The 126,933-nt window shown below is 41.3% G+C and overlaps 3 protein-coding genes across 9 annotated transcripts; 1 reads left to right on the top strand and 2 right to left on the bottom strand.

Annotated features, from left to right (window-relative positions):
- Positions 1-29,457: 29,457 nt before the first annotated feature.
- Positions 29,458-81,495, bottom strand: zbtb33 (zinc finger and BTB domain containing 33). 3 transcript variants are annotated; one of them, XM_048544204.2, is made up of 4 exons: positions 81,403-81,495; positions 77,669-77,912; positions 35,945-35,987; positions 29,458-33,532 (listed from the first exon to the last, which is right to left on the bottom strand). In XM_048544204.2, exon 4 carries the CDS (start codon positions 33,528-33,530, stop codon positions 31,686-31,688), a length of 1,845 nt encoding a protein of 614 aa, XP_048400161.1. In that variant the 5' UTR covers positions 33,531-33,532; positions 35,945-35,987; positions 77,669-77,912; positions 81,403-81,495; the 3' UTR covers positions 29,458-31,685. The 3 variants fall into 3 exon arrangements, with proteins under 3 accessions (XP_048400161.1, XP_048400162.1, XP_048400159.1); XM_048544205.2 differs by lacking the exon at positions 77,669-77,912 and having other exon boundaries at positions 81,403-81,430; XM_048544202.2 differs by lacking the exons at positions 77,669-77,912; positions 81,403-81,495 and adding an exon at positions 68,014-68,086.
- A 36-nt stretch (positions 81,496-81,531) lies between these two features.
- nkap (NFKB activating protein) lies at positions 81,532-109,012 on the top strand. Of its 2 annotated transcripts, none has more exons than XM_048544712.2 (10): positions 81,532-81,933; positions 82,699-83,110; positions 91,123-91,203; positions 91,487-91,554; positions 95,554-95,667; positions 97,861-97,903; positions 102,125-102,234; positions 103,340-103,418; positions 105,192-105,341; positions 107,704-109,012. In XM_048544712.2, exons 2-10 carry the CDS (start codon positions 82,749-82,751, stop codon positions 107,876-107,878), a joined length of 1,182 nt encoding a protein of 393 aa, XP_048400669.1. In that variant the 5' UTR covers positions 81,532-81,933; positions 82,699-82,748; the 3' UTR covers positions 107,879-109,012. The 2 variants fall into 2 exon arrangements, with proteins under 2 accessions (XP_048400669.1, XP_048400668.1); XM_048544711.2 differs by having other exon boundaries at positions 81,532-81,949.
- akap14 (A-kinase anchoring protein 14) lies at positions 108,963-122,002 on the bottom strand. Of its 4 annotated transcripts, none has more exons than XM_048544715.2 (6): positions 121,943-122,002; positions 121,500-121,623; positions 115,858-115,955; positions 114,505-114,684; positions 112,366-112,418; positions 108,963-109,237 (listed from the first exon to the last, which is right to left on the bottom strand). In XM_048544715.2, exons 2-6 carry the CDS (start codon positions 121,615-121,617, stop codon positions 109,045-109,047), a joined length of 642 nt encoding a protein of 213 aa, XP_048400672.1. In that variant the 5' UTR covers positions 121,618-121,623; positions 121,943-122,002; the 3' UTR covers positions 108,963-109,044. The 4 variants fall into 4 exon arrangements, with proteins under 4 accessions (XP_048400672.1, XP_048400670.1, XP_048400671.1 ...); XM_048544714.2 differs by having other exon boundaries at positions 108,966-109,237; positions 121,884-121,999; XM_048544713.2 differs by having other exon boundaries at positions 121,500-121,992.
- Positions 122,003-126,933: the final 4,931 nt, after the last annotated feature.

The following is a 126,933-nucleotide window of genomic DNA, read 5'->3' as shown; positions in this document are numbered from 1 at the left end:
CAGAATAGAATACTTTCACAATTTGGGATATTCTTGCATGTGTGGTTGGAATTTTCACAGGAGTTCTATTTGCATTGAAATTTACCTCTCCAGTAAAAAATGGCTGAAAGGCTCTACAAAAGATGTAACCCAGGCCCTGTACAAAAAGTTTCTAGCCAATTTCTGGTTATTTGGTTATGCATCATAGATGGAGGAGTTTCTTCTCTGAATAGTGAACCTGTGGAATTCTTTACCACAGAGGGCCGTCAAGACTGGGTTATGAAGAATATTCAAGGTTGAGATTGATTTCTTGTCAGTATGGGAATCAAGGTCTTGAAAAAAGACAAAAAACTGCAATTAAGGATTATTAGATTAGCATTGATGCCATTTGAAAGGCAGAGCAGACCAGATATGTTACTGTGCATGGATGTAAATGAATAGAGCATTGCAAATAAGACTGGGGAATTAAAGGCACAGATTGCCACGTGTATAATATAATGATAACAGAGACCTGGTATTCAAAACAAGACAGAAAAGAAAGGAAAGGAGGTGGGATAGCAGTATTATTTCAGGAAAGCATTTTAGTGCTGGAGAAAGATGTCCCAGAGTTTAAGGACAGATCAGTTGGTTAGAACTAAGGAACAAAAAGGGTACAATTACATTGCTAGGTGTATGTATAGACCGCCAGCTAATGGTAAAAATATGGAGGAACAAATCTGCAGGGAAATTACAGGTATCAATGTTATGTAGTAGTAATAACGGGGGACTTCAGTTACCCAAGTATAGACTAGGACAGTGACAGTGCTAGTGTAAGTGTACTAAGGGACAAGTGTTCCTAGATTGCATTTCAGAAGAGTTTCCTACAGTAGTATGTATCCAGTCCACAGAAATATAGTACTGTTGGAGAGAGATAATGGGAACTGCAGATGCTGGAGAATCCGAGATAACAAAGTGTGGAGCTGGATGAACACAGCAGGCCAAACAGCATCTCAGGAGCACAAACGCTGATGTTTCGGGCCTAGACCCTTCATCAGAGAGCTTTTTTTGGTGGGGAGGGAGGGAGGGGATAGGTCAGTCCAGGGAAGACGGACAGGTCAAGGAGGTGGGATGAGATTAGTAGGTAGGAAATGGAGGTGTGGCTTGGTGTGGGAAGAAGGGATGGGTGAGAGGAAGAACAGGTTAGGGAGGCAGAGACAGGCTGGGCTGGTTATGGGATGCAGTGGGGGGAGGGGAAGAGCTGGGCTGGTTGTGTGATGCAGTGGGGGGAGGGGACGAACTGGGCTGGTTTTGGGATGCGGTGGGGGAAGGGGAGATTTTGAAGCTGGTGAAGTCCACATTGATACCATTGGGCTGCAGGGTTCCCAAGCGGAATATGAGTTGCTGTTCCTGCAACCTTCAGGTGGCATCATTGTGGCACTGCAGGAGGCCCATGATGGACATGTCATCTAAAGAATGGGAGGGGGAGTTGAAATGGTTCGTGACTGGGAGGTGCAGTTGTTTATTGCGAACCGAGCGGAGGTGTTCTGCAAAGCAGTCCCCAAGCCTCCGCTTGGTTTCCCCAATGTAGAGGATGCCACACCGGGTACAATGGATACAGTATACCACATTGGCAGATGTGCAGGTGAACCTCTGCTTAATGTGGAAAGTCATCTTGGGGCCTGGGATAGGGGTGAGGGAGGAGGTGTAGGGGCAAGTGTAGCACTTCCTGCGGTTGCAGGGGAAGGTGCCGTGTGTGGTGGGGTTGGAGGGCAGTGTGGAGCAAACAAGGGAGTCACGGAGAGAGTGGTCTCTCCGGAAAGCAGACAAGGGTGGGGATGGAAAAATGTCTTGGGTGGTGGGGTCGGATTGTAGATGGCGGAAGTGTCGGAGGATGATGCGTTGTATCCGGAGGTTGGTTCGGTGGTGTGTGAGAACGAGGGTGATCCTCTTTGGGCGGTTGTGGTGGGGGCGGGGTGTGAGGGATGTGTTGCGGGAAATGCGGGAGACGCGGTCAAGGGCATTCTCGACCACTGTGGGAGGAAAGTTGCAGTCCTTGAAGAACTTGGACATCTGGGATGTGCAGGAGTGGAATGCCTCATCCTGGGAGCAGATGCGGCGGAGGAATTGGGAATAGGGGATGGAATTTTTGCAGGAGGGTGGGTGGGAGGAGGTGTATTCGAGGTAGCTGCGGGAGTTGATGGGTTTGAAATGGACATCAGTTACAAGCTGGTTACCTGAGTTGGAGATTGAGAGGTCCAGGAAGGAGAGGGATATGTTGGAGATGGCCCAGGTGAACTTGAGGTTGGGGTGGAAGGTGTTGGTGAAGTGGATTAACTGTTCGAGCTCCGCTGGGGAGCAAGAGGCGGCGCCGATACAGTCATCAATGTAACGGAGGAAGAGGTGGGGTTTGGGGCCTGTGTAGATGCGGAAGAGGGACTGTTCCACATAACCTACAGAGAGGCAGGCATAGCTGGGGCCCATGTGGGGCCCATGGCCACCCCCTTAATCTGTAGGAAGTGGGAGGAATCGAAAGAATTTTTTTTGGTGTGGAGGTAGGGAGGGGATAGGTCAGTCCAGGGAAGACAGACATTTCTGATGAAGGGTCTAGGCCCGAAACGTCAGCTTTTGTGCTCCTGAGATGCTGTTTGGCCTGCTGTGTTCATCCAGCTCCACACTTTGTTATCTATAGTACTGTTGGACCTGGCTCTTGGAAATGAGATGGGCCATGTATCATGGGAGATTATTTAGGAGACAGTGATCATTGTATTTTGAGGTTCAAGATGATGGTGGAGAATTACATTTGTCAGTCCAGAGTGAGAAAGATCAATTGGTGGAGAGCCAACTTCAGTAGGGCAAGAACAGAGCTGGGGAAGACAGACAGGAACAAGAGTTTGGCAGGAAAACGTGTAACTGAATAACAGGGGTCTGCCTTCAAAGAGGTTGTGGTTGGGTACAGTTTTGATACATTCCCTCAAATGGGAAAGGTAAAAGAGATGTCCAGCATGGAAACAGACCCTTCAGTCCACTTTGTCCATGCTGACCGGATATCCTAAATAAATCCAATCCCATTTGCAAGCATTTGGTCCATATCCCTCTATAGCCTTTCTTTTCATATACTCATCCTGATCCCTTCTAAATATTGTAATTGTACCACTCTCCGCCACTTCTACTGGCAGCTCATTCCATATATTCATCAGGCTCTGTGTGAAAAGGTTGCCCCTTAGTCCCTTTTGAATCTTTCCCCTCTCCCCTTAGAAGACTCTGATGTTCAGAGATACTCGAAATCGAACAGCAGAACAGTCAGCTGTGCAGATTCACTGCTGGATCAGACAGCTGTGCAGGTTTACTTCTCCATTTGATTCACTTCCCATGTGGTCACTGCCTTTGTCTGTCTTACTCCTTTTTAAAGTGTAGTTGTTTTGATCTTTTTATCCCCTCAAAATTCCAAAGCAATGCAACAGCTTATAAAACAGCAATTACTGCTCCTAGAATTCGAAGAAATCAATTCTAATATTGAAAATACCACAAAAAGGAGCAGCTCTTGCAGCCACAAATTTTTCCTGTCTTCCATTTTAAATTACCTAGAATCCTCCTTGTAGAACAAACAAATCCAGAACTCCATGAATGACAAAGGAGATAGAAATAAAGATACAAAAGAAAAATTGTGCTCATGACAGGTGTCAGGTAGATAATGCAGATGATATCAAAGAGGAATACAGAACATTCAGACAGCAGGTAAAAAAGCAAAAAGAGAAGCAAAGAGAAGACGTAAGAAAAGACTGGCAGCCAACATGAAGGAGTGCTCAAAAAACTTCTCTGAGCATTTAAATAAAAAAGAGAGTAAAAAGAGGAATAGAGATGATTAATGACTGAAAAGGAGATTTACATATGGAGGCAGGAATATGAGTCTGGTGTTTAATTAGTACTTTGCATCTTTCTTGGATACTACCCAGACCATGGTGACAAGCGGAAGATTCTGTGACAGAGGAAGAAACTCTGTCACTAGAAAGGTTTAGAATTGTCAGGGAAGAAGTCTTGAATAGACTGTTGATACTTAAGTTGACAAGTCCCCAAGACCAGAGGAGATGCATCCAAGAATACTGCAGGAAGTGTGAATGTTAATTGCAGGGACACTGATCATAATTTTTCAGTCTTCCCGAGACCTCATGGAGGTATCAGAGACTGGAGAATTGCACACACGTGGAATAAGATGGCTTGATTAGAACAAGTCAACATAGATTTCTAAATGGGAAATTTTACTCAACTAACTTGCTGGAGTTTTTTTGGGGACACAATGATGAAAGTAACAATGTTAATGTGGTGTTCATTGACTTCCAAAGGCAATTCTTATAATGCCACAGCCAGACTTATGAGGAAATTATATACCATGGAATAAAAGGTATTTTTGCAACATAGATACAAAATTGAGTAATAGGAAACAGAAATGATCAATGGATATTCTTCGGCTGGAGGAAAGTTGGTAGTGAAGTTTCCCAGTTGTAACTGGGACATGTGCTTTTCCTGATATATATATTAATGATCTAGATCTTGTCATGTGGAGAGAATTTCAAAGTTTTCAGATGACACATCTACAGGGAGAACAATATAAAAAAGGAGTACAATCATTAAAGTGTGCAGAAGCATAGGGACCTGGCTATGTAGGTGCACAGATCATTGAAGCTGGCAGGATAAATGGAGACAGCAGTTAATCCTTAGTTTTATTAATAGGGATATTGAGTATAAGAGCAAGGAGATGTTAAATTTGTATGAGAAACTTATTAAAGCTCAACTGGAGTGTAGTATATAGTTCTGGGGCCACACTACAGAAAGGATGTGAAAGCACTGGGGAGAGTCCAGAAACAATTTTCAAGAATGGTTCCATGGAAGAGGAACTTCATTTATGAGGATGGATTGAAGAGGTTGGGACTGTTCTCTTCAGAGAGAGGAAGACTAAGAGAAGTTTTGGCAAAAGATTTCAAAATCATGAGCAGGCTGGATAGAGAGAAAGTGTTCCTGCTCAGAAAAGGAACAGGAAGGAAAGAATTAGATTTAAAGTAATGTGCAAGAGGAGTAACTGTGTTGTGAGAAAACTCTTTTTTTCCACACAGGGATTAGTTAAAGTATAGAATGGACTGCCTGGAAGGGTGGTGGAGGCAGGTTCAACTGAGATATTCAAGAGGGTATTGGATGATCAATGGCACTAGGTAATGATGCTCATTTGAAGAGTCTGTGTAGACAGAATGCATTGAATGGCCTCATGCACTGTAACACTTCTGTGATTATGAAATATTTTAGCACATATTCTTATTAAACTCAAAAAGCTTTGTTTTAAGATCTGATGGTTATAGCTCATGTAGGCTCAATTTTCTGTTCATCAATGAAAACCTGTTCAAAGTTGCCACCAAAATAGACCTGGAACAGATAGAAATTCCTTTTACTGCACCACTAGGTTTCCTTCAGTGTAGGCTATAATAGAAAAAAAAGATCTTGACATTCTCTTACCCAAAACGTTTGTTTGAAACCCTTCTCTTTGCTTTCGAATACCAAGTGTTTGAAGTGATGCTTTAGTTATACCACTTTTGATGTACCTGGCACAGTTCTGATCACACCTTAGGAAAGAACACAGTGAAGATTTACCAGAATCTTACCTGAGCTCTAAAGGTTGAATTACAGGGAATGATTCTACAAACTAGAACAGGATTCCCTGGAATTTTGTTGCATACTGGGTGATTTTATGGAAGTTTCCAAGATATTAAGGCTAATAGGGTAGCATGCTGGAAACCAGTCTCTGATATTCTGTGGTAAACAAACCACATGCAATACTATCAGAGATAATGGGAACTGCAGATGCTGGAGAATTCCAAGATAATAAAATGTGAGGCTGGATGGACACAGCAGGCCAAGCAGCATCTCAGGAGCACAAAAGCTGACGTTTCGGGCCTAGACCCTTCATCTCTGATGAAGGGTCTAGGCCCGAAACGTCAGCTTTTGTGCTCCTGAGATGCTGCTTGGCCTGCTGTGTTCATCCAGCCTCACATTTTATCACATGCAATACTTCTGTCTTCAAGGTCATGACTGGGTAAGTGACTACACATTTTCGGTCTTAGTTTCTACAGTCTGCAGCATTGGCCATATAATTTGATAAAGATTATCAGGGTAGATAAACTATTTCTGCTGATGAAAACTCTGGATTTACGATGTGCAAATGTAAAAAAAAAAGCCAGGTCTCTCAGGAAGCTCTTCTTCATACAAGAGCTGGTGGAAGTTTTGTACTCTTCTGCAAACAGCAACTGTTGCTGGATTGATTAACTTCAAAACTGAAATTGACATTTTTGTTAATCAAAGGCATTAAAGAATATGGAGTAAAGGTGGGTACTATATATGGTGTTAGGCAGCAGATCAGTCTTGAACTCATCGAATAGTGGAACAGGTTTTGAGGCAACTAAATGGGCTATCCCAATTCTGATGTTCCTTAAACTATTTTAGCTCATTTCCTATTTGTTTGCTCCTGCACAATCTAGGTGGAATGGACACCTCTACTGACCTCTGTACAGTGAAAGCAACATTCTAAATCTAATTTAGGAGGATATTTGTAGAAAAACATTACAATCTCTTGTTTATTTGCAACAGATTCATTTTAGCAAGAAACACAAGTATACTCTTGGAACTCCACTGCCAAAATGAATAAGGTTAATTGATATCTCTAATTTGCTATGCTGATTGGATCCACTCATGTTCAGTCTTGCAGCACAGAAACTTGAGGTGAGCCGGAAAACTATGTTTACTACTTTTGTACAGCTAAATTAGGATCAAAATTTAGATCATGTGATTGCTTCATTTAGTGCTGACTGGGAAAAGAGTCCTCTGTATGATTACCGCAGCAGCTCTCCCAAAGCAAGGATGTCAGTTAAGTTTTGGGTAGCACAAAGTCAGTTCCTAATTCTGTATTTCTAAACCATTATGTCTGTGAAATATTGAGTAAAGACTGTCTTAGCAGTGGAAGAACAGGTCCATTTCCAGGTTAAGCAGAAGAATGTCAATGAGAGTTGCCAATATACCTACTTTGTATTATAATAAAATGTGAGGCTGGATGAACACAGCAGGCCAAGCAGCATCTCAGGAGCACAAAAGCTGACGTTTCGGGCCTAGACCCTTCTTCAGAGAGAAGGGTCTAGGCCCGAAACGTCAGCTTTTGTGCTCCTGAGATGCTGCTTGGCCTGCTGTGTTCATCCAGCCTCACATTTTATTATCTTGGAATCTCCAGCATCTGCAGTTCCCATTATCTCTCTACCTACTTTGTATTGCATGTTTAATGTACTAAAACAATGAAAGACAATTCAGAAGTGCGTTGTTAAAAAAAAATGACATAAGTCACATCAGATAGCCAAAACTCTGGTTAAGGACGTACGTTTGAAGCAGTGCCTTAAAGAAGGGAAGCAGTATAGGCTATAATAGAAAAAAGATCTAGAAAAAAAAGATTGGTGTATGAAAAATATTCCAAAGATTGGAGCCAGTAACTAAAGGTGTGACCACTAACAGTGGAGGTATTAAAACTGGGGCTAGCAAGGGCCAGAATTAGGCAAGCACAGAAATGTTGGAGGATTGTAGGAGATTAGAGATGGGAGGGTCAAGGCCATCAAGGCAAAATGAAATTAAGGATGAGAATTTTAAAAACAAGGTATTGATTGGAGTAAATATAAATCAGCAAGTGCACGAGTGGTGATTAGGAGTTTGTGTATTAACTTGCACCATCATTAGAGTTTCAGATGATCTGTTTTGAGAGGCCAGAATGTGGAAAGCCAACCACTAGTGCAATTAAACAGTGAAAACTGGAACTAATGTAAACATGATTCTTGAGGAATTCAACAGCATATGAACTGAGCTGGGGCAGAGTTGAATGATCATTCAGAAGGGGAAGTAGACATTCTTAATTACGCTACACACTTTTGATCAGAAGCTCAAATTGGGGTTAAATCAAATTATATGGCCAATGATGCAGATTGTAGAGGTTAGGTTTAAAAATGTGCATTCACCAACAATGGCTTTAAAGGCAGAGGCATTGTGAGTGATTCTTTACCATAGAATATGTGGCTGGTTTCCAGCATGTTACCAAAGCAAAAAAACAAAGATGCAGTGGGAAGGAATTTGGCTCAGTTCTGTTGATTTTGAGTTTTCTTGCATAGGGTAAAGGTTGAAGTATAACTAAATAAAAAGAGTTAAGGAGGTCAGAGAAATTCCAGGTATTCAGTGAAATGGTTCAGGAGACCAAAATCGTTTTGAGGTGGATGGAAGTAAGAATACTCCTTATTTCTCCACTCCCACTCACGATTCCATCTGTGGAGCAGTGCACAGTACCAACTGAGACTGATGAGCCAATTGTACCCAAGTGGGACTAGCAGAATTGGTTATTTAATACCGGTGACTTTTTTTTTCTCTCAGGTCCTCTATTCTGACAATAGTATCATATTCAGACAATGGGTGCCATAGCACTTATCATATTGGTTAAGATTAATATTGGCAGAGCAGGCTCGAGCAGCTGAGTTACCTACTCAGACTCCTAGTTCTTATGGTCTTAAAAACTGAGAACCTTGCTGCATTTAGCCATGTTATTAAAACCACAAGACAGGTCTCATCTGTGATCCGTCATCTATTATCAAATAGTTTTTCAGTACAAATTATCAAGGCTTACATAAGGCTAATGATCCCATTGGAAAGATGCCAGAGAATTAGATTTTGATTTTATTGTCACATGTACTCAAGTATAGACGTACATGAGTACAGTGTAAAGTGTACAATGTCACCATTCCCGACACCATCTTAGGTACATAGAAACATAGAAGATAGGAGCAGGAGTCCGCCATTTGGCCCTTCGAGCCTACCCTGCCATTCTTCTTAATCATGGCAGATTGTCCAACTCAATAGCCTAATTCTGCTTTGTCCCAATAACCTTTGACCCCATTTGCTCCAAGTCACATATCTAGTCACCTCTTGAATACATTCACTTTGGCATCAACTACTTACTGTGGTAATGAATTCCACAGGGTCACCACTCTTTGGGTGAAGGAATATCTCATTTCCATCCTAAATGGTTTACCCTGAATCCTCATACTGTGACCCTTGGTTCTGGACACACCCACCATCGGGACCATCCCTCCTGCATTTATCCTTTCCAGTCATGTTAGAATTTTATAAGTCTGTATGAGATACACTATCCACTCCCCACTATCCACTCCCCACCACCCCCCCCCCCCCAACCCCATTAGTCTGAACTCCAGCGAAAACAATCCCAACCTAGTCAATCTCCCCTTATACATCAGACCCACCATCCCCGGAGTCAGCCTGGATAATCTTGGCTGCACTCCTTCAAGAGCAAGAACATCCTCCCTCAGAAAAGGTACCTAGCTATAAAATAGGTATAAAGTAGAAAAATAAAGAAACAAAGTTAAAAGTTAAACATTACAGTATTTCTTAGTATTAAATGGAAAAATAATGATTGAAAGTTCAACAGTCTTTCCTAAGTGTTTAGCCACGCTGGGCTTGGACACCCTGGGATAGAAACCGTAGGAACTGGAAGGATTCTTTTCGGCTGGAAGTTACAATTAACAGATTTTTTTAAAAAAAGGGAAAGTGGTAAGATGATGATTCACTATTAAAATCCATCGTAAACTAGAGCAGAGAACATTAATGAGGTTCACTCCTATAGCAATTGCTACATGCAGAGAAGCATTTCCAAGCATTTTACAGGAGAATAGGTAAGAGCAAGGGAAGGAAAGCATAAATGAAGAGTATTAATGGAGCTTTTCAAAAGCAGAGAGGGAGTTAACAAGTTCCCAATAGTTGAGTGACAGGGATCAGAGCTACAGAGCTGACCTATCTTGGAGGAGTAGATGGACCTTTCAGCAACATATTCCTGAAATTCATGAAAATTTCTTGCCTATGCTGGGGTTTGAAAGCAATGATGAGAGATCTAAAAGCGACTCATTATAGAATGGAGAACAAGAGGAATTGGACAGGGACTGAGCATGAGGCACAGTGGAAACTTCGACAGAGCAGATTGTTGGGAAAGATGTACTTGAAGGAAGCACCAAGCTTTACTGGTATAATGATCTCAATGAGGATTTCAAGGTGTGGGGGCCATGCATAGGACAGAGAGGCGGTGATGTTAAAGGGGCAAAAACATTTGGGGTGTGGCACAACATTTAATCTGACATACCACTGTTTAGAAACATCTTTTTGCCTAACTCCAGACAGGTGACAGGTAATATGCGGGGTTCCTGAAAGAAGAATAAAGTCCTAATTTGAGCTATTTTCAGCTCTTGACAAATTTTTGAATTAATAACAGTGGAACTAAAGTTAAAACTGTTAAAAGGAGTCTCAAAATGGGATGATGAGTATGTATCTTTAAAATTGCATTATTTATTGCAGAATTATCTGAAATAACTAATCACCATTTTGTTGAACAGAGTTTAATTACTGAATTATACTTCTATGTTCTACCTGTGTACAAAACCATATTTCTAGAAAAGTAAAAATTAAATAATAAATAAACAATTTAAAAAGGTATTGTTCTATTTGTCAAGATTCAACTCTCACATTTTGCTGACCAAGATGAAAGATAGTTTTTTTGAGCTATGTGGAGAGGCTAGAGAGACTGGGGCTGTTTTCCCTACTGCACAGATGCTACGGGGTGATCTTAGAGGTTTATAAAATCATGAGGAGCATGGATGGGGTCAATAGATAGGGTCTTTTCCCCGGGGTGGGGGAGTCCAAAACTAGAGGGCGTTGGTTTAAGGTAAGAGGGGAAAGATTTAAAGAGGATCTAAGGGGTAACATTTTCATGCAGAGAGTGTACAGAATGAACTGCCAGAGGAAGTGGTGGAGGCTGGTACAATTACAACATTTAAAAGGCATCTGAATGTGCACATAAACAGGAAGGGTTTACAGGGATAAGGGCCAAATGTTGGCAAATGGGCTTAGATTTATTTAGAATATCTCGTGTCATGGATGGGCTGGAGAAAAAGGGCTGTTTCTGTGCTGTATATGTCAATGATGCTAAACTTTTGAAGTCATGTGCCTTATTATTTTTCAGTGACAATTCAACATGTTTCAACTATAGTATAATTTGAGATGGGCAGGCTTGCCAACCCTCCAAGATCATCTGGAGCCTTCGGGGATTAAAGATGAATCTCTGGATACCACTGCAATCAGTCTAGGAAAGAAATACAAAGTTGTCGTTACTTAACAATGTTGTTACTTAACATCTTCTTTCAGCAAAACCCCTTTCTACTCATAAATCATGGACGTGGGAGGACAGAAACAAAGTGAATACTGAAAACATGAAGTTCGTTTGTTGAATCTGCTGGAACAGTCTTATCAAACTTGCATAGTGAAATTTGTTTTTCTTTCCACAGATGCTGTCAGATTGCTGAAGTTCTCCAGCACTTCCTACTTTTATTTCAGATTAAGTGAGATTACCGTGTGGCTGGAGGCAAGGGGTGTGTGTGTGTTTGTGGGTGAGGCGGTATTCTGATTCAAGGAGCATTGAGACCAGATATGGACAACAATGATCTTTGTTGATGGGACAGTCCACCTCTAAACAGAATGAGGACTAAAATACTTGCAAGTAAGAGTTTAAGCTAATTTAGAAAGGGAAAGCATAAGAGCAGAGAAAAATTCATTTTAAATTAGTCTGGAGAAGATAGTAAAAAGACAGAAGCAAGGAGGTTAACACAAACGGGAACATTGTCCTTTAAGAGCAGGACTATGCTACTTAACTCATTGTGGCTTCAGTTCAATCATGGCTGATCCACCCCTCAATTCCAATTACCCACATTAGCTCTTGATGTTCTTACCCAATAAAAGTCTATTAATCTCAATCTCAAAGTTCTAACTGAATGTCATATTGACTATTACCTATACACCTGCAATAAGCAACATTAAAACAAATGATGTACAATTTGATCTACAAAGAAGTGATTGTAAATGTAAAAAGTTAAAGTACCAAGACAAAAATGTTTTACAAAAAAAAACACAAGATGATACAACACGTATCATGATCACATATAAAGACATATAAATTTTTCTTGATAGGTCGTATAAAGTGTGCAGGTGTTATGAGATAACAATAACAAAGCGGAGCATTAAGATACATTAACAAAGGAACTGACTGTTTGTTGGTGAGACCGCACTTAGAATTTTCTGTCCAATTGTGATGAAGGCACCTTACAATGAACTTTAAAGAGGATAGGAACAAGGATGATAGTTAGGTCTGAAAAAACATTCTCTGAAAACACAGTTGGGAATTTGGATTGAATACATTATAGAAAAAAAAGCTGATGAGGAAAGCAACATGATTCCAGTCTTTAAAAACAATGAACAAATTTCATAAAATGAAAACCTCAAATTACTTGCAGTTAACACAGAAATCCGCATTAGAGGTCACAACAACGTACAAAATAAATTACAATTGCAAAGGAACTTAATTACATACTGCCAGCCAGCACAATTAAATTTTGATCTGCTGCATTCTTCAAGTGCAACACAATAGGATTAAAAGTGACAGAACTTTAAGATATAAAAAATACAGAAATAACTGTTGTGGAAGCAAGGTCATTGGGGTCATTTAAGAGACTGCTGGACATGTATATGGTCACAGAAATTTGAGGGTGCATACATGAGGATCAATGGTCGGCACAACATTGTGGGCTGAAGGGCCTGTTCTGTGCTGTACTGTTCTATGTTCTATGTTCCATGTTAACTAACTTTTGATGAATGAAAGTTAGGATTTTCTGCGATGTAACATGTATAAGCCAAATGATCTTGCTTATTCATAAACAATAGCTAAGGTTCCACCTGCTCTCTGGTCCAGGTATGAGTCATTCAATTTGGAAGCACATAATTTCTTCACATCATCTTTCTTCATATGCCAAATAATTGCTATGTAGTTTTCAAATACTCAATGACCTCAGTTTAGAAAATTTTTTATTATTTCTTGGACTGCATGTTAATTCATTATGTATCACAGTTGGTCATCCAAGATCCCATTTCAAAACATCACATTGTACACTAAAGTTGATTAATAATTCCATTCAGTTCAGATAGTGCCAAATTACATATTTCACACATGATGATATATTAAATATCTGTATTCCTCAATATAGGATCAAAATTTATACACACAATAGTCACTTGGCTCCCTGCACAGTGGGGCAGGGAAGCAGGTAATAAAATTAGCTATTATGGCCAATCATGGTACGTTTGTTCACAATTGGGTTGATTGTCATAACTTGACAAATCTTAAAAGAGTAGCACTGATGATAATCATAACACTTGTCAGACAATACGTTTCAGTGCTTACCTCTATCACAGTAAGCAAGTAGTAAAGTTACAATGATTCATCAATTTATGAGGACCAAATGGTAATGGAAACAGTTTTTAAATACAGCATACTTAGTTATTTTCTCTCCTTAGTTATTTCATCAGTGAGCTTGAGCAGTAAGGGGTGACAGGCAATTTTATTGCAACAGCCATCATATCTAATCTCAGACCTATTCTTGACTGGCATCCATGTCCACATACCGTGTTCCATGAGGTTACTACAGTGTAAATGTGACCTAAAATCAGTACATTGACAGAATAATTTGGGAGAATTGTGAACCCAGTGCCCATTGGCTGGAAATGACAGCTGCATCTTTCCCTCAGCAAAATTGCAATGTAAGTGAGTGAAATGATTGGATTCACAATGCATTGGTTATAGCAAACATCCATGATGTAACAGTGGCTAAATGGCTGAATGACCTTCCTTACTTATTAGGTAAAAATATATGATTATAACATCCATTGCAAGTAAGACTGCTATAATTGCTGCAACATGGCAGTTAATCAATAGGTTTGGTTGATGCATCTTTATAACATGACAGGAACGTTGGTAATTTTATTAATGGCTACCATCAGTGATAGAGATAATGGGAACTGCAGATGCTGGAGAATTCCAAGATAATAAAATGTGAGGCTGGATGAACACAGCAGGCCAAGCAGCATCTCAGGAGCACAAAAGCTGACATTTCGGGCCTAGACCCTTCATCAGAGAGGGGGATGGGGAGAGGGAACTGGAATAAATAGGGAGAGAGGGGGAGGCAGACCAAAAATGGAGAGTAAAGAAGATAGGTGGAGAGAGTATAGGTGGGGAGGTAGGGAGGGGATAGGTCAGTCCAGGGAAGACGGACAGGTCAAGGAGGTGGGATGAGGTTAGTAGGTAGATGGGGGTGCGGCTTGGGGTGGGAGGAAGGGATGGGTGAGAGGAAGAACCGGTTAGGGAGGCAGAGACAGGTTGGACTGGTTTTGGGATGCAGTGGGTGGGGGGCAAGAGCTGGGCTGGTTGTGTGGTGCAGTCGGGGGAGGGGACGAACTAGGCTGGTTTAGGGATGCAGTAGGGGAAGGGGAGATTTTGAAACTGGTGAAGTCCACATTGATACCATATGGCTGCAGGGTTCCCAGGCGGAATATGAGTTGCTGTTCCTGCAACCTTCGGGTGGCATCATTGTGGCAGTGCAGGAGGCCCAAGATGGACATGTCATCTAGAGAATGGGAGGGGGAGTGGAAATGGTTTGCAACTGCACCTCCCAGTCGCAAACCATTTCCACTCCCCCTCCCATTCTCTAGATGACTGGGCCTCCTGCACTGCCACAATGATGCCACCCGAAGGTTGCAGGAACAGCAACTCATATTCCGCCTGGGCACCCTGCAGCCATATGGTATCAATGTGGACTTCACCAGTTTCAAAATCTCCCCTTCCCCTACTGCATCCCTAAACCAGCCTAGTTCGTCCCCTCCCCCGACTGCACCACACAACCAGCCCAGCTCTTCCCCCCCCACCCACTGCATCCCAAAACCAGTCCAACCTGTCTCTGCCTCCCTAACCAGTTCTTCCTCTCACCCATCCCTTCCTCCCACCCCAAGCCGCACCCCCATCTACCTACTAACCTCATCCCACCTCCTTGCCCTGTCCGTCTTCCCTGGACTGACCTATCCCCTCCCTACCTCCCCACCTATACTCTCTCCACCTATCTTCTTTACTCTCCATCTTCGGTCCGCCTCCCCCTCTCTCCCTATTTATTCCAGTTCCCTCTCCCCATCCCCCTCTCTGATGAAGGGTCTAGGCACGAAACGTCAGCTTTTGTGCTCCTGAGATGCTGCTTGGCCTGCTGTGTTCATCCAGCCTCACATTTTACCATCAGTGATAAGCAGGTAGGAGGGCAGTGTAACTGACTTTCATTGATGGCAGTTAAAAAGAAATGACTATGATATTTTGCAACTGACCTGGTAGATGTTTAATAAGAATACTAAAAAGAGAAACTAGGTAGACTGTGACACAGTGTAAAAGTAACTACAGAGAATGCAGAACACAAAACAAGCCATTTGGTCCAAACAGTTCACACTCTTCACAAGCCTTCTCTTCCCCCACTCTTCGTTTAATCTTATCAGTAGTTCTTTTATTCCTTTCTTCCTCAAGTACTTATCTAGCTTCTCCTGAAGTGCATTTATGATATTCATCTCAATTACTTCTGGAGGTAGTGACTTCTGCACTCTAAATGATGTCGCTAGCAAAACCAACATTTATTGCCCATCCCCAGTTGCCCTTGAGAAAGTGGTGGTGAGTCAACTTTGAACTGAAGTCTATTAGGCACTGGTATGTCCATGGTGCTGTCAGGGAAGGAGGCCCAGGTTGTTGACCAAGCAACAGTGAAGGAATTATTTTAAAATGGACCAGAATCAGACCTGCAGATTGTAGCATTCCCATGCTTCTGCTGTTCTGATTTATGGACCAGACCAAACCCCCTCAAAGTACATAAAGGAGATAGCCTAGACCCTAACTGTTTCTGATTTAAAGATAAACACAAGGCATTGCATTCCAGATGCAATTCTATTGGTCAAACTACTGGGTTTTAAGCAAAACACACTTTATTTTTGTGCTACAGTTAAAATACAGACAAAACAAATTTCTGAAAATTGTCTTAACTGCAAATTGATCAAAATACTTAACAAAGTATTAACAATTATTAACTACCACTGACTAGCTGTTCCACTACAGCAGCCTTCCATTTACAAAACAAAAATATAGCAGCCTTCCACAAACACCCTTGGCAAAGGCAAATAGAAAAGAAAATACACAAACACAAACCCAGCAGTAAGGCGAGAGCCCAAGCTTTTGTAGAGATATAGCTGTGACTTCTTCCCAAATTCCAGCCTCACCAACTGAAAGCAAAACCATCAAACCATGGGTCTGTGTAAGCTTGACTTACCCACTTATGCTTCTCTTGACTACTTACAAACAGACCAAAGCTAGCTACACTGCAGTGTGCAGAGCAGACAGCTCAACTCCAAGCTCAGAAGGGGAGAAACAGGATAGAACAAATTCCTCTGAAAGGCGCGTATCAATGGATAGATCTCCAGTACCTGATCAAGTGTGTCCTAGGATGTTGTGGAAAGTTAAGGAAGAATTGCAGGGCCCCCAGCAAAAATATTTGTATCATCTATAACCACAGGTGAGATGCTGGAGGACTGGAGGATTCCCATGTTGTGCCTTTATTTAAGACAGGTTGTATGGAGACACCAGGGAACTATCGACCTAAGAGCCTGACATCGGCGGTGGGTACGTTGTTGGACGTGATTCTGAAAGATAAGATTTTGGAGAGGCAAGGACTGATCAGGGGTAGGCAGCATGGTTTTGTGCGAGGGAAATTGCGGCTCACAAACTTGATTGAGTATTTTGAGGAAGCAACCAAAAAGATTGATGAGGCCAGAGCAGTAGATATTATTTACATGGGCTTTAGTAAAGCTTTTCACAAGGTTCTGCACGGTAGTCTAATTAGTAAAGTTAAATCACATAGAATTCAGGGTGAGCTTGCCAACTGGATACAAAATTGGCTTAACAGTAGAAAGCAGAGGATGGCGGTGGAGGGTTTTTTTTTGGAGTGCAGACCTGTAACCTGTTGTGTGCTAGATGGATCGGTACTGGATCCACTTTTGTCATTGATATAAATGATTTGGATGAGAATAAAAGAGGCATGGTTAGTAAGCTTTCAAAAAACACCAAAATTGGGAGTATCATGTACAATGAAGAAAGTAATCTAAGGTTATAATAAGATCTTCCTCAATTGGGTCAATGGGTCGAGGAGTAGCAGAGGGAGCTTAATTTGAATAAACTAACAAGGGCAGGACTTATACAGTTAACGGCAGGGCCCTAGGTAGTATTGTAGAACAAAGTGACCTAGGGGTTCAGATACATAATTTATTGAAATTTGCATCACAGGTAGATAGGGCGGTTAAGAAGGCTTTTAGTATGCTTGCCTTCATCACTCATATCTTTGAGTATAGGAGTTGGGATATCATGTTGAGGCTGTACAGGACATTGGTGAGGCCTCTTCTGGAGTACTGTGTGCAGTTCTGGTCACCCTGCTATAGGACAAATAGTATTAAATTGAAGAGGGTTCAAGAAAGATTACCAGGATGATGCCTGGAATGAAGGGTTTGAGATATAAAAATAGGCTGGTTAGACTGAGACATTTTCACTAGAGCATAGGAGGTTGAGTAGATAAGGTGAATAGCAACGGTCTTTCCCTAGGGTGGGGGAAGCATATCTTAAAGATAAGAAGACAAAGTTTTAAAAAGGACATGAAAGGCAACTTTTTTTTACACACAGAGTGGTTTGTGTGAGGAACGAACTACCAGAGAAACTGATGGATGCAGGTACAGTTACAACATTCAAAAGATATTTGGATAAGTACATAGAACAGTACAGCACAGTACAGACCCTTCGGCCCACGATGTTGTGCCAAATTTTTACCCTCATCCTAAGGTCTATCTAACCTCCACCCCCACCATATACTATCATTCTTGTGCCTATCTAATAGCTGCTTAAATGCCCCTAACGAGGCCGACTCCACTACCCTCTCCGGCAATGCATTCCACGCCCCTACCACTCTGAGTAAACAACCTATGTCTGACGTCTCCTCTGTATCTACCTCCACTCTCTTTAAAACTATGTCCCCTCGTAATAGCTACCTCCACCCTAGAAAAAAGTCTCTGGCTGTCCACTCTACCTATACCTCTGATCATTTTGTACACCCGTATCAAGTCACCTCTCATCCTTCGCTGTTCTAAAGAGAAAACCCTAGTGCTCTCAACCTTTCCTCATAAGACCTTCCCTCCAGTCCAGGCAACATCCTGGTAAATCTCCTCTGTGCCTTTTCCAATGCTTCCACATCTTTCCTGTAATGAGGCAACCAGAACTGGACACAATACTCCAGATGTGGCCGAATCAGGCTTTTGTATAGCTGGAGCATAACTTCATGGCTCTTGAACTGAGTCCCTCTATTGAAGAAAGTTAACACACCATACACCTTCTTAACAACTCTATTCATCTGGTTGGCAGCTTTCAGGGAACTGTGGACATGAACCCCAAGATCCCTCTGCTTCTCCACACTGCCAAGAATCTTTCCATTAACCCTGTATTCTGCTTTCAAGTTTGTCCTTCCAAAACGAATCATGTCACACTTTTCAGGGTTAAACGCCATCTGCCACTTCTCAGCCCAGCTCTGCATTCTATCAATGTCCCTTTGTAACCTAAAACAGCCCTTCGCACTATCCACAACTCAACTCACCTTCGTACTGTCTGCGAACTTACTAATCCACGCTTCCAATCCTACATCCAAATCATTTACAAACATCACAAATCGAAGAGGACCCAGAACAGATCCTCGTGGTACACCACTCGTAACTGAGCACCATGTTGAATATTTTCCATCCATTACAACCCTTTGGATTCAGAATTGGCTGACCCTGAGAAGACAATCTGCCACATTTCCCCCTATTCCATGCCTCCTACCATGGGGACCTTATCAAATGCCTTACTTAAATTCACATATACCACATCCACTGCTCTACTTTCACTGCTTAAGCTTTCAAGTGAGTACAAAGCAGAAGACACTTGGACATTAATTGCACTCCTAGCTCCCCTGAATAAGCTAAAAGTGAGTTTATTAATAAGAGTGCAATCGAAAAGTTAAACTATCAAAAGGATGTTAAGTGGGAAAGCAAAGTCAAGGACTAATGTATAGCCTCACCAAGAGATAGCAACAAATTAGACAGTGGAACCCAAGCTTGCCAATACTTCTTAAGATGATATGTGGTAGGAGCAGATGTAGGCAATTCAGCCCTTCAAGTCTGCTCTACCATTCAATTCAATCATGGCTGATCTCATCTCGGCCTCAACTCCACTTTCTTACCTGCGCCTAACAACTGTTCAACCCATTATTAATTCAAAATCAGTCCAGCTCTTCGTTAAGTTGACTCAACATCCCAACATCCAATGTAATTTGAGGTTGTGAATTCCACAGATTCACAACCACCCCACAATAAGAAATATAAAAAGAGAATTAGGCCATTCAGCCCTTCAAGCCTGCTTTATCCCAGATCGTGCCAAGCTTCTGAGTGATGTTGGAGCTGCACTAATCCGGGCAAGTGGGGAGTATTCCTTCACACTCTGGACTTGTGCCAAGGATGGTGGACAGAAATGTTCTAGTAGCCACTATATTTATGTGGTGAGTCCAGTTGAGTTTCTGGTCAATGGTAATCCCACAGGATGTTGATAGTGGGGGATTCTGTGATGGTAACACCATTGAATGCCAAGGTGTGGTTGCTAGATTGTCTCTGATTGGTGTGGCACAAATATCACTTGCCACTTGCCACTTGCCAGCCCAAGCTTGGACATTGTCCACATCGTGTTGCATTTGAACGTGGACTGTTTCAGTATCAGAGGAGTTGCAAATGGTGCCAAATATCATGAAATCATCTGCGAACATCTCTACATAAGGTCTGAAGATGAAGAGAAAGCCATTGATGAAGCAGCTGAAGATGAGCCTCTTGCGCTATCTTAAGGAACTCCTGTAGAAATGTCCTGGAGCTAAGACGATTGACCCACCGTAACCATCTTCCTGTGTGTCAAGTACGACCCAATCAGCACAGAGTTTGCCCCCAAAACCCATTGATTCCACTTTTGCTAGGGCTCCTTGATGCCACATTCAAATGCAGCATTGATGTCAAGGGTTGTCACTCTCACCTCAGCTCTTTTGTCCATGTTTGAACCAAGGCTATCATGAGGTAAGGAGCTGAGTGACCCAGGTGGAACCCAAATTGGGCATCACTGAGCAGGTTCCTGCTTGATAGGACTATTGATGACATCTTCCATCACTTTTCTGATAATCAAGAATGGACTGATGGGGTGGTGCTGGCTGGGTTGCATTTGTCCTGCTTTTTACATGCAGGACATACTTGGGAAATTTTCCACATCATTGTAACTGAACTGTACAAACTTGACTAGGGGAGCAGCAAGTTCTGGAACACAAGTCTTCAGTATTGTTGCCAGAATCTTGTCAGTATCCAGTGACTCCAGGCATTTCTTGATATCACAGAGTGAACGGAATTAGCCAAAGACAGTATCTAGGATGCTGGGAACCACGGGAAGAGGCAGAGATGGATTGCTCACTCAGCACCTCTGGCTGAAGATTGTTGCAAATGCTTTTGCCTTATCTTTTGCACTGGTGTGCTGGTCTCTTCTGTCATCAAGAATGGGAATATTTGCGGAGTTTCCTCCTCCGTTGAGTCGTTCAATTGTCCATCATTCATGACCGGATGTGGCAGGACTGCAGAGCTTAGATCTCATCTGTTATTTGTGGCATTGCTTAGCTCTATCATTTTCTGCTTATACTGTTTGGCATACAAGTAGTCCTGTTTGGTGGCTTCACCAGGCTGGCCTCATTTTTAGGTATGCCAAGTGCTGCTCCTGGCATGGCCCTCCTATAACTCTCCATTGAACCAGGGTTGATCCCTTGACTTTGATGGTAATGGTTGAGTGGAGGATATCTGGGCCATGAGTTTACTGATTGTGCTGGAGAACAATTTTGCTGTTAATGGCTCACAGCACTTCGTGGATGCTCAGTCCTGCATTGCTTATCTGTTCGAAGTCTGTCCCATTTAGCACGGCGACAGTACTACAGAACACAAATGGAAGTGTGTGAACATAGTGCTTTCTCTCCACAAGGACTATGTATTGGTCACTCTTACTGACACTCTCTCGGACAGAGACATGTGCATCTCACAGACTAACACGGATGATGCCAAGAATGTTCTTCCCTCATTGGTTCCCTCAGCACCTGCTCCAGATCCAGTCTAGCAGCAATGTCTTTTCAGGCACAAACAGTTTTATCATTAGTGCTACAGCCAAGCCAGTCTTCATGGCAGACACTGAAATCCCCCACCCAGAATATATTTTGTGCTCTTGCCATGTTCAGTACTTCCTCCAAGCTTTGCTCTACACATACGATCAGCCAAGGGAGGCTAGTACATGGTAATTAGCAAGAGGTTTCCTTGCCTATGTTTTAGCCTGAAGCCATGAGATTTCACAGCGTCTGGAGTCAATGTTAAGGCCTCCCACAGCAACTCCCTCTCAACCATATACCAGTGTGCTGCCACCTCTGCTGAGTCTGTCCTGCCAGTGAGACAGGGCATATCTAAGGAAGATGATGGTAGTATCTGGAACATAGTCATACTCACAGTATTATACCTTACTGACAATAGAGATAACAAGGTGTAGAGATGGATGAACACAGCAGGCCAAGCAGCATCCGAGGAGCAGGAAAGCTGATGCTTCGGGGCTAGACCCTTCTTCAGGTCTAGGCCCGAAACGTCAGCCTTCCTGCTCCTCTGATGCTGCTTGGCCTGTTGTGTTCATCCAACTCTACACCTTGTATATCTTAGATTCTCCAGTACCTGCGGTTCCTGCTATATCTATTGGGGGCTTTGTTTCAGTGTTATGCAGATAGAAGATGCTGTTTAATCCTTGGATTCTCTCCTCTGAACAAGAGGAGGATGCACTGAGACCATGTGATGGAAGATAAAGACATGTGAGAGTTGCAGCATTGTGCCAATTAAGAACATGAGGACTTTCCTCTGACAGAACAGCATTCCAAAGGCTAGAAGTATCAGTCAAAGAAACACAGACAAGATTTCTCTGTGAACCTCATCCAATAGAACTGGGTTGTGTGAAGACATCATTCACTGACTTGGAATGTTAGGCTTCTGCAGGACCAGCATCTCCTGTATAATCCAAACTGCAAGTTCAGCTTATTAGTTTGGTCTTTTTGTGAGATTAATATTGTTTAGTAAAAGTTTAGGTTATAAACTGTGGGAAGCCTTCACAACATCCAATGCTTCCCATTCAATCAAAACAAAATTTCATGTTGTGTGAGTAGTATAGAAAGGATACCTTTTCTACAGACAAGGTGGAATATTGTGTGACAATACAGATGGTTAACCTTTTTCTCAGACAAAAGCAGAATATTGAGGATGCTGGAAATGTGATATAAAAATAGAAAGAGCAGGAGAAATTCCACAGGTCAGGCAGCATCTGTGGAGAGAAAACCAGAGTTAATGTACCAAGTATAACATGACACTTCTTCAGAATGGTAATGTCACAAGGATTTTTAATATATAGTTGATAAGGTGTTCACAGGGAGTGGGCTTTATTGAATGGATCATTCAATGGGTTGAATTGCCTCTGCCTCTAGTGTAAGATTCAACGATCCTGTGATTCTAATCATGAAAAGTACAAAATGTGACTGGAAGTCAAAGTACAAACTGAGGATTCAATCCCAGATGCAGCATGACCTGACTTGGAATTTAACTGATATAAAGATACCATTACTGTGATCTGGAATGGAGGGACATCGGATGTATCTTTCTTCAATGGATCAGTAGAAATATGTAAATTCCCTTTTCCTTCTTTTTGATCTCAACATGACCCAATTCATCTACACACCTTTCCCAGACTCATCATCCATCAAGTCCTTCCCTGTGGTGAATACTGATGCAAACTACTAATACCTCACCCATTTCCTCTGGCTCCACACATAAATTCCCTTCCCTGTCCTTGAGAGAGCCAACCCTCTGTATGGCTACCCTCTTTCTCTTTATATGTGTATAAAAAGCCTTGGGATTTTCCTTAATCCTGTTGGCTAATGATTTTTCATTACCTCTTTTAGCTCTCCTGACTCCTTGCTTAAGTTTCTTTTGACTTTCCTTGTATTCCACCCTTGTTTCATGTGCTCTGAGCCTCCTAGCCTTGATAAATGCTTCCTTTTTCTTTTTAATTAGGCTCATAATATCTCTCATTATCCAGGGTTCCCTAAACTTGCCATACTTATCCTTCATCCTTACAGGAACATGAGTTCCCAGCAACTTTTACACTTGAAAGTCTCCCCACATACCATATGTTGATTTGCTCTCCAAATTCTGCCTCCAATCTACATCTCTCTACTATTTTATTCAAATAGTGAGGTGAAATTAGACAAAACTTCTTATTGTACAGCAAGGAATGGATGTGCAGTCTTGCCACGTGATTACAGAAATTTTGTATTAAAATACACAATGTGAAGAAAAGGCAGCAAAACATCCTGCAGCGTGTTCTGACAATAGCAAATAGGGACTAAAACCCTGAATGGCTATGAAAGAAATGAGCTTCAGAGGACAAATTGGACTCAAATTAGGATACAAATGCCTTCTCCAAATCTGTCAATGCTTTGTTTCCTTCAAAAATGATATTGACTAAGCTGTCTCTATTAGCAGCTTATGCTTTCTGAGACACATTCTAACTGGTTTTACATAAATTCCAGCATACACGATTGCTGGGAGATGACAGAGAATAAAATTTCTTCAGCCCTAGAATTATTATCAGACAGCAATGTCAGGTCACATTGTTGATCATGTGTGAGCTGGAGGAAAATCCTGATGAAGAAGCCTCCTTACTTTCTGCATGAGCCAGTCTATTTTTCAGTGTGCCAACTGGAAGATAAATTATTATAATAAACAACTTCAAGTCACAAAAATGTTGTGTTTTTGAGGTTGCCAAAATAATATTTCTCAAAAGAGAAATCGCAGGATTGCTGGAAATGGTAAAATGGTAAACATATGTTCTGCAACACTGATCGGCACTGGGGCAGCTGGCCTGGCGTGTGGGGACTGGCAATATAATTGCCCTCAGTATCTCCAGTCTGTTGTGGGAGTAGGAAAATGATCCAGGATTCCTGTTTCAGTTCATTCCTGCAGAAAGCATGCGCATGTGCATTGGATGAGGGTAGAATGAATCCCCAGTCATGACGTGACCCACAAATGGCATGTTGGCGCTGCCTAGACTCACACAAAGAATGTAGACTTGGCCAGGCTGCTAGTCTGTCATTATCTTCAGAGGAGGAGACAACCAGTGGAGAAATAAAACACAAACTTAATTATTTTCTAATCAATACATCACCATGTTATTAATTGCAATGTATTGCTTATAAAGATCAAAAAAAAATCAAAATTTCACACCAAGGCACATTTTAGAGTCAAGAACAGGCAACTGATCCACAAACAACAGCATTTAGCTTCATTATGTTTAAAATTACTAAACTACAATCTATAGCTACTAAAATAGTTTTCTATTAAAAATAAGAAACAAAGCATATGATGGAAAATCTTTTAGACACCTTCATTCTTGTATTAAATCGGAGGTGGGAGAAGCAAGGGAACAAATGTTTGGCACTCAGCAGGAGCTGTCATACACCCTCCAGCAGCCACAGTGGTATGTCTCTCAATTGCTCGCTTCAGTCATGTAGAAGTGCACTTTACATGAGGACTTCAGAGCAGGATAAAGTCTCGTCAGTTTAAAGGTGAGGCTAAAGAATGAAATACACTCAACTAGGAAATCTTTGGCAGTATGTCTTTCCACAGTACAGGCAAATGTCTATATCTATTTGGAGACCATTAGAAGTGAACTACAATCTTTAAAAAAATGTTCCAGAATGCACAACTGCTGCAGTTAACTTAGTTTTTACCCCTGAGAAAAAAAAATGCTCGCACAGTCTGCACTGCAGAACTGAGTGTTTCTCTCTGCCAAAAATGCAGTGTGGGAAATCAGTTTTCTGCTGTTCTATCCTTCTGGACTATCCATATGCTCTCTTGCCATTCCCAATCACCTCTTCCTGTTCAAAGGCCAATTTTCTTTCCTGCTAGCCATCCTTTTCACACTCTCAACCACATTCTCTCATCTCCCATCTGGGTAATTGCCTACTCCTTTCACAGGCTAGTTGCAAAGAACAAAAAAAAGTCAGAAGTGGCAAGCAAAATGAAATGAAGGGGAACAAGACACTGTAATATTCTATGTTCTATGAAAAATGGTTGTTTTATTTTAAAATGTGAAAGCTAACTAAAATTTAAGTTCTTTCCACCTGGTCCTAACAACCAACTAGAAATCCAAAAAGGCAAGAAGATTTCAGTCCTCATTCTGGAATACATTTACAATGATAATTGGAATTTAACTAATCCCTTCAGAAGAGTGAGAAAAGATTTCAGCAAAATTCATAAAATATATTTTAAAAGTGAATGCAATATCGGATGAGAAATGTCACTTATTTAAAGTCCAGTGAAGCATTCTCTTTGGCACCGTTGCATTAGTTTTTAAATCTTTTGGCATGACTTCAGTTCTTCGTAAGCAATATGTCCTACATCTCCTACACGTTTGGGTGAGGGACATTTCAAAAGAAATAATTTCAAGACAAATAGACTGAACCGAAGAAAGGCCTTTTATGACATTCCAAAGTGCTTCATAACCAACAAAGTATTTTTGAAGTGATGTCATGATGTTGCAAACCAACTTGGCAATCATATGTTCACCTGATTCAAAAAAGGAAGTTATGAGATGTAATTCCACTAGAAAAATGACTCTTCTAACAATGCACTTAGCCCATATAGCACGTTAGCATCAATCTAGATTTTTATGCTCAAAGTCCTTTTTATGCATTGAATAGCATGCTGTCTAAGTATGGTGGAGATAGAATCATTGAGGCTTTTAAAACAGAATGGGATAATTACCTGAAGAGAAAGAATATGCCAGTCTGGAGGGAAAGGCAGTGGAGTAGAACAAGCTGAATTGATCTTGCAGAGAACTGGTATAGATTTGAAGTGCTAAATGGCCTCCTCCTCCACTGTAACCGTTGCTAATAGTTTCTGGAATTGGCTTGGGACTAACCCTCTCAGAGACATGTGTTCTACCATGTTCTACAAATAGCTTCATGAACTTCAAGTAGATGTGAACATCAGTTTAAGAACAGGATTCATGTTTGCACTGAACAGGACTTGCAGTTTTGACTGACATGGTTCAATAATTTACATTTTAATTCCTATGAGTTTTCAGCATGTGAAGAGTGTGTATTAAAAATTAACAAGTTTGTGGCACAAATGCTGCAAATATCTCTTAAGGTTTCAATTGTTTTTAGTAATGTTTATACAGTAGGGCCAACAATGAGGATTAGGTCATGGTAACCAAAGAGGCATATTGGAGATACAGCTCTAGGATAGTGTTCATCAGCCACGCAAGGACTCCCAGATCCCATGTTCAGTGACACAGAATTTGCTAGGTTGACAATCATGCTCGCTATCGAATAATTGACAAAAATGACAACGTCTGATTGGTAGATGGAGTTTGTTTGGAGGAAAGTGTGAAATTTAATCCTTAATTATAAACGAAAGTTAGTAGAGAATTAATTTTTTAAGAAGTTCACTTGCACCTCTCCTAGATCTTTACTGCTTTTGAAATTAACGAAAGCCATGTATCGATCGTCTGACTTCAAGTATTCGGACATTTCTCCCAAATTCCATGTCAGTAAGTTCACATGATTCAGCTCTACACATTATTCAACAGCATAATGGGGAAGAAAACAGAAGAATTACCAAAGTAATGTTTGAAAACTGTCGATGATCATCAATGCAGTGCACTGCAGTGCCACAATGATGCCACCCGAAGGTTGCAGGAACAGCAACTCATATTCCGCCTGGGAACCCTGCAGCCTAATGGTATCAATGTGGACTTCACCAGTTTCAAAATCTCCCCTTCCCCTACTGCATCCCTAAACCAGCCTAGTTCGTCCCCTCCCCCCACAGCACCACACTACCAGCCCAGCTCTTTCCCCCCCAACCACTGCATCCCAAAACCAGTCCAACCTGTCTCTGCCTCCCTAACCGGTTCTTCCTCTCACCCATCCCTTCCTCCCACCCCAAGCCGCACCCCCATCTACCTACTAACCTCATCCCACGTCCTTGACCTGTCCGTCTTCCCCGGACTGACCTATCCCCTCCCTACCTCCCCACCTATACTCTCCTCTCTACCTATCTTCTTTTCTCTCCATCTTCGGTCCGCCTCCCCCCGCTCCCTATTTATTCCAGTTCCCTCTCCCCATCCCCCTCTCTGATGAAGGGTCTAGGCCCGAAACGTCAGCTTTTGTGCTCCTGAGATGCTGCTTGCCTGCTGTGTTCATCCAGCCTCACATTTTATTATCTTGGAATTCTCCAGCATCTGCAGTTCCCATTATCATCGATGATCATCAATGGTCTGCTGCAGTTGTAATGCAAGATCACCAATTATTTTCAACATTTATTTGGAAGCAGTTCTATGCCCTCACCTTGAATGAAATAAATTCACACAAGAATGAAAGGCTGTGAGGATTCGTAATCAAATGAAAATTGCCATTTTTGAAAGGAATACACAACTAATAAAAGTCATTTTACAAATCTCATAAAACCTAATTAAGTATATTCAAAACTGTACACGACAAGCAATCGTACACAGACAGATGAACGAAAAACTATTCGACAAGAAATCCATCTGTACTCTAGTAATACAGTTGTGAGCTCCAGTGCTGAGTCAATGGGTAAATTAGTATGTAGTGCACTAGTGAGCCATGTAGAACAGGAAGGTCTGTTTGTTTGATCTTTGTTCTGTAATCAAGTTGGTCAATTTTATCCAGGGAATTAGGCAATGTGTTCCTTTGGCCGGAGTTAGGGAAGTCCTATTCGTTAGCAGCTTCCAGTGACCTTTGCTGAAACATTCTCTATGATGGTTTATCCATATATGCTATTTGTCTGAACTACACCTTCTGACAGCAAATTCAACATTATAACTATTTTCTGAGTAGAGACATTTTTCTCAAATTTCTTGTTGGAAACATAAATATAAGACAGTCAAATTAATCCCAAGGTTTGCACTCCATGAAGGAGTTAAATATTTTTCAGCATCTACGCATCACTTTACATAGTTCATACAATCCCTACAGTGTGGCAGCAGGCCATTCAGCCCATCAAGTCCACTATGACCTTCCAAAGAATGTCCCACCCAGAGCCATCCCTCCATCCCAGCCCTGTAACTGTGCATTTCCCATGGCTAATCCACCCCTAACCTGTACATCCCTCGATACTCTAGACAATTTAGCACGGTCAATCGACGTAACTTGCAAATCTCTGGAGTGTGGCAGAAAAACAGAGCACCCAGAGGAAACTCAAGCAGACCACAGGGAGAATGTGCAAACTCCACACAGAGAGTTGCCCAAGGTTGGAATCAAACCTGAGTATCTGGCACTGTCAAGCAGCTAATCACTGAGCCGTCGTGCTGCCCCAAATAATAATCTTATAGAACTCAGCTCTTAGTCTCATCTTTTCTCAAATACCCCAAAATGTTCGTCTTTCCTGATAAGTATACTCTTTCTGTTCTGGTTGAGCCGTGTGAATCCCTTTTTGTACTTTCTCCATTTTAAGTATGTAGTTTGGATTGAGTTCAAAATACATGAACATACAGCCTGTTGATATTCATTGGGCCTGCCGAATCTTCTGACTCCCCAATGTCTTTATACTATCTAAAAGGAACAAGTCAAAAGTGACATGGAATATTCTCCACTTTCCTGGCATTCCATTCACCACCTTGAACATTTACCCTTACATCAAAGGGGCAGCATGTTTGAATTGTGTACCATCTACAAGATGCCAAGGGTTCTTCGACAATCTCTTCCAAGTCCTTACTGCTACTGTCTCGAAGAACAAGGACAGTGGCTGCAAAGGAACATCATTACTTGCAAGCTTTCCTCCAATTCGCACAACAACCTGATCTGGAACTACATCTGTACATCACATAGATTACAGGAGATCAAGAAGGGCTCACCATCACCTTCTCAAGAACAATCAAAGTTCAGAAATGAATTTTGACCTGGCCAGCAACTCTCACGATCCATTAATGATTTTTTCTTTAAAAGCCTTCTCAACTCATGGCAAAGCACCACTTAACTAAGAGACAGGGCTTTATTAAAAACATCCTGGAATTTTGCCCCAACACTTGCCTAGCCCTTCAAAAGAGAAGAAATCTTAGACACCAAACTTGTTAATTTACTTTTATACAAAAGATTTTTCTACATTTTGAGGGAAATTTCAATTCCAAAATAAAAGGCAGATTTTTTAGAGAAGGCCAAGAGATTCCACATTTTGTTAGTAATTAGTAAACTGATCAAACAAATCATATACAGTATGGACATGTAAAAGTCAACATTTTCTGAAAGTTTTATTTTTATCATTAAAGAGAGCAAATACAATAAATAAACTTACATTCTAAGGCTCAAAATTAAAGAAACTAGAAAAGTGACAACAATAACCTATACTAAGGAAGAAGCCTTGTTACAACTATATGTACATTTTTAGTAGTTTTATTATTTTCACTGGTACAAAAGCATTAATCTTGCTTGCACAATAGGACGTAACAGTATTAAACAGACCAACATAATTTTTCCAATCTGCAGATAATTAGAAAAAATTACTGTAATGCAAGTGTAAAAAGATTCTCTATTCTGCAGTTTTGTTCTAATCTAAGCATGCAAAACTGTTACAAACAAAATGATAGGCTATTCCTTTTGTAAGTTTTATTACTTTTCTACAATTTTGAAGACTTAATTGAAGGACCAATTTTCTTCCCCAAAGTGAAGCATACTTAAAATGTTGATCCATACAGTGTTGCATTTACAAAAAAACCATTTTGCTATGAGTGTCCACCTGCATAGGGACTAAACAGAAGTTTGCTACAAAACACATTTCCCAATATTGTAAGCGTACCCTACTTAACATGATAGCAAAATCATTTTGCTTTTAACAATGTACACCACGGTAATGATAGACCGGGTTAAGATGTAAACCACAACTGTGGCCCTTAAGCTAACAAAATATCATCAGTTTTTTTCTCAGTTGAGAAGATTTAATTTTAAAATCTTTAAATTGTTTTGGGTGAAAAGGCATATTAAACTGCATCAACCACCTTACTAATAAAGCCTTGCAATCCTCAGCCTTCTGAACAGCTAACCCAAAAATTGCTTTACCAGTACAATCATTGGAGTTATAAAATTATAAATTAAGTCCCTAAGCATTTATTAAAATGACAACTATGAAGCTATTCCACTATGAAGATGGAAAGCTAGATATTGTTTTTTTAAAAATTATACAGACTATTAATTTCACAGTAGAAAAACAAATGAGAAAAATATTTGAGAAATTAAAAGCTGGCAAGAAAATATCCCTTAACATGCATATCTCGGGTAAGCCAGACATTTGTAAATATTGTAAATAACAGTTCATTTTTCAGACTGTTAGATTTAAAAGCTTTCATCCCAAAGTACTGCATTAGCATCTGGCTTAATAGATATAATCAAAACAGCAAATAACAAGACAATGACCAGTAAGGAATCAGCTTGGTATTGGGTCATCCAAAATACTGTAATTTACCTTGCATTGTGGACTAAATAACACGTTCACAGGTTGGATCATTTTTTCCTAACCCAACCCTTCTCATCATTGATTCTATATTTATTAAATCTAGATTAGTTAGGCACATTTTTTAAAAATCAAATGCATACATTATTACTATAAAGCTGCGAAAGAGTGATTAAAACTGCAAGACAAATGATCATGGAATAAAAGGAAGACAGTCTTTCTGGGGTGAGCTATCGTTATTAAATGTGGATGTGAACCCCTTATCATTAACCTTTCCCTTTTGTGGTGTTCGTGCCAGAGCTACTTACATCTGCATTTACACCTGTCCATCACTATTGATGAAGGCTAGAATTAAGCTTTCTCCCATTGTGAAGCTTTGTTTAATGGCACTGCTACCAAAATTAAGCATGACACTCTCTAGTGCTTTTGATTGCTCTCCAATGACCTTCTCGGAATCATGTCTTAAAGACAGTAAGATTTCACTTTAGGAAGAAGGACATGGTGATTACTTAAACAGTGATAAATACTGGAGAGTAAAGTGATTTGCTACTTTAGGAGGATGATTTTTGCAGATTCACCAGAAAAAGAAATCAGCAGACTTTTATTCCAGCCCCATGATGTAAAATGAAAAGTGCTAATTCACAAAATTTCAAATTCAGTTTCTGACCAGAAGTGTGTAAAAAATAAACATCTGGGTAAAGGCTGTTTGATCAGCGAAAGAAATTGAAAACTCTTTTAACGTGAAACATCAGATATAAATGTCCACTAGCTTCTGGCACTTCCAATGAAGCCTCTTTAGAAACTGGATTTTAGTTCAAAACCATGACTTGACTCTGTTTCATAATCATGATGTATACTACACTGACATCATTACATTTAACAGTAAAAAAAGACTGCAAGTTACCTATACAATGGTCCAGCCACTGAATCTTTTGTTTGTCTGAAACACGAACTGGTCTGTTAGTATATTAATATCACCAATGGCTGCGTGTCACAATTTAGCAGGTATCACAATCCACTTTCTAACTATGTTCAGTTCCATCATAGTTTGAATTAGTTTATGCCAGTTCTCTGAAGGACTCTGGTATGACAAACTCTAATTCAGAATTGCCATCTAAGGAATTGTACCTATAAACAGGAGTTCCTTCTTGAGGAAAAATATCATCCCAACTTGTTGACTTGTTGCTTCCTATGGTCTGTGGAGTCTGCTGTGGAGTATCTGTATCATCATCATCTACATGATATACAATTCCATCTTCATTAATTTCACCCATAGGACCTGATCCACTTGCAGTCAAGAATCCATATTGTCTGATTTGCAAGGTTTTGCATGGCAGTAAGCGGTAAAGTTTGGAATCAGAGACAGTCTCATCCTCAGCTGCACTCTTGCCGGTCTTTTTGCTATGGACTGACCTTATGTGTGATGCCATCACTTGGTAGTTGATGAAGGTTTCGCCACAAGTCAAGCACTGGTATCGCCGTTCACCAGTGTGGAGAATTTCATGCTTAGTACGATATTCTGCCAGAGGGAACACTTTCTCACAGTAATGGCAAGGGTATTTCTTCTCCCAGGAATGAACATTGAAGTGCCTTCTCAGGCTAGTCAAGCAGGCATATGATCGTTTACAAACAATACAAACATAAAAGACTCGTCCATCTACAATTAACTCATAATGATCTTGTTCCCTTTTCATTCGTTTTGCATCTGGAAAGTACTGATCATTGACGAATACAGGTCTTGAGTTATTTATATGATCAGCAGATTTTTCAGGCATGATTTGAATACTTGACTGGCCTTCACTACCAGATACCTTGTCTCCAATCAGCAGCAACTTCTTCTCAGGGAATCTAGGCTCCTTGTTTTGTTTGGGTTCACGACTGGTTAAGTCATCTTTGTTTGGTACCACAATGTGATATGTGTTGGGGTTTGTGTCAATATTTGCATAGACTCTGCAACCTTTGGACAAAGTGTCAATGGCAGCTGTTTTAACTATGGTTACAGGCTGTTTACCATCTTGAATACACTTCGCATTTTGAATCTTTGTGCTTTGCTGGCTAATTACAGTGTTCTGCCCGCTCCCTGTGCCAGTATCTGAGCTTTTGACTTTAAAATCTCCAACTTTCAAGGATGCCTCTGGCAACAGAGCATGTTGTTTTGTTTGAACCCCCAAGTCAGAACTCACTGGTATATTGGGAATAATATTTGTTTGCATTAACTTGTTATTAGCTACATTGGAAGATTGCTTAGGTGGTGTAATTTCACTGCAGAAAATGACATCATCATTATCTTCTGAGTCTTCACCACCAGTCAAGTCTTTACAGTTATCTTTAGAATGCCTAAACTCTGCACTAGACAGAGAGAAAGCATCAGTTATTCGTGGTCCCAGACCTCCTTCTTCTACATGCACAATCAAGCATTCAGGTTCTGTTGTTGGATCAGCAGCATCTTTCTGTGAAGTGTCACTCTTGGAATCTGCCACAGAAGCAGCACTGTCTGTAGCAGGTGTTCCTGTTTTTAACTTTGAAAGAGATTCCCCTAAGTCAGCAAGGAACTTTAGCCCGAGTGCCTGCCCGGACTGAATCAACTCACTTACAAGTTCAGCATTTACACGCACCAATTTGGAGCTGTAGATAAAATTCAGGACTTCTGCAAATACCTCTGCTCTGATAAAGTTCAATTCAAGGACTTGTCCATATACGTTGCTAGTGACATCAAGAGTGAAAAGTTGACGGAAGTAGCTACTAGCAGATGACAAGACATTCTTATGTGCTCGAAATTTGCGATCTTCGACAATTATAGTAATATCACAGAATAGTCCTTGGGCACGCTGCTCATTTAGAGACTGCAACAATGTTCCCGAATGATGAATGTCAGTTGCACTAATAAGTTTTTTGCTCTCCATAACTAGATCAAAAATAAAGATAACATTTCCGATCAAGATAGGCCAGCTGGCTAGATAATCAAATCTTGTTAAGTTAAAAAATATTATTCTAAACATCTTACAATGACACCAACTGCAATGGCTTATCAGATTCTCTGAGAACACTGGTTGCTGCTACAAACTTAGATAGAAACAGGCGTATTTATTTTGTTTAATTCTATGCAAATAGTAAAGACTTCATGCACCCGTCTACTATACACAATGTGACTTAATCGAAGTTAAAACACATCACATTTAATTTTGAGTATACAGTATACTCCCACAGAAACACCGCTGAATAAGAATTTACAAGTCTATACTATAACATTTTTCCACAATTGCATCTAAATGTTTTCTTTTAAACAATTTTGAAGTTAGAAAATTAATTCAAAATAATTCACCTGAAGAGAACTCTTACAGCATACATTTTGTTTGATAAAATCATGGGAAATGAAATTTCGCAAGGGGCTCTTTCAATCTCCCAATTTAACTTTAGCTAAAAAAGCTTTTAAGTTGTTTCTCCAATGATATTCTCACATCTTGGTGGCCACCTCAGTATTTGAGTTAATGTTTCGGGTCCAGGGACCCTTCCTCAGTTCTCGTGAAGGGTCACCGGACCCGAAACGTTAACTTTGTTTTCTCCTCCACAGATGCTGCCAGACCTGCTGAGCTTTTCCAGCAACTTTGTTTTTGCTCCTGATTTACAGCATCCACAGTTCTTTTGGTTTTTATCTCAGTATTTGAAATTGGTAAGTAGGCCAAGCAGTTCTTTCAGCAAAGCAACATTAATATGGGGCACAGGAAATTCTTGGGGAGTTATACAGATCATGCCTTAGAGAAGCTAATTAGGAATAGACAATAAATGGTGACCCACCCAGCGACTCCCAGCAGCCAAAATAAAACTCGACCTGGCACGTGCAGTCTACTTATATAGCAGCTAAACCTCTTCTGCTGGCCCCTGTGCTCCATCAAGCGGCCTCTGCCAAACTGCTGTTCATCTTCTATTCAGCATGAATCAGCCACTAAAAGGAAAAGATTGGTTCAAGGGGAAACAGGAATCTACATGAGTAGTGGAGCTGAAATGAAGAGTGGATGGGTCCTGACTGTAGCACATCAACAGAAACAAAACATCAGCCACAGAGCAAAGTGTAATAATTCCAGCTCTGGATAACTACTGCAAGCTCTGAACTGAAGAATAACCTTGTACAGGAAAATATTTTCAAGAGATGTACAAGGAGAACAAGACTTTTTTTCCCTATTTAGTTTAATTATTCATGGATTTCTTGCACTGTATTTATTAAAATATTTCCATTAGCTGAAAAATCAAGAGGACAGCTCTAACTAAGATGATAAGACCATTAAGAAATAGGAGCAGAAAGAATCTGCCCTGCTATTCAATGAGATCACGGCTGATCTGAAAACCCTCAAATCCACTTTCCTGCTTTCTCCCCAGTACACTCAATTATCTTATAGATTAAAACTGTGTCTGCCTCAGCCTTGAATTCACTTAATGATCAAGCCTCAACAGTCCTTGCAGTAAAGAATTCCACAGATTCGCTACCCTCAGAAAGAGGAAATTCCTCCTCATCTCGGTCTTATCTAGGTCATAAATTTATCTGGCTAGATTCTGCCTTTTGGAAGTTTGAGATAGGTGAATTTGGGAAATTACTGAGTATTTGATTGCTCAGTTTTCTGCTGTTTAGACTTAACAATGGAATTTAACTATTTTTAATTCATTCAATTATTTTCATTTTACTAGGTCTTTATTTTAGCCAATCATAAATCAGAAGGGGAGGCAATGGCCTAATGGTATTATCACTAGACTTTTAATCCATAGACCCAGGTAAAGTTCTCAGGCTCCAGGAACACGTAGCTCCAGGCCCACAGCAACATGGTTGACTCGTAACTGCCCTGTGAGTAATTAGAGATGATGGCTTGACCAGTCACGGCCACATCTGATGAATTAATAAGAGAAAATGCAGAAATGCCACTTTTGAGGACTGATTTCACTGATTATTTTAAGACGAGGCACACTGGAAGCAAGGCTTCAAGTCAAACATGGGTGATTTAAACACTAGAGTTCTGAAAAAAAATCAGAAAGTGCTGGAGAAACTCAGCAGGTCTGACAACATCTGTGGTGACAGCAACTGAGTCCAATGAAAAAGTCAAAAGTTTTGATTGAGTCATTGGACTTGAAATATTTCTTTCCTGAAGCTTTTCTCTCTCCACAGATGCTGCCAGGCCTACTGAGTTTTGCCAACACTTTCTGTTTTTGTTACGTAATTAAAAGTATTATCAAGAAAACAAGCTAAAACTTTGTACTTTGCATAATTTCTATTCAGGTAAGTGAATGCTGATTACTACTTAAGTAGGTATTTCTTAAGTTGCACATTTACCTTTGATAATTATTTTCAAATGTCACGATTTCTTTGCAGTGATCTGCAAAAACAAAAACATATAGTTTTAGTTCTAAATGAAAGCTTCCATAAAATAATAAATATTCAGACAGCACTTAAAACAAAAAACATGCTATCATAGACTAGCTGTCTGAAGATCGATGCAGTCAAATTTATTTGCCTTCAACTTATTTTCAATGTGAAACACATTACAAATTCCATGATTTTTATGATGCCAAAACGATTTTCACATTTCAGTTCCAAGTTTTGCAAGCATTTCACATTTTACTAACCATAACCATATTAGGATGGATATCTGCCCTAGGTTTATGTATATGCTTGTACTTCTGTGATATTCATGTTTCCAAGCAATATCTGAACATTCATATATTTATTTCACTGTACCTCTGCTTCAGAACTTCAGTACAAAGGCCAAGAGTACACACAGAGCCCTAAAGAGTAGTAGAAACTGTTTTGAATTTCCTTTCCACTCCTTATGTTTGAAGGGTTCAACTGTTTGCTGAGATATGTTTTCACTGGCAGTAAATGTTCATTATTTACATAAGCATCAGTACAGCAGAACACATATACTGCCACCCTCCAGTAACAAGTGGCCATTTTCTCTGCAAGCCTCAATTGTGAATGCTTACTATAAGACATGAAAAGACAGTATCACAGCCAAACCCAATTACATCCTCATTCAAAATTTACACACATTTTCCAGCTTTCAGTTCTATCAGCGGGAGCACTGCATGAATGAGAATATTTGAAAGAACTTTTCCCCCTCATTGTCAACTACATCATTGTTCTGGTTGAGACCACCTAACCCAGCGGACCAGGATTAAATCCAGCTTTGCTGGCTCCAGACAGCACACCCTGCCATGTGCCAATATATTTCCATATTAAATCATTCTACACATTATACAGCCAGTAAAAGTTGGGATTTTGAAACAAAATTCTCTTTTCAATTTAAGATACAGTGTACCAAATTAAAAATATAAAGCATGTAACTAACTTCACAAAACGACTGCATATGATATAAACAAAAATGCCTGGAACTAGTTAATATCAGTAGTCATTTCAGTATGAATTCAAAATCTTTAAATCACGCAGTTAAGTTTTGAAATGCAAGGCATAGCACTTCAAAACACTGGATTAAAACAAATCTGCTGCACATTGACTTTCATCAACAAAATGGCCAGAAGTTGCTTTTTTTTTTGCTTTTTTAAATTCACTTATGGGACATGGGTATCATTGGCTAAGTCAGCATTCACTGCCCATCTCTTGCTGCCCTTAAGAAGGTAGTGGTGAGCTATAGCCCAGTTACCTAGACAAACAGAATAACTAGCAGTTAAAAGCTTGAAAGAAATAAAATAACAGCTTGAAATTGCTCTACGTGGCATTTTTACTGCAGTGGTACTTTAATTATTTCCAATTCCTGTGTGCACCACTGTACTTAAATCATTCAATACATTTTAAACACTTTCTCTGAACACAGCATAGAAGAATTTGACATGCAAGTGTTTACTACTGCACTAAAAGTAGCCAAAGGAATTTCAACATCCTGTCCTCAAAGTATGCATCAATGAATTTGCGAAAATAATGCATTTGACATAGAAATTTAACCAAAACTAACGAGTGAACAATTTTTAACCTTAGAGAGTTTTAAGCAATTTTCTGCATCCTCCAACAAAACCATTTCCACATGATATCCTCAGAACTTCTGGGATAAACCATCAACTTTAAATCAATTGGTTTAAAAGTCTAGCCTAAGGCAACTAGTTGTACCATTTGTGCCTGTCGGACAGCCTCTATTCTGCCCCTCACTCCTCAGAAATTTCCAGTTTATTTTATATAATTTTTACCTATTAAAACTATGTCCTTTCTGTTAAAGCTGGTGTCAATGCTTTGGACACTTTGACGAGTTTCGATGTAAATTTGTTTTACTCAGGTTGCTCATCTTTCAACATTTCAGCTGATTTATTAAAAACACTTTATCCAAGCACTCTTGGCAGCGAAGTGGATAAAGCGACACAGAATTCCAGACGAGCCCTTACTGGAGTGGCACAGTGGCTCAGTAGTTAGCACTGCTGCCTCACAGCACCAGGGACCCTGTTTCAATTCCACCCTTAGTGACTATCCGTGTGGAGTTTGCGCATTCTCCCCGTGTCTGCATGGGTTTCCTCCGGGTGCTCAGGTTTCCTTCCACAGTCCAAAGGTGCGCAGGCTAGGTGGACTGGCCATGTTAAATTGCACATAGTGTTCAGGGATGTGTAAATTAGATGGGTTATGGGGGATGGGGATGGGTCTGGGTGGGATGCTCTGACGGTCGGTGTAGATTTGTGGGTCAAAGGGCCTGTTCCCCACTGTAGGGATCCTATGATTCTGCAGAATTTGGTTTATGATTCAACTTGATTATATTAATAAAATATTCCTTATTAAAAACACCATGTAAGCATTTCTCAAATGCCCACAATATTTACCCACTACCAGCTCTATCTGTCTGACAAAGGATATTACCCACAACAATCCACCTGTTTGAGCTGGGCTGTTGGAATCTCCTCTCTGATGTAGGATTGGCTCTCTTCTACGAAGGTGGGCCTCACAGGTCAGGGCAGATCTTCTCTCGGTGTTCTTGGGTTGCCACATAAACTTCTGCCATGAGTCTTGCTGAAAGGATGGCTTCCAGGCATGCGTTTTTATCCCCTTTACCCTGGACTTTCTCACATGTTCTGTGTCCTTTAACCAAAAGAGTCGTAAGTGGAGTTCAAAGCATCCAATGGGTCGTGCCAACATCCTTCACTGTTGCCAACCCGGGGAGGTGTAAAATGCATGTTCTCAGGTACTGGCTGGATGTCAAAATGCCAGAAAGTCTGATTGATACTTCTCAAATACACAATCCTCGGGTAGCTGTAAGCCGTTCTCTCTGAACCTTTGTGACCTTTGACCTAGGTTTTCACTGTTCTCTGTAGCCAATATCCATTAGCTGTTGTTTAGTTCAGCCAACTTTCTGCCAGGCCTGATTCCTCCAGCTGTGGGTTAATTTAGAATGTCCAAGTTTGGGCCAATGGTCACTTGACCATACTCAGGTACTATACTTGTGAGACGAACAAAAACGTCAGAGTCAACTTTGAATTCAACATAACTTTATTCATGAAATACACATTGCGGGCCATATGGCTGAAAATTACCTAAAAGCCTGCTCTTCCACAACAAAACTAATTACTCTACCAATTGCAACATTAAGTCTTTGTCACGATTCTAAGTCTTTGCTGAAGGAATGGCTGTCAGGTGTTCCTTCTTATCTCTCCCATGCTGCATCCATGCAGAGCATTTTCTGGCCCTCAGCCAATCATCCTCCTGGTCAAAGTTACAGTATCCAATGGGATCCCAATGTGTCAAGGGCACTTTCCCCTTCTCCATATATGATCATGGCAGGAACAAGAGCACCAATGAATCTGCTCGCCTTACTCCAATACATAAACTAGTCTCGTTTTCCAGGGCAAATCCAGCTTGTTCTTGCCTGTCTTTATCTTGTGCAGATGCTTTGTGCTTGACCTGTCACACAAGTCCCATTGGGCCTGGCTGCCCAAAGATGGTCTATTTTGATTTCAGACCTAGCCATCAGCCCTTAGACTACCTGCCCATAGTGCAAGCACCCGACACAGTTCAGCTCACGTAATCTGATTCATCATTGCCACTACTTGCAAAAAGGGTATGGAGAGAGCAAAAACCTTTTGTTTTAGAATTTTTAAGACCCTGACAAAAATATTTTGGCTGCTCATTTCTGCACTGAGGCTGCTGTTATAAGACAACTTCGCCTACTTATGAAACATTATTGAGGTGATTAACCAAACAATATCAAGAATGTTGATGAAGGGTCTAGGCCTGAAACGTCAGCTTTTGTGCTCCTGAGATGCTGCTGGGCCTGCTGTGTTCATCCAGCCTCACATTTTAATATCAAGAATGTTGCCTGGGTTGGAGAGTTTTAGTTATGAAGTGAGATTGGATAGAGTGGTAGCACGATGTGGAGCTGGAGGAAAAAAGCGCATCTTCAGATTTTCTGAAGAAGGGTCCTGACCTTTTGGACGGATCAACGACTAGAGGGCATAGATTTAAGGTAAGCGTCAGGAGGAATTTTTTTTTAAATCTACAGGTTGGTGGGAATCTGCAACTCTGACTGTAAGTGTGGTAGAGGCAGAAATCTCACAACGTTTAAGAATTATTCAGATGTGCTCTCGTGATGCCAATGCACACAAGGCTGTGGGCCAAGTGCTGCAAAACAGGATTAGAATAGTTAGATGGTCGTTTGTTACCAGTGCAGACTTGACGAGCAGACGGATCTTTTTCTGTACTGTAGACCTCCACGAATGGAAATAATGTTCTGGTCAGCAGTGAAGAAACAGTGTTTACCATTGACCTCAAGGCAAAAAGCCCAAAAATCTCACGATCTCTCTGGTGCGATTTTGCTTTTTCCCAAAAGCAGTTTAAAACTAGTGCCAAATCAAGGGATTGCTATGCATGCATCAGCAATCAAGATATGCAGCCAATTACATTAAAATGGTATCGCAGACAAAGAGGTCAAAAACACAAACTCCTCGCTTTTAATTGCAAAATAAATGATTGAGTGGATAAAAGAATAAGTTAAATATCAAGCTAAACAAAACTTTTTTTGAAATGAAAGGAATTATATTCACATTGCAGAAATGTGACACTTGCAAGTATAGAGTTAGCTTTAAGGCTAGCAAAGGCGCTTAGCAGTATTTATGACATTATTACTCTATTAAAAACTTGCTTTCAGCTCATTCAACAAGATGCAACCTTATCAAACATAATGGGAACTGCAGATGCTGGAGAATCCAAGATAACAAAGTGTGGGGCTGGATGAACACAGCAGGCCAAGCAGCATCTCAGGAGCACAAAAGCTGACATTTCGGGCCTAGACCCTTCATCAGAAAAGGGGGATGGGGAGAGGATTCTGAAATAAATAGGGAGAGAGGGGGAAGCAGATCGAAGATGGATAGAGAAGATAGGTGGAGAGGAGAGGGTGTGCTAGCTAGATGGATAAAAAAACTGGCTGGGTAACAGGAGATAGAGGGTAGTAGTAGAAGGGAGTTTCTCAAATTGGAGACCTGTAACCAGTGGTGTTCCACAAGGATCTGTGCTGGCACCACTGTTGTTTGATATATGTAAATGATCTGGAGGAAGGTGTAGGTGGTCTGATCAGCAAGTTTGCTGATGACACTAAGATTGGTGGAGTAGCTGATGGTGAAGGGGACTGTCAGAAATTACAGCAGAATATAGATAGACTGGAGAGTTGGGCAGATAAATGGCAGATGGAGTTCAATCCGAGCAAATGCGAGGTGATGCATTTTGGAAGATCAAATTCAAGGGCGAACTATACAGTAAATGGAAAAGTCCGAGGGAAAATTGATGAACAGGGAGATCTGGGTGTTCAGGTCCATTGTTCCCTGAAGGTGACAACGCAGGTCAACAGGGTGGTCAAGGAGGCATATGGCATGCTTTCCTTCATTGGGCGGGGCATTGAGTACAAGAGTTGGCAGGTCATGTTGCAGTTGTATAGGACTTTGGTTCGGACACATTTGGAGTACTGTGTACAGTTCTGGTCACCACATTACCAAAAGGATGTAGATGCTTTGGAGAGGGTGCAGAGGAGGTTCACCAGGATGTTGCCTGGTATGGCGGGTGCTAGCTATGAAGAGAGGTTGAGTAGATTAGGATTCTTTTCATTAGAAAGATGGAGATTGAGGTCTACAAAGTCATGAGGGGTATAGACAGGGTGGATAGCAAAAAGCTTTTTCCCAGAGTGGGGGACTCAATTATGAGGGGTCATGAGTTCAAAGTGAGAGGAGGAAAGTTTAAGGGACATATGCGTGGAAAGTTCTTTATACAGAGGGTGGTGGGCGCCTGGAACGCGTTGCCAGCGGAGGTGGTAAATGCAGACACGTTAGCGTCTTTTAAGATATATTTGGACAGGTACATGGATGGGCAGGGAGCAAATGGACACAGACCGTTAGAAAATAGATGACAGGTTAGACAGAGGATCTTGATCGGCGCAGGCTTGGAGGGTCGAAGGGCCTGAACCTGTGCTGTAGGTTTCTTTGTTTTGAGAGTATGGGTGGGGAGGTAGGGAGGGGACAGGTCAGTCCGGGGAGGACAGACAAGTCAAGGGGGCAGGATGAGGTCAATAGGTAGGAAATGGAGGTGTGGCTTGAAATGGGAGGAGGGGATAGGTGAGAGGAAGAACACGTTAGGGAGGCGGGGACAAGCTGGGCTTGTTTTGGGATGCAGTGGGGGGGAAGGGAGATTTTGAAGCTGGTGAAATCCACATTGATACCATTGGGGTGCAGGGCTCCCAAGAGGAATGTGAGTTGCTGTTCTTGCAACCTTCGGGTGGCATCATTATGACACTGCAGGAGGCCCAGGATGGACATGTCGTCAAAGGAATGGGAGGGGGAGTTGAAATTGTTCGCGACTGGGAGGTGCAGTTGTTTACTGCGAACCGAGCATAGGTGTTCTGCAAAGCGGTCCCCAAGCCTCTGCTTGGTTTCCCCAATATAGAGGCAGCCACACCTTGTACAGCAGATGCAGTATACCACATTGGCAGATGAGCAGATGAACATCTGCTTGATGTGGAAAGTCATCTTGGGGCCTGGGATGGGGGTGAGGGAGGTGGTGTGGGGGCAGGTGTAGCACTTCTGTGGTTGCAGGCGAAAATGCCGGGTGTGGAGGAGTTGGAGGGGAGTGAGGAGCGGAGAAGGGAGTCGCGGAGAGAGTGGTCTCTCCAGAAGGCAGGCAAGGATGGGGTTGGAAAAATATCTTTAGTGGTGGGGTCGGATTGTAGATGGCAGAAGTGTCGGAGGATGATGCGTTGCATCCGGAGGTTGGTGGGGTGATATGTGAGGACGAGGGGGATTCTCCTTTGGCGGTTATTGCGAGGGCGGGCTGTGAGGGATGAGGTGCGGGAAATGCGGGAGACACGGTCAAGGGCGTTCTCGACCACCGCAGGGGGCAAGTTGAGGCCCTTGAAGAATGAGGACATCTGGGATGTTCGGGAGTGGAATGCCTCATCCTGGGAGCAGATGTGGCAGAGGTGAAGGAATTGGGAATAGGGATGGAATTTTTGCAGGAAGGTGGATGGGAGGAGGTGTATTCCAGGTAGCTGTGGGAGTTGGTGGGCTTGAAATGGACATTGGTTTCTAGGTGGTTGCCTGAGATGGAGACAGAGAGGTCCAGGAAGGTAAAGGATGTGTTGGAGATGGCCCAGGTGAACTTAAGGTTGGGGTGGAAGGTGTTGGTGAAATGGATGAACTGTTCGAGCTCCGCTTGGGAGCATGAGGCACCGCCGATACAGTCGTCAATGTAACGGAGGAAGAGGTGGGGTTTAGGGTCCCATATAACCTACAAAGAGGCAGGCATAGCTTGGGCCCATGCGGGTACCCATGGCCACCCCCTTAGTCTGTCAGAAGTGGGAGGAATCGAAAGAGAAGTTGTTGAGGGTGAGGACGAGTTCGGCTAGGCGGATGAGGGTGTCGGTGGAGTGGGACCGGTTGGATCTGGGGGGCAGGAAGAAGCGGAGGGCCTTAAGGCCATCTCCATGGGGAATGCAGGTACATAGGGACTGGCCGTCATGGTGAAAGTGAGGTGTTGGGGACCGGGGAATTGGAAGTTCTGGTGGAGGTGGAGGGCATGGGTGGTGTCATGGACGTAGGTAGCGAGTTCCTGGACCAAGGGGGAGGAAATGGAGTCCAGCTGGGTGGCAATGAGTTCGGTGGGGCAGGAGCAGGCAGAGACAATAGGTCGACCAGGGCAGGCGGGTGTGTGGATTTTGGGAAGGAGGCAGAAGCGGGCCAGGCGGGGTTGGGGAACAATGAGGTTGGAGGCTGTGGGTGGGAGGTCACCTGAGGTGATGAGGTCATGGACGGTTTGGGAGATGATGGTTTGGTGCTCGGGGGTGGGGTCATGATTAAGGGGGCGGTTAGAGGAGGTGTCGGAGAGTTGGTGTCAGGCCTCAGCAATGTAAGGGTCAGTACACCATACTACAACTACGCTTCCCTTGTCTGCGGGTTTGATAGTGAGGTTGGGATTGGAGCGGCGGGAGCGGAGGGCTGTCCGTTCTGCAGGGGAGAGGTTGGAGTGGGTGAGGGGGGTGGAAAGGTTGAGGAAGTTTTTTTTAAATTGCAAAACTAACGGTACAATAGTGTTAAATCACCGTTTGCTTAAGAACTGCATTCCAAGAGGATCTCAACTACTGGATTATTTGATCATTTTGTGTTTGTGCGGTAACATGAAGTTGCTGTCAGTTTCAATGCAGAAATGAAGGTGAACACCGAGAGTTTTGACATCATTACCATCACAAAGTACTCAGCATTTTTCGAATAATTTAGATCTCTGTGGTGCCTTCCTTACAGCACTTAAGAAAATGAATAAAGTGCCTTCATTGATCCTTTAAGTACAAATCCCCTTCTGCAACTAGCCACTGAACGTTGCCATTTAACATGTTTTTTTCATTCAGCAAAAGCCAATAATAATGGAATCACTTAAGTCAAACTAATCAGAGCAACAGTCAGCTGTGGTTGATCTGATAAACAATGAAACTTGCATTTACATAGTATTGTACATCTAGTATATATCCCATAATAGTGTTATCAGGAAACAAACTGTATTGAGTCTCACAATGAGATAACTGGGGGTAACCAACAGCTTGGTCAGAAGTACGTTTGAAAGGAGTCTTAAAGAAAGATGGAGAGAGGGCACAGCCCTCAATGAGCAAAGAAAACCAGGACAGTCCAAAAGTATTACAGGAATGCAGTCGAGCGCTATAGTGCCAAGGGAAGTTACAATAAAGGGTGTAGCAATCCCATGAAGAAATCTGAACACAAGCATGAGGAAAAATTTAGGGTGTTATTGATTTAAGTGCCAATGTAGGCCTGTGAGCATAAAGATGTTGGCTAAATGGAAGATAACAAAATGTGGAGCTGGATGAACACAGCAGGCCAAGCAGCATCTCAGGGGCACAAAAGCTGACGTTTCGGGCCTAGACCCTTCATCAGAGAGGGGGATGGGGAGAGGGAAATGGAATAAATCGGGAGAGAGGGGGAGGCGGATCGAAGGTGGAGAGAAAAGAAGATAGGTAGAGAGGAGAGTATAGGTGGGGAGGTAGGGAGGGGATAGGTCAGTCCAGAGAAGATGGACAGGTCAATGAGGCGGGATGATGTGGTAGGTAGGAAATGGAGGTGCGGCTTGAGGTGGGAGGAAGGGATGAGTGAGAGGAAGAACAGGTTAGGGAAGCGGAGACAGGCTGGGCTGGTTTTGGGATGCAGTGGTGGGAGGGGTCGAGCTGGGCTGGTTTTGGGATGCAGTGGGGCGAGGGGATGAACTGGGCTGGTTTTGGGATGCGGTGGGGGAAAGGGAGATTTTGAAGCTTGTGAAGTCCACATTGATACTATTGGGCTGCAGGGTTCCCAAGCGGAATATGAGTTGCTGTTCTTGCAATCTTCGGGTGGCATCATTGTGGCACTGCAGGAGGCCCATCATGGACATATCGTCTGAGGAATGGCAGGGGGAGATAAAATGGTTCGCAACTGGGAGGGGCAGTTGTTTGTTGCGAACCGAGCGGAGGTGTTCTGCAAAGTGGTCCCCAAGCCTCCGCGTGGTTTCCCCAATGTAGAGGGAGCCACACCGGCTACAATGGATACAATATACCACATTGGCAGATGTGCAGGTGAACATCTGCTTGATATGGAAGATCATCTTGGGGCCTGGGATAGGGGTGAGGGAGGAGGTGTGGGGGCAAGTGCAGCACTTCCTGTGGTTGCAGGGGAAGGTGCCGGGTGTGGTGGGGTTGGAGGGGAGTGCGGAGCAGACAAGGGAGTCGCGGACAGAGTGGTCTCTCCGGAAGGCAGACAAGGGTGGGGATGAAAAAATGGCTTGGGTGGTGGGATCAGATTGTAGATGGCGGAAGTATCGGAGGATGATGCGTTGTATCCGGAGGTTGGTGGGGTGGTATGTGAGAACGAGGGGGATCCTCTTGGGGCGGTCGTGGCGGGGGCGGGGTGTGACAGATGTGTTGCGGGAAATGCGGGAGATGCAGTCAAGGACGTTCTCGACCACTGCGGGGGGGGGGGGGTTGCGGTCCTGGAAGAACGTCGACATCTGGGACGTGTGGGAGTGGAATGCCTCATCCTGGGAGCAGATGTGGCGGAGGCGGAGGAATTGGGAATAGGGGATGGAATTTTTGCAGGATGGTGGGTGGGAGGAGGTGTATTCGAGGTAGCTGTGGGAGTCAGTGGGCTTCTAATGGACATCAGTTTCTTGCTGGTTACCTGAGATGGAGACTGAGAGGTCCAGGAAGGTGAGGGATGTGTTGGAGATGGCCCAGGTGAACTTGAGGTTGGGGGTGGAAGGTGTTGGTGAAGAGGATGAACTGTTCGAGCTCCGCTGGGGAGCAAGTGGCGGCGCCGATACAGTCATCAACGTAACGGAGGAAGAGGTGGGGTTTGGGGCCTCTGTAGGTGCGGAAGAGGGACTGTTCCACGTAACCTACAAAGAGACAGGCATAGCATGAGCCCATGCAGGTACCCATGGCCACCCCCTTTGTCCGTCGGCGTCAGCTGTGGGCGGGTTCCATCGGCCGTTGATGTGTGGGTGGAGGGGACAAAGGTGAGCCCCTTGCTTAGGACTGACTGTTCGTCCTCAGTCAGTGGGAGGTCTGTGTTGATGTGTGGGTGGAGGGGTCAAACGTTTTCCACTTCCTACAGATAAAGGGGGTGGCCATGGGCCCAAGCTATGCCTGCCTCTTTATAGGTTACGTGGAACAGTCCCTCTTCCGCACCTACACAGGCCCCAAACCCCAACTCTTCCTCCATTACGCTGATTGTATCGGCGGCGACTCTTGCTCCCCAGAGGAGCTCGAACAGCTCATCCTCTTTGCCAACACCTTCCACCCCAACCTCAAGTTCACCTGGGCCATCTCCAACATATCCCTCACCTTCCTGGACCTCTCAGTCTCCATCACAGGTAACCAGCAAGAAACTGATGTCCATTTCAAGCCCACTGGCTCCCACAGTTACCTTGAATACACCTCCTCCCACCCACCCTGCTGCAAAAATTCCATCCCCTATTCCCAATTCCTCCGCCTCCGCCGCATCTGCTCCCAGGATGAGGCATTCCACTCCCGCACATCCCAGATGTCCACGTTCTTCAAGGACCGCAACTTTCCCCCCCGCAGTGGTCGAGAACGCCCTTGACCCTGTCTCCGGCATTTCCCGCAACACATCCCTCACACCCTGCCCCCGCCACAACCGCCCCCAGAGGATCCCCCTCGTTCTCACATACCACCCTACCAACCTCCGGATACAACGCATCATCCTCTGACACTTCCGCCATCTACAATCCGACCCCACCACCCAAGCCATTTTTCCATCCCCATCCTTGTCTGCTTTCCGGAGAGACCACTCTCTCCATGACTCCCTTGTCCGCTCCACACTCCCCTCCAGCCCCACCACACCCAGCACCTTCCCCTGCAACCACAGGAAGTGCTGCACTTGCCCCCACACCTCCTCCCTCACCCCTATCCCAGGCCCCAAGATGATCTTCCATATCAAGTTGATGTTCACCTGCACATCTGCCAATATGGTATACTGTATCCACTGTACCCAGTGTGGCTTCCTGTACATTGGGGAAACCAAGCGGAGGCTTGGGGACCACTTTGCAGAATGCCTCCGCTTGGTTCGCAACAAACAACTGCACCTCCCAGTCGCGAACCATTTTAACTCCCCCTCCCATTCCTCAGACATGTCCATCATGGGCCTCCTGCAGTGCCACAATGATGCCACCCGAAGGTTGCAAGAACAGCAATTCATATTCCGCTTGGGAACCCTACAGCCCAATGGTATCAATGTAGACTTCACAAGCTTCAAAATCTCCCCTTCCCCCACCGCATCCCAAAACCAGCCCAGTTCGTCCCCTCCACCCACTGCACCACACAACCAGCCCAGCTCATCCCCACCCCCCACTGCATTCCAAAACCAGCCCAGCCTGTCTCCGCTTCCCTAACCTGTTCTTCCACTCACTCATCCCTTCCTCCCACCTCAAGCCGCACCTCCATTTCCTACCTACCACCTCATCCCACCTCCTTGACCTGTCCATCTTCTCTGGACTGACCTATCCCCTCCCTACCTCCTCACCTATACTCTCCTCTCTACCCATCTTCTTTTCTCTCCACCTTCGGTCTGCCTCCCCCTCTCTCCCTATTTATTCCAGTTCCTTCTCTGATGAAGGGTCTAGGCCCAAAACGTCAGCTTTTGTGCTCCTGAGATGCTGCTTGGCCTGCTGTGTTCATCCAGCTCCACACTTTGTTATCTTGGATTCTACAGCATCTGCAGTTCCCATTACCACTTGGCTAAATGGAACATGGAGTTAGCATACAGCTTCTAGAGTGATATAGCCATACAGCACAGAAACAGACCCTTTGGCCCAACTCACCCACACTATCCAGGCATCCCAATCTGATCTAATCCCATTTGTCAGCAATTGTACCCGCCTCCACCACTTCCTCTGGCAGTTGGTTCCATACACAGGCCACCCTCTGCGTGAAAAAGTTACCCTTCAAATCCTTTTTAAATCTTTCCCCTCTCACCTTAAACCTATGTCCCTCCAGTTTTGGACTCCATCTACGCAAGGAAAAAGACATTGGTCATTCACCCTATCATGCCCCTCATGATTTTATAAACCTCTTTAACATCACCTCTCAGCCTCTGATCCTTCAGTGATAAAAGCCCCAGTGTGTTCAGCCACTCCTGATAACTCAAAACCCCCTGTCCCAGCAACATCCTTGTAAACGTTTTCTGAACGCTCTTAAATTTAACACGAGCTAAAGTTTACGCTGGGTGCAAGATGGGAGGCCAGCTTTGGAATTCTAGCAATAAAGGTTGACATGTTACATATTTTAAAACAGACAGAGATAGAAATCTGAAAAAAAATGAATACTCCCCTAGCTTACTCAATACTTAAATCCACTACCTCACATGGCATTGAGCCATGGGAATACAGTGCTACATTGATTCAGGTCAAGGTTGCAGCAAAAGACCTACGGGTGGCATTAGTATCTCAGGTTTGAGAGACAGAATATCAGCCATTCCTAACCATAAATACACTAGCTGCACTGTAAAGAAACTTGATTAGGTTCAGAGATGATACCTTGTTTGACTCAGAGATGAGCACCCGTCATCAGCCACGCAGCATAACATATGTACTGCGCTTAAGCTCTATTTTGGCAGAGTGCTGGTGTAGATGAAAGGGTTCGAGAACATACCAAAATGCACTTTTTTTTCCTCTTCTTTAACACAAAGAGCTGCTCATCATTTTGATGATGCTGTCAAATGTTCACAAATTAGGCCTCAGATTTATCATCAGTAAAGGTGAGATTTCAGCAAAGAGTTGCTTTAAAAATTCGGGTCAGCGGCTATTAATGATATCTGACATGTCAATACATATGCCATAGTCAATATAAAACATAACGACTGTTAATTTTAGTTTATCAATACAAAAGAATGAGATTTGTTTTGCCCTCTTTGTAATAGGCTCCATGGCCTGTTGCTTGGATACTTGTACTTGTGGACTGGCAAGGGGCTGAAACACGTCGTTTTTGTGGTTCTGAGTCATGTTCTTTATTACTATATGTTAATAATTTGATTCAACTGGCCAAAAAATTGTCAAGAATTTGGAACCATGACTGCCAACAATGAAGAAGTAGGTCGTTCTGACTGAAAGCCGGACACAAGATTGATGCTTTTATTTAACAGAACTGTATTGGCTATGCTGCACTGATTTTTTGAAAATTAAATGCAGTTGTGAGGCAGTTGGGAGGGGGGGGAGTGGTTGATGGCAGGGAGCTTGCAGTCTTATTTATAAACATCAAAATCAAAGCTTTGTTGAAAGATTAACTGAGAAAACAACAACGTTCCAATTTATTTTGTAAATTATTCAATCACGAAAACAAACGGCGGGGCAGGAAATGGGCAAACATTCTTGATCAACTCTATCGTTGTTATTTGATTTCTCTCAATGCATCACCTTGGCAACTCTACTGTGAGTAATTAGAGGCTACTATTTTGTGGCACAACTTTTGTAACATATTACCTCATCAGGAATGAAATGATTTACTTTTCAAAGAGTCAGCCTAAAGCACTGGAGTCCTAAAGCACCATGTTCTAAGTGGCAGAACATGGAGTCATGACCACAAAGCTCCACATCACGAGTTTCTAATTACAACCAAAAAGACAATCTAATCTAATGCACAATTTCACTCGTTGGCAGTTTCACCTTCGCCACTTTTCAGATCCTAGTTGTGCACATATTCCTCCTTGACTCTACCCATCTCCTCTACTGAAATAATCAGTGAAAAATGCCCATTTCAGTTTTCAGCAGATTTCTAACGCCCGAGAACTCCATCTGTTTATTTGCCTAATTCCCTATGGTCTCAATGCAACACATCAAATAGTCAAAGGCAACCTACTTACTGACCTTCAAGAAAGAGCATTTGAATATTATGACAGGCTGCATGTCAGTGCAGGCTTGGAGGGCCAAAGGGCTTGTTCCTCTGCTGTAATTTTCTCTGTTCTTTTACTGCCCACGACAACCTGCATTGCCCATTTACCCTGAACCACCTTTGAGGTAAGGTGTTTTGAAATAACTCAGCAATCCTGAATGGGGTTGGATTAAGTCAGGAATTTCACTACAGTATAATACTGATACAAAATTGCGCACCTCACCAGTTGGACTGCACCACTGCCACGAAAAGATATTTAAATCAAATATGCAACTTTTTTATCCATTCATCATATTAAATGTCATTCTAGGAGCTTTGTTGCTGAATGTATGACACAGTACCAAACCATCAAAATGGAATGATCCCAAGTTCAATCAGAGGATGCAACTTACAAGTACATAAATTAGAAGTAGGAGTAGGCCATTCAGCCCCTCCAACTGCTGCACCATTCCTTAAGATCATTGCTGATATCACTGTGATTCAATTCTAGTTTCCTGTCCTACTTTCCCCTTTTGACTACCTTATCAGTCACAAATCTATTTACCCCCTGACTCTGGTCTCCACTGCTCTCTAGAGAACGTTTGAACAGACTCTCAAATCTCTGGGACAGAAAAAATGTCTCTTCAGCAATATCTTAAACAAGAGACATATTATTTTTAAATTCCATCTGTGATCTCTAGTCTCTCCTACAAGGTGAATCATCCATTCAGAATCCACTCTGCCAAGACCCCTCAGAATCTTAGTTGCTTCATTAAGATCACCTCTTCTAGATTTGAACAGATTCAGAGCTAGAGCCTGTCCAACCTGTCCTAATATGATAATATCCTTATTTCAGTAATTAGTTGACTGAACGTTCTCAAATTAGTTCTGATGATCTCCTTAAGTAATTAGTGTCCCAGAAAGTGGCCTGTACAACTGCAATCCTGACTTTTTTTATTTGATTCCTCTTGCAATAAATGAAAGCATGCAATCTGCATTTCTAATCACTGGTGTATGTGCTTACCAACTTTTTCTGATTCATTCATCTGCACACCTATCTCCCGCTATGACTCAAGAGTTCTACAATCTTGCTCAACACTCATCTTCAATTGATTCTGTATCTTATTCATTAACCTTTGTGGTATCCCACCTTTTTTTTAACCCTAAAGATAATGGCCCTTTGAGGAATGGAATTGGAAGAGTCATTCAACAAGGGACATGACAGAAAAGCCCAATTTTGTACCAACAATATTATACACATTCACTTTTACTGGTGGGAATCACTCGATGATAACTGGGTCTGACAACCACAATCGATCTTATTCTCCAAGGTTGATGTGACAATCTTGTAGTGCCCAGACTGAGATTAGCCAACTGTGCATTGTGCTGAGGCCTTTATGCTTTACATGACTCATCTACTCACTACTTTTACTAACAAGCATTTGGTGACTAGAACGCAAAGGTACAAGTTTGTACTGCAGCCTTTAGTAAAGCCAATGAGTTTATCATAAAAAGGGTAATTTGCACATTGGGTGAAATCTTCCAGGCCAGTGGCGGCACATCTGGAAACAGGAAGTGAATTAAATTTGGCAGAAAAATGCTGGATGAGGACCTCACTAATCTTCTGACCTTGCCTGAAATAAGTTCTGGACGGGAAGCTCAATATTATCACCTTACAACCAACTGAGATCCTTAAGTGAACAATTAACCACCACTTAAGGGCCTCCACCTGCTTGGTTTGTAATTACTTCAGCTCAAGGGGGATGAGAGAGAATCAAGTGACTCGTCTCTTTATCCAATCCAAACAGGTTGTCAGATTTTTTGAAAAATTAATTCATGGGACATTGGCACAGTGACTAGAGTAGCATTTACCACCAATCTGTAACTGTCCTTGAGGTGGTAATGGCTAGAGGGGAAGTTGCAAAATGCGTGTTCCCATGCATCTACTTCCAGGTTGTAGTTCACAGCTCTGGAATGTGCTGTCAAAGCAGCTGTGGTAAGAAGCTAAGTACAGCTTGTAGACATTGCATACAGCTGCTACTGGGCATCAGTGATGGAGGGAGTGAATGTTCAACTGGTGGATGGGGTGCCAAACAAGGGAACTCTTGGCCTGGATAGTGCTGAGTGTTATCAGAGTTGCACTTATTCAAGACAGTCTTGACACATGCCTTCTGGCTCACAGAAATAATAATGGAAGTTACTAGCTGCTGGATGCCAATCTTCTTACTGGCTCTTGCAGTCAGTATTTATAGAGCTGGTTCGGTTCAGTTTCTGGTCAATGGTAATGCCCATGATGTCAACAGAGGGGGCAGTTCGGTGCTGGTAATGCCAGTGAATGTTTTTTGTTGGAGATGTACGTGTGCACACGCACACACTTTTGTCCCCTCAATCTGCAAAGAATTGCACTTACAGCAGAGACTGTGACAGCTGAGAACCAATCCACAGCCTCACTTCTAATCCAACTACACCCCTCTTCCCATGATCCCAGAACTTCTATTTCCGATTGGTGAGCCTTTGTCCCGGGAATTCAGATCATATTGTCCCACAGTAGCCAAAGCCACTGCCTTTAAACTTCCAAATTCTGCAGCTGTTAGCCTCTGATTGGCACAGAGCTGCCACCCCGGCAACCAGGCAGCTGACTGAAGAATTTATGGGCTTTCTCACTTTATTAGGCTGTTGGGTTTCTACTTAAAAACTCCCACACATTCAGACTTTGTCCGATCATCATTATGCAAATAGCAGAGACATGCTAAACGTTTGCAGTCAAATTATACTCCAGCAGCTCCATGATCTCCACCCCTTGCATGTCATTCTATCTCTTCCATGCTACTCCATCTCATCTCTCCCTTGCCATCCCATCTTTCCAATGATACATCACTAAATGATTAACAAGCCACATTTGCCCAACCTGATTCTAACCATACAGTTTCCAAATGGTTACATTTCAATTTGTATCATTTACCTCTAAATGTGGATTCACACAAGACATATTTCCCCAATAATCATTATGGTGTTTGCGCTTTGGAAGATTCAAAATACTGTTCAATCAGCAAAACTTAGGTTACATGAAAGTGATTTGAGTTTGAACAGTAGTTACACAAGATGTGGATGTATATACACTCAAAAGACAGTTTGGATTTATTTAATACATTATCATATCTAACTATGATATCAAAGTAGTTCACATCCAAGCATGTAAGCAAACATAATCCACAACCATTTTTTTGCAAACAATAATAATTCAATTACCACTTTCAGCAATGTTGTTAGAGGGGGGGAAAACCATTGACCAGGACACTAAGAATTCTACCCGCTTTTCTTCCAATTCCATGGGATCTTTAATATTTAACTGTACAGGCAGACCATGACTCAGTTTAATGCCTCATTCAAAGAGCAACAACTTGGACAATAATGAAGCATCAGCTCACATTTGTGGTGAGAAATTCAAACAAAGAAATTGACTGCTAACACCAAACATGACTAAAAACCGTAAGACCATAATGCTCAGCATGGAATCTTCTGGTCCCAGAACCAGAAAGTATGGCAGCAAGAAAGAATTTTAATTAGCCAGGATGGTTGCAAACCAGAAGACAAGTACACACCTGTCTCTACCAGAATTAAATTCTGGGTAAGAACGCCCAAGCTCAACTCTCCTGTCCCACTGCAAACAGAGACCCTTAATTAGTCAATTAATGACCAGTTATTCCCCTTGGGCTGCAATGATCTCAACTTCAAGCAAAACATAAAAAGAAGTCAGCCTACCTGACTGGTTAACTAGCACTGACAGGCTGTCAGTGGGAGGGATCCCTTGTACTTCTGAGATTTTTGACACAGGGAAGAGAAATGCCCACTCAGTGCTACCCACCCTGCCCTCTTTTCCGAATGAACCTCACCCCATAAGACGGCTATCCCCAAAAACACTCATCTATTCTGTGGTCACCCCTGTAACCTGGGAATCCTGGAGTTGTTACACTGGCAGAAGCCGTGGTGTTTGCCACGACAATGGAGAAGTCTGCTTTCGGCAGACAGGGCCCTAATATCAGTAGAAAGCCACCAGCCACTAGAGGCCTGAAGATCCGGAGAGATTCCACATCCAACCCGGGTGCACAGTTCTGTCTGCTAATCTCTCCTCCTTTTGCATTTGGGAAGTATCTTTCTGTTTATGTACTACGTTCTTTAACAGATGCTTGAGAAAGTTTGTAATTATAGGAATAACTATCTTATGCAGGGTTGCTAGATTAACTAAAAAACTGCACACTTTTGTTGATCAATTATGTCTTGGGTTTTGAAATGTCTTTCAAATAATGCGTCTCACCATCATTCCTTTGTATCCAATGCTCAAGAATACATTACTGTTCCACAATAATAATGATTTCCTTATCTATAATCAGTAAATCCTAAAGATTACCAATAAAAACGTCTACCACAAAAATAGATTCATTTGAGGTTGTTGACTTGCTCACCGAGCTGGCTTGTTTTGATTCAGATGTTTCGTCACCATACTCAGTAACCTCATCAGTGAGGCCTCCGATGAAGTGATGTTGTTCTATGCCATTTGGAATTTATACTGTCTGGTCCATTAAGGTCAGTAGTGTCATTTCCGGTTTTGTTTTGTATGGGTTTGTACATGGGGTCCAATTCTATATGCTTGTTAATTGCATTATGGGTTGAGAACCATGCCTCTGCGAATTCCCGTGGATATCTATGTTTGGCTTGGACTACGATAGTTACGTTGTCCCAGTTAAACTGATGACCTTCATTGTCCTAGTGTACCAATATTAAAGAAAGTTTGTTGTGTCATTTTGCTGCAAATTGATGTTCGTGTATTTTGATGGCTAGTTTCCTTCCCGTCTGATGTAATGCTTGTGGCAGTCATTGCATGGTATTTTGTAAACTGCATGTTGATTCTGCATGTTGTGGGAATGGGGCTTTAATCCTTCTAAGTGTTTACCATGGAGCGGCTGTGGGCTTGTGGACTACCACGATTCCTAATGGCCGTAGGACTCTTGTTGTCAGTTCTGGTATGTTCTTGATATAGGGTATTGTGGCCAGGCATTAGGGCATGCTGTGTTCTCCTGTTGTTGTCTATTTAGTAAGCACCTGCAGATGAGGTTGCAGGTGCATCCATTCATAGCCAAGATTTTGTATAGATGCTCATACTCTTTCCTACGTAGTCCTGGCACATTGCAGTGAGTGATGGCCTGTTTAAATAGTGTCCTAATACAGCTTTGTAGACACATGGGTGGTTGTCGTGGAAGTTGAGGATTTGGTCAGTGTGGGTTGCTTTCCTGTATACCAAGGTTTGGAACTCCCCATTGGTCATAGATTCAACTCTGAGGTCCAGAAATGAAAGCTGATTGTTGCTTTTTTTTCTTCTCTCATGAAATTTAATCCCGGTGAATACATTGTTGATGAGGTGGTGAGTTCTCTTTAGTTTGGTGCATTTAATGACGACAAATGTGTCATCCATGTACCGGACCCACAGTTTAGGTTGAATGAGTGTGAGGGTAGTATGTCCTAGTCTGTGCGTGACTGCCTCTGCGATGAGTCCTGAGATGGGTGGTCCCATGGGTGTAACACTGATCCATTTGTATACTTGACCATTAAAGATGAAGTACACACAAAATTCACAAAGCTGTACGAGGACACTATTTAAGAACAAATCAGAACTGACAAAAAGACTCCTATGACCACTAGGAATCATGGTAGTACACAAGCCCATAGCCATTCCACGACAAACATTCACAAGGATTAAAGACCCCATTCCCACAACACACAGTTTACAAAATACCACGCAACGATTGCCACAAGCATTACATCAGACAGGCAGGAAGAAAACTAGCCATTAGAATACACAAACATCAGTTAGCAGCAAAGTGACACAATGAACTTTGTTTAATATCAGTACACTAGGACAATGAAGGCCATCAGTTTAACTGGGGCAACATAACTATAGTAGTCCAAGCCGAACATAGACACACACAAGAATTCGCAGAGGCATGATTCTCAATCCATAATGCAATCAACAAACATATAGAATTGGACCCCATGTACAAACCCAAACAAACCAAAACCAGAAATGGCACTACTGACCATAACTGATCAGACAGTATAAATTCCAAGTGGAGTAGAACAACATCACTTCATCGGAGACCTCACTGATGATGTTACCGAGCATGATGACGAAGCATCTGAACGAAAACAAGACAGCTCAGCGAGTAAGTGAACTTCACCTGCAACCCGGGCTACAAATCTTTATAATAGCTTAAACAGAATAATTTAATCAGTGAACAGTCCTGTTTCACATCAGCAATTCTGATCCAATTTTTCCGTTGTTGAAGCAAACCAATATATTTCAAAATTCTTCACATCAAACTTTGGGCTAGAACACTCCAGAGATAGTCCTTTAACTATGGAAAGTCAACAGAGATGTGTGACAATGACATAAACAATTTTTCAGTCAGCAGAAATCCAGCAGCATCAGTCATTCTCTATTAATCCACCTGCCCACAGATCACCAGCTTTTGCATAGTATGATGAAAGTTTTGTGATTATCAATACAATTTTTTTTAAATGTTTCAATTTTAAATTAGTGACTTCTCGGTGTTGTTTATTTCTGCGAAAGGGTTGAAAATGAATAATACTAGAACCATGATTTTAAATCAGTATGTGCTTCTGTTAGGTTCACGGACTTGATGCAAGAGCAAAACACTGACCTGGTTACAAAAACACAATCCTTTATTATTTAAGAAAGTACAAGCTGCGAAGGATCGCTGTATGCGACCCGGCACACAGTGCTGAGTATTGTGAGCGATTCTCCCCAAACAGGGGGCAGTCCCTGCTTTTATACCCTTGGAATTGGCGGATACATAAAGCAATTACGACTTCTGAAACATCACGAATATGTGGTCACGATGCTATAACGAGAAAATGATACAACTTTGATCGTCACCAAGTGTGTAATAGCGATAGGATGCGATTTCAAGTGGTGACAACTGCCTGGCTTGATCAAAGGTCACTGATCTGACCATTTCAGCAGGAACAGGGGTAGACGCCAGTGTGAGTACAGCCATAAAGATTACAGAATTTAATACTTTTTGTGTTTACAGATGTTTCACATCCCCACAGACGTTTCACACCCAATCCTATTCGGACAGGAAGTTGAGACAGTATTCACATACCTCTGTATAAGGACATAAGGAGCGTAAAAATTCATGGGATGTTAACCCATTAACATCTTACTTCCTGGGGTGTTAATGAAACTTTGCTCATACTTGTGGGGATTTATGACCAGACAAACATTAAGCCATTAGCTTAAGGGAAGCTAGGAAAAGCAAGTTTATTTTTAAATATAGCTCAAAAGCTTTTGAGCAGAAAAAGACCTGGCTGAGGTCAAAAGCAAGTATAGCAAATCCGAGAAAAGGGGTAATGGGAACTGCAGATGCTGGAGAATCCAAGATAATAAAATGTGAGGCTGGATGAACACAGCAGGCCAAGCAGCATCTCAGGAGCTCCTGAGATGCTGCTTGGCCTGCTGTGTTCATCCAGCCTCACATTTTATTACCGAGAAAAGGGGGTTTTTCAGAGCAGTTAAAGAAATGGGTTACCTCAATGAAAAACAGTAGTTTGTGAAACTTTCAGACCTGGAGTCTTTGGTTGGAACTCTGCAGATTATTGAAAGACTGAGGTGGTATAGGCTCTCAGTTACAAGCCGTCAGGGAAAAAGTCTCATAGTTCACGGGAGCAAAATCGAGAATTAGATAAGTCAAATATAAAGATTTGCCAGGGAAGGTATTTCTCTGGATTTTGAGTAAATTATGTCATTAGGCAGTTGAGAATTTTGTTTTGCCATGTATTTCGAAACCTTTCAAACTGCTGTGTTTGTTCATTTTATTTTTATTTCTTTTTGTGTTATAAACTTCTATTTTATTGTTAAAACCAAATCTGCAGCCTCATGTATTTATTTTGAGTGGAAGACTGCAACCTAAGTAAAAGATCAGTCAAGCCAGATTTAATTCAGAAATCTGACTTGTCCAAAGGTAACTTCAGCATGGGATCATAACAACAGCAACTTGCAAGAATTAGAAATCTATTTTGGTGTAAAGTTCTCACAGGAGATCTGGAGCAGAATTAACTGGGCAAGTAACTATGTATCTCTTAAATAATCAAATTAAATAACTTTTAATGAGCTGTACAACATCAACACGATGAAGTTCAAATATTTAATTCAATACCAAGCTTTTACAATGGCATACTGTACACGGGGTTCTGCTATAACATGTGTTCCGGCAAGACAAATTGACTATAACGCGACTGACGAACAGGGAATGCTATTTCTAAAACGTGAACTCGTGTTGGCTATAATGCAATTCCATTGGTTGTAGAGGAGTACATGTCAACATTACATGATCGTTTCACAGACTATGTCCTAAGCGTGCACAGTGTTAGTGCTGAAAGAGTCTCCACACCAGCATCATGTGATCATCGCGCCGAGAGTGGTACAGGAGTCTATTTTTTTGCAAATTCTGCTGTGTTACACACAAAAATGCATGGACAAAATGACAAGAATGCTAGCAAGCACCCTGGTGATAAAATTGTGCGTGGTGAACATAAAAGAAAGGCTATAACACTGGAAGAGAGACTAGATTTGAGTGTAACGACAGAACATGATATAATTCACGTAATAGAAATAAAGGAGTCTACCTTATGCACCATTAGAGGCAATGCAGAAAAGATTAAAGCAAGCCACTTGCTGGAACAATTTTGAGTTTTAGCAAATCTGAGCAGTCACGGACAAAGGAACTTGAGGTGATGGAAGACTTCTAAGTGTGTGGATAGAAGATCAAACGATAAAGCAATCTGGGACCACCCTTCTAGCCATAAAAGGAAATGCCTTATCAATTTTTAAAGATCTAACAAAGTAAAGCTGAAAATCCTACAGATGTGGCCACCTTTGGTGCGGGCTAGTTTTCAGAACTACTATGCTTTTCAATACATAAAGTCATGTGGCAAAGCTGCTAGCACAGATGCAGAACATGCAATAGCATCTCCACCCATAGTAAAAAAAATTGACAAAGAAAGCTACAATTCAAATCAAGTTTTCAATTTGGATGAGACACATTTATACTGGAAGCGAGTGCCATCAAGATCCCACACTTCTATGAATGAAGCACATGCTCCAGTCTTTAAGGTGGCAAAGGATCATATGACTGTGATGCCGGATGCCAATGCCAGTGAAACTTAAACCTTAAGCCTCTGCCAACCTGTGAGCAACAGAGCAACCTCAAAACCTCCTGCCCTATCAAGTTATCGTGGTTTTTTTTCAAGATAAGGTGTTAAAATTTACTTTTATTTCATCATTAAATATGAATTAAACATTTATTCAAACTGTGCTATCCTTTATATTAGGCTTTTCAGTGATTTTTGAGTGATTTTGAGTGATTTTTTTCAATGGTCTGCAGCTAATTCCACTTTTCCCATTGGCTCCGTTACTTCTATAGCAGGAACGCAACTATCACATTATAGCAGATCCCCCTGTATTAGTATCATTTATTCAGCCTATTTTTCTTTTTCTGTTATTCATACTGCATCATGGCCCAGTGTCTGAACTCCACCTGAACTTCATCTTCTAAACATGCAGTATGTTCAGGCTAATTTAGGTACCTGTCATCTATGTATTCTACAGTGACATAGTCAATTCCCACATTCTATGTGCCCTCTTTCACCTTCATGTCTGACACTGCCGCTGCATCTTCTATTGCTTTGATATCAAGGTGTGAATATTTTCATCAGGTTAACATTGAACACAATCCAACCAATCTTACATCCCTGGGGGCATCCATGTTACTTTGTTTATTACTTGCATCCACCTTCCATACTAGGTTCTCACATCCACTATTGGTGCACACATTTGAAGTCATGCTGTGTCTACTTGAACCTTTCATTCCACATTCCTTTGAATGAATCCATAGTCTTCCAGCTTCTGAACAATGCCTGCCAAAATTCCTATCACTCGCTATTGCTGATTTAATCCTTTTTTTCAATCATTCAAAGGATGGGGGCTTGCTGGACAGATCAGGATTTATTCCCTCTCCCTGGATGCCCTTTGAAGTCACTTCTTGAACAGCTGCGGTCCAGTTGACAGTGGTGTCAGGGATAAAGTTCCAGGGTTTGACCCAGCAACAGTAAACAAACAGTTCCAAGATAAGATAGTGTGTAGCTGTTAACAATGTTCCCACATGCCATCATCCTCTTAGGTTGTACAAGCTGTGGATTTGAAAGGTGCTGCTAACGAATATTTGGTGAATTGTCATTTTGCATCTTGTAGATAATACAGACTACTGCCACTGTGAGCCAGTTACAGAGGGAATGAGCATGTAAAGTGGCTGGTAGAATGGCAATCAAGCAAGCTGTTTTGCTCTGGATGGTGCCAATCTTGTTGAATTTTGGTAGAGCGACGTTAATTCAGACAAATGAAAAGTATTCCATCACACGCCTTGTGCCTTGCAAAAGGTGGGTAGGTTTTAGGGAGGTAAGAGGTGTTTTTCACTGCAGATTTCCCAGACTCTGTCCTACTCCAACAACCACAGTACTTATATGACTGGTCCAGTTCAGTTTCTGGTGAATGGCAATTTCAAGATGTTGATGGTGGATAATTCAGCAATGTTAATCCCACTTAATGTTATGGGGAGATTGTTACCTTCTCTCTTGTTGAACATAGTCATTCCATGGAATATGTGTGAGGTGAACGTTTTTTGCCATTATTCATCTTAAACCCGAACGTTGTCCAAGTCTTACTACATGAGGATAATATTTTTCAACATTGTCTTCATATGCCTTCTTCCAAAACTGCAGCTAAACTCAAACATAATTTCCATTTTTTCTTCAGTATAAGATCCATGACCATCCCTTCTCCTCATTCAATTATCAATCCCTTAATAAGAATATCTACTACTTCCCTGTGCTACAGGGAATCTACTTTAAGATCACTGCATCTTCTCCTTTCAAATCCTTCAAAACTTTACTCCGTCTGAATTCCCAACCTGTATTTCCATGTCCACCCTTTTCGTTTGTTCCCTACTCCCTAAAATCTATCATCAGAGATTAATTATATAATCAGTTATCCCTTTTAGAACATTTCTCTAAATCACTTTGCCCTGTTAACTTGCTCCTGGCTGCAAAAAGCTGCAAGAAACACTTAGCTCCTTAACTCCACCCCATGATCTCCTCATCCACCCCAATATTATAAATTTTGTACTTTTCCTTCTTGTTGCGTGTCTCACTTCTCCTCCATGTTATGTGCTCCAAATCTTTACTGGCATACGTGGAGCACATTACTAATGAATGCTGCTGTATTCCAAATTGGTGCTGGCATAAACAAAATTCAGTGCAAGGTTTGGCTTCCCACCAGCACAAATTTGGACACATACCACTATAACCCAGCAGACTTGAAGCTGAATCACCTCGAATCTGGACTCTCACTATTGGACCAGTCCCTCTCAGTGCTCTGACCAACAGCTGGCTACCTACCATCAGCCTTTGTTTTTGCTTCATTTTAACTTTCCTTTACATTTGCAAACTAATACCTGCTATTGGTATCCTTTTGAGAATGTACAGTATCATTATTGCAGCTCCACACTGACATTTAATATGATGTTCAATTATGTCATTCAAATTCAACATTAAGCATGGATTCAATCAATGTGAAAGTACCTGCAAGTCAAAACTGATCTCAGTGCTTTTATTAAAAAAGGGTTCATCATATTATAAAATATGATGCGGAAGACGACTCTGCTGCTATCTAACTTTCACTCAATTCTGTCCACAAGGTCCAGTTATCCCCCATAATTTAATGGAACTGCCCTGTTGTTAGCAGAGACAAAGCAGTACATTAGCCATGCATATTATAAAAATAATTAATTGATAAATTAATAGATGAAGACTGACTTTTTAAACCTGTAATAAACAAGTGTTGGTGTGAAACAAGACAAAGCAATTGATCTGGGGCATACACTGATTTGGATCACCACACTGTAGTCTATTTACACGTCAGTTTGCTCCAGTTGAACCAACAAGGGCTTCCTTTTGAGGTGTAAATCAGTGTAAATTTACTGTTCAGTGTAAAAAAGGTTGATTTATAAAGGAATTAAAAATAAACAATAATATATCTATGCTTACTAGCCCATACCTCACAGGTGTTAACATGACTAATAATGCGTAAACATCAGAGTAATACAGTCACATGCGAGTATCAATTCTCACCAGCTGCTTTCAACAGTAAACAAAATATGATAGCTGTCTTATTAAAACACAACTGTAGCTCAAACCCACTTAAAATTGTACTATTACTAATTAAGTGAATGGATGAACTTCAAGATTTGGTATGATGTGTCAGCTGCAAGACTATCTAACAAAACAATAAGATGGATTTATAAAATTCATTCTTTAGAGCATTGAAAGTTCAACGGTTGTGGTTCTACTTTAGAGCCACATTCTGTATATTACTGGGAAAAGATCGTACAGCAATATTCAAACAATATAAGCATTTGATGATATTCCAGTGGATTTTTTTAAACAGTTCATTCATGAGACGTTGTTGTTGCCTGCTCATTTCTAATTGCCCTGGAGAAGGTGATGGTGAACTGCCTTCTTGAACTGCTGCAGTCTATGGGGTGTAGAAAGACCCACAATGCTGTTAGGAAGGGACTGTCAGGATTTTGATTCAGCAACAGTGAAGAAATGGCTATATAGTTTCAGGTTCAAATTGCACTGGAACATGCACTGCTTCAGTGTCTGAGGAGTCACAAATGGCAACCATCAGCGAACATCCTCACTTTTGACCTTAAGGAGCAAAGATCATTGATAATTCAGCTGAAGACGGTTGAGCCAAGGACACTACTCTGAGTGACCCCTCGAGACTGAGATAAATGATCCAACAACCATAATCATCTTTCTTTGTGTGAGTATAACTTCAAACAGCAGTGTTTTTTTTCCTTGATTCCCACTTCTCCAATCTTGCTAAGGCTGGTTGTTGCCACATTCAGTCAGCTGCTGAGTCAAGCTGATGTCAAGTACACTTCCTCAAGTTTTTTCTAGGTCAAGAGGTAAGTCGGTCTCGCATTACCCAAACTGAACATTGATCAGTAGATTATTACTGACTAAATGTCAATTGACATTTAGTTAATTAAAGTTTTCACTGCTTTGCTAATGATCAAGATAAATGAATGGGATGATATTTGCCAGGTGAGATTTGTCCTTTTTTTTAAATGGACAGAACATATCTGGTCAATCTTTCACATTGCTGGGTAGATGCCAATGTTCAAACTGAACTGGAACAGCTTGGCTAGGGGTGTGACTAGTTCTGGACCTAAAGTCTTCAGTATAATTGCCAAAATATTGTCAGGGCCCATAGACTCTATATCCAGTGATTTCAGCCATTTCTTAATACCAAGTGAACTGAATGAAATTGGCTCAAGCATGGCATCTACGATGGTGAGGGCCTCAGGAGGATGTCAAGATGATCGTCCACTCAGCACTTCTGACTGAAGAAGCATGCAAATGCTTCAGCCTTCTCATTTGCACTGATGTCCTTAGCTCCCCCATCATTCAGTATGAGGATATTTGAAGTGTCTCCTCTTCCAGTGTGTTGCTTAATTGTTCAACATCATTCTCAACCAGACATGGTAGGCCTGTAGAACCTAGATCTGATCCATTGATTGTGGGATTGCATATTACTCACGTTACTTGGCTTACTTAGAAATTTTAGAGTCTATTAATAAGGATGAGATTGCAAAGTAAAGGAAGTGCATGATAAAATAGGGAATAGTCAATATGGTTTCATCAATGAGAGGTCATGCCTGGCAAATCTGATCGAATTTTTCAATGCGATAATGAGCAAACTAGGCAAAGGAGAGTGAGTGGATGTGATTTGTTTAGATTTCCGGAAGGCCTTTACAAGGTGCCACACAGGAGGTTAAATAAGACAGCCCGTGGTATTAGGGACAAAGTACTGGCATAGATAGAGGATTGGGTGACGGACAAAAGGCAGAGAGTGAGGATGAACAGTCACTTCTTCACGATGGCAGCCCATGGCTAGTGGAGTTCCACAGAGGTCAGTTTGGTCCACAACTATTCATGTTACACATTAACAATCTGGACAAACGAACTGAGGCCTTGTTGCTAAGTTTGCAGATGATACAAGGTAGGTGGAACAGGTAGTGTTGAGGAGGCAGGGAGGCTGCAGAAGAACTTGGACAGGCTAGGAGAGCGGGTAAAGAAGTGGTAGATGGAATAGCATGGTAATGTGCGACATTATGCACATTGGTAGGAAGAACAGCCTCTGTAAGAAATATTTTTAAATGGGGAAAAACTTTGGAAATCTAAAGCACAAAGCAATTTAGAAGTCTGTGCTCAGGATTCTCCTAAGGTTAAAATGAAGGTTCAGTTGGCCTTGAAGACGGTAAATACAACGTTAGTATTCATTTTGAGAGGGCTAGAATATAAGAATAGGGATGTACTGCTGAAGCTCTGATCAGTTCACAATTGGAATATTGTGAGCAGACTTAACCTCATATCTAAGGAAGGACACGTTGGCCTTGAAGGGGGGCCAGAGGAGGTTTACAAGAATGATCTCAGAAAGAATGGCTTGTCATATGAAGAGCGGTTGAGTACTCTACTAAGTGTTCAATGGAGTTTAGGAGGATGAGGGATGATCACATTGAAATTTACAAAACACTAAGAGGTCTGGATAGAGTGGAAGTGGAGAAGATGTTTTCACTAGTAGGACAGACTAGAACACAAGGGCACAGAGTGAAGGGATGACTGTTTAGAATTGAGATGATGAGGAATTTCTTCAGTCAGAAGCTGGTGATTCTGTGCAACTAATTGCCACAGAAGACTATGGAGGCCAGTCACTAAGCATATTTAAGACAGAGAGAGACAGATCCTTGATTAATAAGAGGTCAAAGGTTACAGGGAGAAGGCAGGAGATTGGGGTTGAAAACCATCAGCTCTGATCGAAAGGTGGAACAGACCTGATAGGCTGAATAGCCTAATTTTGGTCTTATGATACTGATTCATCAGCTGAGGGCAGGGGTTGGGGTTGGTGATGACCAGCAGGTGTCCTTGTTTCATCTGACACCTAAACAGTTCATGGGCTCTGGAGTCACTGTCTAGTACTTTGCAAGCAACTCCCACATGATTGTTTTCCATGGCTTCGTCACCCCTGCTGGGTCTGTCCTGTTGGCGAAAGAGGTCAGACTCACAGACTGTGATGTCTAGGACGTTATCTGTAAGATGTGATCTCCTAATTTTGGCACAAGCTCCTAGAAGTTTGTAAGTAGGATGTTACGGGGTTAATAGGACAGTATGTTGTTGTCATGTTCAGTGCCTTGGTCAATATCAGGAGAAGGTGGTAGTTGGTCCAATTTCAAAACTTTTAGCAGACCTTGTTGTAATTAGAAACAACCGAGTGGGTTGCCAGACCATTTTACAGGACAGTTAATTATGGGCCTGGAGTCACATGTAGGCTAGGCCAGGTGAGAATGGTAGATTTTCCTCACAAAAAGATATTAGTGAAACAGGTGGGATTTTTTATGACAATGGTTAACTGTTACTATGAGGTTGGTTTTAATTTGGGATTTTATTTAACTCAAATTTCACCAGTATCCATATCCAAATAATCACTAAGTTCAACTACCATACAAAAGATAATGCCCCCTCACTTGCCATTTCTGTACCCTCCTTCTTACCTTCCCTTTCACCTAGCCTCTCCTTTACTCCACTTAACGCTGCGCGTAAGCTGCTAGGTTACTTCAAAGTGCTATTTCTTTCAGGAAGTTGTGGGGCTCAACACCCTCGATCTACAAACTGGAAAAGGCACACTGGCTCCTTTGCAGTTTGATCTTCTTGTCCATCCATGGTTAAAATAAAATGTGATAAAGTGCTGACCGGTTATTCAACTCTTGACAGTAAAGGTCGCCAGGCCCATTCCAGATCTCCATTTTTTGCAATAATTTAGTAAGAGGTCACTTAACATTTGTATACTGAGATTGTAGTAAGGGCAGGCTCTGCAGGAAACCTATATTTAACTTTCATACTACAGCGACATTAATGCTACACATTTGTAGCTTATTTAAATAAATAATAAACTTAAATCATTTACTCTTGTATCTATCACTCAACTTGACCAAACGACCATGGATGTGTGAAGAAACATGTAAACTACTTTCTCTCTCCAGCTCTCAATTTACTCCAACCTAAACCAGGTTTTAATGACATAAACCAGGTTTTACTGATACCCAAGCTATTGGGAAGAACACAAACTAACAGGCTTGTCCCACAGAAATGAAAAATGGGCATGGTACTTATGAAGAACTCCCTGCCTTAAAATGGTCCGCCATCAGGGAAGTGGGCGTGGAACATACATACAAAAAGAATGATGAGAAAGGCATCCTCAAAGTTACAGCAATTGGCATATGTAAAATAATACATTAGCACAATATGGATCAGAAACTAATTTTTGTGAATGCTTAAATTCAGATTACATCTTGTTCCACTGTAAATGCTTTGACTCTGATATAATTTTATGGTATGGTTTGGCAGCGATCTATGTGAAAACAAAATTCATTCCAACTAAAATAAACAGGATAAAAATTAAGTAGGATTCTGCGTGTTTCCAGAAAGTGACATTTTAGGACACTTTCTCAAAAAGTTTTGCAACCAAAAAAAGCAAAATGTACAAATCTAGACAGCAAACAATACCCCGAAATGCAATTGGCATTCCGCAAGCACATCAAGTATACTTCTGCCACGCTTCAGGAATCATGTATCTGAAGATAACATTCATCCTGCTGTCACTAGGGTTCCTTTTTTTCCCTACGCTAGCCATTAAGGAACAGAGTCACGAATAAAGAAAATCAAAACTGTGCAATAAACGAACCACCCAAAACTGCATGCCCGTATTGGTACTAAGTATTTTAAACGCCCACAGGACAGTTGTGCCTTTCAGAGTTAAGGCCTAGAGAGGCCTGCATGGAAACATCCCACTAACATTTATCAACATGATATAATCATATAAACATAAAGGGGAGTCTGGTGCTGTATTTTTTTTAACTCTTGGCTTTTTTTTTACTTCTTATGCTGTCTACCTACAGACTCACCAATGATTTTTTTAAAAGAGGGAAACAAGCATTCATCTGACGATATAGCTCCCCATCCGGGGAGGAAGGGAAAGGAACAGAAATGAGAGATTATCCCGTCCACAAACATATCACCTCAGAAAACAAATATTTAGATATGTTTATAAAACGCCAAGAAGCAAATAATGACAAGAGTGTCAGGCTTTCCTCTTCCTGGTTCATTAAAGGTGGCGACGTCGCGCCGATTTCCTAACTAAAGCTACTTTATTCTCCCTCCCTCGCCTCAGCTCTGGTGTTGTAAAACCGTTTACAATCTCACAAACGACGACAGGAAGTTCCTGGTAATTTAATTTGTTATTTTTCTCTCTGACTGTACTCACGGTTCCTCCTGGGCCTTGACAAGCGAGCAGAAGAAAAGAAGAAAGAGCCTGAGCTCCCCGCTACGCCGCCCGGGGACTGCAGAGGGCGCAGCTGAGGTGGATCAGGCCTACCCCACCCCCTACCCCAGACACCACACAGCATATACACACTGGGGGGCATATATTTGGGAGGAAGAGAGAGACCTTGCAAGAGATAGATAGATATACACAGAAACGGAGATACAGATATACACATAAGAGGATATATACAGTGAGGGAGAAAGACACCTGGAGATAAACTAGGATATACACATAGATAGGGTGATACATATACAGAATGAGACAGTGAGACTCAGACATGGTTACAGATATATACACAGTGAGGGAGTTACAGACTTACAGGGCAGTAAATACAAAGGGGGCAGAGAGACTTCGAGAGAGATACAGATATACATACAGAGGAACACACAAACATATAGAGAAGGTAATATATACAGAGAGAGAACTGGAGATAGACACAGATATACACAAAGGGAGATACAGACATACACAGAGGAGATACATACAAAGAGCGGGAGAACCAAAGATGGATACAGACATATACAAAGGGGGATGCATACAAAGAGAGAAGCAGAACTGTAGATAGATACAAATATAGACAGGGAGGGAGATATAGGCATATACTGAGGGAGGAATCTAGAGACAGGCAGATACATACATATACAGAGTACTGGAGATATATACAGATATACACAGAGAGGAAGATGTATATACAGAGAGAGGTACAGACATATTTAGAGAGAAAGATCTAGAGACAGATACACACAGAGAAGATACAGTCATACACAGAGGGACATATTAAGAAGATTTGTAGCTCAGGTTGAGGTTCTGGATGTGAGTTTGCTCACTGAGCTGGAAGGTTAGTTTTTAGACGTTTCGTCACCATTCTAGGCAACATCATCAGTGAGCCTCCGACGAAGCGCTGGTGTCATGTCCCGCTTTATATTTATCTGTTTATTTATTTACTTATTTATCTAAACAGATAAATAGAAAGCGGGACATAACACCAACGCTTCATCGGAGGCTCACTGATGATGTTACCTAGAATGGTGACGAAACGTCTGAAAACTAACCTTCCAGCTCAGCGAGCAAGCTCACATCCAGAGGGACATATATACATAGAAAGGGCAAGATCTAGAGACAAATATATACAGAGAGGGAGATATATAAAGAGAAAGGAGAGGGAGCAATCTAGAGACAGATAGACACAGGTTTATACAGATATACACAGAGAGGGAGATACAGAAATATCTTCTAAATTCAGTGGAAGATATATACAAGGAGAGAGAAATCTAGAGCCAGGTACAGATATATAGATATTTGCAGAGAGGGAGATACAGTCATATAGAGTGGGAGATAAACACAAAGCCAGGGTCTAGAGACAGATATAGATATATACAAGGGGGTTATATATAAAGAAAGGGAGATATCGAGTGACAGGCAGGTACAAATATATACAAGGGGGGGAGATATGTTGGGGAAAATACATACAGGAGTGGGAGATGTACAAAAAGATCAAAATCCAGACGTGCGTGCGTGTGTGTGTGCGTGTGTGAGAGAGAGAGAGAGAGAGAGAAAAAGAGAGAGAGAAACATGGTGACATACAGAGAGGGAGAGAGATCCAGACACAGGGAGATGCAAAAACACAGAAAGGGAGACACACAGAGATATATACACAAACAGCCAGAGGCAGAGAGATGCAGACATATACAGAGATGGAGGTATACACAGAGAAGGTGATACAGAGAGATCCAGACATCAAGAATACAGACATATACAGAACAGCAAGTATATATAGAGAGAGATATATAAGGAGATATAGAAATACGGATATATACTGAGAGGAAATATATAGAATACTATACAGAGAGTCAAGGGCATTCTAGAAGTGAGATCCAGAGACAGAAAGATTCTGGTATACACAAAAGGAGAGACATACAAGAATATATTATATGTATACAGACAGATAGAGTTACAGATCCATATCATGAAGGAGATTTACACAGACATACAGAGTGATACATATAAAGAGATAGAGAAACAGAAAGATGCATATATGTACAGAGTTATACAGAAGGAGATACAAAGTCAGAGGTCCAAAGAACGAAAGATGCAGAGTGAGCTAGAGATATAGGCTGAGATATGCAGACACATGGAGATATAAAAGACACAGATTCAGATGTAGAGATACACATAAATACAGCAATATTCAAATATATTCAGAGGTTCAGAATTGCATATGCACACATGTAATACATGCGTAAAGAAGATATAAGGAAAGATACACAAAGAGATATAGACAGATATCCAGAGACAGAGATAGATATCTACGTAAACAGCACCAGAGATAGCGATATAGAGACAGCTCAAGATAGAGATATAGAGAAATACAAAGTATACTGATAGAGATAAGGTGAAAGAGAGAGGTAAAAGATGTACAAATAGAGAAATACAGATATATACAGTGCATTTACAGAAGGATGCACAGTTACAAAGAGACAGTTACAGAAAAAAGCACAAAGATATCCAAATAGAGTCAAAAATATCAATATATAGTGAGAGAGATACAGAAGTATTCAGATACAGAGATGTACGCACAGCAGTTACAAATAAGGATATTCAGGCAAAACAGATACAAATTTACATAAAGGGATACAAAGATAAAGACATATATAGAGAGTTGCAAAGATAAACTGATAGAGGAACGAGACATAGAGTGAAGGGCAGAGATAGAGAGAGAAATATACATGGAGACATACATGATTTAAAGTTAATGGATAATTGCAATGTTGTTGCTCACTCTGCACCAAATTTTCAACTCAATCTTCAATTTTTCATCCAAGAAATTCAGACTGTCTGTGAAAGTTGGCAAAACTAAACCTCCACTCTGAAGCTGCCCATAAACTGTGCATTAACATTAATGATGAGGAGGAGCTTGCTACCAAGTGTTGAAAATGGCAACAAGTTGTCCATCAGGTGGCACCACACTTTAAGTAACAATATCTCAATGAAGAAGCATGGTAGTACTAGGGAAGGAAAGCTGAGTAAGCAGTCTTTACTCTGGATCTCACTACTTCATGGGATACCCTGCCCCATGTGTCCAAAATCCACAGTTTGTAAATCAGCCTGCTCAGTCACATGGAAGAAACTCAGAACCTTGAGAATAAGTCATCTTTGAGTCAAGGTACAGCTGATGGAGATGATGTATCTCTCTTTGTAATCATTGAGTATTTTTGAATACATTGTTGAGATGTGCACATTGCTGGTTATGCCAGTATTTGTTGACCATCCCTAATTTCCCTGGAAAAGGTGGTGATGAATGTACATAGTTGCTGCCACTGTGCAGTGGTGGTGGAGGAAGTGAATGTTGAGGATGGTGGATGGGTTGTCAATCAAGCAAACTGCTTTGTCCTCAATTTTGAGCTTGTTAAGTGTGGTTGGAGTTATACCCATTCAGCCAAGTGAAGTGTGTTCCATCACACTCCTGACATGTCTTATAAATGGTGGACAAGCTTTTCTGAGTCACAAGGTGAGTTATATTGTTGCCACAATATTAATATGGTTGGTCCAGTTCAATCTCAGGCTGTGGGAGCACTCATACTTTTCATAATGGGGGATTTAGCACTGGTAATGCCATTTAATATCAATGGGTGATGGTTGGAATCTCCCCTTGAAGATAATCATTGCCTGCCACTTGCAGTGTGAATCTTGGAACTCCCTTCCTAACAGAAATGGGGGCATACCAAAGTCATACGGACCACAGTGATTCAAGAAGGAGCTCACCACCAAGCTCTGCAGGGCAATTAGGGATGGGCAAAATGTAGACCCAGCCAATGACACCCACATCCTGTGAATGAATCAAAGAGAAAGAGCAAGAAAAGGTCAAGTTAAACAAAGTTTATCAGATTTGTCTTTAATATTAAGTGAAATTATTGGCTTAGCACTGCGCAGTAGGTTAGTTTGTGCAGTATCACCCAATTAGGGAATATTTCTGAGGGTTTGATGTTTGTCCATCTTGTTTTAAACAAGAGGGCATTAATTGTTTTAAAGTGTGTTTTGAAAAATATGCAGAAATGACAAAAATACAATAAACTGAGGGTCATCTTTGGTGATTGACTAGTTTTGTAGTGTATTTTAAACTTTTGTTAATTGTTCAAGAGGACACATTTTCCAAACTAGGCTTCTGTTCCAACGACGTGTATGGGCCTGGATCTGTGCCAAAAGATATTCTCTATCACCCCTGTCCTGTTGGAGTAGATTTGTGCCTTAGCTCCTTTTAAGTGAGTGCTCTAATTTATTTTTTCTGACATATGCAATCTCCTACACAGCCATCCAGGGAGCCAAAGACTGACTGGTTAATGGTGTTTACCTGATGAGCAGATTTTCCTTCATGATATTTTCTAGAGTTTCATTGCATGGCACTGCTCAGTGAAGCTCTTGGACAATATATAACATAACCAAAAGCCAAAGATCAAAGTGTTTTAGCTAGAGGCAAATGATCTGCTCTAATGGCGCAAATCCTGCAACATTATGAGAATAAGAATATGGCACCACCTATCTGCAGTATTATGTTCATGTATATTTTGAGCTTCTGATTTCCCCAGAGTGCAGAGTGCTCTAAGTGTACTGCAGGCTGAGCTTGATCATGACCAAACGAGATGGGGTATAGGAGCTTGCAGGGTAAGGTCAAATGTCTATCCTCTTTCCCTTCTCTTCCCTTTCCTCATTTGACCGCAACAGGTATGTCTGTTTTTCAATAAGCAGTTAATTACTTATGTGCTGTGATCATAAGTTAGACACAATCTGATAGGGTTTCTTGAACACTGTACTTAACCAAAGTAAAATAATAATTTTAAAAACGCATCAACTTTCATATATATACTCAAAGTTCACACACATATATACATGTTATTGAGTGGGAAGGATAGAGTAAGTAATATGGAGTCCTGTAAAACTAATAGGGTTAGGGCCTTGTTCTTCATCACCTCAGTCACTTCCTATATTCAGGAGAGAAATATATTGCTTATAACACACAAAGGGCTGGTTTTTTACATGATCTCTCTCTAAGTGATCCAAATCATGACTAGTCTATTCCAATGGTAATGTCATTCAGTTCTGACTGGGAATTCCTCTATCAGCCAAGGTCCCATTGTCCAAATGGTTATGTTTAATGGTTTGTCTCCATCCAGTTCAGTACCCAGGTGATATGCATTTGCATAGCAGAGTCTACGTTCTCCAGCTTTCAAAGTCATTGTTCCAGGTGCGGCTTTGCAGGACTAGGTTACCTTCATTCCAATAGCTGTTGGAATATACAAAGTACCGTGATGCAGATTTGCAACCATCTTTGACAGCCATCACAAATCAATGCAATATCACTTTCATTTTTTTTTAAAAGTCAGTTTGGGTTTCCAGTCAGTGCATTCAGAGAATCAATTTCTGATCTAGAGCATGATTTTGAAGGAACATGAAAATAATTGTCGATGGCAATGCAAAATTTTCTACCCATCAACTGTTTTGACACGATGTACCATGCAGAACTCCATTAAAGAAGTTGTAGGGAGTGCTGCCTGGTTCTGACATGGGGCTTATACAGTGGAATGTGGTGTGGTGGTAAACACAGGAGGCAGATGCTTCAGAGGCAAAGAAAATTTCTTATTGAAATTATTGAAAAGCAAGCAACTCAAATATATTCACAGCAAAACTGGAAAGTAAATATCAAACCCGACTCTTACTGACTAAGACCTGTCTCCCAGTTAAGCCTCGCAGCCAAGACTCGATACAGTGCATTTAATTGTTAGTGAGTCGTTGTTGAGAGAGAGCGCGAGAGAGGGGGAGAGAGGGGTGAGAGAGAGAGAGAGACAGAGAGAGAGAGATCTTGCGAACTCGTAGTCCTCCCTATTTCCCTCCCTTAGGGATGCCCTACACCGTTTGTCCCAAAACTCATCTTCCCCTGTCTTAGACTAGCCAAGCTGGGTTAGACGGTTTCGCCCCAGAGTGCAAAGCGATTTCGTTCGTAGTCTCTTGCCATAGCTGGGATTCCGTGGAGGGCTGCGAGTGCTGATAACTGTCACTTTGTTGGTGTTCGCTGATGGGATTAGGTGCATTGGATCTGACAGGTTTCTTTCTTGGGTTTCTTTCTTTTCTTGGTGGTCCAGGCGAGTAGGTTGTTTTCTTAGATGGTGAAGGATGTTGCTGTTTGCCTCAGTCAGTGTGTTATGGCTCTGGATGCTTTTGGTCACCTCCAGATGTCAAATGGAGGTTCGTGGTTGATTGGATGGTTGCAAGGGTTGCTCTCGGTGTGGAGGGTTCGCGGTGTCCTTGGCTTGCAGGGGTCTGCGAGAGTTTTTCTCTTGATTGGTAAGTCTGACCGATCTCCTTTCCCTTTCTTGCAGCTTTGTCTCAAGGACTCCTTAGCGTATGGTGCCTGCATCTTGTTCCGATTTTTGAATTCCTCTCACGAAGCAGTCACACCAGGCGCACGAAGAGTTCACCTCACTGCACACACCTCGTTGGAGTGGGGGCACATTGCAGTATCACAGTGCCATACTGCTGGGATCAGGCCCCCAGTTATGCTCAGCTGCAGGGCCCCTTATCTCCCGCCAAATCTAGTTTCAGCTGCCAAGCTATTGTTCCTTCTCTCAAAGCTAAATGAGCTTCCTGATGGTGGTGTGAACGGCTTTTTGATTAGGGTAAATGATTTTGATGGTTGGAATGTTCAGTATTTCCCTTGGATAGGTACTCATTAAGTTTGGAATAGTAGTGTAAATGTTCTTACATCCAAAGGTGAAAGACGTTTACATGTAACACAGTGGTGTCGAATGTTTGATATTTCTGTGCCCGAGCACTGGTTGGAAATCGAATGGCTTTGTACCTCTGTAGGTTCCAGAAGGTCTGAAGTTGTTTGTTTCCTACAGTCTGGCTTCCAGAACTTCGGATGCTGTATATCAGGAACAAACACAAAGTTGCTGGAAAAGCTCAGCCGGTCTGGCAGCATCTGTGAAGGAAAAGACAGAAAGGTCTGAGGAAGGGTCACCGGACCTGAAACGTTAACTCCTATTTATTCCTTCATAGATACTGCCAGACCTGCTGAGCTTTTCCAGCAACTTCTGTTTTTGTTCCTGGACTTGCATATTACCCAGTGTGTCCCAACTAGCCTTCTCCTGCTTTGGTTGAGGCCCATGGTTTCTGGAGTACAAAATTTCAGCGAATTTTAGTCCCATATAACTTCCACAAATTTAAGTCTTCAGAGGATTTTAGTCCTGGGTCTATCCATAAACTGATGGGGATTTTTACCCCACCTTACAAGGTTTACAATGATTTTTAATAGCTTTTCCTCGTCCCCATTTGTGTTAAATCTCCAATTTAAGTGGTATCATTTGGAAAAGTGATTTGAAAGAATTAGTGCCTACATGTGGGGAAACCGTGATTCATGTTGTGAAAGATGCAATTGATAAGCGGGGACTTCAGTGGTCCACTCATTTTCACCATGCATACAATTGAGGCTTACCACAACGCTAATCTTCTGCAAGCTACTTCCTTGATTCTGTTTTAATTGCCAAAAATGGATAGTGTGAAACATGTCACCAAGATGAGAAATTGATATAAATCAACTCCTGCAAAATGCTAAAGCTGTGGGGTCAATTATAGCTTTCTTGACTAAGATCTTTAAGGCTTTCTTGTTAAGGGCATCTAGCAAGATAGAGCAAAGTTGGTGAATAAAGTTGAATTTGGGTGTGGGCTCACTAGTTGGCTGGATGATTAGACTGCAGGAAAGCACAAATGGAATAGATTCGATCCTTCTAAAAACTGTGAAATGTCATTAATGCCTGCCTGCCAGACCATATATTCTGTCTTCTCTATCTAACTGATATCTGTTGTCCCTCGTGAACTATGGCTAATTACATAACTAAATTACTCAGCATTTGGATATAGATCAGCCAACATCTAATATAATGTTGGAACAGTCTTGGCACATGGAATAGCCTCTTCCTAATTCTATGTTGCGAAGGAAATGACATCGATATGGCAGCATTATCAAACAAAATGTGACAGGGTTCTAACAGGAGATATCAATAGAAATGTTTATATAGAGAGGTGGGCTTGGGGAACGTCATAAAGGAGGAGACATTTAGAGATGAATTAAAGGGCTTGGTTGCCATTGGCTGAAAACACAGCTGCCAGTGGTAGACCATACGAAACTGGAGATGTGAAAGACGCCATAGTTGAAATTTTGCAGAAACTGGCTGTAAGGGTTTGCAGAAATGGTGTAGGAAGAATGTTGTCAAGAGATATGAACATCAGGATGAGAACCATGGAGCTGCTATGAATGACAGAGATAAGGAGAGATGATGCCATGAAGAGATTTGAATATTTGAATACCAGGATGAGAATTGCAGGGCTGGGCATGTTATAGACCACCGCAAGGACCACAGAAAGACTGAGAGACAAGAGTGAGAATAAAATTCTAAAACTGAAGCATTGCCAAACCAAGAAACAATAATGCAACACGTCAATAGATACTTAATATTTACTGCCCAACAGACAGGGTGAGTAGATGTTGATGTCCTCAAGGTAGCAATCAGTGCAGCAAACTTATTTGGTGACTCACTCAATCAGTTCACAGGTGCAAATCAGAACAAACAGAATGAGGCATGGAGAGAAGGATCTTACAAAAGAACATGTAAGGTCTCAAAGATCATCTCTCTCTTTTTAAAGTTCATAATCACTGCATATTTCCATCTCCCAAAATCAATTTACGTACCTATCCTCCCACTGCCTTCAAATGACACATCTCAGCTTCCAGGCAAGCCAGTGAAAACTTCAAATTACAAATAACAGTCAAGTATTTTGAGATGCAACTTTAAAGGGTGTGCAGGGATGGAGAGAATTGTGACACGCAGGTTTTTGAAGGCCTTGGTTTAAAGCAATCCTTTTCCATTTTGGTCTGTAATCTAAAATAAAAATAAAGGTTGCTCAGCAGAACATTGTGGGGCCTGAACGAGATGTGCTATGGCAAGATTTGTAGAAAAATCACACAAGAAGTTTGGTGAGACCTAGCTTGATGTCTGGAGCAACTTGCTGCATCTTTTGTGCATTTGCCCAAGTGACAGCAATTTAAAAATTAAGGGGGATTATAACTTGTGCCTTATTAATGGCACAATTCACCTCATCGATAATTCAGTTTTCTATCTTACCAAACATGCCAATCAAGCTAGGCATCGAGAATTCTTGACGTGGGAGTCAAAGTGGGCACCTGATGACTACAGTTCACCACCCGTTCCAAAGGATCTCCATATCCCATGAACACTGGCATTCAACATGTGCCCACCTCTAAGCACGCTCATGGCACGTCTTCGCTCACTAATGGTGCACTTCTCCACTTCAATGCTGCATCTCAGTGAGCAATTGCAACTATTACTTTCATGCTACAACAAAGACATTTTGTGACGGGTTACGCACATGACTTATGGATGGGACCTGAGTCTATCTCTGTCCTTTCACTCACTGAGCTCATTCATTCTGAGCTAATCTGGATGCTCACAGAATCTTTGCCTTGCCTGTTTTGAGCTTTAGCCCGCTCATCCAGAGATATATGCTCACAGTGCTGTTGTCTTACCAAGCAGTTTAGTGCAGACACAAAGCCAGGAAGCTTGCCATGGTTGTCAGCATTCTTCAGTCAAGACATCCAGGCACAGTAAGTCAAGGGCAGCCTCCAGTTCAGTCCACAAACACAACATGATCTGTTAGATCACAGGGCAGTCACAGTCAGGATACCTTCCATATAAGGGATGAGGCGCTGAATCTTGGTCAACTCATCACCCATCTTGACTCCTTCTTCCCTACTGTAGGCTGTTTTACCTCTGGAATGAGAGACAGGCAGGTATTAAGGGAGATGAAAATTGGTGGCACAGCTACTAGTGTTGGTGCAGTTGGGGTGGTGCATTGTCTTTAGTGAGTAGGTGACACAGAGTACATGCAGAGTGGTGGTGTGGAGAGATGTGCACTCCTCCAGATAACCGACATTGCACTGACCCGGGTGGCAGATACAAATCAGGCTTAACATGATCCGGTCTCATATCTGTTCTGCTGGTGCTGGGGGAAAATGATGTCCTTCCTGTGCACCACCCCAGCCAGCAGAATGTCCAGGTCCCTGCCTACAAAGTGAGCCACCAAATTTCCCTTGCCTGCTATGTCCAAGGAAAATGTTAGGTACGATGCAGGACAACTCTGGACCAACAGTGCCTGTCCAGGTGCACAACTATCTTTTAAAAATGACACCAACACCAGGGGTGTGCCAGTCAATTCCAGGATATTGTGGTAGTGTCAAGTTTTTTCTGGGAATGGTACAAAATAAGATGCAAATGGAATTGCAAAAGTGGAACATGATAGGAGGGGATAGGTAGTTAATGATGTGAGTTGGTAAGATGCGGTGAGAAAGCTCGCTAGGTCTTGTGACAGAAAAACCCTCCAAAAACCAAATATATCCTTGGAATGTACTTTGGGCAATTATTTTACCCTTTTAGCAAGACTCAACATTTGGTGTGATAACAAAATCTCATTAGCCTTTGATGTTAATGATCCTTGCCAGTACCCCGTCAATAGTTCAATTTTAGAAAGAGATGAGGCACTGCCAACCATGTCGACACAATCTTCTGACCATGGAATTGGTTACAAATATGTTTTCATGACTGCAGTTACTTTTCTGTAGTTTATACAGAAACTAGTTCATAGACCTGGTTTAGAAACTGATACCACTGGTGAACTTCAACTGCTTTAGTTCTGTTCAATCAAGTGATTTTCTAGCATATATTAAATCTCCGTTTCCACGTGAGTTTGTTTTAATGGTCATAACCAATAAGGAGATAACACATTTCTGAAGAAGGGTCCCGACTGGAAACATCATACTTTCCTGCTCCTCTGATGCTGCTTGGCCTGCCACGTTCATCCAGCTTCACACCATGTTATCTCAGATTCTCCGGCATCAGCAGTTCCTACTAGCTCTATAACAACTAATACGGATGTCGTTTAACCAGTACTGACTCTCCAACGTCTACATCCTGCATAGCTACATAAAATCCAGGTGTACCTTTACAGAATTCCTTATAGTTAAGTAGTCCTGCTAGATGCTTTGTCCTTCCTCTATGAGGACATATATCTAATTGTCCCAGTATTTCTGTATTAGCTAGTCAAACCGAAGGAGATTCAATTTGTTTGCAAACTGTCTACCTCTCCTTCTACTTCACTCCTAGCATCTCTGTAATCCATCACTAATCTTACCACTTGACACACTTGCTCCTCCTTCTTCTCTTCCCTGCAATGATATTGTTTATGTAACATAACTGATTCTTCTTCCTAAGATCAGGCCTATCTATCTGATAAGTCATTTGACTATACCTCCTAACTAACCCATATGGATAATTTTAATTCCAGAAGTTCACCACGCAAAGGCAGTGATACCAATATTTTGTTTTCTGATTAAGACATTCCAGCTGAATCAGATTTGTCTACCCATTCTTTCATTTTCACTTCTGAAATTTCAAATGCTCCTATGTTACATGACATGCTCCTGTCAATCTTTCCAGAAATATAAATATAAACATATAATCTAAGACTGAAAATTCATCCTTTTGCCTTAACGATATTTCCTTAAATTTTAATAGAACTGTTATCTCCTCGCCATAGGTTAATTCAAACGGACCAAATTCAGTAGCTTCATTTGGGCAGTCTCTGGGAGCAAATGCTAACACCTAATCCTTTGTCTCAACCCTGTGAGCTTTCATGACTGTATACCTCAATCATGGTTTTGAGAGTGTCTTACAGTATATCGCAAAGCTCGGTGTTATGGATAAGAATCAGTTGAAAGTTACGTAACAGAGGGATTTGGGAGTCTCTATGCATGGATCACAAAAGTTAGCATCCAAATTCAGCAGATAATAGGAAAGTCAAATGGAATACTAGCTTTTATTTTGAAAGGAATGAAATATAAAAATAGAGAAGTATGTTATAAGAAGTTTAAGTATAGTAAATAAGAATAATAAAACTATACAAGGCATTAGTCAGACTACATCTAGAATACTGTGAACAGTTTTGATTCCATTATATAAGGAAAAATACACTAGTATTGGGGGCAGTCCAAAGAAGATTCACCAGGTTGATTTTGGATGTGGAGAGGTTTAATTTCTGAGGTAAGTTTCAGTACAATGGACATGTTATTCACTGGAGTTTAGAAGAATGAGACGAGACCTTATTGAAAGGGCCTTGACAGGGTAGATGTGGGGAAGTTGTTTCCTCTTCTGGGAGAGTCTAGGACCAGACAGCAAACTCTCAAAGTAAGGAATCACTTGTTTACAAGTGAGTTGAGGTGTAATTTCTTCATTCAGAGGGTAGGGGTTCTATGGAATTTTTAATCAGAGAGAGCTATTGTGGCTGTATTTTTAAGAAAATTCACAGCAGATTCAGTTTTCCATTTTCTACATATATTTCCAGATCTGTTGAGTAGTTTCAACATTTTCTGTTTTAATTTTTCTTGTTTCTTGATTTTGGATTTTCCCACAAGAAGAGTGTCCCGCTGCATCATCTACTGTACTAAATGTCATTGTTATTTTAAATACTTCAATCCTACATGAACATATGGACCGGAGCAGCCAATTAGTCCCCTCAAGTGTTTTCTATCATTCAATGACTCAATTATTGGATTATTCTTCTCTTCTCAACCTCCTCTCTTGCCTCAGGCATGGTGACCCTCAGGTTAATCCAACACCATTTGTCTCTCATAAAAGAGCAGCCCTATAGTCTGGTAGGACAATAGCAAACAGAAAAAACCAAAGAACTGCTGATACTGTAAGACAATAACACATAGGAGTGGAAGTAAGGCCATTCGGCCCAGCGAGTCCAGAAACAAAAACAGAAGTTGCTGGGAAATCTTAGCAGGACTGGCGGCATCATCATCATCATAGAATCACAGAATCCCTGGTGTGGAAGCAGGCCCTTCGGGCCAACAAGTCCACGACAACCTTCAGAGTGTGGCACCCAGACCCATACCCCTATAACCCACCTAATCTACATGCATCTGTGGACAGAGAGCAGAGTTAACGTTTCGGGTTCGGTGACCCTTCTCCAGCACAATGGCGAGTTTGGCTTTACCTCATTGGATCATTACTTTAGGGCCACTTGCACTTCTAAACTCAACGCGATGGTAAATCGTGTTTAGGCAACTTGTGCTCTTCCTCTAAGCCCTGAGGACTTCGAATAATAGGTCCCAGGGGATCACTGGGTGACCACTAAAAGGATGTACAGAGACAGACAAATCAAAAGGTCGGAGTTGTAAACGTTCGACGAAAAGGCACTCACCGTCTCACTGCTCACTGTGTTTCCGTTAGCCAGGAGCACGTGGAAACCCCGAGCTGCGCCTGCGCCCATCGTCACGTGGTCCTGAAAGGGGTGGTGCCCGACTCCGCGCCCTTTGACCTGTGACGTTCGCTGTCACTTCCGGCGTGAGTGTCGATTGTTGTCACTTTGATGCGAGAGGCGAATTTTTTTTATATTTTTCCGGTCGTTATCTGTCTCTCTTCCCTTTACCTTTTATGATAAGGTTTGGCAATAAGTTGCCGTGAAAGCAGGTGCCGCTTTAGGCGAGAGGGTGGAACCGTCGGAATGACGGGGATCTGACTGTTTCCAGCGCTTGGAGGTGTGGAGGGTGAGAGTGGCTGACGGACTGGGTCCCTCTGAGGCGGAGGACTCCTGTTCCTTCTTCCTTCGCTACCACTCAGTTCGCCGACGGAGTGGGTTTCCACTTGACACCGGCCGCTCAGTACCTTTTCTGCCGGCGCGTGAATCGAGTGTGACCGAGACAACTCAAAACCATTTGCCTCGATTGTGGAGGTAATGCGTTCAGGAGGTGAGGTGAAGAATTGTGTTTTTAAAAATGTCTGGCGCTAGCCTTTAAGCGCAACTTGAAAGCGAATAACCCGAGATTTGGTAAACAGCAATAAAGTTGTAAATGGACGCCATCGTGGTTATTATCCAGACAGTTGTTATTTTTAGTTGGCCTTCCGTAGGTTTTTTTTCAAATGTTAATTTAGTTAAGGAAATTCCATTATGAAGTCTGACAAGGGTTTAAGTATACTCACCGGATGCAACCGAGGGACTTAAGGCAAGGGGCCTTTTAAATGCAGCCATTCTAAGAGTAAACTTTGTGGGGATATTGGAAAGAAGCAAACATTGTCATTTCAACAAAATTAGCAACTGGAGCACTTCAATTCCCCAAGTGTATTTTGTAGAAATATTGCCCTCAACAGATGTCAGCAAACTACACACTCATCATCACCTGTTCAAAATCATTGTCTGCTAGAGCCGTGTAAATTAAATTGTTTGAGTTACCAGAGACCTGTTATGCCTGTATTAATTTAAATGATTAAATACAGTGGTCTATTTATTTAGGATTTTGCTAAGTTATGCAAGTAAATACAGTAAACATAAAATATATAGAACATATTATTTGAGTTGACAGCTATTGTAAATTAACAAGTTTAAAATTGTTAGGCAATAAGACATTATTTACAATCAGAAGAACAATAAAATGCCAAATTAGGTAGCTCAGTGGTGATAGAACATTTTAAATTATTTATTATATTGTTTATTTTGCAGGTGATATTGGCAAATAAATGCACAACATTCTTTGAAACCAATAATAAACAATGCCTCCAGTGCGTCAGTCAAGGAGTGGCAGTCCAGATTCATCACTTAGTCCAAAGAGAAAACGGCATAGCAGCAGCAGTGAGAGCAGAACCCCAAGTCCTCCAGCAAAATATAACAGGCACCATTTGGGACATGGCAAATCTCCATCGGTTGACAAAAAGCTGAGATCCAGATCTAAGTCAAGAGAAAGGTCAAACTCTCACAAGCATCAGAATGGTGTACACCACAGTCATTCTAGGTCAACATCAAGAGATCAAATGTCACGTTCACACCATGGGCATTACAACAAGCTACATATGGAATATTATGGAAAGGAGCAAGAAGACTTACTCCGACAGAGACACAATGCTTTTATTGCCAGGTCTGGCGCCGAATTTTTTAGAATTGGAATTATTTGCTGGTGTGTTACAATTCACAAGGGAAGTCTGAGCTGATACAAAAATGTGGGCAACAGATCAGCTCCGGAGTCCTATCCTAACATGGCTGACCAGGAATCTGTCCCATATTTACTGCCTGCCATTGGCATGTGTATTGGAAGGATTTGCAGGTTGATACTGAGCCTGTCTTGCAATGTTATGAATGCACCTTCCATGACCAACAGGTTCAGGGGTGAGGCTCAAACCCACAGCTTCGACCCATTCTACCACTACCAATTTTCTACACTTCTAGAATAGTTTAGAAATTATCAATTTTTTTAAAAGCTCCTTTCTCACACTCTTATTTTTCTATAACCATTGGTAAGCTCGTTTCTAAATGTCTCTCTTCCTGCTATGAATACATTGTAATATGATGGCAGTGAGAACGAGGGAAGGCAACAAAGACTTAATTTTTAATGGTGGGTGTCTGTGCCCACATATTTGGTGACTTAATTTTAAGGTGAGAGGAGATTTAAAAAAGGCATGGGGACAATTTTTTCTTTTACACAAAGGACGGTTCAAGTTTGGAATGAACTACCAGAGGAAGTGGTGGATGTGGGTACAGTTACAATACTTAAAAGACATTTAGACAAAAGCATGAATAAGAAATGTTTGCAGAGATATCAGCCAAGCGCATGCAGTTGGGACTAATTTAGTTTAGAATTATGGTCGGCATGGACTGGTTCAACCAAAGGGCCTGTATGTCTCTCAAAACTGGCCAAGTTAACAAAGTAATTAATTAAACAAATAGGAATGTGTGCTTTTTAAAAGAGACATAGAATATAAAAACCAAGCTGTTGTGCAAACAGTGTATAAAGTACTAGTTCAGTGCCAACTGAAGTATTTTGCCCAGTTCAGGGCAGCGTGCTTTACGAAGGAGCTGAGAGCTTTGGAGAGGGTACTGGAGGGATTTAGTAGAGTGGATTCAATGATTAAGAAAGAAAGGTCTACATTCACACAGTGCTTTTTATTACCACTAGATGTCTGAAAACATTTCATTGCCAACAAAATGCTTTTCACTTCGTAGTGTAGCCATTATCATGTAGGAAATTCAGCAAACAGCTGCTTTTTGAGATTTTTTTTGTTACATGATGTGACAATACCAGGTAACCTGATTGGGAGAGAATTATTAGTCAGGACATTGGTGATAACACTTTTTCTTTTTTAAGTAGTGCAATGGGATATTTTCTTACCATCCTAATAGATAAATGGAGGTTTCAAATTAATATCTCACCTAAAAGAAGTTGGGAGCTCCAATAATGAAGCAGCCTTTAGTGTCAGTCTTGATTTCTGTGCTCAGGCCCTGGAGTAAGACTGGAATGTGGATTCTTGTGATTCAAGGGCAAGAATGCTATTGAGTCGTCTCTGACAGCGTTTTATTCTAGATTGTGGATAAACTGGAGAAGGTGGCTTTGTTCTCCATAAAGTGATAAAAGCTGGGTGCAGATTTCATTTGAGGTGTTGAAAATTCACAATGAAGGTTGAGATAGAGTAAATCAAGACAAATTATTACTAAGGCTTACCTCGATAACCAAGGGCACAAATACAAAGAAATTAGCAAAAGAACCAGGGCAGTATAACACAAAAATTCTTTGCAACAAGTGATTAATAGTTAAATTTCACTGCCAAATAGTCGCACTAACTGTTGTTTGAAATCTTATCCATTTTGATTGTAAAAATAGCTTATTTTGCAAATGGAAAGAAACCTAGAGGTCCTTGTGCATGCATCACAGACAACTAAATTGCAGGCACCGCAGATATAGTAAGGAAGGTAAATTGGATTTGGCATTTATTGTGAAAGGAGTAGAGCATTAAAGTAGGAAAGTGTTGCTGCAACTGTACAAGGCATTATTGAGATTGCACCTGGGGTATTGTATACAGTTTTGATCTTGTTACTTGAGGAAGGATATAGTTACATTGAAGGCTGTTCAGGGGAAGTTCACTAGATTAATTCAAGATTTCCAGAGGTTTGTCTTATGAAGAGAGATTAAGCAGTTTACACCTGTACTCTTTAGAAGAATGAAAGGAGATCTAATTTAGGTATATAAAATATTAAAGGGGATTGACAAAGTAGATGTAAAGCAAATGTTTACCCTTGTGGAGCAATCTAGAATGAGTTTTAGGACATGAGCTGGTGGATTTAAAACAGATGGGGAGGAATTACTTTGCTCAAAGGTCATGAGTCTGTGGAATTCACTACCCCGTGGTGCAGTGGATGCTGGAGCATTGAGTAAATTTAAGGAGGAGATAGATTTTTTAATAATAAGTTGAGGGTTACAGGAGAATGGGCAGGAAAGTGGAGTTGAGGTCAAGATGAGATCAACCATGATCCACGTGGATAGTGAAATGGGCTTCAGGAACTGAATTGCCTTCTCCTGGTTCTTATGTTCTTATGCTTTTAAGATAAAACTGGTAGAGACACAATTTTTTTGTTTCTCTTCTCTAGATTCTGTCAGTGCCACTGACCTCTAAATTTTTTGGGGGTTAATGTTTATTGTCACTTGTAATTTTACATGCATAAAACTTTGCAAAGCTTTATAAATCACCCCACCGCAGTGCCTACATTAATAACAGAAGTCATACATAATTTTTTAAACCTAAAACTAAGACAAAGTTCATTGCATTTCGGTTAACGACTCCTGGGCTTGGGGAAGGCTGATGTGAGGAATGATGGAATATTTTGAAGATGCAGCCAGGATGAGATGGCCACCAGAATACTGAGCCAGAAGTCTCCGCTGAAGAAGACCACCCTGAACATAGGGCCCGTACCGTGCTGTACTGTTCTTTGGCCCACGATGTTGTGCCGAACCTTTACCCTAATCCTAAGGTCTACCTAACCTCCACCCCTACCTTATACTATCATCCATATGCCTATCTAATAGCCGCTTAAATGCCCCTAATGAGACTGACTCCACTACCCTCTCCGGCAATGAATTCCATGCCCCTACCACTCTGAGTAGAGAACCTACCTCTGACATCTCCCCTATATCTACCTCCATTCACTTTAAAACTATGTCCCTTCGTAATAGCTACTTGCATCAGTCTCTGGCTGTCCACTGTATCTATACTATGCCAGGACAAGACCGTCGGGTGATGCATTGGAATGCCTGTATGCTGAAGATAAAGACGACCTCCACGTTAGGATTATTCCGCCACACCAGGCCGAGACAGCCTTTCTACTCCTTCATGTGTCTAGGTCTAGCTGTGTATCTGGAGTCTCGGTCTAGCCTGTGAGTCCAGGATGGGGATGTCAGCCTGGGATCTGCTCCTTGCTTACTAGGAGACGCTGGGCTGGGACGGAGTTGTGTCCACCTCTTCCTGGCTTTGCTGCCAGAGGCTACCTCCTTCAACTGCCACACTCCAGGCTTAAAAGAAAAGATCTTATTGGCTGTAGCAAGTTTCTGACCCATGTCCTCACTGAAAAGTGCTCAAACCTAGTAAGAACTTTTTACTGAACTTGCTGAAGTGCAAATGATAACCCACAGTGCATTTTGACACTTGTCTTTTTTTGACTTCCAGAGGTGTAAACCAACTATGACTACCAAGACTCCAAAGTCTAAACCTAGTGCCTTTGTACTACTTGGTTATATTGTTTCTCAGATAACCTTGCTTCAAGCTCCGTCCTGAAACTTTGTCGTACTTCTTTGTAAGTTTATCAGCGACTTCAGGGAAATCCATTCACTACAGGATTAAACTTCCATGAGTTCTGACAGTATTTGTGTGGGATTTAAATCTCTAACCTCAAAGCAACAGTGTAATTTTCTTGTGAACCTTTTAATTCCCAAACCCCAGATTAAACCTGTTTGCTTACTGGGCAAAGACAATTTTATCATTGGCAGGTTTTTCATTTCTTTTAAAATAAAATAAAGTTATAAGTAACTAGCTTGCTTTAGGAGCAAGCATCATTCCCTTTCTCGCATACTGTAAGATTAAAAAGTAATCAGTAAACTTCAAAAGCAAAAATATGAGAACTTGTGCATTAGAATCCCTCGAACATGGAATTAGGCCATTTGGCCCATCGAGTCCACATGAACCCTCCAAAGAACCTCCTGCCCAGGCCTATACCACACACAGCCTCCATCCTTTCCCTCTAACCCTGCATTCCCACCTAACTTGCACATCCCTGGACACTATGGGCAATTAAGTATGGCCAATCCCTCTAAACTGCACATCTTTGGACCTTGGGAGGAAACTGGAGTACCTGAAGAAAACCTATGCAGATACGCAGAGAACACGCAAACTCCACACAGACAATCGCCCAGGGTGGAATCGAACCCAGATAACAGCGCCTCAAAGTGCCAGGGAGTACAAATCCCATCTGGCCTAGCCTGTGACACCCATATACCATGAATGAACCACTGTGCCACCCTCGTAGTGTTCTGTTAGTTTGATTTATTCTTCTAAATGGTCAGTGTTAGCTGACAAATGTAAATCATAAATCTGTTCTTCAAATTAGAACATAAGAACTAGGAGCTGGAGTAGGCCATCTGGCCCTTCGAGCCTGCCCCGCCATTTTAATAAGATCATGGCTGATCTTTTTGAGACTCGGCTCCACTCACCGTAACCCATTTGTAGCCAGTTCTGGTGGTTTTTGTTGATTTTGTTTTTCTTTGTCCTCAAACATGCTGTTTCTGCTTTCCATGTGATTATCATTCTGTTCTCTCTTGCAATCCTACTTATTTATAAACTCGCTTCTGTTTGCCGTTATTTTTTTCAAAGGTGTCTCTGAACTTAATGGTCATTCTGTACAGTTTGTTTTTCTTTACCATTATATCAGATATAGCTGGTTAAAATGAAACTTCCTAAACCGCGCAAAGCAGATTATTAGAGATGAGAATGGGTACATCTGTTGCAATTTATTTCGGAGCATGTACAGTTGAATATGTTACATTACTTATCTCTTTGTCTTATTACCCAATTCATTGGCACAAATGTCTTTTTTCCTGAAGATCAAAAAAAGCAGAAAAACGTAGTCAGCAAGCCATGCACGGTATCTGTGGATAGAACTGATGAGTTAGCATTTGACACAACAGTTCTGATGAAGAGTTAGCCTGAAACCATGCCTTGTCACAGATACTGTGCCTGGGGTGTTTTTTTTTATGTTTCTACTTCAGCTTTCAGAAGCTGTGGAACAGAAGTAGGCCATTCGGAGATGATAATCCTCAACTCCACTTTCCTGACTTTTCCATATCGGCTTTGGGTCATAGTAAAAATTGATGAAAAATCTAAGTATCTGAGCCTTGATTATGCTTAGCAGCCAGTTCAGAGCTAGGAACACTATCACTGCACCACACAATCCTCTAATCATTTGTATTGTGATCCTGAAGAAAAACTGATTAACTATAGTATAGACTCAACAAGTTGACCAACAATTTGATTGTTATCCTTTTTGACAATTGGCCTGCACCTTCAGTCTGGCCCTTTTTTGTGCATGTTGATGAAACCTGAATTAGTTTAGTTTGGAACTAAGTAGCAGTAGTGACGTGGAGGTTGAAGAAGCTTGGGCATGTGTGGTGACTCATTCTTTTATTCAGAGATAGTAGGAACTGCAGATGCTGGAGAATTTGAGGTAATAAGGTGCAGAGCTGGATGAACACAGCAAGACAAGCAGCAATAGAGGAGCAGGAAAGCTGATGTTTTGGGCCTAGACCCATCCTCAGAAATGCATTTCTGAAGTCTTTTATTCAGACTTCTTTCATTATTTGTGGGTATATCAACAACTTTGGCCATTTCTAGTTACGTTGAGAAGATGGTTTGTGGACCTAGGTAAATTTTGTAACTTTATTTTGTTTGTTCGTGGTACGTGGATGTCGCTGGCTAGGCCAGATAGGGTTTGTTCTAACAATCAACAATGTTTTAGCATCATCATTAGACCTTTAATTCCCGATTTTTATTGAATTCAGATTCCACCATCTGCCATCAAAAACAGGCCATCGAAACATTACCTAGGTCTCTGGATTAATTGCCTTCTGGTATTATCACTAGATAATCACCTTCCTGTATCTCTTCTGTGTCTTCACATCCTCCTTAGAGAATGGCAGCTAGAATAGATACAACTGAACTCCAATTGAAGATGAACTAGTGTTTTTGTACAGATTTACCATAACTTCTTTCCTTGTGTTCTCTGTGACTCTTCCGATAAAGCTAAGAATGTGACCTGCCATTCTGTCTTGCCACCTTCAAGGTATAAATTATTCTTCTCATGGTTCATAGTATTGTACTTTCAAGTTTGATATCACCTGCATATTTGAAATTTTACCCCAGGTCTAGTTCATTCATATGTATCAGGAAGCATGTATCCTAACATTGAATTCTGGGAAGCTCCACTTACAGACTTTAAGTCCAAAAACCCCTGAGTACTCTTGATTTCCTGTTGCTTGGCTACTTTCATATCCATGTTGCTAATGGCTGATTTATTCTGAGTGCCAACTTTGCTCACAACTCTGTGGCACCTGACATATGCCTTTTGGAAATTCACGTGCACCACATCAACAGCATTGTCCTTATTCTCTCTTAACTCATCAAAAAACTAGAGCAAGTTTGTAAAATAACCAATTACTCTTAACGAATCCTTGCTGGCTTTCTACAATGATGACTAATTTTGTTCTGAAACATCATTTCTCAACTTTTCATAACCAATTAACATTCCATCATGTGTCAAATGGCTAGGGTGAGGTTTTGAGCTGCTTGATACCTTCACATGTGGGAGAAAGAAAATTGGACGGGCAAGCGAAGAGCATTTTCAAAAAATGTATTCAAGTCCTCAGATTACTAGATTATTTCCAAGCAATGTTGAAATTTAATTATCGCTAAATGGAGACAAGTTGAAGATTTTCATCTTGTACTCATCAGAAATAAAACCCAAAACAGACTTGAGAAAAAGAGAATCTTATACAGCATGAGAATATGATTCTAATTGTTAGGTCATGAGGGTGGCTTCAAGGATGGCATGACGGCTCAGTGGTTAGCACTGCAGCCTCTCAGTGCCAGGGATCCGGGTTCAATTCTAGCCTGGAATGAGTGTGTGGAGTTTGCACATTTTCCCTGCGTCGGCGTGGGTTTCCTCCCACAGTCCAAAGATATGCAGGATAGGTGGATTGGCCATGCTAAATTGCCCCATAGTGTCCAAGGATCTACAGGCTAGGCGAGTCATGGGAAATGCCTAGAGTTACAGGGATAGGGTAGGAGGGGTGAGTTTTGGTGACATGCTCTTTGGGGGGGTTGGAGTGGACTCGATGAACTGAATGGCCTGCTCTGGTACTATAGGGATGCTATGATTCTACTATTAGCACAGAAATGCAGCAGAACAATTAGCTGTCTATCTTAATTCTCAAACCATGCATAAATTCTGGTCATGGGAGTGTAGCAGAGATTTTTGGTCTTAATGAGCTTTGTTTTTGAGACCAAGTTGCTGTGTATATACAAATTCCTTTTCCCATGTAAAGCAGCGTTCTACATATACAGCTTCTAGCGTGCACAAATGCATTACTCTGCAAGCCTGACTGGTGATCTAAAATTAGTTTCCATTGCGACCCTTGATATAATCTGGATTATTTAATCAATGATTTCTGTTTGCAGCATCATATCTAATTGTGGGTATACTTTCTGAATGCTTGCAGGTGGTTGAGCATGAATGGCATTGCTCCCCAACTGCAAACAGTAAATCGGGCTTCCTGTTTGTTACAGTCTTCCAGTATATAAGGTGATGACCTTTTCACAGAATGATCACTGGACTCGAAACATTAATTCTGCTTTCATCCAGAGATTTTTTGCCAGACTTGCTAAGTTTCTCCGGCAATTTGTTTTGTTTCAGATCTTCAGCGTCTACAGTTCTTTTTTTAGTTTTAATTACTTGTCTCTTTTCAGCGATGTTTAAGTTTTGTACTACCAAGCAATTATTTAAAAGGAAACATTAACTCAGTTAACAAATAGTCCCCTGTTTTTGTGTTTCTTGCAGGCGGTTAAAGGAAAGAGAGCGAATTGGAGAACTTGGAGCACCTGAAGTATGGGGGCTCTCTCCAAAGGTCCCAGAACCAGAGTACGTACTCTTTCTACTGTCATTGGATTAAATTGCAGTTGCTTTTGCTAGATTAGTTGCAGTTGCTAGATTAATAATTTATATTTAAATGTTTTGGGTTTATTGAAACCTAATCTGAAACCACAAAGCCGCTGTTAGATCAAAAGTAATAAAGTAGCTCAAACACAGCTCTTGAAAAATTCCTTCAATTTATGGTTAGGTTTCCATGCATTTTGGTGTCAATCAATAGCATACACTAGATTTATCTAAGAACACAGTGTGACTTTGCTTTCTCGTTTGTTAGTTCTGATGAACATACTCCAGTTGAGGGAGAGCAGGCCAAGAGCAGCAGTTCTGATTCCAGTGCAGAAGGTAACATTTTTTATTACATTTTAAGGAAATCCATAATAGATAGGCCTTCATGATGAATAATGGAAATTGACTGGTAACTATGCTCTGCTACTTTCAATTTGAACACATTGAACAGTTTGCAAACCACTTGGTGGGCAGAGTGCCTGTTATGAAAAGGAAATTTTCAAAATGTTCAAGCCAATGTCACAAAGTCTAGGCTCGATTCTTAATGCTAGATTTCGCTTTTTTATAATGTTATCAAGAGCTTCAATCTAGCTTTGTTTTAAGTGATTATGGATTTCTATGCAGAGAACAACAGTAAGGGCACGCCTTTGATGTGTGTGTCCACTTCAGCTTTTCAACTCATTGAACACTTGTTCTGACTAGTCTCTGGGTAAGTTCCCCAGTTTATTACAGTTCCAAATGGGATAGAGCAAATTGTACTCCCAGATGAGGAAGGATAAACAGGTTGACCTCCTTGATTCACCCAAAAACAATCCCCTCACTGTTGAATGCCTCTTTTCCAGACAAAATGAATTTATATTTTTAGAGAACCTAATTTAACCAGGTTTTATAGTGGTAAAAATGAGTTTTGGCTACTAAACATAAGAAATGAAAATGCTATATACATGCACACAGATTGCAAATGGGAAGTGAGTCCGAATAAAGCTAAGATAAACAGAAACAGTTCCTGGGTTGTTGTGAAGAGTAGCCAGTAGAGTCCTATAGACTGTATGCTAGATGATGCCGGTCATGTTGTCGTTGGTAATTGGCTAGTCGATTTCAGACTCTTGGTCTTGCAGGTTAGCTGATTTTTTTATTTTTGGCTTATTTCCTTTTTGCCGGTGACTGGCTTCCAGTATTCAGCAGGACATATCCTTACTTTTTACCTTCATTGCAGGATTGTGAATGACTGTCTAAAAGCTGTGTCCTTTGCATTGCACTATCACACGCATACTACTGATACATTTAGTTTTTAAGAGATAGTAGGAACTGCCGATGCTGGAGAATCTGAGATGACATGGTGTGAAGCTGGATGAACACAGCAGGCGAAGCAGCATCAGAGGAGCAGGAAAGTTTGACGTTTCGGGTCGAGACCCTTCTTGAGAAATCGGGGAGAGGAAGGGGATTCTGAAATAAGTGGGGATACGGGGAGGCAGATAGAAGATGGACAAGGAAGAAGATAGGATGAGAAGAGACAGATAGGTCAAAGAGGCAGGGTTCGAGCCAGTGAAGGTGAATGTAGGTGGGGAGTTAGGGAGGGGTTAGGTCGGTCCAGGGAGGACGGACAGGTCAAGGAGGCTGTATCCGCTGTTCCCATAGTGGCCTCCTCTACATCGGGGAAACCAAGCGGAGGCTTGGGGACCGCTTTGTGGGACACCTACAATCAGTTCGCAACAAGCAACTACACCTCCCAGTCACAAACCATTTCAACTCTTCTCTTTCTCCCTCGCCCCACTCCTCGGACGACATGTCCATCCTGGGCCGCCTCATATTTCGCTTAGGAGCCCCGTAGCCCAAGGGTATCAATGTGGACTTCACAAACTTCAAAATCTCCCCTCCCCTGACCGCATCCCAAAACCAGCCCAGCTAGTCCCCACCTCCCTAACCATTCCTCCCACCTCAAGCCCTACCCCCATCTCCTACCCACTAACCTCATCCAGCCTCCTTGACCTGTCTGTCCTCCCTGGACCGACCTATTCCCTCCCTCACTCCCCACCTACACTCACCTTCATTGGCTCTAATCCCCCTGCTTTGACCTGTCTGTCTCCTCTCACCCTATCTTCTCCTTTATCCATCTTTTATCCACCTCCTCCGACTCCCTATTTATTTCAGCATCTGTCGTCTCTCACCCCCACCCCCGTTTCTGAAGAAGGGTCTCGACCCGAAACGTCAAACTTGCCTGCTCCTCTGATGCTTGGCCTGCTGTGTTCATCGACCTTCACACCATGTTATCTCATTAAGTTTTTAACCCCTGTTTTGTACATTGATGGAAGGGTAAAACATAATTATGTATTTTGATGTGTGCATGGTCTGGAATATATGACACAGGAGATGTTTTCCTGCAGAGAACAGGTAATTAGATGGTTTCGCACCTCTGCCTTTTTAAATCTTTCTCTCTTTGAATTTTCCTTGGCAAGGTACAGCATTCTAGAAGTTCTATGCAGGGAACCTTTCAGCTGTCAGCGAATTCCCTGCGTAAAAGTCACACTTTCAGCCAGGCTTAGCTTGCAGACTTTGTTGTTTTTTTTTTAAAAAAGGCACATCTTGTCCAACATTTCAATGTATTTATAAGTGATTTGAGCTTCTGATTTGTCATCATGACACTGGAGCATTTTTAAATAATATCAATAGTTATAGAGTAACAAAGTCATAGAATCATTTACCATGCAAGAGGCCCTTTGACCCATCAAAGTTCATCACTTCACACTTTTCAGGGTTGAATTCCAACTGGCATCTGGACTGATCTGCCTGTCTGACCAACGCATTTACAGAGTTCACATTCCTGCCTCAACTTTGATCAGCCACCATTAATGCTGTTGTGTTACTGTATGCTGATAGATTCACACATAACTTGTATTTATACAGCACTTTCAATGAAATGAAACATCCCAAGACACTGCATATATGCATTATAAAACAATGATGATGAGTCACATAAGAACTCATTAAATAAGCCTGGAGGAAAGCAGGATAACTGAAGGCACAGTTGTAATTGGGAATGCTGAAAGGGCCATGGTTAAAGAAAGATTGTGGAGGTTGAAGAGGATTCCAGAGAAAGTAGGAACAAAGCCATGTAGGGATTTGAAAACATGTCTGAAATTACTTTGATAATGGGAACTGCAGATGCTGGAGAATCCAAGATAATGAACTGTGAGGCTGGATGAACACAGCAGGCCCAGCAGCATCTCAGGAGCACAAAAGCTGACGTTTCGGGCCTAGACCCTTCATCAGAGAGGGGGGAACAGCAACTCCTATTCCGCTTGGGAACCCTGCAGCCCAATGGTATCAATGTGGACTTCACCAGCTTCAAAATTTCCCCTTCCCCCACCGCATCCCAAAACCAGCCCAGTTCGTCCCCTTCCCCCCACTGCACCACACAACCAGCCCAGCTCTTCCCCTCCACCCACTGCATCCCAAAACCAGTCCAACCTGTCTCTGCCTCCCTAACCTGTTCTTCCTCTCACCCATCCCTTACTCCCACCCCAAGCCGCACCTCCATCTCCTACCTACTAACCTCATCCCACCTCCTTGATCTGTCCATCTTCCCTGGACTGACCTATCCCCTCCCTACCTCTCCACCTATGTTCTTTTCTCTCCATCTTCGGTCTGCCCTCCCCCTCTCTCCCTATTTATTCCAGAACCCTCACCCCATCCCCCACCTGATGAAGGGTCTAGGCCCGAAACGTCAGCTTTGGTGCTCCTGAGATGCTGCTGAGCCTGCTGTGCTCATCTAGCCTCACGTTTCATTATGTCTGAAATTACTTTTTTTTTGTTTATACTTGGTTAGAAGTACCTTATGGAACAAGCCATCAAAAAATTATGACTTTCTTTCCATGGGCGTCACCACTCCTGTGATCCCAACTCAAAAAAATGGTGACTCTTTGCTGGAATACAATTCTCTGGGCATAAGGCACCCTTTAATACCTAGCCCAAATATCCTTATTGGTACATGAGCCTTGAATATGTATTAACTATTTAATCACAGGTGAGCTAATCACAATTTTGTCTTCCTGTCATAATCACACGAGAACCTATCCAGTAGGATGGCATTCACAAGTGAGAATCTTGCTGATTTTTCATTGCCCAAATTAATGAAACTGAGGTCCATACTGAAACAACAAACGACAGACTAAAAATCTCTGAACGTCTTAGGTGTTGGTAGCCAAACAGACAAACTGTGGACTGTCAATGATGATTTTTTTTTTAAACTGGGTTTGTATTTGTTCAACAAATTAACACTGATTTAGCAGAAGTAATTAACAAAGGAGTAATCTGTGATTTCAATGGTTTATATAGAGGGGAAAAGGAGGAAAAAGAAAAAAAAGAAGAATAAAAAGAAGAAATCAAAGAAGAGAAAGCATAAGCATTCAGAAGAAAGTGAATCAGACTCTAACAGTGAAAATGAAAGTGGTAAGATGTTGTAAGAACAACATTATTGGAATAATGTGTGTGACATAAAATATTCCAGAGTCCTTGACAGGAGCACTATAAATCAAAATGTAACCCCAAGCCAAATACAGAGATGTTAGATCAGGTGACTAAAAGCTTGAATCAAAGAAAGAGGTTTTAAGGAGAATGTTAAAGAGGAAAATGAGATGGTGAGATTGAAAGATACTGGGAGGGCATTACAGAGCGTACGGCCGAGGCACCTGAAAAAGTGGGATCACATGGGATTCAAGGAAGAACTTGCCAATCAGATAAAGAGTAGGAAACAGAGGATGGCCATGGTGGAGGGTTGATTTTCAGACTTGGAGGCCTGTGACCAACAGTGTTTCACAGGGATCAGTGCTGGGTTCACTTTTTTGCTTGTCATTAATAAAATGAATTTGAATGAGAATTTAGGAGGCATGGTTAGTAATTTGTTTGCAGATGACACCAAAATTGGTGGTGTAGTTAACAGTGAAGACTGTTATTGCAAAGGGATCTTGATCAATTGAGCCAATGGGCTGAGGAGTGGCAGATGGAGTTTAATTTGGATAAACGTAAGGTATTGTATCTTGGCAAAACAAACAGGACTTGTACAGTTAATGGTAGGGCCTTGGGAAGTATTGTTCAACAGAGGCACCTAGGGATTCAGGTAGATAGTTCTTTGAAAGGGGCATCACACTTAGATAAGAAAGCATTTAGCACGCTTGCCTTTGTTGCTCAGTCCATTGGGTATAATAGTTGGGATGTCATATTGAAGTTGTACAGGACATTGGTGAAACCACTTTTGGAGCACAGTGTACAGTTCTGGTTGCCCTGCTATAGGAAGGATGTTATTAAATTGGAGAGATTCCAGAAAACATTTATCAGAATGTTGCTGAGATTGGAGGGCTTGAGTTATATGGATAGGCTGGGGCTCTTTTCACTGGAGGCAGGAGGTTGAGGGTTGACCTTACAGAAGTTTATAAAATCATGAGGGACGTAGATGAGTTGAGTAGCAAAGGCCCTTTCCCCAAGGTGGGGTTGTTCAAAACTAGGAGGCATACTTTTAAGGTGAGATAAGAAAGATTTAGAAAGGAAATGAACGGCAGTTATTTTTCGCACAGAGGATGGTTTGTATGTGGAAAGATCTGCCAGAGGAAGTGGTAGGTGCAGGTGGTTACAACATTCAAAAGACATTTGGCTAGGTACATGAATAGTAAAGATTTAGAGGAATATGAGCCAAATGCAGGCAAGTGGGGCTAATTCAGTTTGGGAAACCTAGTCAACATGGACGAATTGGACTGGAGGGTCTGTTTTCATGATGTATGACTTTATAAGTATGGCCAAGGGATCCAAATTGAGGACAGCAGAGATCTAGAAGGGTTGCAGGTAAGAGGAGATTACAGGTATAGAGATTAGAGTAATAAGACTATTGAGAAAGGAAGTGCCCTGCATTATTATTATTATTATTATAAGAAATTTAGAAAAAAATGTTTCTCTAAGAAGGCACTTTGCAATAGTGATCACCTTATTTGTAAGTTATTACATATGGAAGCACTTTTGGACAGCCTAGGACTGTGAATAGTTTCGATACAAATACCACTTAATTGGTTCTTTCTACTATAATAGTGCACATAGAGATTTAATTCTGTACGCACAGACTTTTGTGAGCTGGTGTATCAAGAAGATCAAGAATTCAGTAGAAAATGAGGTTGTAATAAAATGCTGCAAAAACTGGGCATCAAAAAGCCAATTTTACTGGGTTAGATTTGTATCTCCATTTTTGTGTATCTCCCTTTATTCTGTTGTGATAAATGATATGTTTTATGAATTAAGGCCAATGGCCTGCATTTTGTTTTGCTAAATATTTGAATAATTTTATGGCATAGTTTTAAAGTCAGTGGAGGTCGATAAAGGGGAGACGTCAGAAGTAGGTTCTTTACTCTGGGAGGGGCGTGGAATGTATTGACGTAGAGGGTAGTGGAGTCGGCCTCATTGGGGCATTTAAGCGGCCATCAGGTAAGCATATGGATGATAGAATAAGGTAGGGATGGAGGTAAGATAGACCTCAGGTTTAGGATAAAGATTTGGCACAACATCGTGGGCTGAAGGGCCTAAACTGTGCTGTACTGTTCTATGTTCTAATAATTATCCTGATTTTTGAACTTTATTTATTATTTATGATATCTTTTTCAGATCAAGACAAGAAGAAAAAGAAGAAAAAGAAATCCCACAAAAAGTAACATATTTAGTTTGTCATAGAGTCATAGTCATTGTCTGCTTAAGCAAATGCATGTTAACCTGTTTTACATTTAATTCCTTGTTGATCAACACTGGGGTAAGGATAAATTGTACAAGAGGGACGGGTTTGCATCTTAATAGGTGGGGGACCAGCATTCTGGCAGGAAGGTTTGCCACTGCAACACAGGTGTGTTTAAACGAAGTAGTGGGGAAGAGGGGCCAAACTGGAAATTTAAGAATGAAGTTAAAGGGAAAGTGAGAATAAGAGAAGTTAAGAAAGACAACAGAATCAATGGAGCAGAAAACTTAAGAAGGGATCGTACAGTATGGCCAAGTGAAATAGGGATTGATAGGAAATGTGAGGGGAGAAACAAATTAAAAATATTATATATGAATGCACAAAGCATAAGAAATAAAGTGGATGAGCTTGAGGCTTAGTTGGAAATTGGCAAGTACAATGTTGTGGGGATAACAGAGATGTGGCTTCATGTGGACAGGGCCTGGGAAATGAATATTCAAGGCTATACGTGCTATCGAAAGGACTGACTGGTGGGCAGAGGGGGTGGGGTGGCCCTGTTGGTGAGGAATGATATTCAGTCCCTTGCGAGGGGGGGACATAGAATCAGGAGATGTAGAGTCAGTATGGATAGAGCTGAGAACTTCAAGGGTAGAAAGACCCTAATGGGAGTTACCTACAGGCCCCCAAACAGTAGTCAGGATGTAGGGTGCAAGTTGAATCAAGAGTTGAAATTGGCCTGTTGCAAAGGTATCACTACAGTTGTTATGGGAGATTTCAACATGCGGGTAGACTGGGAGAATCAGGATGGTACTGGACCCCAAGAAAGGGAGTTTGTGGAGTGCCTCCGAGATGGATTCTTAGAACAGCTTGTACTGGAGCCTACCAGGGAGGAGGCAATTCTGGATCTGGTGTTGTGCAATGAACCGGATTTGATCAGGGACCTCAAAGAAAAGGAGCCATTAGGAGGTAGTGACCATAACTTGATAAGTTTTAATCTGCAGTTTGAGAGGGAGAAGGGAGAATTGGAAGTGTCAGTATTGCAGTTGAATAAAGGGAACTATGGAGCTATGAGGGAGGAGCTGGCCAAAGTTCAAAGGTACAATACCCTAGCGTGGATGGCAGTGGAACAACAATGGCAGGTATTTCTGGATATAACGCAGAAGGTGCATGATCAGCTCATTCGAAAGAGGAAGAAGGATCCTAAGGGGAGTCAGGGCGGCCGTGGCTGACGAGGGAAGTTAAGGACAGTATAAAGATAAAGGAGAAGAAGTATAACATAGCAAAGATGAGCAGGAAGCCGGAGGACTGGGAAGCTTTTAAAGAGCAACAGAAGATAACTAAAAAGGCAGTGCACAGAGAAAAAATGAGCTATGAAGGAAAACTGGCCAAAAATATAAAGGAGGATAGTTCAAGCTTCTTTAGGTATGTGAAAAGAAAAAAAATGGTTAAGACTAAAATTGGGCCCTTGAAATCAGAAACGGGTGAATTTATTATGGGGAATAAGGAAATGGCAGAAGAGTTAAATAGGTACTTTGGATCTGTCTTCACTAGGGAAGACACAAGCAATCTCCCAGATGTAATAGTGGCTGAAGGACCTAGGGTAATGGACGAACTGAAGGGAACTTATATTTGGCATAGACTGTTAGGTCTGAAGGCTGATAAGTCCCCGGGACCTGATGGTCTGCATCCCAGGGTACTTATGGAGGTAGCTCTAGAAATCATGGACGCGTTGGTAATCATTTTCCAATGTTCGATAGATTCAGGATCAGTTCCTGCAGTTTGGAGGGTGGCTAATGTTGTCCCACTTTTCAAGAAAGGTGGGAGAGAGAAAACAGGAAATTATAGACCGGTTAGCCTGATGTCGGTGGTGGGAAAGATGCTGGAGTCAATTATAAAAGATGAAATTACAACTCATTTGGATAGCAGTAACAGAATAGGTTTTACGAAGGGGAAATCGTGCTTGACTAATCTTCTGGAATTTTTTGAGGATGTATCTATGAAGATGGACAAGGGAGAACCAGTGGATATGGTGTACCTGGACTTTCAGAAACCCTTTGATAAATTCCCACATAGGAGATTGGTGAGCAAAATACTGACTTGGATTGAAAACTGGCTGGCTGACAGGAAGCAAAGAGTAGTGATAAACGGGTCCTTTTCGGAATGGCAGGCGGTGACCAGTGGGGTTCCACAAGGTTCGGTGCTGGGACCGCAGCTATTTACAATATACATTCATGATATAGATGAAGGCATTAAAAGTAATATTAGCAAATTTGCTGATGACACAAAGCTGGGTGGCAGTGTGAAATGTAAGGAGGATGTTATAAGAATACAGGGTGACTTGGACAGGCTAAGTGAGTGGACGGATGCATGGCAGATGCAGTTTAATGTGGATAAATGTGTGGTTATCCACTGTGGCAAGAACAGGAAGGCAGATTACTATCTCAATGGAGTCAAGTTAGGTAAAGGGGAAGTACAACGAGATCTAGGTGTTCTTGTACATCAGTCAATGAAAGCAAGCAAGCATGCAGGTACAGCAGGCAGTGAAGATAGCTAATAGCATGCTGGCCTTCATAACAAGAGGAATTAAGTATAGGAGCAAAGAGGTCCTTCTGCAGCTGTACAGGGCCCTGGTGAGACCGTACCTGGAGTACTGTGTGCAGTTGTGGTCTCCAGATTTGAGGAAGGACATTCTTGCTATTGAGGGAGTGCAGCGTAGGTTCACGAGGTCAATTCCCGGAATGGCGGGACTATCATATGTTGAAAGATTGGAGCGACTGGGCTTGTACCCACTTGAGTTTAGAAGGATGAGAGGGGATCTGATTTGAGACGTATAAGATTATTAAGGGATTGGACACACTGGAGGCAGGAAGCATGTTTCCGCTGATGGGTGAGTCCGGAACCAGAGGACACAGTTTAAAAATAAGGGGTAGGCCATTTAGAACAGAGTTGAGGAAAAACTTCTTCACCCAGAGAGTGGTGGATATATGGAATGCTCTGCCCCAGAAGGCAGTGGAGGCCAACTGTCTGGATACTTTCAAGGAAGAGATGGATAGAGCTCTTAAAGATAGTGGAATCAAGGGTTATGGGGATAAGGCAGGAACAGGATACTGATTGTGGATGATCAGCCATGATCATAATGAATGATGGTGCTGGCTTGAAGGGCTAAATGGCCTACTCCAGCATCTATTGTCAATAGATACTGCATCTTTCTTCTGTTTTTCATAGTGTGCAGTGAAGTAACAATGTTTAATTTTTGTATAATTTCTTGAAATAAGAAGCTCTGGCAAACAAATTTACTTTTTAAGACAGAAATTCCTAACAACTTAGGATTAGAAGGAAAATTTGTAAGTCTTTCAGGTTCTAGTCACCGAATTTTAGGGTGATCGACAAGTTAGAATTCCTTTTTGACCAGAGTTAGAATTTCTAATCCAATACCGGTGTCGGTAATTCAAAGTAAATTCTTTTAAGCAAAACTCTAAGTAGGTTCTATCGGAATCTTTCCATAGTAAGGATGTTGCTAAATTTGAGAGGGTTCAGAAAAGATTTACAAGAATGTTGCCAGGGCTGAGGTTTTGAGCAATAGGGAGAGGCTGAATAGGATAGGGCACTTTTTTTTCCTGGAATGTCAAAGGTTGAGGGGTCACCTTACAGAGGTTTATAAAATCATGAGGGTCATTGATTGGGTCTTTCTTCCTTGGATGGCAGTGTCCAAAATTAGAGAGTATAGATTTATGGTAGGAAGGGAAAGATTTACATAGGACATGATGAGGGGTAACTTTTTCACGCTGAGGGTGGTGCACATTTGGAATGAGCTGCCTGAGGAACTGTTGGAGGCGGACACAATTACAACATTTAAAAGGTATTTGGATGGGTATATGAATGGAAAGGGCTTTGGGCCAAACGCTGCCAAATGGGACAAAGTCAGATTGGTAGATAATAAAATGTGAGGCTGGATGAACACAGCAGGCCCAGCAGCATCTCAGGAGCACAAAAGCTGACGTTTCGGGCCTAGACCCTTCGGGCTGTCTGGTCGGCACAGACAAGTCCAACCAAAGGGTCTGTTTCTCTGTTGCACAACCCGATTAAGTCCCCTACCCATCAACCACCCCACCCTTAACTCCCCCAAATCTTTTTAACTTGAAGAACTATGATGAGGAAGAGACAACAAAGTGGGTTTTGTTTTTAATTCTTACTTAACAGGAAGAAGCCAAAGAAACTGAAAAAGAACAAAAAGAAGACATCCGAATCTAGCAGTGGAGAGTCTGAAGAAGAAAATGCAAATAATGAAGCTGTCTGGGTAGAAAAAACAAGTAAGTTTTTAATTGAAGATAATAAAATGTGAGGCTGGATGAACACAGCAGGCCCAGCAGCATCTCAGGAGCACAAAAGCTGACGTTTCGGGCCTAGACCCTTCATCAGAGAGGGGGATGGGGTGAAGGTTCTGGAATAAATAGGGAGAGAGGGGGAGGCGGACCGAAGATGGAGAGAAAAGAAGATAGGTGGAGAGGAGAGTATAGGTGGGGAGGTAGGGAGGGGATAGGTCAGTCCAGGGAAAACGGACAGATCAAGGAGGTGGGATGAGGTTAGTAGGTAGGAGATGGAGGTGTGGCTTGGGGTGGGAGTAAGGGATGGGTGAGAGGAAGAACAGGTTAGGGAGGCAGAGACAGGCTGGACTGGTTTTGGGATGCAGTGGGGGGAGGGGACGAACTGGGCTGGTTTTGGGATGCGGTGGGGGAAGGGGAGATTTTGAAGTTGGCGAAGTCCACGTTGATACCATTGGGCTGCAGGGTTCCCAAGCGGAATATGAGTTGCTGTTCCTGCAACCTTCGTGTGGCATCATTGTGGCACTGCAGGAGGCCCATGACGGACATGTCATCTAAAGAATGGGAGGGGGAGTGGAAATGGTTTGCGACTGGGAGGTGCAGTTATTTGTTGCGAACCGAGCGGAGGCGTTCTGCAAAGCGGTCCCCAAGCCTCCGCTTGGTTTCCGCAATGTAGAGGAAGCCACACCGGGTACAATGGATACAGTATACCATGTTGGCAGATGTGCAGGTGAACCTCTGCTTAATATGGAAAGTCATCTTGGGGCCTGGGATAGGGGTGAGGGAGGAGTTGTGGGGGCAAGTGTAGCATTTCCTGCGGTTGCAGGAAGTTTTTAATTAATCTAGACAGGTCCAATTAAAGTCTTTCAAAAGTCCTCCTTTACATTAATAATCATTTTAATTTTGACTTAAGTTATATTCTTTGCATTTCATATTTATTTAAATAAATATGCTGAACTTCATAAAATCAACTGTATTTCCTAACCTTGATTTGCAGAAGTTAACCATACAGTTTAATTTACTAGCTTCCGCATAGCTTAAAAGAGCACATAGTCATCACAAAATTGATTATAAATATATTTTCACTGTGAAGGTGCACACAATAGAGTGGTTCTGGTCGGGCCCGAAGCTCCCATGCAACAGTCTGCACAAGATGATGACAAACCTTTGAAGTAAGCAACCTTTCTTTTGAGTGAAATTTAACCACCGTTCATCAGCTTTTCATGTGAACATATGAATCAGGAACAGGAGTGGGCCTTTAGCCCATCAAAACTGTTTTGCTATTCCATAAGATTGTGGTTGATCTGCTTGCAACCTCAAATCCACATCAATGCTTATCCCTAACAGCCTTTCAACTCCTTGTTTAACAAGAATCTCTCTACCTCTGCATTAAAAATATTCAAGCACTGTTTCTACCATCTTTTCAAGGAGAGAGAGTTCCGAACATTCATAACCCTTGGAAAGAAAAGTTTGCTACATCTTTGTTTTAAACGGAAGCTTCCAGATTTTTTTTAATGACAGTGACCCCTAGAACTAGATTCTCTCAAACAATTAATCATCCTCTTTAGATCTACCCTGTCAAGACCCCTCAGGATTTTATACATTTCAACCAAGTCACCTCTTCCTCTTCTTGATTCCAGCCTGTTCAACTTTTCCTTATAAGGCAACACATCCATTGTGGTTATTTGTCTAATAAACCTTCTCTGAACCTCCTCAAATGCATTTATATTCTTCCTTGAATAAGAAGACCAATACTGTGTACACGACTCTAAATGAATATCTTTCATCTTCATCCGATCCTTATTAAAACAACAAACCTCATGAGTGAGTTTTATTCAGCATAAATAATTTAAATGGTCTAGTGCTGTTGCTATGTATGTTACCATCAGGAGAGATCAGCTGGCTCCACACGTGGCAAAGGTCTAATTTGCTTTGGTAACAGTTCAGAGGAGTTCTACTAGATTAATACCCGGAATGAGTGGGTTGCCATGTTTAGGATAGGGTTCGGCAGGCTGGGATCGTTTCTGCTGGAGTTTAGAAGAGTGAGGGATGACTTGATTGAAGTGTATAAAATCCTTAATAGCCTTGACTGATAGATGTGGAAAGGACATTTTCTCCTTTTGGATGAGTCCAGAACTAGGGAGGACTGTTTTAAGATCAAAGTTGCCTTTTTAGGATAGCAGTAAAGATAATTTCTTTTCTCTGAGGGTTGTATGATTTTGGATGCTGCTGATCTATGTTACTGAAGCCATTGGAAGTGGGATCAGCAAATATTTTTAAGGCAGTGACAGGCTGACTCTCTTGTCTAACAATAGTTAGCAAAGTGGAATTCAGAACAAACAGATCAGCCGATGAATTTATTGAATTATTAAGCAGGCAGAAGGGGCTGAATTGCCTATTTGGGCTCCTATTTCATATGTTCATATGTATTAGGATCTTCCAATTCTGATAGCTAATGGCATATTGAATGCTTAGACACATATTGAGTAACGTTGAATGATCTGTCAGAAAGCAACCTTCAAGACATAAATGTCATTGACACAGTTGTTGGTTAATCAGTTGAGTTTCAGTTTCATTGCTCAAATCCTTTGATTAGACACCTGATTAATCAATCTCATATCTCCAATATGTGTTTGATAGACTTTTATTAAACATGGGTATTGAGGATTGTGGAGCTCAATTGCAATAATGGAATTGAGATCCTGAACAGCCATTGAATGTGAGAATTGATAAAAGGTGCTAAATTCCCTACTCCTGTCCCTTTTCCTCTTTAGTTAATTAATAGATATGCCATTCATATCTGAACAAAATCTTCCTACAACCTTGTTTTCAATGTATGAAAAGTTAAGATATTTCCAAGTGAAAGTAGTTGTGTAACATATTGCATGTCTGTTTTGTGAAGCATTGCTGTATTGCTAATATACTTAATTGTCCTTGTCTTCAAGTTACGGTCATGCTCTGCTTCCCGGTGAAGGTGCTGCCATGGCTGAGTACGTGAAAGCTGGGAAGCGTATTCCAAGAAGAGGTGAAATTGGTCTGACAAGTGAGCAGATTGCTGCCTTTGAACAGTCTGGTTATGTCATGAGTGGCAGCAGGTAAGAATAAGATCCCCCAGAGAAGTTGAGAATAATGTTTTAAATCTCTGAAGCAAGAAAAGGGTGTCTGATGCACAGTTACCAGTCCGGCTTTTTGTTTTAAGTATTTTCCCCAAGTAAAACAAGAATAAAACTGGCCCCTCCGATTTTTACCTTAGAAAAACTGCTATTTAGCATAAAGATTTTGGTGCCAGACTCTCAACAGAAGACATTAAGTCCATGTAAGTGGACAAGTTTTAAGATCTGATATGGTGTACAAATATTATGCAAATAGGTGACAGATTAGTGAAAGACCTTATAAATGAACTGCGGTATAACTGAGATGCAAACCAGTACCTAACTAGTTGTTAAAGTAAGTAGTAAGGCAAAACCAGTTAGGAAGTTCGCATGTTGCGTCTTCAATCTATAACTGATTTCAGAATCATTGGTCAATGAAGAGGATCTTTAGTTGACCTTGACACGTCTGCCTTGGTATAGAAGTTAATGCAGAGTTTTTGCTCCAGTCAGAAATGTTCACCTCCAGACACTAGATAAAATGAGGATTCTGTTTAATTATGATTTCCCCTGAGATCTCATTGTTGGAGACCATCTTTGCTTCAGCTCACACATGTTCAACACTCATTTGGAGGAGGCAGCAAAGGACAGCTATGCCCATGAAAACCACAAGCTTGCACAAAGGAGAGAACAAGGACTGGAGAAAGGGTTTCAAAAAAGGTGTTGTGGAAAGCTTCTCATAGGGACCTGAAGTAACGAAGGTCTCGGTAATAGTTTTTCACTAAATTTGCCTAAATTGGCAAATCAGTAGCCAGCTTGGTTTTGATTTTTCTTTTCCCCCTGATGATTATGGTAACTGTGGCAGGCTTTGGTTTTAAACTAAGTCATATAGATGCTATCCATTTAAGGCTTCAGGATTACAGATTTGTGTAATACCAATGTAAACTATGAACAAAATTAGGAGCTTTGATCAGCTATTCTACTAATGGTGGGGGAAAAAGACTGTGGCAGATGGAAAAATAATTGGAGAAGTACAAAGTTATCTACATTCGTAGAACGGTTAGAAAATGAGACTTTTTTGTAGCGAGTGTGTAAAAAATTTAGATATTCAGAGGAATCTGGGCATCCTTGTCTATGAAGCAGAACTTCAACATGCAGGCATAGAGCAATCTGGAAAGCTCATGGTATTTTGCTTGTTATTACAAAAGGATTGTAGGATCGGAGTAAAGAAATTTTACTGCAATTGTCAAGAGCCTTGGCGAGACTGCATCTGGTTTCAGTATCCTTGCTTAAAGAAGACTGTTCTTATTTTAGAATAAGTCTAGCAAGAGTTCACTGGATTGATTACTGGAATGAAGGGCTTATTCATTCATATGAGGAGAGGTTGAATAGAGTAAGATGTAAAGTTGCTATAATCCTACAGGACTGTGGGGGCTGCAGGTACATATACAGTGCTGTTGGGGAGTTTGACAATTTTGATCTATTGAGAGTAAAGAAACAGTCAAGTTGTTCCATGTCAGAATGATGTGTGGCTTGGAGGAGAATCTCCAGTTGGACATATTCCCATGGTCTGCCATCCTTGTCCTCCTGGATGGTAAAGGTAGTGGTGTTGTTTGGTATTCTCTTAGGACCATTGATGAGTTGCTGCAGCGCATCTTGTAGATGGTACATACTGCTGCCGCTTTGCATCAGTAGTGGAGGGAGTAATCATTACGTGGACTCCTGTATGGTATTCATCATCTTGTGTGTTGATGGAGCTGCATTCTTTCAGGCAAGTGGAAAATATTCTATCACATGAATGATTCTTGCTGAGATGGTGCATAGGCTTTAATTTCTCGCAATAGAATTCCCAGTCGCTGACCTGCCCTTGTAACCACAGAATTTAGGTAGCTGATCCAGTTCTGTTTCTGGTCAATCAAGTTGATGATACATGGATTTTCAATGACGGTAATGCCATCAAATGTCAAAGGGAGTTTTGGATGATTTTTGCCTATGACATGTGCTGTTACTTCATTCAGAAACAGCAGTTTTTAGGGGTATTTTAAAACAGATATAATTAAAATTAAAATAACTCTTGTTTTGCAATGGACATGGTACATTGCATTATAAATGGTTGACACAAAATTATTGATTCAGTCAAAAATGTGTGTGTGTAACATACATGATAGTTTAGAATATTAGATGGAAGACTGAAGGATAAAACTAAACATGACCCAGAATGTAGACATTTTCAAACTAGAAAATAACTACACCTCAAAATCTATCTTTCTAAACTGCTACGTTGTTCTTTAAGTCCACAGAGATCTGATCCCGATGTTGGGTTTATGTAATTAACTTCTGACTTGAGTTTAAATATTTTTGTGTGCAGACATCGGCGTATGGAGGCTGTGCGTTTACGGAAAGAGAACCAGATTTACAGTGCAGATGAGAAGAGAGCTTTGGCTTCATTTAACAAGGAGGAACGTCTGAAGAGGGAAAACAAGATTCTGTCTGGCTTCAGGGAAATGGTTCACAGAAAAACCAAAGGAAAGGAAGAAAAATAGAGACTCTTTTAAACTCTTTGGTAATGTGTTTAAAACCAGAAATTGGTTAAATGCACAGCAGGTCAATTGAATAAGAGGCAACTGTTTCAGATGTGTGATTGAGATATTAATATATATTTGCTTTTAGAAGCTAAATGACTTGCTATGTGTTTCTACCCAATTTATTTCCATTTTCAGAATTTTATAATTTTTCTTTTTAAAATTTTGGTGTATAATTGAGCCATGGATGTTATAAATTCATTCTGTCTTTGTTATATTAGTTGGTTTAAAATTTAATGTTCACTTTGAGTACTTAACAGATTTCTACATTTTTATAAAATAACTTCAGTGAATTACAAACTTGCTGAAAATTATGATAAAATTATTAATACGTTGTTTGACAGATTATCTTTCGTTTGTATTACATTCAAATCAATTAGTCCAAGGAAAGAAGAATCTGACCATAGATTGTACAAGGGACAAAGTTAAACTTGTGACCATGTCACAAAAATAGATAATCTGAAGATTTGAAGATTCACATTGCTTTGCTATGGCCCAGAAGGTTAAACTTATGATGTTAGGTGGTTATTGACATTTGGAAAATACAAGAGAATTCCTCAGTGTTTCCCCTCTAAATTATCTAAATCTCTGCTAACATTTATTTGTGGCTTCCCAAACTTTGCAAAGTCTGGGCAGAAGGCTCAATGAAGCAATCAGCTTTCTCTATAATTAATCCACTGACACTGACAGCAACTTTGACAGTCTGCATATACGCAGCATTCCTGTTGGTGTGTCTGCAGTTCTCTAAGAGGGTGTATTGTCAAATTGTTCCCTAAAGTGCAATCCATAAATTAATACAGTGGATTGATGAAAATCCAAATATTTACATTGTTGGTCTTGTTGCAAAAAGCCCTGAATATATTTGTTGAATAAGTTGTTACTGGGCTTTGAACAATGTACCAATTTCATTGTTAATGTTGAACACCACAACTGGCCCTGAAAAAACTAATTTTATATTTGAGTGGCAAATTTCTCCACTATTATAACATTTCATACTTTTAAAACATCTTAAGATTTGTTTGGCTTATACTTAATCCAGAGTTAAATCAATCACTTATATGATTATTAAAAAATAAAGTGTGTTTAACTTCCCAATTTGCTTTGTGTGAATACTTACATGTGATTGGCTACTTTCCTATGTATGTCTGGGGCTTTCCCATTGAGTTGGCCCGAATTGTCACTCCATTTAAGCAGATAGGAAATATCTGCATTGCAGAGATCACTGGATCTTTGTGAGCGGTTTTCCTTCCGGTCAACAGTGCATGTTGCTGTTTCTCCATATACAGAAAATCCAGCCCAACAATCCCCATGTGAAGTATACTGGAGTTAATGACAGAGAATTGGAAATGTTCAGTTCTTCTTCCCATTACCTTCTATCACCAAACAAACTAAGTTTATCTCCCAAGTAAACGTTCAATTTGGATTTTTTCCCATCAATTCTGATGCCTTCACTCCCATATTTATTGAAACAGCAACAGTGGAAGCAAGTTTATTGAGCTTCTGGATGAAAATTAATATTTTACTTAAAAATTCTTGTTGAGTTTTGAAGAATCATGCAATGTGAAAAGTAATTCTGCTGAATCAAATAGATGGCTCTAGAAGACCAAAACGTGTTGGTTTTAATTCCTAACTATGCTGAGCTAACAGGGGCACCAGCATTATATTGTCCCCATGTGTCCCTGAGGTAGGGTAAAGACTGATCATGCAAATTAATCCCTGTTCTTGGCCATCTCCAATGGGAAATGAATATCAGATAGAACATAGAACATATAGCGCAGAACAGGCCCTTCGGCCCTCGATGTTGCGCCGACCTGTGAACTAATCTAAGCCCCTCCCCCTACACTATCCCATCATTATCCATATGCTTATCCAAGGACTGTTTAAATGCCCCAAATGTGGCTGAGTTAACTACATTGGCAGGCACGCCCTTACCATCTCTGAGTAAAGAACCTGCCTCTGACATCTGTCTTAAAACTATCACCCCTCAATTTGTAGCTATGCTGCCTCACACAAGTTGAAGTCATCATCCTTGGAAAAAGACTCTCACTGTCCACCCTATCTAATCCTCTGATCATCTTGGATGTCTCTATTAAATCCCCTCTTAGCATCCTCTCCAATGAGAACAGACCCAAGTCCCTCAACCTTTCTTCATAAGGCCTGCGCTGCAGACCAGGCAACATCCTGGTAAATCTCCTCTGCACCTTTTTCGATGCTTCCACATCCTTCCTGTAATGGAGTGACCAGCAGTGCACGCAATATTCCAAATGAGGCCGCACTAGCGTTTTGTATAGTTGCAGCATGACATCACAGCTCCGGATAATGGCAGAGAAGGCTGTGAATTTGTCTTGAGAATGAAACCACCACATGATTAGAATACCTACTGGGGGAGGGCAAATGAGACATTGTTTAGAGCACATCCATGAATAAGCATCCTGGGGAAGAGGACTGATCGAGTGCTGAATAGCCTTGCACCTCACCCTTGGGACTGAAATAATTATAAATAACTTGGAAAGAGTGGGGGCACAGAGCAACCGGAGCCTATGGGGTCATCACAGCAAGTTGCACTTTGAAAAAAACAGAGGGAGAAAACGTTTAATAAAAAGGGATGAAGTTCTGTTTATTGTCTCTCCTTTATACACATATATACACTTGCAAACATTCTAAAAGGTCACTTGTTCCATTAACATAATTTTGCTTTCGATAATGTCTTTTAACCATTTTTCTCTGAATCTTGATTCACCAGGTCTAAAGAAAAGAAAAACATACTACTTAGTTTCTGCTGCCTGTGAAATTATTTCAATACAGTCCATATGAAACATTTTGGGGAAAAAATAATTTTTATTTGCTGCTAAAAGTAATTGGTCTGCATACTAGAGGAACTAATGCTGGTAATTTGGGGGCAAACTGCATTTTTCAGTCATTTAGCAATCTTGACCTAATAAATCCAACACAAAATCTTTGGCACTGTGTCTTTTGTTCAGGAACATTGATATTAGTATAAACAAGCAACTGGATATAAATTTCCTTCTTGCATTTGGAACCATCCCAGGTTACAGAAAAGCTCTCAATTGTAAATAACAGCATTCACTCAAGTTAAATGGTTATCTCAAATTAATCTTACAAAAACATATGTCATTAAGCAATACCAATCTCCACCAGAATATATTATTCCATGTTATTTGTGAATATGTAATAATCTACCCATCTCTCCAAAGGCATATTTTTTTTAAAAAAGGATGTGTGATTTCTGCACTATAATGTTATAGAGCTTGTTGGTGTTTGAACTTTACTCCCTCTTCAGAATGTAATTTGAACCTCTGATGGGATTTAAACTTTCACAGATTAGACAGCATGTGATTCATGTTTAATGGTTTAAATTTCACATGAAGACTTGTTTGGTTTTGTACTACTATCCCATTATATTACAGCATATGTCACAACGTCAAACAATGCAGTGAAACCCATCGCATGGGAGGAATTCAGAGATGACCCATTGACTTTCCTGTGGATTGGTCAATAGAGAATCAGTGTATGAAGTAATTTGCTGACAGTCAATTTAGGAAAGGGTTTGATGGCAGAGAAGAGCTTTGTTTATGTCTGCTGTAAAACCTCACCCTCCCTACCTTACACTGAAAAGCATGTCACATGGTTTAACAACACAATTACAACAGGGAAAGTTGCTGGAACCAACAATAAATGGGAATTACATTTTTAGATGTAAAATATTGACAGAGTTCAAAATGCCTGCAAGTTGGTAATGCCTGCTGTATGCACAAGAGAACCTTCTACATAATCAATAACTGTGCCCATGTTTGCCAGTTTAAAAACTCCACTGGATAATGAGCAAAACCAAAGTTGCTGGAAAAGCCCAGCAGATCTGGCACCATCTGTGAAGGAAAAAACACAGTTAACGTTTTGGGTCCAGTGACCACTGGATGAGGACCTGAACAGACAATATTTGTGAGACTATGATGGACAAAGAACTGTGGAATGAGAATAGCTGAGTTGCCTTCTGTGCTGTAACCATTCTCTGATTATGCTGTACCCAGGGAAGATGAAGTCTTCTGAAATGAACTGTCATGGATTGATCTGAACTAGGAATCCAGAGCCCGATCTCAAACTCGAAAATGACACAGAGTGACCATCAGGCTGCCAATTTTTCACCATAAACCAGCTGTGTCACTGAAGACCTTTTAAGGAATAAAATCGGCTGTTTAAGTCCATTCTGGCTTGTGTGTCTGGCCAGCTTCTCACCAATTTGATTGATTTCTAGTCTTCTTCTAAAGTGGTCTCTAGCAACTCAATAACTTTCTTTCAAAAGCAGTGTTCACAAAGGCAGCCTGCCACCACTTCTCAGGGGAACAAGAGGTGGGAAATTAATGCCAACTCAAGTTGAAGATAAATTCAAATACCTAAACAATTGCTGTAATTTTCAACAAACTATTTACCTGTGTAGAAGTCTGTTAGACTCAAAAAAGAAGTAAACTTCAACTGGGAAAACCTAAAACAAAAACAAGGTTCATATTCAATAAAATGAGTGCTACTATATCTCTTTACAAACTTGCCAGTAACAGAAACTATATACAAGATTAATTCCTCGATGTATTTGTCACCATTTTGGCTTAATTCTTCAAGATGTCAGTGCATCGGAAATTGAAAGGCACAATGTTGTAATTTTTCAATTTATGCCTTTTTTTTATTCATTCACAGTATGTGAGCATCACTGGCTTGGCTAACTCTCATTGCCCATCCGTTGTTGCCCAAAGACAATTGAGAGTTAAGAGCCAACCACAATACTTTGGATCTGGAGTCACATGTAGGCCAGACCAGGAAAGAATGACAGATTTCCTTCCCTGAACGATATTATTGAACCAGATGGGTTATTATGAAAAACACATTGGCTTATCAGTAAATTTTTAATTCCAGACCTTTTAAAAAAAAATTCAAATTTCGCCATCTGCCATGGTGGGATTTGATCGTTGGTCCCCAGAACATTAGCTGAATTTCTGGATTAATAGTCTTGCAATACCACCAGGCCATTGCCTCACAATTAGTGCTGGTGTTGTCACTAATGAGATGTATTGATAAATTAAATGTTTATTGAGGTGGAGTTCAAAGATCAGACAAACATTTCTCTCATTTTCCTGAAGGGAAGAATTGAAAAATGCAGTTTCAGTCAGAATCCATGTGGAGAAACCTGTGTTCGAGCGGTGATTGTGGAGATTTATGCTTCTTAAACATTGGAAAAGGTCTGGTGAACATATATGCTTGATACCACAGGCAACAAACATCACTTCTTCAGCCTTTACCCTTACCCCACGTTCTCATCTCTCAAATGGCCAGGGCTTCAGGAGAACAAAGAAAATACAACAGAGAGACTCTGAAGGATTCCTTGAAGTACAGTAACAGTGACATTAATAAGTGGATGGAGTTTGGTACAAATTATGCAAAATGGCGACAATTTGTCATGAAGCCAAGAGACCAAAACAACCTAAAGATGACACAGACAGGCAGCAAAGAAGGAAAGGAAGGAAGAAAATCCTTCAATTCATCTCCCATTACCTCATGGAATGTTCCACCCTGTGTGCCCAAAGTTCCGAAGATCAGAAATTATCCTGTTCAATTACAAGACCCATTGGAGAAATCCGTGATCCTGAGTTGAAGTCTTTCGTGAATTGTGGGACTGGTACTGCATTTACAGCTGAAAATAATAGTTTCCTTAATAATGCATTATCTTTTACTGCAACTCAGGTGAATAAACTTTTCCGCCCTTTTCCAGGGGGGCAGACATTATAAAAAGTTTGAAAACATGTACCAGCAGATTCAAGAACGGTTTCTTCCCTGCTGTTGTCAGACTTATGAACGGACATCTCATAAATGAGAATTAATCTTTCTCTGCACCTTCAACACTACATTCTGTGTTCTGTTCTATTACACTGATCTACTTACGTAATGTAGTGATCATAATGAGGTCAGCCAGGTAGACCTCAAAGAATAGGAGTTCCCTGATTGGGGATGTTAATCTGGTCTAATTATGGATCCCTGGGTGACAGACATAGACAGGAGTGTCAGAGGTTCTGTTCACTCGAGAAGCCGGCTCTGTGCTAGTTGGGTCAGTGTCAAGGACTCTCCATGTGTAAATAAAGGGTGACCTGGTGACGGAATACCAGCCTCATTGGAGCTATTTCATCTAAATTATCATTTGTCTGGATAGCACACAAAACAATACTTTTCACTGTATCTCAGAACATGTGACAATAATAAATCAAGTCAAACATCAAATCAAATTAAAGGATGTGTCTCCAATATTTTAATGTATAAAGGCATTGATGCTTAGTTTGTGTTGAATTCATAAGCTCTTTGGTGCACACAACCAACCTTTCATCATACAGTTTTTACTGCTTTAGGTTCTTGCAGAATATCCTACAACAAAATGAAGTACACAAATTCACCTTTCAGATCTCAGCCTCAGAATTCCACAGTTGCTGGTTTCAGTTGTCCCAATGGAAACCTTAAAGTGCCAACGATATATCATGTGAAAATTCATCAGGAAAAATAGCATGGATTTACTGTGCTTATTTACTCACGGGTGGTTTAACTTTAGAGATTTCGATGATAAAGTAAGTAGAGGCTGTTGCTCGTGGGATGGGCTTCCTCCGAGTTGGTATACTCCACCGTACCCGGTAATGATGATGAATATGGTATTCTAGCTCCTCCTCTTTCAGGTAGTCCAGGCAATGAAGCCAGCAATTGGAAAACTCCCATGTCTGTTAGTGTACAGCGTAACTTCTATTAAAATTAAGTTGCAGCTATTTTACTGTCAAGAAATTAAACTTAGGAGGTTTTGCAAGTTGTAAAATACTTTCCCCACCCTTCATCACTCCTACCTCAATTTTGCCCCCATTTAAGAAATTGATCAAAGAATCTGAAAAGCTGAGAACCAGGCAAGAGACTCATGTGTATTATTTGCAAATTTGGGCACAGAAATCACAGATGGAGTTTAATCTGGACAAATGCAAGGTGATGCATTTTGGAGGATTAAATTCAGGTGTGCATTATACAATAAATAGCAGAACCCTCAGGAGCATTGACATAAAGAGCGATCTGGACATACAGGTCCACAGATCCATGAAAGCGGCAACCCAAGTGGGTAAGATGGTCAAAAAGACACACAACACACTTGCCTTCATCAGCTGGGGCACTGAATATAAAAGTTGGCAAGTCATGTTGCAGTTGCAAAAACTTTAGTTAGACTACATTTGGAATATTGTGGTCAAATTCTGGTCACGACACTACCAGAAGGACATGGATTATTTGGAGAGGGTGCAAAGAAGGTTTTACCAGGTATGTTGTCTGATCTGGAGGGTGTTAGTTATGAGAGGTTAGATAAATTTGGATTGTTTACACTCAAAGGATCGAGGCTTAGGGGTGACCTGATAGAGGTCAAAAAAGTTATGAGAAGCATAGATAGGGGTGGATAGTCAGAGGCTTTTGCCCAGCGTAGAAAGGTCAACTACAAGAGGGTAGAGGTTCGTGATAAGAGGAGGAAAGTTTAGAGAAGTGCAGGGAAAATGTTTCACATAAAGAGATGTGGATGCCTGGAACGCACTGCCAGTGGAGGTGGTGGAGGCAGGCATGTTAGCAACATTTAAGGCATATCTTGATAGACACATGAATAGGAGGTGAACAGCAGGATAGAAACTGCATGTGGGCAACAAGCACTGAGTCTAAAATAAAGATCAGAAATCAACAAAGGCTAGGTGGGCTGTAAGGCCTATCCCTGTGTTGTATTGAATTGCATATTGTATATTTGCTGTGGAAGGTTTCATGTGTAAAAGGTACAGCAATAAAGGAGATTGGAAGTCAGATGAAAGAAAAAACCAAAAACTGCAGAATAGAATAACCCTATTGATTACTCATCAACCATGTGGAAAACTTACAGAAATATATTCTTCTATTTGTTTTGCCCCAATGGCAATTGTGAAGTCCTTATTTGTAACCCATTGGATGTTACGGATTTGGAAACCAGGCTGTTCTTCTAAAAGAAAAATATGCAAATGACAGAAGTGGTTTAAGAATTGTTTGAAGCTATTAACGACAAAAATATTAATTTAATAAAATAAGAACATCTGAATTTATGTAGAGAGCCTGTTGTGTTGAAAGTAAACCACATACTCCACAAGATGCAAACAGTTCTGAGATGAATGACCACTTAATTCTGACAACTTTTAATTGATTCATTGACGAAAGTACTTTGAGATGACCACTGCTTCAGCAAAGTGCAATATAAATGAAACTATTCTCATTTCTCTATAATACTTAAAATGCAATCTACATGTTGGAATTTAAGGAATGGATACTGCACCCCAAAAATAGTCTGCTATTAAACTGCCATTGATCAGGCTAACATTATTTATTCACACCTTGAAAAGACTTGAGCCTAGTTTGCAGCTGTAAAGTGTCACAGCTCAATTTTTTTGAAATGGAGTCGAATTTTACCCCAAAATAGGCCATTGTCAATTTTGGGAAGTTTCATGGAAGGTTTCTGTCTGTGAGTTCAACCAATGATCTCACTATATTTTTTCACTGGTCACCTCATTAGTTATGTACCATGCTCCATACTGTCACACTTGCACTATCATGCACTCACCAGAGCAGACTTGCAGAGACATGCTGATGTGCCACTAGCCAATATTCTAGGGTATCTGCTGCTGTTGACGTACTTAAAGCTCATCTGTGCACCATGTCAATTGCTGCTAGCTACGAGTAGCCCTTCACAGTAGCCTAACCAACTGATATTCTCAGGAGTTCAGAGAAACAGGCACTCGACCTGAAATATTAACCCTGAATTCTTTCCACAGAGGCTGCCAGACGTGCTGAGCTTTCACAGCAATTTCTACTTTTGTTTTTGATTTTTTTACCTAAAGCCCAGCATAGTATAATATCTTATCATTATTCAATGTTGGAAAGCTTTCAAACAGTTGAAAATGTTCATTTTTATTAAATAACAGCAATAGAAAATAAAGAACAGACAACAAGCATTGTGTATGCTTCTGGGAACAAATGAGGGCTGCTTTCCTTGAGAAACAAATTTACAGTCAACAGATGATCACTGCACCCAGTTCAGATCTATTGGAACTGAACATCAATTAAGCGGAGGCTTGGGGACCGCTTTGCAGAACACCTCCGCTCAGTTCGCAACAAACAACTGCACCTCCCAGTCGCAAACCATTTCCACTCCCCCTCCCATTCTCTTGATGACATGTCCATCATGGGCCTCCTGCACTGCCACAATGATGCCACCCGAAGGTTGCAGGAACAGCAACTCATATTCCGCCTGGGAACCCTGCAGCCATATGGTATCAATGTGGACTTCACCAGTTTCAAAATCTCCCCTTCCCCTACTGCATCCCTAAACCAGCCCAGTTCATCCCGTCCCCCCACTGCACCACACAACCAGCCCAGCTCTTCCCCCCCACCCACTGCATCCCAAAACCAGTCCAACCTGTCTCTGCCTCCCTAACCGGTTCTTCCTCTCACCCATCCCTTCCTCCCACCCCAAGCCGCACCCCCATCTACCTACTAACCTCATCCCACCTCCTTGACCTGTCCGTCTTCCCTGGACTGACCTATCCCCTCCCTACCTCCCCACCTACACTCTCTCCACCTATCTTCTTTACTCTCCATCTTCGGTCCGCCTCCCCCTCTCTCCCTATTTATTCCAGTTCCCTCCCCCCATCCCCCTCTCTGATGAAGGGTCTAGGCCCGAAACGTCAGCTTTTGTGCTCCTGAGATGCTGCTTGGCCTGCTGTGTTCATCCAGCCTCACATTTTATTATCAATTAAGTCCTGTTAGGCTTGTGGCGCTCAATACTGCAACATTCCATCATGCTGAAGGTGATAGTCCTCACAAGCAATGTCCTCATCTTCCTTCTTGGAAAAGCTGCTATTGATCTCCCAGCTCTTCAACATCCATCACATTCTGTCTTTGCACATTCCGGTTGTGCAGGGCACAGCATGCAAGAATTGTATGGCACATTCCAGGGTGGATCTCCCAGACTGATCCAAGCATCAGAACTCATCTTTAGCAGGCCTATTATCTGATCCATAATTGCCCGAGCAGGAGAATGGGGTGCATTGTATCTACGCTCTGCATCAGTTAGGGGTGTGTGTCATAGAGACATGAGCCATGATTATACAGAATAGCCCTTGTAGCATTTCAATCTCTTCAGGCTGCTCTGCTATTTAATAAGTTCATGGCAAATGAGTTTGTGTTTCAAATTCCACATTCCCATTAATCCTCTGCACAACAAGGATCTATCTATCTATATAAGAATATTCCAGGACCCCACCTACTGAGGCAGAGAATTCCAAAGTTTCCCAACCCTCTCACAGACACAAAAACCCTCATCTCTGCCCTGATTTTCACCTAATCTTAAAACAGTGCCCTAACTTTGGATTGACCTACAAGAAGAAACATCTTTTCCACTTCCACTTTGTCAAAAGCATTTGGGATCATCTACACTTCAATCAAGCCACCCGTCACTCTTCTGAACTTCAGTGGAAACAAGCCCAGCCTATACAAACTACCCTCTCAAGACAACACTGGATGCAAAATTCAATCATATTGTAGTCGCTGCTCATAGGAGTGCCTTAACCCTGAGGTCATTAATTAAGTGTCACATTACACATTACCACATCGAATACATCCAACATAACTTACTGTCTGGTCAATTCCAAAATGTGGTGCCCTATGAAATCAAAGTTATGCATGATTATTACAGTATCTTTATCATATGCATCCAATATTTCAGCTTGTATGCTTTGCCCAACATTGTGGTTAATGTTAGGGAGTCTATATATCACTCCAAGCAGTGACTTCTTTCCCCTACTATTCCTCATCTCCAAAAAACTGATTCTATATTCTAAAGTAAAACAAAGAACTGTGATGCCGAAGTTCTGAAACAAAAACAGAAATTGCTGGAGAAAATTCAGCAGGTCTAGCAACATCTGTGGAGAGAAAGCAGAGTTCGCATTTTGTTTTCTTCTTCAGCAATTTCTGTTTGTTTTAATTCCACATCCTGGTCACCTTAACAAAGGTCATACTTAATTGTTGCAATTAAGCAAAAGTTAAGGATTCCGTTTTTTTCTGTTATCAATTATTATTGATCGCTCATTTATTCCTAGGATTTATTTTTCTCTCTATCTTTCCTGCCATTATCTGACCAATACCTATGTTACTATTTTCCTCTCTTTCTTATCTCTATATATACTTGATTTATATTAATATGTTCCACATTTGATCCCTGTCCCACTATTTAGTTTAAAGGACATTGTGATAGATGAGCTAATTGGAAAAGTGCAGTATAATTTTGATGTGTTGAAAGGTCACAAATGGAAGGTCTAACAGTGGAGCTTTGAAATAAAAAAAAATTGAATATTTCTTTAAAAAAAATCACATTTTGTTGAAGCTTGTAATTAATTGGTGACAACTCTAGCAATCACAATCATCTTCCAACCGATTAACATTAACCTCTCCTACAGTGTAAATGTTTGTTTGAAAAGTTCTGACGAAATGTGTCTTCTTTATTTTTCAGTAATATTGAAGCCCTGTTCTAAAATATGACTATTATCACAGGTTTAGATGCGATTTCAGTGGTGGAAGGGCTAATCAGATATTCGATGTTGTAGCCAACTGCACTAAAGAAAGGATGGGATGCAGCACATGCAAAAATATTGGATGGTCTTGATCTTAGTGACAAAGAAGTCTATTGGCTGTCCTCACCCTTGCTGGTATCTAAGAGGATGGTTTGCAAAGACAAACCAGGGATTATCTTTGCATTCTATGATGATCCTGAAATAGCAGCAGTTTTTGCAAATGAGAATAGAAACTAATAGCATTTTGTGTGGTCCAGCCAGATCTGGTGTGGGATAACACAACCAGTTGCCAACTAAACCCTTCCAAGTCTGCATCCCTTGTGAGTTCAAGGATGAGGGCTGTACTAGGGAAAAGGCCAGGGTAAGAGAGATTAATGTTTTTACTGGAGACTAATGTACAAAAGATGGGAGTGAGGGTGCAGTCCATCAGTGCAGCAGAAATGTTGTAGGTAAAGTTGGGCCACAGAGCAGACAGTCAAAATTTCGAAAGTGATTTGTAAGTGGATTTAATACAGATGGAGATAGGGTTTGTGAAGAATGAGACAAGGAACCAGAGATCTCATATGTCATTGTTACCTCAGAACGAGCAAGGCCACATGAAGTGATAAGGCCATGACTAGGGCTCTGAATACCTTTTGGGAAGCTTACATAGGGGGAATGATTCAGAGAAGAAGCCAGTGAACTCGGAGGAGAGAGAACATGATGAGTTGAGATGAATGCTGAAATCTCCAAGGATGAGAATTCATTTGATGCAGAGGTTGGAAGAGAAAGCAGTAATCTCATAATAAAACACTTTTCATGATTAGGAGAGAAGTACAGAATGGTGATTTTGTAAGCGAGCTGTGAGGATGAAACAAAGAGAGATTCTCAAAGCAGGAGGAAATGCTAGAGGAGTATCACAAACCTATAAATTAGGCTGGTCGAGCCAGCTCTGCTATCTAATGAGATTATGGTTGCACTGATTGTGACCTCATTACCATAATACCATCTACCTCTGATAACCACCGAGTCCTTTATCGAGAATGAATAATTAATGTTTCAAAGGACAAATTGTAATTGACAGACATATGTCAAACTGCTATTATGACAGTAATGATGGGTTAAGTGCTGACAGATAAAGTCAGACAAGGAAGGTATTATATCAGGTTTCTGTCAGGACAGTAATGTTGATGCACCCACCCCATTAAGTTAACAAATGAGAAGGGAAAAGTTCACAAATCAAGGGTTTTGAGAGGTCATTCTCTGGCTAAATCTATAGGGTGAGCAGTGAGGATGATAGGGAATACGAACTGAATGAGAAAAATTTTGGCAAAGTGAATGCCCAGTGACTGTACAGGATGCGAGGTTGATGATTGAGAGAGATGGGGCAATTAGGGTTGATGCTCATAATGAACCAAGTGCCTTAATGAGTCTTTTGAAGGGAGCCATAGGGAAGATGGAGAATCTAGCCTGAGACAGTGACGAGAGTGCAGGAAAATTGAGGAATGCTGAAGAGTTGAGTAGGAAATTATTCAGGATTAGGGTACCTGAGAGGGGAGAGGTGAAAGTAGGTGTGACATTTGAAGAGACATTTGGGGGATTAAGGAGAAAAACAACTTTTGTTGATGCTGGAAATCTGAAATAACACCAGAAAATGCTGGAGATGCTCAGCAGCTCTGATAGGCTTTGCGGACAGAGGAACAGCATTAAGCTTTCAAATCCAATAGGGATTTTATCTTTAGAATCTGGAAAAGAAATGTGATGGACTGGAGATGGGAGCACCAGCCAATCGTGCGCAGGAATAGTCACCGGGAACGTTCATGTTGCATCGGTTTAGTTACATAAAAACAAGGGCGTGTGAAAACATGATTCGTAAATAGAAACTGAGAAGTAGAATACAGCGCCAAAATACAGTGTCCAAAGTGGGATCATTTCTATCGACTTACCAATTTCTTCTCTACTTTCTTGAATCTGTAAATCTTGAAGCTGTCTCTTGGCACTCTCCAGAACACCCATGACGATAATTTCAGCTTGTTGCACCAACTGCTCTGTGAAATCGTCCATGAAACCCTGCATAAAATAAACATTTTCTCGTAGTTTTATTTAACCAATGACATGCACCCTCTCTTTATGATTTTGCTTACACCATTTTTCGCATCTGGCTCTGCCCACTTTTCTCAATTGACTAATTTAAAATAAAAAATAGTTGACGAATAACTGGGGGGAGGGGGGTAAAAGGATGAGAAAATGCTGGAAGTACTCCACAGGTCAGTCTGTATCACATGGAAAACCTTAATGAGAACTCGATTCGGTTTCGGAGGACCCTCTACCTGCAGCTATTCAATTCCTCTCCTTTAAAAGAAACTTTTATTTAAAAAAACTGACGAACATATAAATGACCGTTTTAAGATCCTGCTCAGCTGTGTGTATGTAACCAACGACATGCCCTGGTTTCCACAGTAACCAGGGCAACGGTGATCTCCACCAATAGAGTGCGTCTGGGCGTGTAACAATGTTGAATCAGAACCAGTGAAGTTGATCAGATGTCGAGGAGCCTCACGGCGCAGGCAAGTGCTCGGATAAGGAGCAAATCGAAGTCAGGAACAGTTTGTATTATACTTTATAGATGTTACACACGCTTAAAAATTCTGTAAAACGAACCCGGTATTCGTCTCCCACTGTGCCAGACTTTCTAATCGCCATTCACTTGCAATTCATTAACTTTCGTGCAATCTTATCTCGCACATTCAACTACATTTCATAATAATTTATGCCTTGGATTATATAACTTTCCTTTGGTATTACTTGTAATTTGTAGTTTATATTTAAGCCTCTTTTAAGTGGGGAGCACGATCCTTTCGAATGATTCATTATTGACTTTAGTGTTTGTTAATACTTTAAACTATTGACTGCAGACTCCAGTCCCCCTCGGACGCTTGTGTGGCACAGTGGTCAAGTCCTTTGAGCTAGGAGGCTCTAGTCATGTAATAACATCTCTGAATAGGTTGATTATGAAAATATCTCGACTCTGGAAACCAGCAGTTGCCAAAGGCGTCAAGCAGATGCCGTGAATCTTCTGATATCCAGATAATTGCCAGAAAAGCTGTTCAGTGAAGGTAAAAATTCAAATCAAGCTTCAAGCCAGCTATGCAATGAAATTCACCATCATTTATACCAGAAATAGATTGTTTTTAAACATTTGCATCTCCGACATATTTGTTCCCTCTTCCGCCTCATCCCAGTGTCTAAATCATTCACTGCTTCCAGGCGCCCGGCAGCTCATTACCTGAGCCGTAGCAAGATTATGTCAATCCTAGCAACAGTCAAGAAAAACATAATGGGCGCAAGGTAGAGAACAGGAGTGTGTGAGAGTTGCTGTTCTTCCTAATTCAAGTCCACATGCATCCGAACCATTCAGGCACTTTCAAAATTTAGAAGGGTTCGTGATATTTTGATTACTCAAGGCCCCAGAATCAGCCTTCAGATGTTGCTGAATTTCTTGAAGATAGCTGTTGCATTTCAACTGACTGTGTAGTTCAAGAAGTATGCCTTAGGCTAATGTGAGGGTGTCCGTCTTTGGTATCAAAGCTGCATTTGACCAAATGTTAATTCAAGGAGCTCGAGCCAAACTAGAGTCATCGGGCATCAGGGGTAAGCTCCATTGGCTGGAGGCCTTGCACAGATATTATGAATCCTGACATTAAGGAAAATGGTTTTCGATGTTAGTCATCTCAGCCCCAGGACATATCAGAAGGAGTTCCACATGCATGTATTTTGTAATCAATTTTCCAATCTGTTTGGAGGTGTATTACCTATCTGTGGAGCTAGTGGGACTTGAACCAAGGCCACCTGGCTCAGAGGTAGGGTCGTTATCACCACACCACAAGGATATCTAGATGTTAAGGTAAAGCCTTAGGCTCAATCATCTTTCACTACTCCATCAATGATCTTCCTTCCACTATAAAGTCAGAGGTAGAGAGATTCACTGACAGTTGCACATTGATCAGCAACATTTGCAACTCCTAAGATACTGAAGCAGTCCTTGTCCAAATGCAGCAAGAGCTGGACAAATCCTGGCTTGGACTGACAAGTGGTGTGTAGCACTTGTGTCACATCAGACCAGGCAATGACCATTTCCATCAAGAGAGAATCTAACTCTTGCCCCTTGACATTGAATGGCATTATCATCATTGAATACCCCACAATCAACACCCTGGAGAGAATAGCCACATAAAAACAATGGCAGTTCAAAGGCTAGGAATACTGCAGCAAGTAATTCACTTCCTAACTCCCCAGCGTCTGTCCACCATCTACAAAGTACAAGTCAGATGTGCAATGGAATACTCCTCATTTGCCTAGATGAATGCAGTTCCAACAACACTCAACAAGCTTGACACCATTCAGAACAAAGCAGTCCAATTAATTGGCACACAATTTCAAGCATTCACTCCCTCTACCACCAATGCTCAACAGCAACAAAATATGCCATCTACAAGGTGTGCTACAGAAATTCACCAAAGATCCTTCGACAGCAACTTCCAAACCACTTCCAACTAGGAGGACAAAGTCAATAGATATACACATACACCACAATCTGCAAGTTCCTCTCCTAGCCGATCACCATTCTGACTTGGAAATATATTTTTCTTCCTTCAGTGTTACTGGGTGAAAAACCCTAAATCTCCCTCCCTGACAGGACCGGGGTTGGTTGGGGGGGGTGGTGGGGGGCTGTGTCCTGTACACCAGATGGACTGCAGACGGTCAAGAAGGCAGCTCATCACCATTTTCTCAAAGTTTTAATGCTGGCTGAGCCAGAAACGCCCACACTCCCTGAATATAATAATTTTTAAAATCCCTATCTACTCATTGTAGATTTCCTCAAAAACAACACCAGGAAAAGAAACTAATGAGCAAAATTGGTAGGGAGAAACATAAGTGCAATAAGCTTTCAATTTCAGTGGTTTCAAATTATTTATTTGTCCTGGATCCTTGCTGTGGGCGCTCACATCAATTTGAACTTCTTTATTTTTAGTGAATTACTTGAGATTTTGCTGTTAAACAGTTGCACATATTTCAATATTTATGTTCTATCCTACAAACTCTAAGTATGACCTTAACATCACATCAAGACTGTTGAATGTAAGCTTGAGTAGATTTATTGATGTTGATGGGTTCAAAGGATTGGAAATTAAAAAATGGAAAATTGAAACAAAGGGAAATGTAATTGCTTGTTCAATAACAAAGCATGTTATTTCCATTTTGCAACTCAACTCTTCACTAAATGCTTTAGGCTCTTAGTGAGTAAATATTAATCTCATTTGCATTTATTAAAGAACCCGAAGCGTGCATCTTTTGGAGAGGATCTTGTGTTTTATACATTTGGCCACTAACATTTTCCATTTTGTTTATACTGGGTTTTTAAAACCAAATAGGAGAAAATACAATTAGTGATGTAGAGTATATTGTTGGAAGGAATAACAGCATATCTACATATTCCGTAGCAATAAATGTTTGAATAGTTTCAGACTGTTGCCACACCATGGAGATGCTAATCTGGTTTCCTGCTGAATTCCATGTGGAGGTCTTATGACATTGCGAGTATCTTCACTACCTCTGAGCCAGAATCTTCAGGTTTGAGTCCCATTTCAGGGCTTGAAGTCATGAAGATTCATTCATGACATTGCCAAACAGACGGATTATCAATCTTTCAATGTGACAATGGTGGGCAGTAGAAGTGGGAGAATTTCCTGGTCGGCCAGTATTGTGATTGCCAGTGTAATCACTTTTCCATGTTAAAAGATACTTCAGCAAGCTTTCCATTAAGTTTTGAGGGGCTATCAGAGGAGGCAGAAAAGGTTTGGCAGGCTGAAAAGGCTACTTCTGATCTTAGCTCATATGTCGGTGTGAGTGAGATATTGGGCTGAAGAGGTATACAGAGAAAATTCCAATACTTGGAATCTAGGCAAACAATGGAAACATTTAACAATCAACAATTATCATTGGAGATGCACAAATGCCAGAATTAGAGGACCACAGATGTATCAGATGGTTATGGATTGGAGGAGATCACTGAAATGGGAAGAAATGAGGCTCTGGAGAAATTTGAAAACAGGATGAGAATTTTCAAACAGGATGTTCCTTGACTGGGAGCCAATGCGGGTCATGTACAGGGTGAATGGGGATCAGATCTGATGTGAGTGAAAACCCCAAGTTTATGGAGGGTAGAATGTGGAATATCAGCCAGAGACAAATTGAAACTGTTGAATTTGCAAGTGACAAAGATTTTTTTCACAGATAATTACTGAATGGTGTGCCATGAACAGCAATAAAACTATGTTTGCTCACTTGTTACCTGATAGCAGGGCAGAATTGGAGGTAGCTGGAACAGTCAGAGAGAGTTAGAAACAGAAAGGAAATGAAGTGTGACAAGGACTCCATGAGAGAAAAAGAAGAGTAATAGAAATCAGTAACTGAGAGAACAGTGGAAACACAGCTCTCAGAAAAAGAGAAAGGGCATTTATAAGAGAAACACAAGAAAAGGTGCTGAGATGTCCTACATTTGTTACAATAGAAAGTGCACTATGCTTATATAATGTTTTGGATAAATTTCTGAAGGTAACCTTTAAACCAGAGCAAAAAAGTAATAAAGGGAGTGAATGATGGGACCTTGGAGGGAATCACTTTTATGTAAAATTAATATTTCTGCATTAATGTACCTGGACCAAAATGAGATTGTTAAAAGAAGTAAGTGACCTCTAGCAAATATAGTGCAGATGTTTATTATCCTGAGACTGTGGAATGAAAATAAATCACTGAATAGAATAGGCATCAGATAAGATTGTTACGCATGTAGAACAGGGAGGTGATGTTCTAGTGGTATTATCACTAGACTATTAATCTAGAGACCCAGGTAATGTTCTGGCTCCTGGGTTTGAATCCCACAATGGCAAATGGTGGAATTTGATTTAAATAAAAATCTGGAATTAAGAGACTAATGATGATCGTGAGATATTGTCAATGGCCAGAAAGGCCCAAGTGATTTACTAATGTTCTTTAGAGACTAACATTCTATCTGGTCTGATCTATATATAACTCCAGACCCACAATAATGCAGTTGATTCTCAGCTGCCCTTAGTGATGGACAATAAATGCTGGCCTAGCCAGCGATGCCCACATCCTGTGAGTGAATACAATAAAAAATGTTGACTTCTGAAGTGGGATTTGGATCATTCATCTTCTGTTCCTACTTTGCAGAATAAAATTCTCTCAAAACTGCTGTGAGTTGTACAACTTCTTGAATGAGCCAAGTTTCCAAATGTCTTTGATGTTTATTTGAATAAGGAATCTGTTGAAACTTTCCATGTTCAACTTGCATTTCAC

Source organism: Stegostoma tigrinum, chromosome 15 (genome assembly GCF_030684315.1).
Source record: "Stegostoma tigrinum isolate sSteTig4 chromosome 15, sSteTig4.hap1, whole genome shotgun sequence".
NCBI lineage: Eukaryota > Metazoa > Chordata > Chondrichthyes > Orectolobiformes > Stegostomatidae > Stegostoma > Stegostoma tigrinum.
This window is presented reverse-complemented; position numbering and strand designations above follow the sequence as displayed.

Bases quoted from the DNA above. Each gene is read 5' to 3' on its own strand.
- akap14 (XM_048544713.2), bottom strand. From the start codon at position 121,629: ATGCAGGGTTTCATGGACGATTTCACAGAGCAGTTGGTGCAACAAGCT. The intron at 115,956-121,499 runs GTAAGTCGATAG...TTTTTCTTTTAG, and splicing joins AGAAAGTAGAGAAGAAATTG to AAGAACAGCCTGGTTTCCAA. The intron at 114,685-115,857 runs GTAAGTTTTCCA...GTACACTAACAG, and splicing joins AAATAGAAGAATATATTTCT to ACATGGGAGTTTTCCAATTG.
- nkap (XM_048544712.2), top strand. From the start codon at position 82,749: ATGCCTCCAGTGCGTCAGTCAAGGAGTGGCAGTCCAGATTCATCACTT. The intron at 83,111-91,122 runs GTCTGGCGCCGA...TGTTTCTTGCAG, and splicing joins CACAATGCTTTTATTGCCAG to GCGGTTAAAGGAAAGAGAGC. The intron at 103,419-105,191 runs GTAAGCAACCTT...CTTGTCTTCAAG, and splicing joins GATGATGACAAACCTTTGAA to TTACGGTCATGCTCTGCTTC.
- zbtb33 (XM_048544204.2), bottom strand. From the start codon at position 33,530: ATGGAGAGCAAAAAACTTATTAGTGCAACTGACATTCATCATTCGGGA.